We start from the raw sequence: 121,896 nt of genomic DNA, 5'->3' as shown, positions 1-121,896 counted from the left end.
GCTGGGACTCTTAATGGTGTGGAGTGCCCTGGAAATGTGGCTTTAAAACATTACACTTCTGTGCTGAGTGAGATGCTGCTGTGCAGGAGGGCCGTGCCACTCCATCACACTACTGGCTCTTTGCTCCTACCAGTACCGAAGCTCATCTTCAGGGCAAGGCAGGAGGGTTTAGGGAGTTAAACTGGCAGAAAATTAACTTCCCCCCCTAAAAAAAGAGAGTGGGACCAGCCAGACAGCGCGGCTGGTTACAAAGTGCAGGTATGTAACTGGTGATGGAAGTGCCCCTTTTGGAGTCAGCCCCCAGTGAGACCACATCGTCTGTATCATAAAAACTCACCTACCTGGCATAAATCAGGATTATGTAAGGGCTTACTCGAATTCTAACTCAAAAAGTAATTAATTTCAGAAAACCTAGCTTTAAAATCTCACATAAAGAGATCTTCTGGGATGTGTAACACATGTTGAGATATATAACATATATATGAAATATGTAACATATGTATGGAATATGTATATAACATGTATGATGCAAGGCAGGCATAGCAGAATTTGCAGCGAAAATATGGGTTAATTGGCATAAAGTATTAGTGCTAAGTATGTACTTTATGCATGTTCTCACATGCTTTGCTGAGTTGGGATTAGTCATGTGTCAGAACATCAGTTAAATCTACATAAATCAATACCATGTCAGCATCTTTCTAGATTAAATTAAATGACTAGAAGTTTGTAGAATACTTTTTTCAAGGATAGGCCTAAGAAAATAAGCAAACTTTATAATGTTTAATCTCACCTTGGGCTCTGAATACTTGTTAATATAATTATTTACTAAGCAATTTAATTCTAAAATGTATAAAATCTGAATAAATATGCTAGTTTGCAAGTTGTTCAAAACCTGCAAACCAGCATGTTCTATAGAATATCTAAAACCAGGGAAAACCATGACATCTGCTCAGTTGTATGCAAGAGGTTTACTTACACAATCAGTTCATTATTACACAAAATAAGTGGAAAAAACCTTATTCTATAGTTCCTGTAATTTGTGTAAAAGGACAAAAAGAGTCTGGAGAAAGATCCTGTTACTTGACTGCAGAACATGAACATTTGAGAACCAACGGGGCCAAAGAGCTTAATTTGGTGAAGAATTGGTTATGTTGTTGCTGATCCTGAAGAGGTTGATCTATGAGCTACTACATGTCATTGTGTCTGTGGTCAAGATAAACAATTCCCAGATAATGGGAGAATTGACTTTAATTTGTTAGGAGTCATAACTAATACATTGCAAGTCAATACCGTTTGCATTACAAGTGAGAGGTTAATTGCAAGATATGGAAAAAAATGTACAGCGTGAAGCTATACTGCCACAAAAATATGAATTCAAAGCATAATTGCTTTGTAATTCAATTTTCAGATATACTTTTGTTTTCTGGTCACTTTATCATAGCCAGATCTATATGCATGAATGTCCATTTGTGGAAATGATGATACAAATCTTTCTAAACACTATTTGGGAAAAAATAAAAATATGTTCATCCATCATGCAAACTTGTTTATAATTGCCACTTATCAAATGTAGGAGCAAACATCTTTTCGTATGTAATTTGTAGCAACACACAAATTACGTATGACTTTTAAACAATAGGCAAATAGGAAAAGGAAGAATTGGTGAAATCCATTATTGCAAATTATCTGTTTTGGATGTTGATGATGAAAGATGACAAAGTCTGGTGCCTAGCACCAGCAGAGGGTATTGCGATGTGAACGAACAGTAGCAGCATATACTGACTGTTAGCAAGTAATACATGATGTGGATTCTGTTCTGCTCTGATAGGACACACCACAGCAAATTATTTACCCTTTTTGTGGTACAGGCTCCATGCACACACTAGAATTCTCTATGCTGCTGCCACGTTGAAGCCAGAAGATGCCAGTGGCCAATTTCTCCTTGCTTTAAGGAGAAGGCTTTTGCCCACCTTCCCAGGAAAAGCTTCGCATCTCCAGGTTTGTAATTCTGGAATAGAATAAACATGTAATAGTACAAACTTGGAGAGTTAACAATTATTTGATGTTCTAGTTTCCATCTGCTAGAATTGTGTGAAGCTTCCCGCGTGAGCTGATGCAGGTTTAACCTTGGCTGGGGACGGGTGGTATGACAGGGCAGCAGGAGTTCCCAAGGACCACACATGCCTTCTTAAGTAGCTTGGGTGCTGTGGTGCTAGGATAACATGGTTTGGGAATCCCTGCCTGGTGTCTGTAAATCGTTTTGAAATAATATTTTGAAACAACATGTAAAAGTTTGAAGAGCTGTTTTTTTAAGGAAAGCAAGAAAATAAAGTATAATACATCTCCTTCCCTGAAATGAACCATCCTCCCCACAACTTTCGAAAAAAAACCCTGTGGAATTTAATGTAATACCCATAAAGTTCCTCAGTCACGTAGAGTAATTTATGGAAAACTTTATAAATAAGAGCTGCAAATTATTGGGTCCTCATTTTCTGTCAATCTCGATTGTGAGCTCTGTCACTGATTTATAGAGAGCTGGGATCTTACCTTCTGAATCAAAAGGACATTAAAAATTATTTTGTAGGTTTTATAGCAGCTATTAAATTCTTTATTGAATTCTGTGTGATTTCAATAAAGTCCATAGGACTCTTCGATATAATAAATGCCTTGTAATCGATTTGCCTGAACTAAGAAATATGGGTGATGCTAAGACCTGTGAATATTTACTCCTGAAGATTGTTTTCTGGTAAAGCATAATTCTTCATTTATTGATAGCAATTACCACTGAATTTTGTGGCTTGAATTTTCAATTGCAATCAATAGATAAATCACAAAGTTGAAAAGTGCATGAAGTTCTCTAGCAGCAAATAAATGCCAGCTCTCTATATCTTTATGATTATGTTGACCTTATTATGGAAAAATCAGCGAGTTGGAAATAAGCAACTACTAAGGAGCCGTAATTCTAATTTGGCTTTCTGGCTCCAAATCACAGCCCACACTTGTTGTCACAGCTGCCTGTTAGAGTTTGATCACACAGCTGGATCATGCACCAGTGACCGCTCTGCAGCTTTGGCAACTCCTTGCTGCTACACTAACTTTTTGTTTCTCAATCATAAGCAAATTGAAGCAGGCAGCTGCAAAATTATCAATAGGTTAAATACATGAACAGTTCTCAGTATGAAATAAACAGGAAAATGAAGCTCTCCTTGGCCTTAATTAGTTCTTATAAAAGCTGGCAGGGAAACAAAGACATTTGTACACTCCTTTATTTTTATATGAGACTTGCCCAAAAGAAAAACCTCAGACATGTAATTTCCTTTTTTTTTTTTTTCATTCCCCTCCCCTGCTTAATGCTTTCAGTCAGAGGCTAACCCAGCACCCTCCCTCTAAGGGTAGAAAGAAAGGTGGTTTGGCAAGGGGTTACACTATGTCTCTTTAGTGCAGATCAGGGCATGTCTTGGGGAGCCTGCACAAGCTGTTTCCACAGTGATAGGCCACATTTGGTATTTACTGTCTCCTGTACAGGTAATTCATCTGCAGGAGAAGCCTTCACCAAGCGCTGCGGTTCCGCAATCATTACCGCTGGCTCTGGGCCATGCCACATCACCCAGCAGTACAAATTTGATCTGGATCAGGTGTGGGCACATGATTACATTTTTGTCAAATTAGCAGAGCACTTCGTGAGGATTTTATGCCGCCTGTCTGCTTTTATCCTGGTTGCAGAGGAACACGCGGTGCCGGAACCACAGAGGGTTAGGGCTGTGTGGGCAAGCGATGCCTGTGGTAGCAGTCATCCCGCCAGGGCAGAGTTAACCTGTCAGAGTTTTGTTTGAACAAATTGCATGGGCAGAGAGCATTTCGACAGGAACAACACTCTGTATCACGCACCTGTGGTACTGTAAAAGCTGGCAGCAGAAGCCTCCAAAATATTTAATATACTGTCAAACATTGGCTTATCCTATAGCCACAGACTAGTCCAGAGGAGCCTTAATTCTTCTACTTCCTGCTGTTTTCCACAGAATTTACTTATGCTTCACACTGGTATGGTGTTCTGGCCTCTGTATACTTTTTAAGGTGCTGCTTTGTGGTGAGCTGAAGATAATGTAAGACCTTACTGGTGCTGAAAAGGTGTGATGTCACCACTTCCATTTCATCAACTCTAGTAATTATGCCAGTCACACAGTGAGTCAGACTAGCAAGTTGATTTAACTGGAAACTAAGGGAAAAAAAAAAAAAAAAAAAGAAGAAAAAAGATCAGTGAAAATTTGGATCACTCCTATGCTGGCAGCCCTCAGATTTACTTGAGCCAATTGTAAACCCGGAGGTGGTGAATGAAAGATTGGACATGAGCCCTCAATTTGCACTTGCAACCCAGAAGGTCAGTTGTATCTTGGGCTGCATCAAAAGCAGCATGACCAGCAGGTCAAGGAAGGTGATTCTGCCCCTCTGATCTGGTGAGACCCCACCATCCGGCTCTGAAGCCCTCAGTACAGGAAAGAGCACCTGTTGGAGAAGATCCAGAGGAGACCACCAAGATGATCAGAGAGATGGAACAGCTCTCCTCTGAGGAGAGGCTGAGAGAGTTGGGGTGTTTAAGCCTGGAGAAGGCTCCAGGGAGACCTTGTTGTAGTTTTCCAGTACTTAAAAGGGGCCTATGAGAAAGACAGACATTTTTGCAGGGCCTGTTGCGATAGTTCAAGAGGTAATGGTTTTAAACTAAAGAAGGAGAGATTCAGGCTACACATAAGAAAGAATTCTTTTACAATGAGGGTGGTAAAGAATTGGTGCAGGTTGCCCAGAGAGGTGGTGGATGCCCCATCCCTGGACAGGGCTCTGAGCAATCTGATCTAGTTGAAGATGTCCCTGCTTATTGCAGGAGGGCCGGACAAGATGACCTGTGAAGGTGCCTTTCAACCCGAAATATTCTTTGATTCTATAATGCTAAGTAAAGAGGGAGAAAATAAATTTCTATGTTTCACTGACTGTGTCGATGGTGATAGAGCCCAGAAACTCGACCTCCTCTGTAAAGCCTAGGAACATCATGATCTCCCCACAACTCTCAGAGGACACAGAGCTCTTGGCAAAGTGTGCCATGTCCATCAAAGAGGAATGAAAAGCATTGGAGAATGTGGGCATCGATCCCGCTGCCTCTCACATGCTAAGCGAGCGCTCTACCACTTGAGCTAATTCCCCAGCCCATGGCCTCTGCCTCAGGTCCTCTCCCCTCCCAGGCACCCACTCCTGACCCAGGCTGCCCTGCACCCAAACCCTGGGCCTCCCATCCACCTCCTTCTCACACACCCACACACACGCTCCCTTTCTCCATGGAGGTGACCCCTCCCTAACCCCAGGGCTCAGGAGCACCATGTCCTGGCCAGGCTTCACCCAAAATTGCCTTGGCTGGTCATGTTTCCAAGCATAGGCAACAGCTGCAGGCTCCCTTGAGGGGAGCCAGCCGGGCAGGGCCAAAAGGCAGAGGTGCAGGCAGGTGTGTCCCCAGGCAAAAGGGCACTCCTTCGAGCTGGAGTTGAACCAGCGACCTAAGGATGGCCGTGCAAGGGAGCCTACAGTCCTCCGCTCTACCAGCTGAGCTATCGAAGGAATCATGGGGGTCTGCTCAGCACCTCGCCCATCACACACTCATGCAACACTTCTCCATGCACAGCACAATGCCTCTACTCCAATGTCCTGCTTCCAACAACCTTAGCTTCAACGTCACACCACCTTATTCAACCCTTTAGCGTACAGAATTAAGCGACCAACAATCTACATCTGGACCCTCTTCAGACTCAAAAAGATCTTACCCATATCCTACTGAAACATAATCCAGTTTCAATGAGCTGTCTTTTGACCTCTTGTCAAGCTCCAGATTAATATGAAGCATTTCCTCTGCTCCATAACCTATGCCTACAAGCTGGAAGGTCACACATAAGCCTTCTGATCCTCTCTTTCTCCTGGCTGAACATTCCCTGTGTCCTCAGCCCATCCCCACATGGAAATACCTCCGTTCTCTGAACTTCTTAGTGGCGCCCCACTGAAGTGGTTCTGTTTCTCTGATGTATTTCCTCTGTGAGAGTGCTCAAAACTGGACACATTACTCAAGGTGACATTTGATGCCCATACAGCAAAGAGGGGGAAAATAAGGTCCTCCATTAAACTGTCTGTACTCCTCCTGTACATTTCTGGATTTTTTCCCACTCTTTGTTGTCCAGATGCAGAATGAGCTCCCATGGCCCGTAGAAGACATGGCCTGTGGCAAAGGACGTTGTGTCCAGGTAAGGGGAATGAAAAGCATTGGAGAATGCGGGCATCGATCCCGCTGCCTCTCACATGCTAAGCGAGCGCTCTACCACTTGAGCTAATTCCCCAGCCCATGACCTCTGCCTCAGGTCCTCTCCCCTCCCAGGCACCCACTCCTGACCCAGGCTGCCCTGCACCCAAACCCTGGGCCTCCCGTCCACCTCCTTCTCACAGCCCCACACACCCACTCACTTTTCCCATGGAGGTAACCGCTCCTTGACCCCAGGGCGCATGAGCACCATCCCCTGCCCAGGCTTCACCCAAAACTGCCTCGGCTGGTCATGGTCCCCAGCACAGGCAAGAGCTGCAGGCTGGGCAGCCCTTGAGTGGAGCCAGCCGGGCAGGGCCAAAAGGCAGAGGTGCAGGCAGGTGTGTCCCCAGGCAAAAGGGCACTCCTTCGAGCCGGAGTTGAACCAGCGACCTAAGGATGGCCGTGCAAGGGAGCCTACAGTCCTCCGCTCTACCAGCTGAGCTATCGAAGGAATTATGGGGCTCTGCCCAGCACCTCGCCCATCACACACTCATGCAATGCTTCTCCATGCACAGCACAGCATGATGCCTCTACTCCAATGTCCTGCTTCCAACAGCTTCAGCTCCAACATTATACCACTTTGTTCAACCCTTTAGCAAACCAAATCCTTCACACCAACAACCTGAAAAACTCTACTAGTTCCTTGAACATAATCTACAGCTGGACTCTCTTCAGGCCCCGAAAGAGCTTACCCATATCCCACCAAAACTTAATCTTGGTTCAGGATCACTGGGCTCTTTTTTGCCCTCTGGTCAAGCACGAAACTGACAGCCTTTCCTCTACTCCATATCATACTCCTACAAGCTGGAAGGTCATTCATAAGCCTTCTGATCCTCTCTTTTTTCTGGCTGACCATTCCCAGTGCCCTCAAACCTTCTTCACATAGAAATACCTCAATTTCCTTTGCTTCTCAGTGGACCTCAACCCAAGTCACTAGATTTCATTGATTTCTTCCTTGGACTGGCCATCTTAAAGCTGGACACATTACTCAAGATGACATTGGCCATTTGTGAGCAAAGATGGAGAAAATAAATTTCTCTGTTTAACGGACTGTCCTGCTCTTGATAGAGCCCTGCAAGTCATCCTTCTCCGTAAAGCCTGAGCACACTGTGTTATCCTGTGGCAGTTGCACAGCCCCTGATGAGATCTGGAGCCTTCAGTAGGACAGCTGATGGCTCTTTAGCACCTTTGTGCCCCACTGTGCCTGTTGCCACATCTATACCTAGAATGGTGCTGACAGTGATGTCCTCCCCACACCTAAGGGCAGGGTGACTTCAACTTAACCTCTCTAGGAGGGCAGAAGGGGTGGGACCCTCAGTGAATTGACAGGGTCCTCAACAAAGGAGGTGCCCAGAGAAGCTGAGAAGCTTCTGGACCACGTTGTAGTGCCCACAGCCAAACGTGGGTGAGCTATAAACCAGGATCCTCGCCAAAGACCCCCTTTGAATGGTCTTCTCAGAGCAGTGGGGCTGTGAAATGGAGACCTCTCCCTCGGCTGGGATACCGTATAAGGGGCACAGCATAATGCCTGTACTCCAACAGCCTTGGCTCCAACATCACACCACCTTGCTCGACAATTTATTGCACAGAATCCTGCAGACCAACAATCTACATCTGGATTCTCCTTGAGCCCAAAGAGAGCTTACCGATATCCCACTGAAACATAATCCAGTTTCACTGGGCTGTCTTTTGCCTTCTGGTCAAGCCCCAGATAAATTTGCAGCCTTTCCTCTACTCTGTAACCTACTCCTAGTAAGCTGGAAGATAATATGTAAGCCTTCTGATCCTCTCTTTCTCCTGTTTGAACATTCTCAGTGTCCTCAGCCCATCACCACATGGAAATACCTCCATTCTCTGAACTTCTCTATGGCCCTCCACTGAAGTGGTTCTGTTTCTCTGATGTCTTTCCTCTACAAGAGGGCTTAAAACCAGACACATCACTCAAGATGACATTTGATGCCTGTAAAGCAAAGAGGGGGAAAATAAGATCCTCTGTTAAGCTATCCGTACTCCTCTTGGTGCAGCCCTGGATTGTGTCCTTCTCTTTAATGTCTGTGTGCAGCATGAGGTCCCATGGCAAGGACCCTGTGGCCATTGAAGAGGAATGAAAAGCATTGGAGAATGCAGGCATCGATCCCGCTGCCTCTCACATGCTAAGCGAGCGCTCTACCACTTGAGCTAATTCCCCAGCCCATGGCCTCTGCCTCAGGTCCTCTCCCCTCCCAGGCACCCACTCCTGACCCAGGCTGCCCTGCATCCAAACCCTGGGCCTCCCATCTGCTTCCCTCTCACACACTCACTCACCCACTTTCCTGATGGAGGTGACTCCTCCCAAACTCCAGGGCTCATGAGCACCATGCCCAGGCTTCACCCGAAACTGCCTTGGCTGGTCATGGTCCCCAGCACAGGCAAGAGCTGCAGGCTGGGCAGCCCTTGAGTGGAGCCAGCCGGGCAGGGCCAAAAGGCAGAGGTGCAGGCAGGTGTGTCCCCAGGCAAAAGGGCACTCCTTCGAGCCGGAGTTGAACCAGCGACCTAAGGATGGCCGTGCAAGGGAGCCTACAGTCCTCCGCTCTACCAGCTGAGCTATCGAAGGAATCATGGGGCTCTGCTCAGCACCTCGCCCATCACACACTCATGCAGCGCTTCTCCATGCACAGCACAGCATGATGCCTCTACTCCAATGTCCTGCTTCCAACAGCTTCAGCTCCAACATCACACCACCTTGTTCAATCCTTTCGAAAACCAAATCCTGCAGACCAACAATCATAAAAACTCCACTGGCTCCTTGGACCTCCTCTTCTACAGCTGCACTTTCCCCTAGGCCCAAAATGATCTTACCCATATCCTGCTGACACTTTTCTTGAGACAATTTCACTGGGCTGTTTTTCACCCTCTGGTCAAGCACCAGACAGACAGCCTTCTTCTAATGCATAACCTATTTCAATGAACTGAAAGGTCATGTGTAAGCCTTCTGATCCTCTCTTTCTCCTGGCTGAACATTCCCTGTGTTCTCGTCCCATCTTCACATAGAAATCCCTCCATTCCATTTGCTTCTTGGTGGCCCTCCACTGAACTTGCTTCATTTCTTTGATGTCTTCTATGTATTGCAAAGGACAACGCTGGACAAAGTATCTGAGATGCCATTTCTGTCTGTCAAGCATAGAGGAAGAAAATCACTTCCTCTGTTATAGTCCCCACTCCGCTTTGGATAAAGCCATGGAAGTCGTCCTCGTATGTAAAGCCTAGGCACACCATGATCTCCCCACAGCTCCCAGAGGGCAAAGGAGCCCTGGCAAAGGACATTGTGTCCAGGCAAGGGGAATGAAAAGCACTGCAGAATGCGGGCATCGATCCAGCTGCCTCTCACATGCTAAGCGAGCGCTCTACCACTTGAGCTAATTCCCCAGCCCACAGCCTCTGCCTCAGGTCCTCTCCCCTCCCAGGCACTCACCCCTGACCCAGGCTGTCCTACACCCAAACCCTGGGCCTCTCATCCACCTCCGTCTCACAGTCCCACACACCCACTCACTTTTCCCATGGAGGTAACCACTCCTTGACCCCAGGGCGCATGAGCACCATCCCCTGCCCAGGCTTCACCCAAAACTGCCTTGGCTGGTCATGGTCCCCAGCACAGGCAAGAGCTGCAGGCTGGGCAGCCCTTGAGTGGAGCCAGCCGGGCAGGGCCAAAAGGCAGAGGTGCAGGCAGGTGTGTCCCCAGGCAAAAGGGCACTCCTTCGAGCCGGAGTTGAACCAGCGACCTAAGGATGGCCGTGCAAGGGAGCCTACAGTCCTCCGCTCTACCAGCTGAGCTATCGAAGGAATCATGGGGCTCTGCCCAGCACCTCGCCCATCACACACTCATGCAGCGCTTCTCCATGCACAGCACAGCATGATGCCTCTACTCCAATGTCCTGCTTCCAACAGCTTCAGCTCCAACATTACACCACCTTGTTCAGTCCTTTCGGAAACCAAATCCTTCAGACCAACAATCATAAAAACTCCACTGGAGCCTTGGACCTCCTCTTCTACAGCTGCAGTCTCCCCTAGGCCCCAAAAGAGCTTGCCCATGTCCTTCTGGATCTTTTTTTGATCCAATTTCACAGGGCCGTCTCTTTCCCTCTGGTCAGGCACCAGTCGAAAGGATAGCCTTTCTTCTTATCTGTAACCTTCAAGCTGGAAGTTTGTATGTAAGCCTTCTGATCCTCTCTTTCTCCTGGCTGAACATTCCCATTGTCCGCAGCCCATGTCCACATAAAAATCCCTCCATTCTGTGAGCTCTTTGTGGCCCTCCAATGAAGTTGCTCCATTCCATTGATGTCTTTCCTTCAGGGGGAGCTCAAAACTGGACATGTTACCCAAGATGACGTTTGATGTCTTTGCAGAAAAGGAGGGGGGAAACTAGATCCCCTGTTAATCTATCTGTGTTCGTTTTGGTGCAGTCCTGGATTTTATCCTGCTCTTTGCTGTCTGGGTGCAGCATGAGATCCCAAAGGCCCCAGAGGACACAGCTGCCAGCAAAGGACCCTGTGTCCAGGGAAGGGGAATGAAAAGCATTGGAGAATGCGGGCATCGATCCCGCTGCCTCTCACATGCTAAGCGAGCGCTCTACCACTTGAGCTAATTCCCCAACCCATGGCCTCTGCCACAGGTCCTCTCCCCTCCCAGGCACCCAGACCTGACTCAGGCTGCCCTGCACCCAAAGCCTGGGCCACCCATCTACCTCTGTCACAGAGGCACCTCAAAGTCAGTTTTAGCCAGACAACAAGTTCCTAAACAGTCTTTTTTCTAGCTGGAAAAGTGCAGCCAATAAGCTGACTACAAACATGATTTATACGATTAGTTAGCACTCTGACAACATAAAATACAGGTTCAGATATCAGTTGAGGAGACTATTGGGGTACAACAAAATAAGAATAATGAGGATCCACAGTATGCGTGCACACACTCACAAGAAACAAACCAGAGCTCTCTCACTCCAGGGTATCCACAAGAAATAATCACTCACTTGGCTTAGGCAAGGACTCATGCTTGCCTGGTTAGGCAAGGACTCATTCAAGGATATATCCAGTACATAACTACTCACCCAAACGAAGAGGTGAGGTGCTCTCAATCCTAGGAAGTCTCCTTAGATGGCATCCTAGTCTAAGGAGAGGGCTCCTGTTCACAGACTCACTGCTCTGAGAAGGCCACTCCAAAGGGGCCCTCAGTGGGAACCCCATTTTATAGTCTGGTCAGATCTGGTTGTGGGTATTACAACACAGTCCAGAAGTTTTACAGCTACTCTGGGCACCTTCTCTGCTAACGACCCTGTCAATTGACCAAGGGTCCCATCCCTCCTGCCTCACCAGCTGGTGGAGGTGAAGTCACCCTGTTCTGGGGTAGGGGAGGATGTGACTGTCTTGGTACCACCTTAGGTGTGTGTAGGGGGACAGGCACAGTGGGGCACAGAAGGTACTAAAGAGCCATCAACAGCCCCATTGAAGGCTCCAAGTCTCAGGGGGATGTGCAACTGCCACAGCCTCCCTCTCACACCCTCACCCACCCACTTGCTTTCCCCATGGAGATGACCCCTCACAAACCCCAGGGCTCAGAACCACCGTCCTCTGCCCAGGCTTCACCCAGAACTGCCTTGGCTGGTCATGTTCCCCAGCATGGGCAGAATGAGCTCCCACGGCCCCCAGAAGACATGGCCTGTGGTGAAGGACGTTGTGTCCAGGCAAGGGGAATGAAAAGCATTGGAGAATGCGGGCATCGATCCCACTGCCTCTCACATGCTAGGCGAGCGCTCTATCACTTGAGCTAATTCCCCAGCCCATGACCTCTGCCTCAGGTCCTCTCCCCTCCCAGGCACCCACTCCTGACCCAGGCTGCCCTGCACCCAAACCCTGGACCTCCCATCTGCATCCAGCTTCTCACCCATCTCCACTCACTCGCTTTCCCCAAACCCCAGGGCTCATGAGCACCCTCCCCTGCCCTGGTTTCACCCAAAACTGCCTTGGCTGGTCATGGCCCCCAGCACAGGCAAGAGCTGCAGGCTGGGCAGCCCTTGAGTGCAGCCAGCCGGGCAGGGCCAAAAGGCAGAGGTGCAGACAGGTGTGTCCCCAGGCAAAAGGGCACTCCTTCGAGCCGGAGTTGAACCAGCGACCTAAGGATGGCCGTGCAAGGGAGCCTACAGTCCTCCGCTCTACCAGCTGAGCTATCGAAGGAATCATAGGGCAGCATTGTACACCCTTTGATGCTCTATTGCACAGCCATATATTGCCCTATGAGTTTCCTTTCTTCAAAGGAATTTTGTGATTCTGTGGTTCAGAATTTCATTTTCAGCTCTGAGTGTTTTCCAGCTGGAAGGTCTTGCCACCTTAGGGAAAATCCCCTAAGAACCCTTGTGATAAATGGTTAACAATGGAACTAGTCATTTCCTGAAATGTTAGTCTGCTTATCTTTGGGGAAGTATTTCCCGTGGCTTTTTCTACACTTACTATGTGGAGAATAGCATTCATGTTTATGTTTTGGTTACTTTATTGGTGAAATATTTATTTCAGTTAAAGACTTTTTAGAAATTTTTACTTTCTCCCAGTAAGTGACATTCAGGAAAAAAAAAAAAATCAGAGACTTCTTTATTCTTTATCCATTAATCTGCAATTCCTGTACTCCTGGGACTGCATATTGCTTTGATTTTTTTTTATTTTTATCTCAACCACTGGACAGACATTTCTTTCTGGATCTATGGAGCAGGATTTTAAGATAATTACTCATCAGCACTTTAGAAAGAGTTTACCTTTCTCAGCCATCAATTTAGTGAGCATTTCTTAGAAAAGGTAGTAAATCCTATGTGAGGATTAATTAAGCTTTAAGAAGAAATAGGTACTGACTGCCATCTCCTATGCTGTGTACCCTCCCCACTGAGAACTAAGTCGGTCTGGAACCAGTTTGTGGGAATTTTGGAGAGGATAGTTGGGTGTTGGTGCAGGATGGAACTGAGGACTATGTTGGGGATTTTGGGAAACAGCTTGCTTAGACAAAGACTGCAGGAGGTACCTGTGGCAGAATGCAAACCCCCCTCTCTCCACGCCCCCCTCCTTCAGTATGGAGGGAGTAGGCACATCTCCCTCTCTCTGCTACTTGAGGCTAACAGCTTCTTTTGTTTGGCCCAGAGCACCCTGGCCAGGGCCATTAGGAGAAGGGAGTGCGGAGGCGCCAGTGAGCCGCTGGGCAACTATGACCAGTGTGGGGGATGTTTGGAGGCTTCAGGGGCGCCCCACACACGGTGTGGGGGTGCAGAGAAGCTTCTAGAATGCCTACAGTCAGGTCTGATCAGCCAGTATAAAAACGGGACTCTCTCATCGAGACTGGGCCCATTGTCGCCGGTCTCTCGGAGCACGAGGAAGATGCTGCTGCCGAGACCCCCCCTCCCCGGGATGGAGACCCCGCTTGCCTTGCCGCCACGTGTGTGAGTAAAACCCCTCACAGGATTGCGAGTATATAACTTTATTCCGTGCACATATGCACGTGTAACTTCCCGTGCTTAATACAAGCACATATAAAAATTATTTCCTCACACAACCGCGAGTGTATTTATATTCCGTGCACATTTGCACGCGTACTTTAAATTTATCCTCGCACAATCGCGAGTGTAACTTTATTTCCTCGCACAATTGCGAGTGTACTTTAAATTATTTCCTCGCACAATCGCGAGTGTATTTTCCTCCTGTGCTTCCACATAAGCACGTGTAGTATTCCGTGCACATTCGCACGTGTAAGTAAATTAACCCTCGCAGAATTGCGAGTGTATTATAAATTTACCCTCGCGGAATCGTGAGCGTACGCTTTACCTGTATCTCTTTAAGAATGGTCCCGCACCGTGTTCAGGCAAGTGTGTACTCCTCTGGGACTCGGGGGTGGTTCCGGCATTGTTTTGGGTGAAGCCACGTCCATGCGCTCTGTGGACCGCCTGTTGTACTAGTTGCTGCCCCTTAATAATTTTCCTCAACTGATACCCGAACCTATATTTAAGTCACTTTTGGAGTGCTAAAACCCTGTTTCTCACCGGTTTAATAAAAGTTGTTTTGGACCCTGTTGTCCCTTAAATTAGCCTCGGGGTGCCTCCGTGACAGTACCAAAGAGTGGTTTGAGAAAACTATGTGAAGGAGGAACAAGTGGAGAGAACTGTCAGGTGCTGGAGGAAGGTTATACCTGGTAGGGAGGACTGAAAGCTGTTGATTCCTAAGGAGCCAGTACTGAGAAGATGTGGATCTGCATTTTCGTAATCTGTTCCTGGTAAAATGAGCTCAAAAATAGGTCAAAGCACTCATTTATTATGTTCAAGCTAATCTTCCTGATTCTTAGCTGTAGCTGATTAGGCTGTGCTAAAGTGAATAACCCTGCTATCAAAACCATGGGTTTGTTAACTCACGATAAGAAGTGGTAGAATAATGTCTTAAAGTCCTACGGCTTTTTGCAAACAATTTACCAAGACACTGCCTAAATAAGGAATTAGGGGACTCTCTTACTTTGCTTTTCCTTGAAGTCCTAGATAACTCACCTATGAGTTGTAAAAGCTACATAAACCAGGGACTTCCTTTTCTTTGCTTTTCAGAAAGAAATTTAACTTAAAGCCAGAGAGATTATGATGATTTACCTCTTAGTTACTTGTGTCTTCCATAGCAATAAACCAAAACAACCTTGTTAGTTATGGCTACCTCCATGACCCACTTTAAATTAGGGAGTGTAGACAGAACTTTCTGCTAAACCACAGATGAAAATAAAATTCCCAGTGCTCCACTGTCTGTGTTGTTGAAAAAAATATACTGTTACTTAAAACTTCATTTTAAGCCTCTAATTTAATTTTTAGGGGGAAAAAGGGGTTTATATGCGTGCCACTTTGGTAATCCACCAAGTCTTTGATCATAATTTACTGGAATGAGGTAGGAAGTCACAGTTATGGATTGCTTCTCTGTGTCAAACTGACCACGTAAAGGCATAAGCAATTTGGATATGCAATTGAAATAAATAACTTACGCTTTTTCTATGGATAAACAATGTTTAATCCAATCTCTTAATTGTATTCTTTAAACATGTGTTCATTAGAGCATAAGCAAAACAGCGCTGGGTGCGCGGGGGATTCACTCCGCCCAACACACACACTCTTAACAGTAAGAAGTATGTTTAAATACAGTAAGGTATTACATATTCATAATGACCCCAGGAACGCCTATACATATTCATGACCTTTCCCGCTTTTTATTAAAATGAGTTTCATATAACCATCTACATATTCCCCTCCTTGACCCTCCCCTGTTGCGCCTGCGCAATGTCACTTGGTGAATTTGAGGAAGGGTCTTTAGGGGTCTTTGGATGAAGGCTCCTTCAGCTTCGTCACAGTGGACTTTTTACCTTTTGTTCATTATGAAGAACTGGCTGGAACCCAAGCTACCAAACCGACTGAAACCGGACTGGCGCCCCCTTTTTGCTCTAAATCTTGGCTATCTTGTCTCCTCAAGGTTGCAGCTGGTCCTGTAAAACTTCTTATCTCAGCATTTAATGAAGTCCTGCTTTTTTTAGCACAATTGGTTACATATAGCTCTAAAATAGATATTAATTATGTGGTTTAAATGTTAGCTTGTTAGTAGGCCCTTATAATATAGTTGCTTAACCCTTAAAATATTAGTTCCCTCTATCAATATAATTTCCTAAACAAGTTTCATAATTAATTTTTTTTTTATACATAGAACTTAACCACCTTTTTCCCTTTTTCAAGTTCAGAGTCCGTGCCTCATTTGGTTATACCTTTAAACAGTAAACATCTTAGCACGAATCACAACTGCATTTTTCACACAGCTGAATGTTCATTTAAAGTTCATGCTTCTTGAGTTTGCTACTTTTTTCAATACCGCAGTTGTTAAAAGATATTAAAAACTCTACATATATTTAAATTGAGATATGATATGTGAATAGTAACAGAAGGTCGCAATATGTTCATGGAATTCAAATATATGAATGTTCTCTTATGAATACTTACTTCTTGTATAGATAGAGTTGCAGATGGGTTACCAGATGGGATACCTTCCTTCTGATATAGTTCTATGTATTCAAAAATTGATGCAAAGCAATCATATTATTTAAATCAATTTTGTTATTACTTTTGGAGCAATAATGACAGTAGCTATTCTGTAACAGAAAAATGTGGCAAGAGGAATGTAATTTCTTGTTATAGAATTGTTGGGTTTCTCTGAGATCTAAAAAGGTTCACTCTGAAGAAAGGACCTTAAACCAATTCTCTCTTTAGGAGATTGTTTGAGTATCTAACATGTAGAACACAATACAGTTCAGGCAGGGAACTAGATGTCCACAAGCATGTGAAGCAGGACTGACTAAAAAGAAATGACAAGAACAGTTTGGGACATCACTGCCTCAGAAGTACTCTTCCCATGGTAACAAAAATCAGTCCTGTGCCTGAGCCAGAGGCCCAGCACATCTTGGCAGCAGCATCCTTTCCACTTGCTCAGTCTTTTGCCCTTTGATTAGCTTGCTCAGCTGGGTGTTATTAATGTTGGCATCACTATAGCACAATATTCAAAAACAGAACAAAAGAGAGAAAACGGTGTGCACTGCCACTGTGTACACCCTTTCTCAGTGTACCTGTTCTCTCGTCTCATCGCTCTACCATACTTTACTCATATCCTCATGCTTTACTCATTCTGAGTCTTCTCACAATCTCTGCAAATCTTTTTTTTTTTTTTTCTCTTCACATTCATTCATGTAAAGTCATCAGCCATCAAGAGCTCTTGTTGCAGTCTCCTCACCTGCCTTCTTTTCTCTTGTCACTTCTGGTCAGTCACCAATATAAATGCCAACATCCTTGTTAATGTACTTACCACCTTTTTGGCAGAACAAGGCACAGAAATCAGTCATAATAGTAATCACACTAGGGATGTTTTGGGGAAAGAAAACAGGGCCACCTATACCCAGTTGCCCAGGGCCGTGTCCAGATGGCTTTTGACTATCTCCAAGAATGTCAACTCCACAGCCTCTCTGGACAGCCTGTGCCAGGACTTGCTCACCCTCACATTGAAAAAGCGTTTCCTGATGTTCAGAGGGAACCTCCTATGTTTCAGTGTGTGCCTATTGCCTCTGGCCCTGGCACTGGGCAATGACCAAGAAGAGCCTGGCTCTGTCCTCTTTGCACTCTCCCTTCAGGTATTTATATATACTGACGAAAACCTCCTGAGCCTGCTCATCTCCAGGCTGAACAGTCCCAGCTCTCTAAGCCTTTTGTCATAGGGCAGATGTTCCAGTTCCTTCATTGTATTCATGGCCCTTCACTGGAGTGTCTCCAGTATGTCCCTGTCTCTCTTGTACAGAGGTGCTCTGATCTGGACACAGCACTTCAAGTGTGGCCTCACCACTGCTGAGTAGAGGGGAAGGATCACCTCCCTTAACCTGCTGGTTTACAAAAGTATGTCAGCAAGGTAATTTATTTCATTCCCTGAATTTCTCTGAGTAAAATTAGGGATCTTCTTCCTCTGTCACTACTGGAAGAAAGAGTCAGAAGCTGTAGGTTCTCCATGAAGGTCAGGAGTATTCTGTCTGACCTCTTGTACCTCCTTCATGCTTTGATGATGTCAATGTTAACACCGCCAGAAACAACAAACTAAGAATACCATTCCGCTTTTAGAAGTAGTCTTTCCTTGCCTTGGAAGCTAAAAGTTCACATCACTGTTGAGCAGTGATGCCAGTCCTTTCATGCATGTATGTGTACTTACCAGTCTTTCAGCTCCAGGCTCTTAGTTCCTGAACTTGTTGTGAGCCAGGAAAAGGAGGGAGCGGTGGGAGGAAGGACTGGAGTGACTCAGAGTTCTTCAACCCTTAGCTGTGGTTGTGTGTAACTGAACGTGTCTGTGGCAACCCTGGACCTTCTGCTCTGTCTGGGCCATGTTTCAAATTTGTATAGGCTGATATGCAACTTTACATTTCCAGACATGTTCTGATTTGTCTGTTTTGAAATGCAAGCAACATATAAAGTGTAAGTAAGACTTTTTAGATATAAGGTCCTTTGGGACTAGGACTGTCTTTTAGTTTTACATTGCCTGCCACAATGAGGTTGTGGTACACTATTAGGAATTATGATACATAAATAAAAATCAATGAAAAGAACCAATAGGTATTAAATTATAGGTTTAATTCTGCTAAATTATATAGCTTATCTAACAAAAGACTTATGACAATTCATTAGAGTCTTTTAAAGATTCATTACAATGTACTTAGGATATAGAATCCTCGAAGAAAAAAAAGGGAAAAAAAAGCACAAAAGATTTGCAGTGATTGTGTTCATTTCCTTCAAACAAAACAAGAGCACTTGTGAGAAAAGCAATATAGGTTACAGAGCAGTGTTAGCTCAACACACCAGAGGGAGCTGTATTCACACAGAACGGTTGCTCTAGGTATGTGACAAACCTGCAGAACTGTGATATTTTTATTGATAATAGGATGTATATAAGTATTAAAAAGTGTAAAGCATTAAAAAGTGTATGTTTTGTTCTGTTTTACAAGAGTGATAAAGTCATTTCAAGGACTGAGCTCATGAAAGATGCTTGAATAATCTGATTTATTGTGTTCATACAATGTAATAAATAGAATTAGCTGTACCTACTCTGTTGGCAATGTCCAGGAAAAGACATTTTGACTATGCTATTTTGACTTCTCATAACTATGAAAACCACTCACATTTTAGGTCTAAATGTGCCTTGCCTTGTCCCCATGCAAAGCTGAAATTTGAGGGCATGTTTGAAACTAAAGAACATACCTAAGAACAAGAGAAATGTTACAATCACATGCTTCACATTAAAAAGTATTCACTTAACAATTTTTTAATCGGCTGTCTCTATTGCTTCCCTTTTCATAGTGTTTTTATCTAATTGTGATTTATGCTTGTTGGGCTTTTTTTTGTTGTTTGTTTGGCTTTTTGTGTGTGTTTTGTTGTTGTTTGTTTGTGGGGTTTTTATGTATGTGGTTTGTTTGTTTTGTGTGGTCTTTTAAAATTAATTTGTAGATTCATAGAATAATTTTGGGTGGAAGAGACCCTCAAGATCATTGAGTCCGACCGTAACCTAACTCTAGAACTAAACCATGTCCCTAACAACCTCTTCTATGCATCTTTTAAACACATCCAGGGATGGTGACTCCACCACTTCCCTGGGCAGCCTGTTCTGATGCCTGACAACCCCTCCCATGAAGAATTTTTTCCTAATATCCAATCTGAACCCCCCCCAGCTCAATCTGAGGGCATTTCTTCTGGTCCTATCACTTGTTACTTCAGAGAAGAGACCAACACCCTCCATGCTACAACCTCCTTTCAGGTAGTTGTAGAGAGTGAGAAGGTCACCCCTCAGCCTCCTTTTCTCCAGGCTAAACAGCCTCAGTTCCCTCAGTTACTCTTCATCAGACTTGTGCCCCTCACCAGCTTTGTTGCCCTTTGAACGCTCTCCAGCACCTCGATGTCTTTCCTGTAGTGAGGTGCCCAAAACTGGACACAAGATTTGAGGCAGGGCCTCACCAGTGCTGGGTTCAGGGGGACAATCACTGCCCTGGTCCTGCTGGCCACACTTTCTGATACAAGCCAAGATGCTGTTGGCCTTCTTGGCCACCTAGACACACTGCTGGCTCATGTTCTGTTGATCATCACCCCCAGATCCCTCTCTGCCAGGCAACTTTCCAACCAATGATAAGACAAGTAGCAGTGGGTGCAAACTGGAGCACAGGAGGTTCCATTTAAATATGAGAAGAAAATTCTTCACGGTGAGGGTGACAGAGCACTGGAACAGGCTTCCCAGGGAGGTTGTGGGGTCTCCTTCTCTGGAGACATTCAAAACCCACCTGGACGCCTTCCTGTGTAGCCTCATCTACGTGTTCCAGCTCCAGCACAGGGACTGGACTACATGATCTTTTGAGGTCCCTTCCAATCCCTAACATTCTGTGATTATGTGTTTCTTGAAGCCTGTAGCGCTGCCTGGGATTGTTGTGACCCAAGTGCAGGACCTGGCATTTGGCCTTGTTGAAACTCATACAATTGGCCTCAGCCCATCGATCCCACCTGCTCCAGTCTTGCAGTCGAATCCAAGCACAAACTCACTGACTCTTGCCAAAGCAGACTTTACTGGGTTATGGGGCTCCATGAATCCATTTGCAGGACTTTAATCTGCATAAAACTGTACTGGTTGTTTGTGGCAAGATTTAGGTAGTGGGGTGCTGTAGAGAGGCCCCCGTGCAAGGAGGTCAGGGGCTGGATACAGCTGGCTCTACAGCAGACCCACTGCAGGACTCAGAGAAGGTCATCAGCCAAGCTGATGGCACCTCTGGGAAAACATATTTAAGAAAGAGCAAAACAGTGAGGGTGAGGGAAAAGTGTGAGAAACGGTCCTGCAGTCACCAAAGTCAGTGAAGAAGGATGAGGAGATGCTCCAGGTGCCCAAACAGATTCCCCAGCAGCCTGTGGAGACAACCACTGTGGAGCGGGTATTTTTCTGCAAACCAGATATCCACACTACAGCCCATCCACCCCATGCCAGAGAACATGGATATAGTTCCTGAAGCAACTGTGATTCATGGAAAGGAGCCCATGCAGGAACAGGTTCTCCTGATGAGGAAACATGGCCAATGGAGAACTCACACTGGAGCAGTTCATGAAGTACAGCAGCCTCTGGGAAGGACCCAGGCTGGAGCAGGAGAAAAGTGTAAGGAGGAAGGAGCAGCAGAGAGGAACTGTTATGAATTCACCACAACCCACGTTCCCTGTCTGCTGGTTGAGGAGTTGGGAATGAAGGAGTGAAGTTGAGCCTGGAAACAGGCTGGTGAGGGGAAGGCATTGTTTTAATTTTTGTTTTTGTTTCTTACCATAAAAATCTATTTTTATTGGTAACAAATTAAATACATTTTCACCAAGCTGAGTTTGTTTTGCCCATGATGGTAACTGGTAAGTGATCTCCCTATCTTTGTCTTGATCCGTTGGCTTTTCATCTTATTTTCTCCTCCTGTTCTGTTGTGGAAAGGGAGTGAGAGAGCAGGTGGGTGGGGGTCTGGCAGCTGACCAAGGTCAACCCTCTGCAAAACCAGATAGTTTGGAATTGGGTGATCTGGGAAACAAGCTTATTGAGTTCAAAGGATGACATACTAAGAGCAATTGGTTTTTTTGGTTTTTTTAAGTCTCTAGTATTTACAGTCTTCTCTATTCCAAATGGAAAGGAATGGTTCTCGAGACTGTGTCATGATATAGGTTAGAGGAGAAGCTCCATCGGAGTAGGAGAAAACACAGAAAACACTTTGCATCTTCTGTTTTGATATAAAAATTTACAAGAACTCAGGATGGCTTCTTCAGTTAATCATGTTCTAGAAGAGACTATGTAGTGAACCTGAGCCATGGCTGGTCTCAAAGAAGTGAAGTTTTGAGCAAGACTGTTGCACCTTTAAACAAATTAAATACATTTGCATGGGAAAAAAAAAAAAGACAAACTCAAGATCCTATCAAAAGTAGAGCACAGAAGAGCAACTAACTACGTGGATGTCCTATATTTTTTGGTGTCATTAACTCTCGGATATATCAGCCTTTAGGTTCATAAATGTTTTATTCGTTCTTTCATAGGTCTTCCTGAGAGATAACCAATTGGATACTGGACAAACAAACAAAAAGAGTAATCAGACTCCACTGACCTGTTTAACCTTGATTGTGAAGGATGAAAAACAGCAGCCGCTCTCCATGGAACAGGGCTTCTTGTGGCACCTGCTTGTTTTCTTTTGGATTATATTGGCATAAAAACATCAAGATAGCAAATTTACAATGTTGTGAGTTTACACATGCCAGACTGTGTTCCATCACTTTTTGAAGCAGGTAGGTTATTTGAATCACCTTACCTTATTTTTCAGCACAAATCCAAATGAATTATGGGTATGGTAGAAAAAGGCATATTATTACAGCTTAATTACAGTTAATGCTGGGTAGCATAACGTTCGTGCAGAAAAGGTTGAAGTTAACCAGGGTCCTGTTATCTTAGGAGATGTGCAATTGTTACCAGGATTTGGATTGTCTTTTAGTATATTCTATTGTCATTCAAGGAAGAAAACAGTATTTTCTTTGTTCTGCTGGAACAAAATACATAGCTTGAAAAGAGGATTCTAATGTAATTTCAGCCATCAGGAACAGATTTAGTATGAAAATTGTCCTTAATAAAGAGAGTGTAACTTTTTCTACAAAGGTGTCAACTCATATTTTTAGTATTTTATAGGAGTGTTTTAAATAAGCAAGAAATAACTTAGAGTAGCTAGACCTTCAAGGTGATTAAGCGCCTAAAGCCTGAGCAGGCTAGTGAGTTTAAATTTCCATAGCTGACTGGGTGATTAAAATTATTTTATGAGAAAGTACAAATTAAACAACTTTTTAGTTCTTCATAATAAAATCCATCATAACTTTTCAGGGTTGCCATGTAGCTAATCAGCTTTATGTGGCAGAATTTTAAAATAATAGTGTATATCTTTGACTTCACATGGTTGCCCACCATTATCTTGTATATTAACAGGCTTGATGTTCCTTGCATGATTCCAGTGTGGTCAGGATAGATCACAGGATTATCTTAAATATTGTCTGCACATGCCATTATTAACAAATAGGGTTGTAACTACTGCAGGTGGCAAAGCAATACCTATAGGCATGTATATAATTTCATTCTTAATTGTTAATTTAAAAATGAAAGTTCTGTCCATTTAGTTGATGGCTTGTGTGTAATGCTTAAAAGTAGAAAGGGATTTTTTTTTTTTAGCAGATCAGAAGACCCTAAATTGTGTGTTAGCTTATTAGAAAAATATGAATAAATTTAGGTCTTTTTTATGTGGTAGAATCACTCAGTTATTATATTTCTGTGTGTACTTACATGGTATTTGACTTTCTGTTTGGTACTGAACAAAGCTAAAGAGCTCAAAAGTGTTACATGGCTAGTTCTGAACCAAAATGTGGCCTAGTGAATAATATATGAATAATGGCCAGATAGTGTTTCTAGCTCAGCAACGAGAAGGGTGAATTAGCAGAGTGGGTCATCTTACTTAAAAAAACGTTCTCAGAAATTTTTCTTATGGCTGAGATTCCAACTCACTTTTAGGCTTTTCCTGTGATCACCTCTCAACATTTGGAGGAGGGTGCAACATACAAAGAAATAAAGAAGTTGTGGTGAGAGTTTTGTTGTGGCAAGTCCGCCATCAAAGATCTGCAGCTTTCTCTTATGAATGATCGGTATCTATACCTGGTCATTTAAATGATGATTTATATGAGTTTCTTCATGCCATGTTTGGTTCTTCAAATCCAAAAGAATGAACTATGAACTGTAAGGAAGTAGCAAAGCCACTCGGTGGAGAGTCACTTATTTGTCTGCTTTGCCTCTATGATGAAAGAAGGAATAAAAGATAAATCTGAAGTGGATTAAATCTGTCAGCCCGTTCTTAGCCTTTATTTGCACTATACTGTAAGGGCACCTTGTTAAATTTATCACAAGCTCATGAATTCAACCCAAAGTCTTGTATCTCATAGAAGATAGGACCCTGAATGACGTCAGTATTTCCCATGCATAAGTTTGCAATAAAAGCTTGCTCCTATAATACTGAGGTCAATTCTTAATATCTAGTCCCGTTGCCTAGGTCCAGATTCATCCTATCTGCACGTGTGTTGGAAATGCGGACATCCTGAGCACACTGTAGAGATAATAAGGAGAAAGTGCTTGGTCAGTTTCCTCTGAGTAGGTATCTCTGTCTGTTGACAATATAAGGAGCCTAAGCTTCAAAATTAATCACTCAACTTAGGCACCTAAAATTGGTTAGGCTGAATCTGTGCCCTTGTATTGAGAAAGCAAAAATTCACTGCTATATTGCATTAGAATATTCCCCACTTCAAGAAGATGATAGCCTTAACAAATAGTGGAATTATTCTTCTAAGACTTAAGAAAGATAGGTGTAAACACACAGAAATAAAACCAAGTGGAAGTACTATGTGCAGGCACTAATGCTGTGGGAAATTTAGCCATTAATTTCAGTGAGAGCAACATCAAGCCTTTAATATAAACAGTGATATCTAAGACAAGAACTTCTGTTCTTTGTTTTTTGTATTTCCATTTTCTCAAGTAATTTTAAAATGTCTTAAGGGGTGGAGGATCGTTTAGAGAAGATTTTACTCTAGTTTTGATTTAATGTACTTTTAACCTTTTACTGCCTGATAAAAATCTATTAAAATGAACAATAAGAGATATTTATCATATATACTTTCAGTCCTGCTATTTTAAATTCTGTTCTACATTAACAGCTTTGGAAATGCAGTGCTAACATGGCTGAACAAAGGCAACGTGCTTTGTCAACCTCGGGGGAAGCATTATATGAAATCCTGGCCCTGGAGAAGGGAGCAACACATGATGAGATTAAGAAGTCCTACAGGTATGTAAAATGTGCTTTGCAACATGCCCACAAAATGCCTGTGTGTCTAACAGTATTTTGGTGGTAAAACCTTTTGAGTTACCTGCACTGTAGACACTCGTTGTTACTTTTTTTCACTGTGAGCCTGAAAAGAAACAGAGATGATACAAAGTAAATCTATTCATTTGATCCCGCAGGCAATCTGCATGCTTCCTCTAGAATGTTTTAATGTAGCTAAATGAGAGGTCAGACTGTTAGGATAAAATAACCCAGACCATGCTTGCAAAGTGCGGCCTTTGGGTACTGCACACAGTTCTTGTGTTACCATGTTTTCCTGAGGTGTGTTGAAGAGTAAAACCAATGCAGAGAAGTTCTATAATAACAATTCAAGAACTAGAGTAAGAGACATAAGGCATTTGATCAGTTTATCTTGAGATAAACAAGAAACCAAATAGATTATTTTCTTATAATGTGCAATATCTTTGAAGGAGAAAAAATGCTAGGTGTGATAAGGTTCTTCACTTTATGAGGGCAGGCATAACCAAAAGCAGTGCTTGGAATCTAAAAGCAGTCTGAGCTGAAAAAGAGGTACCTGGTTCTCACAGGGAGCACAACCAACCATCAAAACACACCGGCACAGGAAACAGTAGGTTCTCTATTGAAAATGAAGAGAGGATTTTAAGATAAGTTTTGCTCAAACAAAAGTTATCAAACTGGTGAAAAGTATTTTATTATTGAAATGTAACAAGACCCAGAAATAAGACTAGAAGATTTTATGGGTCATTTTACTCTTAAATCTGTTCTGCTGCTATTAAAAAAGAGAGAAATTTAAATGTCATGAGTGAAGTAGATGTTCTTGACATTCAAATAAGTCAGGCATGCACTTGCAGCTTTAATAAATATAGTAAAGCTTTTATTACAGCATCTTTTTGGGTGTTGTTGGTTGCAATGTATTACCAGTCAAACTTTAACCCAGCTTGCTATTCCTCTCAAATGCAAGAATATATTTGAACTAAAAAAGAAGTTATGAAAGAAATCTACTTGCATCATTGTTTAGTCTGAACTTTGTTGACACTCTGTCCTCTGTGTTTTTGAACAAGTTGTATCTCTCCTGCTTTCTGTTCCTAAAGGCGTATATTCAGGGGAGGTGGGAGAAGTAGTGAAGGTTCAAACTCTTCACACAATAGAAGGAAAACTATTGACATCTCCTGATTCTGTTGACTTGCATAATAATACCACTGGGGGATAAACTTACTACAGTATCAAATTCACTCATGACTTGCACCTTCTGTGTCCCTGTAGTATAGCTTGGCTGCAGAAACCATCTTCTATATCAAACCTCATGTTTTCCTGTTGCTTTTACATTTAAAATTATGAAAAGGAGGCTTTCTTTAATCCCCAAAAGAGTGAGCTGTCATGGAAGAATGTAGAATAGAATTAAGTATATTTAATGCTGAACATGAAGAAGGATGATTTACACAGTGATCTATGGTAAAACTGACAGTGGTGCTTTATCCATCTTTATTAGTAATTATAGCAAAAAAAAGGCTGCTTCTGACTAAAGTGGAACTGTCAGAGGGATTCACTTTTAATGGAGTAGCTGTAAATATTTGCAAGGTAAAATGATGAGTCAGTCTCATAGATTTCTTTTAATTATCTTTTAATTTATGCTAATCCAAAAATCTGCTGCTGAACTGGTATTCTTTAGTACAAGGTATAAAACCAGCAATACCTGATTCTGAGTTCTCTGCCATTATTAATTAAGTCAGTATTAATCATACTACCACAGCCGAGGGCAAAATTTACTTTTTAATAAACATGACAGAGGTACCTCTCTGTGCTTTTATTTCAAGCTTGGCACAGCCTAATTTATCAAGGACTAAAGCTAACAGGCTTCTAATCAGCCGAATTCAAAGAAGATCTGTTTATGTTCAATACCCTACAAAAACAATCTTTAGAAAAATTTTGGCATCATAGCATAAACTGAACTTTGTGTTCTTCTTTCCACTCTGACAGTGAAGAAAATGCAGAAATATACCACACTTCTTATATTTTCTTTAGAGTTTGAGAAGCTCCAGTTTGATAAGCTTACTTAGAAAAAAAAGAATTACATCAACACCTCTGTGAGAGTACACATTAATGACTTCAAATTCTTTTAGAAAATGTGTGCAGTTCACTGAATGCCTTTTAATGACTGCCAAATAAAGAGGGATGAAGTCTTATCTATGGTTATGCCAATACCTGATATAGCCCTGAATATTCTCCCTTGCTGGACCAGTGATGAACTTGGAACCCTGGCAAAGGACATTGTGTCCAGGCAAGGTGAATGAAAAGCATTGGAGAATGCGGGCATCGATCCCACTGCCTCTCACATGCTAAGCAAGCGCTCTACCACTTGAGCTAATTCCCCAGCCCATGGCAACTGCCTCAGGTCCTCTCCCCTCCCAGGCACCCACTCCTGACCCAGGCTGCCCTGCACCCAAACCCTGGACCTCCCATCTGCATCCAACTTCTCACCCATCTCCACTCACTCGCTTTTCCCAAACCCCAGGGCTCATGAGCACCATCCCCTGCCCAGGTTTCACCCAAAACTGCCTTGGCTGGTCATGGTCCCAAGCATGGGCAAGAGCTGCAGGCTGGGCAGCCCTTGAGTGGAGCCAGCTGGGCAGGGCCAAAAGGCAGAGGTGCAGGCAGGTGTGTCCCCAGGCAAAAGGGCACTCCTTCGAGCCGGAGTTGAACCAGCGACCTAAGGATGGCCGTGCAAGGGAGCCTACAGTCCTCCGCTCTACCAGCTGAGCTATCAAAGGAATCATGGAGCTCTTGCCCAGCACCTCGCCCATCACACCCTCATCCAATGCTTTTCTCTGTGCAGTACAGCATGATGCCTCTACTCCAACATCTTGCTTCCCACAGCCTTCACTCCAACATCTCAGCACCTTGCTCAAAACCTTAGCCCACTGAATCTTGCTCTCATGGAGGCACCCCAAAAATCAATTTTAGAAGGACAACGAGTTCCAAAACAGACTTTCTTCTAGCCAGAAAAGTGTAGGCAATAAAGCAACTAGAAACAGGGTTTATACAATTAGTCAGCACTCTGACAACATAAAATACAGGTTCAGATATCAGTTGAGGAGATTATTGGGGTACAACAACGTAAGAATAATGAGGATCCACAGCGTGCATGCATACACTCACAAGAAACAAAACCAGAGGCCTTTCGCTCCATGGTACTCACAAGAAATAATCACTCACCTGGGTTAGACAAGGACTCATTCAAGAATACATCCAGTAAATTACCACTCACCCAAACGAGGAAGTGAAGCGCTCTCAATTCTGGGAAGTCTCCTTAGACAGCGTCCCAGTCTAAGGAGAGGACTCCAGTTCACACACCCGCTGCTCCAAGAAGACCACTCCAAAGGGAGTCTTTGGTGAGAGCCCTGTTTTATACCTTGGTCAGATCTGACTGTGGGTATTACAACACAGTCTGCAACTTTTGCACCTACTCTGGACACCTCCTTTGTTAACGACCCTGTCAATTGACCAAGGTTCCCATCCCTCCTGCCTCACCAGCTGGTGGAGGTGAAGTCACCCTGTCCTGGAGTAGGGGAGGATGTGACTGTCAACACCTTGGTACCACCCTAGGTGTGTAGAGGAGACAGACAGAGTGGGGCACAGAAGGTACTAAAGAGCCATCAACAGCCCCATTGAAGGCTCCAAGTCTCAGGGGGAAGTGCATCTGCCACATATGCAGACTAACAACCAGAAAAACTCCACTAGCTCCTTGGACCTCCTTTTCTGCAGCTGCAGTCTCCCCTAGGCCCAAAAAGAGCTCACCCATATCCTGCTGACACTTTTCCTGAGCCAATTTCACTGGACTGTCTTTTGGCTTCTAGTCAAGCACCAGACGAATGTACAGACTTTCCTGTACTCTGTATCCTACTCCAATGAGCTGGAAGGTCATGCATAGGAATTCTGGTCCTCTCTTTCTCCCAGCTGAACAACCTGAGAGTCCTCAGCCCATCCTCACAAAGAAATCACTAAATTCCCTTTGTTTCTTGCTGGCCCTCCATTGAAGTTGCTCCATTTCATTAATGTCTTCCCTGTACAGCCCAGCTCAAAACTGAACACAGAATTTGAGATGACATTTACTGTCTGTTGAGCAAAGATGGAGAAAATTAATACCTATGTTATAGTCCCCATGCCGCCTTTGATAGAGCTTTGAAAGTCACTCTCCTCTGTAAAGCCCAGGAACACCATGGTCTCCCCACAGCTCCCAGAGGACAGAGTGCCCCCCTGGCAAAGTGCCCTGTGTCCAGGCAAGGTGAATGAAAAGCGTTGGAGAATGCAGGCATCGATCCCGCTGCCTCTCACATGCTAAGCGAGCGCTCTACCACTTGAGCTAATTCCCCAGCCCACAGCATCTGCCTCAGGTCCTCTCCCCTCCTAGGCACCCACTCCTGACTCAGGCTGCCCTGCACACAAACCCTGGGCCTCCCATCCACCTCCTTCTCACACACCCACACACACACTCCCTTTCTCCATGGAGGTGACCCCTCCCTAACCGCAGGGCTCAGGAGCACCATGCCCAGCCCAGGCTTCACCCAAAACTGCCTCGGCTGGTCATGGTCCCCAGCACGGGCAAGAGCTGCAGGCTGGGCAGCCCTTGAGTGGAGCCAGCCGGGCAGGGCCAAAAGGCAGAGGTGCAGGCAGGTGTGTCCCCAGGCAAAAGGGCACTCCTTCGAGCCGGAGTTGAACCAGCGACCTAAGGATGGCCGTGCAAGGGAGCCTACAGTCCTCCGCTCTACCAGCTGAGCTATCGAAGGAATCATGGGGCTCTGCCCAACACCTCGCCCATCACACCCTCATCCAATGCTTCTCCATGCACAGCACAGCATGACGCCTCTAATGCAACATCCTGCTTCCAACAACCTTCGCTTTAACATCACGTGACCTTGATCAACCCTTCAGCACACAGAATCATACAGACCAACAATCTACATCTGGACCCTTCTCAGACCCCAAAATATCAAACCCATACCCCACCAAAAATTAACCTTGATCCAGGATTGTGGGACTGTCTTTTACCCTCTGGTCAAGCGCCAAATTGACAGCCTTTCCTCTACTCCATAGCCTACTCCTACAAGCTGGAAGGTCATGCATAAGCCTTCTGATCCCCTCTTTCTCCTGGCTGAACATTCCCAGAGCCCTCATCCCATCCTCAAATAGTAATCCCTTCATCCTCTTTGCTTCTCTGTTGCTCTCCACTGAAGTTGCTTCATTTCATTGACATCTTCCCCGGACTGGCCAGCTCAAACCTGGACACAGTATTGGGATAACGTTTACCATTTGTGAGCAAAGACGTAGAAAATCAATTTCTCTGTTTAACTGACCTTCCTGCTCTTGATGGAGCCCTGCAACTCATCCTTCTCTGTAAAGTCTGGGCACACCGTGATCTCCCCACAACTCCCAGAAGACACAGAGCCTTTGGCAAAGTGTGCCATGTCCTGGGAAGGTGAATGAAAAGCGTTGGAGAATGCGGGCATCGATCCCGCTGCCTCTCACATGCTAAGCGAGCGCTCTACCACTTGAGCTAATTCCCCAGCCCATGGCCTCTGCCACAGGTCCTCTCCCCTCCCAGGCACCCACTCCTGACCCAGGCTGCCCTGCACCCAAACTCTGGGCCTCCCATCTGCTTCTGTCTCACACACCCACTCACCCACTTGGTTTCCCCATGGGAGCTGACTCCTCCCAAACCCCAGGGCTCAGGAGCACCATCCCCTGCCCAGGCTTCACCCAAAACTGCCTCGGCTGGTCATGTTTCCCAGCACAGGCAAGAGCTGCAGGCTGGGCAGCCCTTGAGTGGAGCCAGCTGGGCAGGGCCAAAAGGCAGAGGTGCAGGCAGGTGTGTCCCCAGGCAAAAGGGCACTCCTTCGAGCCGGAGTTGAACCAGCGACCTAAGGATGGCCGTGCAAGGGAGCCTACAGTCCTCCGCTCTACCAGCTGAGCTATCGAAGGAATCATGGGAATCTGCCCAGCACCTCACCCATCACACACTCATGCAATGCTTCTCCATGCACAGCACAGCATGACTCCTCTACTCCACCATCCTGCTTCCAACAGCCTCAACTCCTACATGACCCCACCTTGTTCAACTCTTTACCCCACTGAATCATGCAGACCAACAACCATAAAAACTCCACTGGCTCATTGGATCTCCTCTTCTACAGCTAGAGCTTTCTCAGGCCCAGAAAGAGCTTGTGCTCTTTCATAGTGCTCATCATAGAATGTCCTGAGTTGGAAAGGACCCACAAGGATCATCAAATCCAACTCCTGTCCCTGTTTGAACCCCACAGTTCAAACCATGTGTCTGAGGACTTTGTCCAGTCTCTTCTTGAACACTGTCAGGCTTGAGGCTGTGACACCTCCCTGGGGAGCCTGTTCCAGTGCTCCACTACCGTCTGGGGGAAGAACCTTTTCCTAATGCCCAACCTAAACCTCCTCTGGCACACCTTCCTGACATTCCCTCAGGTTCTGTCATTTGTTGCCAAAGAGAAGAGATCAGCGCCTGCCCCTACTCCCCTTGTGAGGAAGCTGTAGACCACGATGAGGTCTCCCCTCAGTCTCCTCTTCTTCAGGCTGAACAATCCAAATGACTTTAACTGCTCCTCATATGGCTTCCCCTCCAAACCCTTCACCAACTTCATAAACCTCTTCCGGACACTCTCCAGTAGCTTTATATCTTTTTTTTTTTTTTTTTTTATCCTGCAGCTCCCAGAACTGCACTCAGTGCTCCAGGTGAGGCCGCACCAGTGCAGAGCAGAGCAGGACAATCACCTCCTTTGCCCGGCTGGCGATGCTGTGCTGGATGCACCCAGGACATGGTTGCCTTCTGGGCTGCCAGGACATAGTGTTGGCTCATGCTCAACTTGCTGTTGACCAGAACCCCCAGATCCCTCTCCACAGAGCTGCTCTCTAGTGTCTCATTCTCCAGGCTGTATGTACAGCCAGGGTTGCCGTGTCCCTTGTTCAAAATCTGGCACTTACCCCTGTTGAACTTCATGCGATTGGTGATTGCCCAGTTCTCCAATTTGTTCAGGTCTTTCTGCAGGTCCTCTCTGCCCTTGAGAGGGACAACAGTTCCCCCCAATATTGTGTCATCAGCAAACTTACTAAGTATTCCCTCAAGTCCTGAGTCTAAGTCATTTATTAAGACATTGAAGAGCACTGGCCCTAAGGTGGATCCCTGTGGAACCCCGCTAGTGACTGGTCACTAGTCTGACATAACCCAGTTTACTAGAACCCTTTGAACTCCACCTGTCAGCCAGTTGCCCACCCACTGCATTGTGTGTTTATCCAGCTGTGTGCTGGACATCTTGTCCAGGAGGACACTGTGAGAGGCAGTATCAAAGGCTTTACTGAAATCCAAAAAGATCACATTAACAGGCTTCCCTTGGTCAACTAGGTGAGTAACCTTGTCGTAGAATGAAATCAAGATTGTTAAGCAAGGCTTTCCTCTCACGAACCCGTGCTGCCTGGGACCAATGACTGTGATGTCATTCAGATGTTTTTTGATAACTCTGTGAACAAACTTCTCCATGATTTTGCCAGGAACAGAAGTGAGGCTGACAGGCCTGTAGTTGCTGGGGCCATCCATGTTGCCATTTTTGTAGGTTGGGACAATGTTTGCCAGCTTTCAGTCGTCTGATACCTCTCCATATTCCCAAGAGCATTGAAAAATCACAGAAAGAAGTCTCACTATGACATCAGCCAGCTCTTTAAGTACCCTTGGTTGAATCCCATCTGGCCCCATCGACTTGTAGGGATGTAGCTGGAGTAGCAAATCCTGTACAAGTTCCAGATAGATTGGGAGTTTATTGTTCTCGCAGCCATGGTTCTCTAACCCAGGGCTATGGGAGCACCCAAGTACATCTTCAATGTTGAAGACCAAAGCAAAAAAACCAAACATCTTGGCTTTGTCTATGTCCCTATTTATAAGGTGACCATGCTCACCAAATTATGGGCTAATGTTATTTCTAGTTTGTCTTTTGCCATTAACATATTTTAAAAACCCCTTTTTATTGTCCTTCAAAGTACTGTCCAGCTGCAATTCTGATAGAGCTTAGGCCACACAAATTTCCTCCCTACACTGACAAGCAGCATCCTGCTGACATTTTTGTTGAACCAATTTCGCTGGGTGGTCTTTCACCCTTTGCTCAAGTACCAAATTGACAGCCTTTCCTTTACTCCATAACCTACACCTACAAGCTGGAAGGTCATGTGTGAGCCTTCTGATCCTCTCTTTCTCCTGGCTGAACATTCCCAGTGTCCTCACCCTATCCTCACATGGAAATCCCTCCATTCTCTAAGCTTCTTGGTGGTCCCAAGCCGAAGTGGTTCTGTTTCACTTATATCTTTCCTCTATGACAGTGCTCAAAATTGGACACATTACTCAAGATGACATTTGATGTCTGTACAGCAAAGACAGTGAAAATAAGGTCCTCTGTTAAACTGTCTGTACTCCTCCTGTACATTTCTGGATTTTTTCCCACTCTTTGCTGTTTGGGTGCAGAACGAGCTCCTGAGATACATGGCCTGTGGCAAAGGACATTGTGGCCAGGGAAGGTGAATGAAAAGCATTGGAGAATGCGGGCATCGATCCCACTGCCTCTCACATGCTAAGCGAGCGCTCTACCACTTGAGCTAATTCCCCAGCCCATGGCCTCTGCCTCAGGTCCTCTCCCCTCCCAGGCACCCACTCCTGACCCAGGCTGCCCTGCACCAAAACCCTGGGCCTCCCGTCCGCCTCCTTCTCACACACCCACACACACACTCCCTTTCTCCATGGAGGTGACCCCTCCCTAACCGCAGGGCTCAGGATCACCATGTCCTGCCCAGGCTTCACCCAAAACTGCTTTGGCTGGTCATGTTCCCAAGCACGGGCAAGAGCTGCAGGCTGGGCAGCCCTTGAGTGGAGCCAGCCGGGCAGGGCCAAAAGGCAGAGGTGCAGGCAGGTGTGTCCCCAGGCAAAAGGGCACTCCTTCGAGCCGGAGTTGAACCAGCGACCTAAGGATGGCCGTGCAAGGGAGCCTACAGTCCTCCGCTCTACCAGCTGAGCTATCGAAGGAATCATGGGGCTCTGCTCAGCACCTCGCCCATCACACACTCATGCAACACTTCTCCATGCACAGCACAATGCCTCTACTCCAATGTCCTGCTTCCAACAACCTTAGCTTCAACATCACACCACCTTATTCAACCCTTTAGCGCACAGAATTAAGCAGACCAACAATCTGCATCTGGACCCTCTTCAGACTCAAAAAGATCTTACCCATATCCTACTGAAACATAATCCAGTTTCACTGGGCTGTCTTTTGACCTCTTGTCAAGCTCCAGATTAATATGAAGCATTTCCTCTGCTCCATAACCTATGCCTACAAGCTGGAAGGTCACACATAAGCCTTCTGATCCTCTCTTTCTCCTGGCTGAACATTCCCTGTGTCCTCAGCCCATCCCCACATGGAAATACCTCCGTTCTCTGAACTTCTTAGTGGCGCCCCACTGAAGTGGTTCTGTTTCTCTGATGTATTTCCTCTGTGAGAGTGCTCAAAACTGGACACATTACTCAAGGTGACATTTGATGCCCATACAGCAAAGAGGGGGGAAATAAGGTCCTCCGTTAAACTGTCTGTACTCCTCCTGTACATTTCTGGATTTTTTCCCACTCTTTGTTGTCCAGATGCAGAATGAGCTCCCATGGCCCGTAGAAGACATGGCCTGTGGCAAAGGACGTTGTGTCCAGGCAAGGGGAATGAAAAGCATTGGAGAATGCGGGCATCGATCCCGCTGCCTCTCACATGCTAAGCGAGCGCTCTACCACTTGAGCTAATTCCCCAGCCCATGACCTCTGCCTCAGGTCCTCTCCCCTCCCAGGCACCCACTCCTGACCCAGGCTGCCCTGCACCCAAACCCTGGGCCTCCCGTCCACCTCCTTCTCACAGCCCCACACACCCACTCACTTTTCCCATGAAGGTAACCGCTCCTTGACTCCAGGGCGCATGAGCACCATCCCCTGCCCAGGCTTCACCCAAAACTGCCTCGGCTGGTCATGGTCCCCAGCACGGGCAAGAGCTGTAGGCTGGGCAGCCCTTGAATGGAGCCAGCCAGACAGGGCCAAAAGGCAGAGGTGCAGGCAGGTGTGTCCCCAGGCAAAAGGGCACTCCTTCGAGCCGGAGTTGAACCAGCGACCTAAGGATGGCCGTGCAAGGGAGCCTACAGTCCTCCGCTCTACCAGCTGAGCTATCGAAGGAATCATGGGGCTCTTGCCCAGCACCTCGCCCATCACACACTCATGCAATGCTTCTCTATGTACATCACAGGACGATGCTTCTACTCCAATATCTTGCTTCCAACAACCTCAGCTCCAACATCATGCCACCTTGTTCAGTCCATTAGAAAACCAAATTCTGCAGACCAACAATCATAAAGACTCCACTGGCTCCTTGGACCTCTTCTTCTACAGCTTTATGTCCTCAGGCCCAAAAAGAGCTCACCCTTTTATATTCTGCTCACTCTTTTTCTGAGCCAATTTCACTGGGTTGTTTATTGCCCTCTGGTCAAGCACCCGAAATGGACAGCCTTTCCTCTACTCTGTAGCCTACTTCTACGAGCTGAAAGGTTGCCTAAACCCTCTGATCCTCTCTTTCTTCCAGCTGAACATTCTCAGCGTCCTCAGCCCATCCTCACACAGAAATCCTTCCATTCCCTGAGCTTCTTTCTTGGTGGTCCACCCCTGAGCTTGCTCCATTTCATAGATATCTTTCCTTTATGGGGGGGGCGGGGCTCAGAACTGGACACATTACCGAAGATGACATTTGATATCAATCCAGGAAAGAGAGGGAAGATATGGTCCCTGTTAATCTATCTGTGTTCCTCTTGGTACAGCCCTGGATATTCTCCTACTCTTTGCTGTCTGGGTACAGCACAAGCTCCCACGGCCCCTGAGATACATGGCCTGTGGCAAAGGACGTTATGTTCAGGGAAGGGGAATGAAAAGCATTGGAGAATGCGGGCATCGATCCCACTGCCTCTCACATGCTAAGCGAGCGCTCTACCACTTGAGCTAATTCCCCAGCCCATGGCATCTGCCTCAGGTCCTCTCCCCTCCCAGGCACCCACTCCTGATCCAGGCTGCCCTGCATCCAGAGCCTGGGCCACCCATTGGCTCCTTCTTATGGGCCCCCGCACCATGCTTTTCCCGTGGGTGGTGACCCCTCCCAAACCCCAGGGCTCAGGAGCACCATGCCCAGCCCAGGCTTCACCCAAAACTGCCTTGGCTGGTCATGTTTCCCAGCACAGGCAAGAGCTGCAGGCTGGGCAGCCCTTGAGTGGAGCCAGCTGGGCAGGGCCAAAAGGCAGAGGTGCAGGCAGGTGTGTCCCCAGGCAAAAGGGCACTCCTTCGAGCTGGAGTTGAACCAGCGACCTAAGGATGGCCGTGCAAGGGAGCCTACAGTCCTCCGCTCTACCAGCTGAGCTATCGAAGGAATCATGGGACAGCACTGTACACCCTTTGATACTCACTCACCCCTGCAGCAGTCCAGGTTGATTTCACCTCTCATCCTAAGCCTCCTGCTGCCAGAGGTGCTGAGCATATTTTTCTGACTTAATTTCCATGAGTGCCCCATCCATCTTGTGGCATGTCTCTTTGTCTGCCTGTTGACACTTTTCTCTCCCAAATGTTTCCCATATTGCTTACTGCTGTGAGGGGCTGCAGTGATTCTTGCTCTCAAGGTGGTGAAGGTGAAAGCCACTCATAATGAGAAAAATCTGCATGAACATAAATCCATGTATTTTGTTTGGGAAGTAACCAACAAACTCCTCTTCACTCACTGGTTTTTGGTTTATTTTTCTGTAATCATAATGATCCACAGTTATCATATTACTAGGAATAAAACTTTTACAGGGACACACAGTGAAGCTTCTATATAGCTGATACTTCGTCTTATGCCACACAGTTGTTGTCCTCACTTTTATAGTTTCTGGGCTTGGACCACATGATGTCCTTTGTCTCACTCATATTAATTGACCTACCGGCATATAAATCTCTTCCCCATTACTAGATCATCTCCAGGTAGTATATGTCATCTTTGTGTGCACTGAGTTGTTTTGTCAATGTGCTATTTTCAGCGAAGACATTTTTCCCAAAATGAAAATAAGAACATATCTTTTGTTAACTGTACTGTGTTGTAAGTATTACTATTAGTATTCTAAGAAAACACTAAGTGAGTGTGAAACTGATGTTTTTCACCTTTCCAAGCCTACATATTCTTCAAATTCTTATTTTTTAATGAGATTTTGGGGGATATGGAGAGGGCAGAAGATGTCTTTGGGTTTGTGGGAGAAGAAAGAAAGGCAGATAATTGATTGTCCAATGGCTGCAACCACACATGGGTTTTGAAAATAACACCTCTCCCTTTTTTTTTTTTTTTTTTTCCTAGTTGCTGGGGTTTGTTTTTAACTAAGAAAAGAGATAGATTGCATAAGCTACTAAAATACTTGGATGGCACATAATGTCATTAGTCATGCAAGACGTAGCTTGTTTTTCCAGTTCTCCTATTTCATCTTTTATTATGTTTAAGGTACCACAGGCACAGTATATTAAATATGAGTAAAAGTGAACCCCTTCATGCTATTTGAGACGTGTTTAAGAAGTTATTTATTATCTATGAGAAGATGAATTGGGTTCAGTGTACAGAACTGAAGAGATCATTGGAAGAGGCTGTTCCCAGACTCATATCAGTCTTGGTATTGTCAGAACGTCTCCAAGGCATAAACTGTCACCAGGAGCAAAGCAGTTACATTTCACTGGGAGAATAACCTTCACTGGGACTTAAGTGGCAAGTCAAGCAAGACCCTGCTCTGAGATAAAGTTGTTAGAAAGGTGGGCACACTGCCTTCACACCACAAATAATTTTTTTTTTTGGTGTAGCAGTCATGGTTAGCTCCTGAAACACTTGGAGAGAATATTTACAAAATGCAACATAGATCGACCGAAGTGAAGATCCCAGAATGTAAAACGTTACCAAATCACTTTTGATGCCACTAGAGGTCAGCACTAGTCATTAGATAAACGTCCTGGAAAAATCTTACTGCCAGTTGTTCAACAGGAGTGGAGATTTTCTAAAAGATGCACTTCTGTCTATGCTTGTTTTGCAAGTACATGTGAACTCACACTGCTCGTGCTTCAAAATGGTTGGAAGCAAACCTTCTCTTTTCCAGGCTGTGGTTCCCCAGTGCTGTCCATGAGTCACACGCTGTTCCTCTCAAGTTGTACGTGTCCGCAGGTGCCGTGGTGCTGGGGTCAGGGGAAAAGGGCAGTACTGAGCCCTGTCCTAGCAAAGGCTTTCCACCAGCATAAACAACCCCAAAACAGCAGGCAATCGGCTTCCACTACTTTAAGGACTGTCTCAGAAGTGCATCAGTGAGGAATTAGGCCCAAAGACAGGCACTTGAAATGGGCTAACTCACAATACTTTTCCACCTTGAGCTGCAGAGTGACACTTGCTTTCTATTGCAACTCCTCACTGAGTTTTCCATCATCACTGTCTGGGTTTCTGCAAATGCAGACACTGTTTACAAAATTTTAATATGGCTACTATTGATAGATAATCAAATAAGGAATTTCCTTGGCTATAAAGAATATAATCTTGATGGGATAAGCAATGTGATCATGTTTTCAAACAATCTGTAAAAAATCTTTATCTTTGTTGAAGCCTGCTAAATGATGCAAATCAGTTGGCAATCAGTATGCAGCAAATGCATGTGATTTATTATTATGCTGCAATCTGTGCTGTCAGCATGTATCACTGTCTGCTTTAACATGGTATCTGACCTGGTGTCTATACACAAAGTTCATGCTCAGTGGAATAGGAATACCTTTTTCAGCAAAACTTTTGTGTTCAGTCACTTTGTCTTGTTTTCCTTCCACCAAGTCCTCTGTGAACACCAGAGCTTGAAAAAAAGAAGGCTGAACATGATGTTCAAAATGATTATATCTCTACTAAAATATTTTGTGACGTTTTGTAAATGTCTGTATACATGCACACATGTGCAGATAATTTTTTTCTTTCTTCCTTTTTTTTTTTTCTTTTTTCTCTTTTTTTCGTTTGCATGTGTGTCTTTAAGAAAACTGGCTCTGAAATATCATCCTGATAAGAATCCGGACAACCCAGAGGCTGCAGAAAAGTTTAAAGAGATCAACAATGCTCATGCAACACTGACTGATCTGTCCAAGCGAAATATATATGACAAGTATGGATCATTAGGGCTCTATGTGGCAGAACAGTTTGGTGAGGAAAATGTTAACACCTACTTCATGCTCTCAAGCTGGTGGGCAAAGGTAAGCTGTTATTTTCTGTTGGAAATCAAGTGTTAAAATGCACACTGCATACACAGGGAACCCCCCTGAAATACATGATCTCGATACAGGTTTAATGAATAGTAGGATCTGAATCTACGTTGCTACTAAAAGCTTAATGAAACAACAACATTATCTGGAAAATCAACAGTGGCAGAATGTATTAATAGCATCAGCTCAGAACAGTGCTAGTATGGAGTGTTTTCTTTTTCTTCTTAACTTGGTAAACAGTTAAATAGGGTGCATGTTTTGTAACAGTTTCAGACATTAATTAGGTTTGAATCTAGTGCTCCAGGTTAATTTTGACTTTCTTTTCAGTAATGACTGAATAAAAATGACTCATTGTTCAAAAACGAGTAGTCCCACTTATGTGACAACCAGTTAATAAGTTATTACAGTCCGAATTTAGCTGTGTTCTTTGCTATATATAGCACATAGCATAAGTAAGCAATAATAATACGTAACTCTCTGTGATTATGGCATCATATATGTGCCCTGGTGAGGGGGTGAGAGAAAGGAAGTGGAAGAAAAGGTGAGAAGGTTGGAGTGGAGGAAGAGAACATGGAACAAAAAGAATGATGCATCAAAATCTGGCATATTGATCAAGGAAAAACACATCATGGGCTGTTCTAGTTATGAAGGAGTTGTGTTCATGTGCTCTCTTACATCACTGGTGTCCTCCGATGTCTGCACATGCCAAATTTGAGCGTTTCTGCTAATATTGAAATGTTACAGAAATTTAACAAACCGACAGATACGCAAATGTGCAAAATCCATGCTGTTCCCAACTATTTCCAGCAACAGAAGCACAGCAAAGTGAAGAGTTTGCTGGAATACATAGGAAAATGATCTGTACTGTGTGAAGCAAGCACACTGTGACAGCTTTGATCCAAGAACTGTGGAATGGGGACTCCTGTGTTCAGCATAGATCAGGCCAGTCCTTCACTGCCCCACAGTCCTCTTCCAGACTGGGAAGTCACTTGGGCACTTCCGTAGGTCTGAGAAGCTGTAATTTGTCTGCTGAATCAGGATGAGATGGAAGATGCTCAAATGCAGAACACTGAACAGAACTAATGAATAAAATACTGGTGTTCAAATGGCACTTGTAAAGGTGCAGCTGCACCCTCAGAAGCAGGTGGGAGGCTGCCAGCCAGCACCTGCCTGGAGCTGACGGTGATGCAGGTCGGACACCTCGCCACAGATATTGTCTTCTCCTGCTGGATCATTCCCTCATTTCTTTGCTGTCCACCCTCTTCTTCAGCCTCTTTGTCAGTGTTCAGATGGTGGGAAGCATTGCCTCAGAGCTGAGAGAGCAGCAGTACTGACTTGGTAAACAAGGCTTTCTTCACAATTTGCTGCTTCTTTAGCTTTTATTTCCTCTTATGCTTACCGATCTTGAATGGAGATTTTCTGAAGTATAAAATCTTCTGTGGTTTGAAAATCAGGAACAGAAATAACCACTGTGGCTTTGACTCATAAGGAGAGCAGTGGAGAGTACAGAGAGAAGCTAGTAAGTCCCTGACAGGTAGAGGATGCCTGTGTGGATTGTTTCAAGGGAGCTCTGTCCTGGAGGTGAAACGAGATATACTGAATATCTCAGTAAAAGTAATCACTGCTTCCTGTTATTTAAGAATTCTGTGAAAAAAAAATCCAAAATATGAGTGTAGACTCATTTGAGGTGGTCTCTATCCCGCCCACAGCGCAAAATCTTGCCACCTCCAAAGCATAAACAAGCCACCAAGTGTTTTTTGCAAGCTGAGCTCACTATTCCTCACATCTTTTAAACTCAAGCACAAATGCTGGGTCAGTTTCAGACTTCTATATTGGCCATTGTAACACTGTCTGAGCCTGAGATGTCATCTGCAGATGATGTCTGAACCCCTAATGTCCTCCATTCTGATAGAAGACAGTAGGGACCGCAGCTTTTGCTTGTTATCTTCCTCTTCAACTACGAACATTCCTGGTAAATCCTCTTTCCTATCACACTCATACTGAGAAAATCTGACAATTGTGAGGAGGTGTATCATTAGAAGTAAGGAAATTCAAATGAAAGGAGAAATGCAAAGTGAAAATTGCTTTCCTTTTTCTGGAGTGCCAGACTTCTTAGCAGGCATATTAAACTGGGAACATACTGACATAGGTAATGGGAACTTTAACTGCTTCTCCACTGGCAGGCGCAGTGGTTGGTTGTTTAACTGATTTAGCAAAAACCCAAAAAATCTCCCTCTATTCTGAAGACAGTTTATTGATACAATCAACTGTCTTCATGATAGAGGGAATCAGTTTATTGATAATATTGATAATATCAATAAACTGTTTGTTGATTTACCAACTATGATAATATAACACAAGAAATCTTGAAACAGTTAAGGTATCATGAATGAATTAAAGTATTGTTTCCCCTCTATGCTTTCATTCTGTTTTAACTTATTTTAGGAGTTACGGAATTTATAACAGTTTTGGGTGTCCATTGCAAGTAAAACATGTTAAAACAAAAAGTCAGAGTCATTTTCATTTAAAAGCACCTCACTAACTCTTGATATAGGCCTATATTAATATCAGGCATGTAAATAGTCTTACTACCTTCAAAGATACTCCATTCTGCCCCCACTAACATTGCCTGAGATATGCATACATAGCTGAGGGTTATTTGCATAGCTTCATTGTCAAAGTTTGACAATATCCTGACAATTGTGCTTACTTTCTTCTTCAGCAACATGTTTTCTTATGAATATAACAAATAATGAGTAAAATACAAACTGTGCAACCCTAATACTGAAGTCTGGCTATATCTCTAATGCATATATATCTAGTGGCCATAAAGTTGTGCTGGCTTTACATACACATTCCATGTATCAGCACTGACTTCAGGAATATCACTGTCTCTCCTTCGCTCTTACACCACTATGTGATGCAACATGCAGCCCCCAAAGCTGTGGAGCTGTGCTGTGAACCCAGGCAGTGGCCTGGTCAGGAGGAAGAAAGGCTCTAAAAATGAAAGTTTTCTGGCTGAGGTCTCTGGTCTTGGCTCCAGGTGCTGCTGAAGACTCCCTGCTTTGTTCCATGGGGACAGGAGTGAGTAGAGGGTGATGCAGGTGGGAACTTCTTGCTGCCTGAGTCCCCAGATGAAGAAACCACAGCCCGAGGAGTCTAAATTAGGAGTTGTCACCTGTGTGCTCCTGCACAGGCTGCGCAGAGGAGAGAGAGACAACCCCAATGGGCAACCCAAATCCTCCTGGGGCTGAATCACCTTCTGGAAGGGCTTTTAACTTCCCATTGAGTATGTGGGGACTCCATGGGGGCTGCAGTCCTAATTTGGATACCTTATTTCAGTGCCGGAAGTTATGTGGGATGCATCTATGTCTTTGCTTCTTTTTCTCTTGGCTTTGTTATTGACAAGAACCTGCCAGTAAATAAGTGTTTGTGAAAACGATCTTGGGCAAATGAGTCATTTTTTAGATGGAAATGAGTCATTTTAAGGTGGGTGGGATTTTGCATACTGCCTGTAAGTTTCCTCTGAGGACCGTCAGCTGAAGACAGACTTTCAAAAGTTAAGCGTGTTGGTCAGTGTCCTCTTTGTGGACATGGTACTGAGTGGCAAGTAGGAGCTGGTGGGTAAGGAGGACTTTGGAAGATCTGGCCCTTTTTGGGCACCTGGCCAGTGAATGGACCCCCTTGGGTACCCGTTGCGAACGCTTGGGGAACAAGGTGCTTTTGACAATCTGCCTTCAGCTGTAAGACACTGCCACAAGGCTCAGGAAGGTGGTTGTTCATGGGGTTTTCTGCCCGCTGTGTTTCACCCAGGGCCTGTTTGCAGTCTGTGGCCTGCTGACAGGCTGCTACCTCTGCTGCTGCCTCTGCTGCTGCTGCAACTGCTGCTGCGGGAAGTGCAAACCCAAGGCACCCGAAGGGGAAGAGCAGGAGTTCTGTGTGTCTCCAGAAGATTTGGAAGAGCAAATTAAGAACGACATGGAAAGAGGTGTGTATTATAGGGGCTTACTGTGTGGTCAAGCTGTTCAGAGCTAACTTTAGAGCCTTCAGGCCAGATGTTCTGCTCACAACGCTGAGGCTGCTTCCAGATGTGAATGGGAGATGTGCAAATTCACTCCAGCTAACACCATGACCCAATGAACTTGCCAAGTTACGTGTTAATGAAAAACTAAACTTATAGCTCTAACAATTAAATATCTCCTGTATCCCTTATGAGACACCTAAATATTAAAAGTCTCAGAGCTTGTCTTAAGAGACAATTTTCACCCTCTAGCACCCATGCTCACGTTACTTCATATTCTAGATCCTGAATTTATAGATTAGGCTCTGCCTGGACTGGTGCTTGCCACATCTAATCTGCCTGAAAAAGCTGCCATTTGGGTTTTATTCATGTAAAATTTATCACTGACTGTGATGGGCCAACTGTACCAATTCAAGAAAAGGCTTCAAGAAATGATGCAGAGTTCCCAACAGTGGGGTTACATATTTCAAACAAAGAGCCCTGTTGTAATGCTGCAGAGTTGTCCTAGGGTAGGACCGAGGCCACTTTTCAGTTGGAAATGTATATAAACGTCAATCCAGATTATGTGTATGTTTGTTTGTTTGTTTGTTTGTTTGTTTTTAATGAGGAAGGACCTAAGCAGTCAGATCACTCTTTTTCTTTTCCATTGTTATGGAAAGTCTTACACTGTTATATTCTTATATTTATTATGCTTAAATTAGCACTGCCAGATTGCAAATGTCATGTTCCCTTAGCAGGAAGAATTTTTTTCCCCCTAACTTTCACACAAATTTACCCTTCCATAAATATGTAACAAAACACTTGTAGTAGTTGAAACAAGTGCTATTTATATAACTGATATGCCAACATGTGGTGGTGTTTTAAAATTGATTTTGCCTAAAGGCATATCAAGGTAAATACGGTCAGTTTAAAAATGGATCATACTTGATCAGTCTCTGCAAAAGCAACAAAAATTATTAGTGAAAACTTTATAACCACAATGCATTAATTGAAATAAATGTAATATACTCTACAACGTTAGGCACCCAGAAAGTGCAAATCTAAAATGGGTCTTGATATTTCTGGGTACATGACACCAAAGCCAAGTTTGAAATACGAAGATGGAACTTTTGTAATTTGCAAGTATTTTGCTCTCTCTCAAAATCCAGCACAAAATTCCCCAGTGGCAGAAAAAAATAAATTCTCCCTCCTTCCAGCAAAGGTGGTATTTATTGGTTTTCGGTAGTTTTAGGCCACCTTCGCATCCCTTTACTCCCACCAACTCTTACTGAGATATCGATTTAAAAAAATAATTTTTAAAGTTCAACAAAGTACCAGTCTGAAAAATTAACTGAACATGGGATTATGTGGTTTAAGTATATTCAAGACAGTATTAAGTATGTAGGTAGGGTCCAGAGAAAACTAGGTGTTTCTATCTTTCTTACCCTTCTCTTTAGTCTTGCTAAATTTCCCTATCAATCAAAACCAGCCTGCTTCAGTAGAGCAGAACTCTCTGTATTTTAAAATTAGATTAAAAGACAGCAACATATCAAGAATAAAAATAAAATCTTCATGACAGAGGATACTGTGAGCATCTCTTCTGCAGCTGAAAGTATTAAGCACTGTGTTCAGAAAAATGAATGATAACCAGCTCAAATGACACTTCTTCCCTCCCTACCCCCCACGCCTTAGGGATGCTGGCCAAAAAGATGCAGCTAACTAAGAATGACATAGATTGGGCTTCTCCACCAGATATTTTCAAATGTTGGGCCACAGAAATGAATACCCATGGCTTACTTTATGGAAATAATATAAATGCTCCTGTTGGTAATTCAGAAACAAACTGTAGCTCCTGAAGCAGATTTTGTTTTGGAAGAGGAAATCCTATTAGAATCCAAATCCTTTGCATGCCTTCTGCCCACAGACTGAGCATTCTACCTGGTAATTATTTTTTCTTGCTTCCTGCTGTCCCTGGTATCTATATTATTGCTAGCCAGAAAATTTTACTGAGGTCAAAAAGTAGATTCTCAAGCTAAGGCCATACTTTAATTCATCCAAAGGTTTTGTAGTCATTTGTTGTTTTTCTGAGGAATGCAACATCAATAAACCATCACCATTCCTGATGCTGAAAATCTCTGAGAGCGAAGTCTCCACCACTTGTTGCTGTGTTCAGTGGGAGCTGCTCAGATCTGGCCATCCTGCGCAGAACAGGCAATGTGCATATTGTAGGAGTAGAGATTTAGACTTCAACATTTGAGTTGGCACAACAGGAATAATTTTGGGGTCCCCCACATTTCTCCTCAACAAAATCAAAGTATTTCATGGTTTATTTCATTCCTGAAATTAACATACAATAAAACATACTTGTTAGTGGGAAAAAAAAAAAAGATATGTGAGGCAAAAAATTCGGTGATCCATTCCTTAAAATGAAAAAGAAAAGTGAGTTGTCATTGAAATCAACACAATCATGTCAAAGCCTTCAGTTCTGGTGAAACGGCCTATTCCTCTAGAAGAAAGTCTTATTCAAATACATTTGACTGATTGCAGTACTCAGGTAGTTGTGTATTTGCTATGAGAGGTTCTTTTCACAGCTTGTACATCCGTGAGTAGCATTACCACCAGAACTAAAGGAACTCAGGAGTTTGCAAGACCTGGCCTGTACTTAGGTTACAGTGTTTTCTCCTCATGACTATTGGTTTGTACCACAGAAGAACTGTGGCTTAATGTACAATGGAAGACCAAAAAAGAAATCTTATATTTGGATTGTTACATTTTAAACATAAGATTTTTTTAGTGTTTCAGATCAAACATGGCATTAAAAAATTTCAAAGTAGGGTGATCTGTGGTATCATGCCATGATGTTCCGGGTCACCTGTGAAATAGACTGCCAGAGGGACATACACTCACTTGTCTGCAGCATGGACATGTGAATGGTTCATTGCTTTCACTTACACACGCAGTACAGGTTGCCAGATTTTGCTTCTACTGAAGGCAACAGCGAACCCTTTGTTGACTTTTGTGGTCCCTGAGGAGGTGCCGCTGGAATTTGGCTTGTCTTGGTACTTTATGGTGTAATGATGCACTCAAGCGGTTTGGCAGGTTTGTTCTCCTCTCCTGTTTGGTTATCATCATAGGAACACAGCAAGGTATTTCTAGACCAATGTTCATTTTACAGAAAATGAGATCTGGGAGGAAAAAAAAAAAAAAAAAGAAAAAAAAAGAAAAAGGAAAATAATAAGAAAAAGAAAGAATGAAAAAAAAAGTGAAAAAGAACCTGTGTAACAAAATACTTTTCCAACTCAGAAGCACAAAGTTTTTTAGCACTTCATTGTCTCCTCCGCACTCCATATGATATCCATGTAGGCGAACAGCGAGCAAGAGCTATCTATGGAAAACAGTTTAAACTGTGAATTCTGCCGCACCTCCATTCTGCAGCTCTCCATTAGCAGGCTATATTTGGACAGTGTATTATACCATGGGTCCCTACTCTGATTAATATATATATATATATATATATATATATGTATATATATAAAATAAATCTTAGAAGGGTGAGGGCAGCAAAATACTTTGGGAAGCTGTCAGCTCAGAACTGTCCGTAGATCAGCTGGAAACAATGCAACCTATTTGCAGTGGGTCCCATTCTCTTGTTGCACATCAGGGTACCACAGCAAAATGAACTGCTAGTCCCTGCAGATCTTCCATAAAATGAACAACTCGGAGGCAGCAGAGGGTGGGAGGGAGTGCTGCTCAGAAATCTAGAACATACACAGCAACTTAAAAATGGTTTGGAACTGCCAAACAAATATGCGCCTGAGCTGAGCTCTAAGTATTAATTACTCACGGACTTTTAGAAGTTATGAAACATGTCTGGTTTTGACCTTGTGTCTAAATATGGAATTGCCCATACAGAGAAGCTGTTTGGCATTTAATCATTCTTGCCTTTCACCTTGACAGAGTCAAAGTTGTTCTACCCCCACTGAGGGGAAGCCGTATGGCACGCAGTTAGATTCCTGCCCTGGGTTAAGTTACTCCTGTACATTACATCTTCTGCCAATGATTCATCCCATCAACTGTCATGTAAACAGGAGGAAATGTCAGATGAGGTTTTTTTCTGAACATTCGGTCATTTGGCAAAAACAGTCATCATTTGCATTCAGTTACTCTGAAGGCTGTGCTAATATCAAGATATAGATAGTCCAAAATTTTTCTTATGAAAACACATCACTGAGAGGGCTGAAACTTTAAAAGCCAGTCTCTGAGTCTTGAGTCCTCTCCTCTCCCCCAAAAAATGATGGGTTGGAAAAAGGCCCAGGAGAAGGGCAGCCCAACCTTGTTGATTATCAGAGGGAACACAACAGCCATCAGGGAACTCTGTAAGGACTTCACTTGCCTCCATTCTACAACAAGCACATTAAAACAGTAATTCTCAAAATCCTATTGTAAATATATTACATAAAACTTCAAAATACAATTTAGCACTTTTATTTCACCACTGGCTTTCAGGATACGTATGATTTCTTGCCTCTCAAGTAAATTACTGCTCATGAATCTTTTTCCTTTCAACTCTCTTCTCTCTCTGCTCTTAACTTTGCCTTCTTCCAGACTCATTTCTGGCCCATTCTCTCAAACACCGTCAAGGTTAGTGCTTGCTGACTCACAACAGCACTCATTATATTCAGACATTTGCAGAAACAAGCACTTGCAATTGGAACAGACAGGGACCTTTATCTTGCAATCTCTGCAAAGCACCAGGTACAGCTAACGTCCAATTTAATAGCAACTGCAATAGTCATCTCAAAATCTGCCATTACATATGGACAATGAACAAGAGCATTTGTAGAGCCAGTGTGGGCATTGCTGCCTCTTCAGTACACACATAGCTGCCTGTGAAACCAGGGCTAACCACAACCACAACAGCGGATGAGACGCTGTGATGCTAACAAGAAGTCTGACATTGGCAGCAAGTAAAGGATTCGTAAAGTATAACATTTTTTGTCTTCTTTCCCAACTTAGATGGAGAAACTCCTATCGCGCTCCAGCCGACTAACGCGACGGAGAAGACGCAGCTAATAGGAGACAGCCACCGGAGCTACCGCACAGACTCCTAGAGCTGGCAAACATGACCTGTTGGTGCTTCCCACTGAGTGCCACAGCGAGAAAAAGCATGTGAGAAGTTCTGCGGCCTGTGTTGTAGTGGTCTTTAAGCTTATCAAGAGTAACCTGAGAGTAATTTCCTATCAAGGCAGAATCTCTCTCTAGGCTACTTCCAGTAGTTGATACCTACACTCTGCAAGGAGGCATTTATGGCCAGTAGAGAGCTCTACAGGTGGTGTCTCATGGCTTCGAACTGCCAAGCTCAGCGTGGTCTTTCACTCTAATAATACTCCTTTGGTATAATTGCTCTTCTCCCTGCCCTCATCTGCAGCTTCACCTCCCAGACACTGTCCTGAGTCCCTTTCCAGACACACCAGCTCCGTTTCGCCCTGTCCTGGGAACACTCCTCCATGCAGCAGTTTTGCTGGATGTGAAACATTCCTGGGAGGGAGCCCTGGAAATGCTCTTTCGCAGGGAAAGTCAGTGACAAGCAGGATAGGGCTGTCCTTCCCAGAGTGGAAAGGCTCTTTGTAAAGCAGCTATAGCAGTTTGCTGGGGCCCAGCCCCAGCCGTTAGGAACCTGAGCCAAAGTGCTTGGGGCATCATTCTGCTGGTGGTTACAACACAGGTCACTCCAAATCCAGCACCAGAAGCACACATAGGCTCTGTGTCTCCTCCTGCATGAGTTGCAAACCCAGGAGACTGCAGGCAAATGCCCCGTGGGAAGCGAGGCCGTCCCTGGGCTGCCCCAGAGCCTCTCTCTTCTCCCCATAGGCAGTGACAGCCTCATGGCAAAACTCCCCAGTTCCTGCCTGGACAGACCTGCCACCCATGCCAGGTGGCCCCAACTTCTCTGGCTGCAGCTACGATGTGCTGGAAATTGGTTCCCAGCCAAAAGCTTTCTGCCAGCTTGCTTTCTGCTCCATGTTCCTGGCCGCTGCTCCGCTGGCACTGGGATGGGGGCTATCGGGAGCAGCAAGGCCTCGGCAGGGCGGGCAAGCAGCAGAGGAGCGACCCTCCTCCTCCTCCTCCTCATGACCTGGCTCTTCAGGGCGAGCCTGAGTCCTCCCCTCGGCCCTGGACACAGCGGCTGTAAGAGCGCATGGTGCGATTTTAAGTGAAGAGGTAGGGATGAAGCGTACATTCAGATATGCTGCCATACAGATCAGTGGAAGATGCATGTGGGTATGGCTAAAGAAAGCGTGAAGTAATTAGGCCCCTAATTTGGAAAGGCTGAAGAAATGCCTCTGAGAGCTTAAACTTATCACTTCACTGGTTTGACATATTAGTTTAAGCCTTAGACAGCCGAATTTCTCTTTATTGATCGTGTTACATTAATCATTGTCAGTTCTCTGCATTTGCTATTTTTGCTCCTCTAATCACAGTGGTGCAGTCGAAAGGGGGATGTAATGTATCACTGAATTATATAGACCAATGAATATATAGCTAGTCAAAAGTGTTATTTCCTTCCTTAAAATTGGATCTTGTGGTTGTGAAACATCATTGTCTTCCTTCTATTCTCACCTTTCACATCAAATGTCATTCAGTGGCAGCTAAATATATGGGAAAAGAGTGCATTCCACTGCACCAACTGTAACTCCGAAGTAAAGAATAGTACTTTCAACATTTGTTTAAAGTTCCCATAACACATGGGCATTTTAAAAGCCATTAATTGCAATTCAGGTTACACACCTTTTCTCCAGATGCAGGCACTGGGGCCAGTTAATGCTCACATTGCCCTCAGAAATAGCCCTATTTTTTGGCTTCAGAGCAGAGGGGACATTGGCACAGGCTGCGGCCTTGCACAGGCACTCGCTCCCCTCCTAGCCATGGGCTCCTTTTTGTCCTCAATTGCATGTTGCAAATAATTTCAGAGGCCACTCATGTGCATGTCAATCCACACCATGGTCCTGCCTGCCCAGCAGTACCAGGGGGATGTGCCCATCCATCCCAGGGCAGGGGGATTAGTGACACCATCCTGCCACTGAGGGTGCAGCAAAGGCCGAGTGCCACAAATCTTCCCACCAGGTGGCCAGACCAGACGGCGTGTGTGTTGGTGCTAGTGCTGTGAGATGGGCAGCATGCAGCCCACTGGGGACCTGCCGGGGAACACCAGCGCCTGCTCACACGTGCACACACATGTCTTTTTACTTTCTTTGCTATTGCCCTTTGCATGGTGTTTGCTCTGGTGTAAGATGCTATCGTCAAACAAAGGAGTAGGGACAGCACATAACATGTGGCAGATCTGCAGGCTAAAAGTGATTTCTAGAGTTTTACTGTCTGGTAGAGAAATTCACCGTGAAAGTGTGCCCACGCTACCTAGTGACTGTTTCCAGCAGAAATGGAAAAGGCATTTGGAGAGAAGTCTAGTGTAAAGCTACACATCATACATAAAATCCTTTCCTGTGTGAAATCCCTCCTCTTGCTCCCATGGAAGTGACCGAGAATCGCACCCTTGATTTCAACAACAGCTACAGATCAGGCCTAAAGCCAGGGAGGGAAAGGTAAATCCCAGATTAGCAAGAGTGATTGAGGATTTTTTTCCCATGCAACGCCTTTGATGTCCTCCTCACACCCCAGTCTATGGGCAAGAGCCAACGTTTATTGAAATCAAGGAAATTATCTCTATGGGCTCAAGATTTACTGTAAGTCATGTGGTTCTTATTCACCCTTTTTAAATGGGAGATTTTTCTTGGAAAAGATTTATGACTCCATCTTGCAGTGTCATGCAAAAATGGACAAGCTGCCACATGTTTGCAAAGCCCTTTTCCTGACATGGAAATCCATACAGAAGAGCCACAACATATTATCTCCACCAAAAACCTCAGAACAAAGTGGGTTCTCAAGGAATTGCTGCTTAAAAATCTGAGTGTCTGAACCCATGGTTTAATTCCAAAGAGGAAACTTAGTTTTCAGAGTACCAGAGCATTTGCCCCACTGCTGCCAGGACCAGCTATTCTGAGGACACATGGAGAAAGGATGAACAAGGATTTCAGGACTTAGGTCTTCAATAGGATTTTACAGATTTATTTGCTTTTCAGAAAGTTCCTAATGTGGACATAGCTATGCTTACATGATCTGTTTCTGTGTCAAGTTCATTTGTACACCCATAATCTTCTCACAGTGTAGAGATCTTCACATTTTTGTCCTGTTTTTCTGCATTTATTTATATGTAAAGTACTATTAATATATATTCAAATCTACCTTTGCTGTCAACCACTCTGACTAATAAAGGTTGTATGTATGAGTTGTAGCCCTCCCTTTACTTTTGCACGCTATCAACTATATAATTCTGGTAACAGCTAGATAAGCCGTTGAGACAGTTATCCAAAATCAGGGCTTTGCACACTGACAAAGGTTAAATGGCAACTCAGGGTATCTCCAAAGAGGAACCTGGATTGCAGCAGATGTGCCTACCTGTGCAAACCACACAGAGCTATAGCTGCACATTGTAAATCCTTTATAAAATGCAGAATGCTTGTCTGCATAAAAAGATCAGCAGTGTGATGAAGAGATATAATGCAGTGATTTTACTGGCATCCGTTCCCAGGTGGAATGATTTCCCCCAGAAAAAGGGCGTGTGCAGAGAGTGAAACCGTGATGCTGCTGAGGACAACAGCAGATGTCCCATCAGCTTCCCTGGGGCCAGCATCTCACTCAGGGATTTTGTATCTGTCTGAGGGCCAGTACAGAGCAATGGACAATCTGGGCCTGTTATGAGACAAAAATTTCTCACTAGGACAGTATCCAGTATCTGTGGCCACAGAAGCCCAAACATTTAAATAATGGACAAGGTACAAGTGTTTTGTTTGGATGCAAACTCAAAGAGCTGTCCTTATGCCTGTGTAGATATTAACTCACACCCAGATTCACCCAAAATACCAAATGGAAGAGGCATTGTAGAAGATGTAGGCCTACCATCAACACAAATAGTTATTTAGGTAATTTGTGCACAAGTTTGTACAATAAACCACTCTGCTTAATCCAAAAAACATCAAACATAATCATATGTAATTTAATTTTATTATCTGTCTTCCCTCAGAATGAATACCCAAGGTATGGGCATGGTTTCAGTCAAAAACATTTTTTTAGAATAAAATCATTAAATAAAAATGATGAAGCATACAAAACTGAGTGCAGTTAAAATCAGTGATTTTTTTTCTATGCTATCGTTTCCTATAGAAAAGAAAATGTTTGTTGTCCTGTTACAGAGCAGGGAGAAAGACCGAAGGTGACAGTAATCCCCTTGCTTCCCTCCACAAGCTAAAGTCAGCTAAACCATCACATCCAGCATCTCCTTTCTCTTTCAGAGGGATGAACAGGGACAGAGTTCCATGCAAGAGGCCTCAGTCCTATGTGCCAGTGTTTCCCGTCCCAGGGTTTGGAAGACAATAGCATGGGATGACTGCACAGTAGCCAACACCCACAAGATAATCCCAGAAAGATGCTGGTAAAAACATGCAATTTCTCTCTAGTGGAGAGAGTTAACACATGAGTTAAGTATCACCGGGCTGGATTGGAAAGTGCGTTCCTGTTGTGGCAGTATGCAAATGTACAGCTGCTTCCTTATTCTGGAAAAATAGTGTCTAGACATTTTGGGGACAGGAGAGGAGGTTTGGAAAAAAGCCCCTCAGAATTTCAACATCCTAATTAACTGTGGTGAGATGAAGGGATCTCAACAGGTATCCTCCTGCACTAACTTGCTTTGTGAGGGCTTGTGGTAAGTTGGAGTGAGAACACCACCACATCTTGTTTTCATTTAAAAATTAACGAGGTGTTGGCAATCGCGCAGCAGGCGCAGCAGCCTCTGCTCCTGCAGCAATTAGCTCCTGCTGAAAGTCAGGGACTCACAGCAGAAGAAGCTCCGTTTGAGATGCAGCTGGATCTCTTCGGGGAAAACTTCCATATCTGCAACTGGTTAAACGGATAGCCGTTTATTATAACACTTCGTGTTGGTTAAAGAAGAAGGAAAAAAACTGACGTCTCCTTCGAGCCGGAATCGAACCAGCGACCTAAGGATTCCCGCGGGCTACGCCTCTACAGTCCTCCGCTCTACCAGCTGAGCTATCGAAGGGACCTACGCAACCAGCCTGCGCAGCGCTACAAGAACCCAGCGCGGCTCGCGTAGACAATGTGCATGCGCAGTGCGCACAGTGGCAGGGCGGACGTTAGCCCTGGGCCAGGGCTCGCCGCGAGGCCTCTGCTGGCAGCTCTGGTGGAAGCGCCCCCTGCCGGCGCGCTGGGGCGGGGCCTCGGGGCGGGGGGCTCTGGGGTGCGGAGGGGCGGGGTGGTGGGGAGGGGTGCGGAGGGGCGGGGTGGGGGGGAGGGCTGCGCGCTAGCGCTGCGCTGTAGGGAAGTACGACATAGAGGGAGTACGACGTAGAAGCAGGCGGGCCAGTGGCGCAATGGATAACGCGTCTGACTACGGATCAGAAGATTGTAGGTTCGACTCCTGCCTGGCTCGACACCTTTTTTTGATTCCCATCACCGTTAAGCACTCGAGTTCGTCACTCCGTGCGGGACTGCTATTAATCCGAGCTCTTCATGGAGTGTTGTTTACGCGTCCAAAGCAAAGATGTCGATGTAAGAAACTCTAGAACGCCATCTGGGCTTAAGCTCCTCAGACGATCTAAATTCGCAGCTTCTTAAATGCATTAACCATTCCAGCAAATTAACCCAATTAATGGACCAGTAAATGACAGGAGAAGAAATCTTTCAGCCCCAAGGACAGGAGCAATGTGCTCATCGTTGGCCTAATAGAGTATGGGTAGTCTTACAAACGACGTTGCACTGAACAACCATGAGGCCACTGAGGGCAGCAAGCAGCGCTGCTGTGGTGAGAACTCTTATTTTCACAGTGATTATTCGTTAGTCCGGAAAAGGGTGAGAGCAACCTCGTTGTGCAGTTGGATGAAAATCACATGATTTTGCAAAAACCCACTTTTGATGTATGTAAATGGCCATGCAGCATTTAAAGAACAGCTTACAACCAGGAGAGGCAAGGAAGTCATCCCACAGCTTCAGAATAGCCACAATCTGTGGATTCGGTGCAAATTTACTATAAAAAGTGGTTCTTGTTGTTATGAATAAATAACTGAGTCAGTTTGTTAGTGCTACTAACAGCTAGAATCGCCATCCTTCTCATTTTGCTCTGTCTGAACTGTGCTGGTACAGGAGGAGAGAGAGGCCAGGCCGATTCCGTTTGCTGCTCCATGGGGGGAAAGAAAACGCGGCCAAGCGAGGCGAACCGAGGCACCAAAACGTTTTCGAGCCAGGCAGGAGTCGAACCTACAATCTTCTGATCCGTAGTCAGACGCGTTATCCATTGCGCCACTGGCCCGGCACGCGGCGACGACCCCAACTTCCGCCCGCCTCAGCGAGCCCGTTCTGCGGCTGGCCCCAGTGCGCATGCGCTGTTCTCCTCGCCGACAGCTGCCTAGGTAAAGCGCATGCTCAGAGCTCGGTGTGGGGCGGGGCGGTGCCTTGAGCGGCTGGTGGGGGAGGGCCCGCCGGTCCCTTCGATAGCTCAGCTGGTAGAGCGGAGGACTGTAGAGGCGCAGCCTGCGGGAATCCTTAGGTCGCTGGTTCGATTCCGGCTCGAAGGAGACGCCGTATATTTTCGTGCTCGGGGAATTATTAATTTTTCGGCCCCTCGGTGGTGCGGGGGGGGCGCGGCCGCCGCTCCCGCCGGTCCCCCGGTCCGACTAACAGTCAAATCAATCCACTGCCCAGTGTGGGACAGGGCACAGTCTCCATCCAGGGCCACAAGATGAATTTTTTTCTTTTCTTGGTTAAGATTCACCCTCTCTGATGTAAATGTCTCTTCTAGTTTGTGTAGAACTTCGTGCCAACTCCTTTATTCCTTTTCACCCATTCAGTAGCACCCCTTTTTCCTTTTCCTAAAGGATAGCTCATAAAATAAAACCACACATAGAGCTCCTTCTGGAGAAGGGACCATCTCCTTTCCTCCTGTCTCCAAGGTATTTTTTGTCTCCCACCCATCCAGAAAGTATCGACACGCGTGTGTTTCTGTGTAACTGATTAATAAGTGAAAAAAAGGCAGAGGTTAAAAAAAGAAAAAGAAAAAAAGTATAAAACCACAACAGAGTGAAAGCCAAGAAAGGAAAAGGAAAAAAATATTAAAACAAATCACTCAGAAAATGTAGGCACTGGTCTTGGGGCTTGCTAAATGTTAAGCAACTATTCTGCCTCTCGAGCTGTGGGCCTGTTACATTGAGGTAACTGCTTGGCTCAGCTTCCCACTCTTCTAGGACACATTCATGTATTTAAATGTGCTAAGTGCTTTTTTACTAAAAGAACAGCCTAGTCAGTGCAGAAACAACAGTGTAGATAGCTAAATATCTCGTTTAGGAGCTAAGTATTGGCAACCTATCACCTGCAAGTGCTTAATTATTTCTGTATCTGGTCTCCAGCAAGGACCAATAATTATTTGTGTTCATGTATACTGTTCAATGATTTGTATCACTTAATAATGAAAGATGCCAGAGATTATAAAAGCACCATTCATAAAAGATTTCACTCTGATACAATGGGTCACCGGTGGGCAGGCAAAGAGATGGAGCAGGTGTTGCTAAATGGCCTGACAGGTATTGGGGGGGAGGACATCTGCTCCAACAAAAGGAAATTTTCATCTCCCTCGTTGTAAGAAAAGATTCGTTTCATTTTCAAGCAAGAGCTGCCTCTTCTTCTTGGTAAAGGGGGAATAGAATAAATCGCAGGGGAGTTAGGAGCATGAGGATATAAATTTTCAGTTTGTCTGGAGTATTTCAATGGAGAGATTGTGAAAATTAGGTGCTGCTGGCTGACTGATGTATTTTGAGATCTGTGGCATGTGCACAGACAAGACGTTTCACTGATCACAAAGGTGAGACACCATTGGAAATGAGAGAGCAGTTTCCCAATTTTGTTAGTATCTGAAACATCATTATTTCTTGACTTAGGTACATGTTTAAGGGTATCCATTTCAAATACCATAAACAGACGCTTCTATTTGTATCTACTCTTCACCTGGTTTGAATTGAGTGGGATTTCAGGGTCACCACATCCCTCCAGTTATCGCTCAGTGAGCAGCATCGGTCTCGATGACATCCTTGGCCAAAAAGAAACCACACCCGAGCCAGGCAGGAGTCGAACCTACAATCTTCTGATCCGTAGTCAGACGCGTTATCCATTGCGCCACTGGCCCCTAGTGGTGAGAAAATAGTAACGCGGGCCGTATTGTTGGTGGGGCGCGATCGGGGGGGTGCTGCTAATCTGGGGGCTGCTGGTCAGGAGTAGTCCTGGCTGGCGGGAGGTGGAGGTGGGATCTGCCTGGGCTTCCACCATGCTGTTGCAGAAGAGCTTTATAGACTCCACCTCGCGCTTGGTCCTGCCTCCAGAGATGGACCCCAGAGAAGACAGGCAGGTCCTGCAGGGTCGGGACAAGCTGCCTGGTGTAGCACAGAGTCAATCCAGAGGGACAGGGTGGCTCTAAAGGTACCATGGTACCATCAGCACTTCGTCTTCCAGTTCACTTCACTCTGCTATCTCACCAACACCTCTTCTTTTACAGTGTACCTGCCTCATGTCTTCACGTTGGTTCCTGCCCCGTGCTCTGAGCTATTCTTGGTCTGTACTCTGTATTTTCTTCTTGCAGCTCAGACAATTGTCTTTGAATTCCCAGAACAGGCTTTACCTTTGAATCCAAACAAAGCACCATGTTGGTGCTTCAGGAAGGAGACCATTGTGGCTGTGGTTTTGGTCACCTGGTATGCCCCACAAAGGCCATAACATCCCAGAACTCATTTGTCATTTTTTCCTTGTCAATCAGATGCAAAGTAAATTTTGCTTTTCCAGGGAGAGCCAGGAAGATCAGTAGCATTTGGGATTCAACCTTGGGACTTCTTGATGATGCTTCCTGCATGCTTTTCTGAGCCCTTCACTGACCTCACAGCAGCCAAACTGCTAGTCCATTGCTGAGGCAAAAGGATGCTGGGGCAGGAATTAGCTGGGCTCGTTTGGAGAGCTTTAAACTAGGCTCGAAGGGGGATGGGGTTGTAGTTGGGCTTGTCCCAGTGGGGCAGCATTCTAAAACAGATGAGGACCGGGTGGCCTCCTGTGCCCCTAGGGAGAAATTGGTGTGCTCTGCTCGCTCCCTGAAATGCCTGTACACCAATGTGCGCAGCATGGGGAATAAGCAGGAGGAGTTAGAATCCTATGTTCGGTCGGGAGATTATGATCTGGTGGCAATTACAGAAACGTGGTGGGACAGTTCACATGACTGGAATGTGGTCATGGATGGCCACGCCCTTTTCAGGAAAGACAGGCCAGCCAGGCGTGGTGGTGGAGTTGCTCTCTATGTGAGAGAGCAACTGCAATGTACTAAATTCTGCCCAGGAGCGGATGAGGAACGAGTTGAGAGTGTATGGGTCAGGATCAAGGGACAGGCTGGCAGGGGTGATACTGTTGTAGGTGTCTATTACAGGCCACCAGATCAGGCTGAGGAAGTTGATGAGGCCTTCTATGCGCAGCTGAGAGTGGCCTCACAGTCACAGGCCCTGGCTGTTGTGGGTGATTTTAACTTCCCTGATGTTTGCTGGAAGGACCATTCAGCCAGCCAGCCACAGTCCAGGAGGTTCCTCCAGTGCATTGATGATAACTTCCTCATGCAGATGGTGGAGGAGCCGACCAGGAGAGGTGCACTGCTGGATCTCATCCTCACTAACAAAGAGGGTCTGGTCGAAGCAGTAAAGGTCGAGGGCTGCCTGGGTTGCAGTGACCACGAGATGGTGGAGTTCAGCATCTTGTGTGGCAGGAACAGAATAGCAAGTAGAATTGCAACCCTGGACTTTGGCAGGGCTAATTTCAGCCTTTCCAAGCAATTGCTGGGGGAAATCCCATGGGCAAGACTGCTTGAAGGAAAAGGGGCCCAAGACAGCTGGATTGCATTCAGAGATTGCTTCTTCCATGCTCAGGATCAGAGCATCCCCACACATAGGAAGTCGAGGAAGGGAGCCAGAAGGCCTGCGTGGTTGAATAGGGATCTGTTGGGTATGCTCAAGCAGAAGAGGAGAGTTTACAGGTCATGGAAGCAGGGGCTGGCCACGTGGGAGGAATATAAGGCTGCTGTTAGAGGATGCAGGAAGGCAGCTAGGGTAGCCAAGGCCTCCTTAGAATTACAGCTGGCGAGAGGGGTCAAGGACAGCAAGAAGAACTTTTTCAAACACATAGCAGATAAAACTAATACCAGAGGCAATGTAGGCCCACTGATGAATGAGGTGGGTGCCCTGGTGGCAGAAGACACAGAGAAGGCAGAATTGCTGAATGCCTTCTTTGTCTCTGTCTACTCCGCTGGAGGCTGTCCTGGGGAACCCTGTACCCCTGAGACCCCGGATGAAGCCAGGTTAATGGAGGAGTTTGCTTTAGTCGATGAGGACTGGGTTAGGGAACAATTAAATAGTCTGGACGTCCATAAATCCATGGGTCCAGATGGGATGCATCCACGGGTGCTGAGGGAGCTGGCTGAAGTCATTGCTAGACCGCTATCCATCATTTTTGCCAAGTCTTGGGAAACGGGAGAGGTGCCCGAGGATTGGAGGAAAGCAAATGTCACTCCAGTCTTCAAAAAGGGCAAGAAGGAGGACCCGGGTAATTATAGACCGGTCAGCCTCACCTCTGTCCCTGGGAAAGTAATGGAACAGCTTGTCCTTGGTGTCATCTCAAGGCACATCAGGGATAAGAGGGTCATTAGGGGCAGTCAGCATGGCTTTACCAAGGGTAAGTCATGCTTGACCAACCTCATAGCCTTTTATGAGAATGTAACAAGGTGGATGGATGATGGCAGAGCGGTGGATGTGGTCTACCTTGACTTCAGTAAAGCCTTTGACACAGTCCCTCACAGCATCCTCACAGCTAAATTGAGGAGGTGTGGTCTCGACAATAGAGTAGTGAGGTGGGTTGCAAACTGGCTTAAAGAGAGAAGCCAGAGAGTGGTGGTCAATGGTGCGGAGTCCAGTTGGAGGCCAGTATCTAGTGGAGTGCCTCAGGGGTCAGTACTGGGGCCAATATTATTCAATATATTCATTAATGATTTAGACGAGGGAATTGAGTGTACCATCAGCAAGTTTGCTGATGACACTAAGCTGGGAGGAGTGGCTGACACGCCAGAAGGCTGTGCTGCCATCCAGCGGGACCTGGACAGGCTGGAGAGTTGGGCGGGGGATAACCTGATGGAATTTAACAAGGGAAAGTGTAGAGTCCTGCATCTGGGCAGGAACAATCCCAAGTTCCAGTATAGGTTGGGGAATGACCTATTAGAGAGCAGTGTAGGGGAAAGGGACCTGGGGGTCCTGGTGGACAACAGGATGACCATGAGCCAGCACTGTGCCCTTGTGGCCAGGAAAGCTAATGGCATCCTTGGGTGTATTACAAGGCGGGTGGTCAGTAGATCGAGAGAGGTCCTCCTTCCCCTCTACTCCGCCCTGGTGAGACCCCATCTGGAATATTGTGTCCAGTTCTGGGCCCCTCAGTTCAAGAAGGACAGGGAACTGCTGGAGAGGGTCCAGCGTAGGGCAACAAAGATGATTAAGGGAGTGGAGCATCTCCCTTATGAAGAAAGGCTGAGGGAGCTGGGGCTCTTTAGTTTGGAGAAGAGGAGACTGAGGGGTGACCTTATTAATGTTTATAAATATATAAAGGGTGAGTGCCATGAGGATGGAGTCAGGCTCTTCTCAGTGGCAAACAATGATAGGACAAGGGGCAATGGGATCAAGCTGGAACACAAGAGGTTCCACCTAAATTTGAGAAAGAACTTCTTCTCACTGAGGGTAACAGAGCACTGGAACAGGCTACTCAGGGAGGTTGTGGAGTCTCCTTCCCTGGAGACATTCAAAGCCCGCCTGGACACATTCCTGTGCGACCTCACCTAGGCGTTCCTGCTCCAGCAGGGGGATTGGACTAGATGATCTTTTGAGGTCCCTTCCAATCCCAAACATACTGTGATACTGTGTGATACTGTGATAATAACCTGGGTGGCAGTGAGCTGTTGGGTTCTTTACAATAGTAGCCTTTGATTGCTGTTTGATTTCTGGCACTTGTCCTTAGGGTTTTCATAAACAGGTCTGTACCAGAGAGAGCCTGGCTGCCAAAAACAAACTACATATGTAGCCCTCGCTTCATTAGACAAACAGACAGAAAAAGAAAAGAAAAAAAAAAAGGCTCTTTTTTCCATTCCTTAGAAGCAAGATGGGATTCACATAACCTGCTTCCAGGGAAAATGCTGGGAGCTGTTGGAGACAGATATTAATCACTGCAATGCTACCTGAATATGCATTGCTACTGTACCTCCCTCAGCAGTGGTGATTTTTACAGATTGCTGAGATAAGTGGCAGCTTTTGGCTTGGCTTGCTTGTGAACACTCCTGGTGATGGGTGCACTCCGCCTCCTTGAACTAACTGAACTTCTGCCCAAGCAGATGCTCAGCAAGTAGGCCTAACCAAAGTTAATCCTATTGGGAGGCAATCAGCAAGAACACAGCACCAACCCCTTGCAAAATAATTAAAAAAATAAAAAAGGTTTGGGAGGAGACTGGGCTGATAAGCAGCTGAAACTATACTAACACAGTAGAAAATCTGACTACAGAGCAACCACTTTACACTAAAATCTTTGCAACGATCAGGATCTGTTGAGCAATCCCTCCAGAGCAGATGGCTGCATGCAGGGATCTCCCCTCAAGCAGGGACACCTCTAAATGTCACCCCTTAAGGCTAAGAGATCCTTTACCTGACACCAGGCATTGCTGGGTTAGTAAGTCACGGTTTTTGTATGCATGTAACATTTAAGATATGTATAGCAAGCTTAAGAGATAATCTTCGTACCCCATACTAACTTTAGGAGAATATTGACCACCAATCCATCTGTACTTATTAAATATTTTACACATCTAAATTTACTGATTAAAACTCAATAAACTAACTACTAGATTGAAAGGAGGATGAGCCAATTTAGGAGCTCCTTGCTCCAAAACAAAGAGGTCTCACTTCTCCTCCCCTCTTCTCCACTATGCTTAGCTACACAATTTGCCTTGTCCCTGCTCTGGTGACCAATGATTGCTCTAGGCACCCAAGTCAGCTTGATAATCCAGCAAAGAAGTGGGTAATTTTCTAATGGTCAGTGAGGTGGATCAGCTCAGCTGGTACAAATGCTGGGGCCTTGCGGCCAGGGCCAGCACGAGGAAGGTGAGAGGCACAGGCTGCCCCATCCTGCTGTCCAGAGCAACTTGTCCACTTGCACCTGCTTGTGCAACTGCAGCCCAAAGAGGTCGGTCATGCTGAGACAACGTAGCAGAAGACACAGGGTGGAAGCGAGGTGTAAAACGTAGAGATGGTATCCAGTAGGTGAGAGGTAGAGCTGTTGTCTGCCTCCACAGACGACTCACTTTTGTTCTGTTATTTTCATCCTCTCTTCATTTTTCTTCTTGCTCTCTTTATTATTTGCAGGTGCTAGCAAGGTGGGCCGTGAAGACAAGGCCAAATTCCTCCTGATTGCCTCAGGCCAGTGCAAAGGACTACGTATCCAGAGGAGAAGATCCTTCATAAGCAGAGACTTGCAAATACCTCCTCTTTTTCAGACAGGTTTTGGTTTTCTTCCCCTTGAATAATTGTGAAAAACCATAAAGTAAATGAAAGGGGGTGAGCGAGTCTAAATTGCTCTTGGGTATATAACAACAGGAAGTATGCAGTTGCAAACAGGAGTTTGCACGGATGAAGGTAGTTAATTTTTCTAGTTGGGCAGCTTGGATTTGCACCCATTCCTCCAGCTGGCAGCCAGAGAGATCATCTGCCCCATGCCCAAGCCAGGCAGGATAGAGAGCTCTCATGTATTTTCTCAGAATACCTAGGAATGTTACCCCTGCTGTGATGATGGGACAAAGGATTATGTTAGAAAAGGGTAATTTCTCAGGTTTCCATGCACTTCCAACGGAAGTGCTCTGCAAGGCCGCTTGATTTTGACTAGGGGAGCATGTTCTGCATTCGAGAGGAACCATGTTGTGGTGCTCTGCAATTTGGAAAGCAGCTCCTGGTGTGATGGGCCCTGCTCAAACTCAGGACAGGGCTGCAGCCAAGAATAATGATTTAAGGTGAAAGCTTGGTCAAGCAGGGAACCATCCTCGTGCCTGGATGAAGCTGGATCCAGAGCTGGGAAATCAGGCTACTGGCCTGGGGAGGGGACAAACGCAGGTAAGAGCTGAAATGAGAAGAGGTGATATACGTCTAGAAGACACTTCTCCCCTCCTGCCCATTGCTTGTCCAGGGTGTGAGGGGTCTGCAACTGAGGGAAGGCACATTCAGTAACGCTTGGGATATGAGGGAGAACAAGCTGGCAACCTGGAGTGCTTGTGATGTGCCCCAAGCTCAACACGGGGATTTACCACATCCTTTGGCAAGGAACAAGTCATTAGTATCCAATTACACTGAAATCATACTTAATTCAAGACAGGTTAAGGCAAAAAGCAAATAAAAACATTTACTCATAGCTGCCAAGATAGATAAATTTATAAAAGAGATAGGTGGAGAAATGAGAGAAAACCAGGCTTCGGTTACTGCCTTTGAAGATTAAATCAGCAAGGTCATTCCTTCATATCCAGGCATTTTGCCGGAGGCTCTCCTGACAGAGTGAGGAGCCCAAAGCCTATCTTCCTCCACACCTTACACCTCAGGCTGTGTTGACCAAGAAGTATTTCGTCCTGGGGTAACAAAGCACCTCTCATGTTAAATTTCCTCTTAATAAACCAAATTCTTCCCTTCCAAGGAGATCCACCGCTTTAGCAAGGAGCTTCTTCTATTTCTTCCCTATCCAGGAGACAAGCTGGCCCTTCCTCTTGGCAAAAATAAGGATGATTTCATTCCTTTAGCATTACCTGGCCAGCTAACAATACCTTGGCTCAAATGCTAAGTGAGAGTGCTGCCAGGGGAAAGGTACTGGCTTGATGCCTGAATGCCACCAGTTTTTTTCCCCTTTTTTTAAAAAAGAACACAAAAAACTTTTTGTTCTGCAATAATGTAAACATCTCTTCTTTGCCTTGCCATTCTTATTTCAGTGCGCACACGGCATAGTGTGTGTGCCTTGTCAGCCTTGGTTTGGAGGGAACGTCTTGCATTGAGCTGGTGCTGGGATCAGGAGCGAGGGAAGCAGCTTCTGCCTGCTTGAGCAGAGGCTGCTCTGTGGTTCGCAGGACTTGTCTTTTCCAGGAGAGACTGAAACAGCCCATTCCCTTCATGGAAGAGGATGAAGGCACTGAAGGTGGATGTGGGAAGGATGAAAAGCAAGTTGTCATGGTGCTGTGAAGTAGAAGAGGAGGTGGGAAAGTTGTGCTGGGCTTGGGGAATCGCTTCAAAGGACATCCTGGGACTTACTGCTGTGTGCACACATGGTGTCCTTTCTTACCCTATTAGTGTGTCTTATTCCCTTTGCATCTTCTTTCCCTCTGCAAACTTTCTTCTTCCAGTCTTACAGAGTGGGCCCACATAGGGACCATGTGGAGATACCCGTTAGCCCACCAGGAGCACAGTTTCCTCCCTAAACTGGAAGAAAATGATCCAGGCACCTTTCTGCCTCTCTGCATGGCTCCTTCAGTACGTGGTGCCAGGGGAGGAGGGGGGACAACTCCAGCCCAGGGCCAGAGAGCAGAGGTACTGATCCTGCTACCCCCACATGCTGGATGGGCACACTTCCTTCAGAAATGCCCCCCAGCTGTAAAGTAAGGAAAAGGAAAGTGAGGGAAAATGGGTTCACCAAGGTGGAAAAGGTGGAGCTTCCTGCTCTACATGTTGGTCCTTCAGGTGCTTTATTTCTCAATTTCCAGCCTGGCACAACCTGTGAGGGTCAGCATAAAGATCATTTCAAATGGGGACATGTTAAGAAGTCACCAGAGGAAGGATGGGAGTGTTGTCACCTTCTTCAGGGCAAGAAGTTGATGCCTGAGTGGGTGACACCTGGCTTGATAAAGAGACATTCATACTTCCATGGGAGCGAATGATGGCTGACTTCACTTCCTGGGAATGAGCAACCAGTCTGGATGCATTTCAGACTAAAATCTGCCAGGGGCCCAAAGAATTGGCTATGAGACCTGGCATATCAGGAGCACCCTAATTAATGCAAGCTGAGCAATGACTTACAGAGAAAGCTTTTAAGGAACTACTATACCTTCTCAGGGCAATCACCTGCACACCAGCCAGTGACAGGTGAGAAGTCTTGCCAGTTCAGACAGGTAAGGGTAGGAGTCTGTTGAGCTTTTTTTAAATGTTCTATAAATATAATCTATTTTGGATGGATATTAATGGATGTTTCATGGATAAATGATTTTATTTGTGGCTTTGCCCCATCTCTTCTGGATTAAGTGAGATTTCAATGTGACTGGTTGCCCACTGGCATGTCTTCACAGGTTGCAGTCACCTGTGGTCACCTGACTCATATTGGGCTTCTCGGTATGTTCTCCAGAGTGTTAAAGGACAGCAGTAGCCATGCCTGCTCTGCTTTGGCTGCAGGAGCGAGGTCTCTGATGAGACATTCAAAACCTGGCTGGACACATTCCTGTGTAGCCTCATCTAGGTGTTCCTGCTCTGACAGGGGGATTGGACTAGATTATCCTTCAAGGTCCCTTCCAATCCCTAATGCTCTGTGATTCTGTGTGAGGTCAGGGATGGCAGAGGTATCCTCTGCTGTTTAGTGTGGACTAGGAGATTGCCCTGGGCTCGAGTCCTGAGGTTCTTCTTGGTGTCCAGCAGGGGCCAGATAAGAAGCCCAGTGATACCTTCCTGCCCACCCCGAAACCCCCTCTTCTTTGACTTGGAATTGAACCAGTGACTAAGGACTAACCTGAAAGTACCACAGGTCTCCATCCTGGGAGCTGAGCTATTGAAGGATGAGAGACGTGGTCCTGAGAGTGACTCTCATCAGGATCCCACAGCAGCACCAGACCTGGTTGTGTGATGGTGAGTGGCAGGCACGTCACTCTGGGATGTGGGGAACAAAGGCCTAAAAGGCACCTTCAATAAAAATTTCTGCACAGTGTGATGCTGCTGCAAAGCTGTCACCTCTCTGTGAAGTGCTTCGTAGCCATGATTAGGGACGGAAATAGCACCAAGGCCATGCTACGTAGGTAACTGGAAGAGGTATGATTTGTAGTCTACTCACACATAAATCTATTACCACTCCTCTCATGTTTGCGTTATAGTCTTTGGGATTATCAGAAGCAGCAGAAACACACTGTGTACTGCTCTAGCTTGTTTCCCCGAGTAAAACTCTTTGCACACCTGCAACAGAGCAGAGATGAGGGAGATCCAACCCCACAGCATTAGAAAAACAGTGGCACAAGTGATACGAGGAGGCAAAACTCCCAACAAGCAGGTTCACCACAGGACTGACTTTGTTGCACCACCTCTTCGGTCTTGCAGACTACATGCAGTTGGCCTTGTGCTCCACTAGCAGCAGCACCCTAAGTGCTTGATAACAGAAATGCACAGCAGCTCTGGTGCTAACCCTACACTCTGCTTTGCCACCACATCCCAGACCTCCCTGTGCCCCACGTGTGCCCATCCTCTCCCCCAGTCGCCTTCTCCTGATCCAGAGGGTGACTGTGGCAGGGGGAAATGGGATCAGCAGTGCCGCATTTTGCCAGCTCTTTGACTGCAGAGGTGGGACTAGGGAGTCAGGCATTGCCAGCTCCCAGCAGCACTCCTTCCCTTGCACACAGTGCTGGAGCAGTCTTCCTACCTGCTGATGGCTGGGGTCACTGGCTAGGTGAGGCAGAGACAGGGGGAGAAGGGGTGGGGAGAGGGGAGAGAAAGCCACAAACTCTTTGTCTTCTCCCAAGATTGTGGTAACAGATTACTGTGATGCAGTTCACTGCCATGAACAACTCATTCATATCGCCCAACCCTGACTGCAGGGGTGTAGGACTTCATGGTGAGAGATGTGCATCCTCAGGCAGTCTTACCCAAGCTTTCCATGCAAAACACAAATTTTACTTCAAAGCTGACCCTTTCATGGCAAGGTCAAAGCCTTTGAAGAGTCACTGAAATCTGATTTATTCTGTGGCCAAGGGACTTGCTCTCTGGCCTTTCTTCCCTTACATTCCCTAAACTCAGCCAGAATCAGAAAAGCTGACTTCTGGGGAACAGCTTGATGGGAAAGGGGAATGCAACACCATGCATGTGGGCACGGGCTGGTGTGCTTGAGATGCTTCCTGCAGTGATAATTCAAAAGTATGTTAATCTAATAGACTGTTCCTTGATACAGTGCAAACAATGTCACAGCAGATGGCATCCCTGATCATAGCTTGAAGGGTGTTCTTTCAACTCCTGCCCCTCTTGAAGGTGCTTCCAGCTGTTGTTCTTGCCAACACCTGCATCTCTCCCTCATGCATTGTGCTCCCTGACACTTGCATGAATCTCACATGGGGGGAAAGAACTTGTCTGGAAAATGTCCAAAAGGTAAACTTGCTCTCCTAATTTGACTTCAAAAGACAAAAAGGCGTTAGCACTCAGAAAGGAATGGTCATGCCGGTTTTGCTGTACACCTGAAGAGTATTTACAGGGCAAAGGAGGACACGCAAGGAAAACAGAGAGAAGTTTGAAATACAGCAGAGCAGAAAAAGCTAAAGGACAGAGGTATCACTGGTGCTAAGCCGGTGCCCAGCTGCGTCAGGTAATGCCTTCCTGTCTGAAAACCTTTCTGCCCCCACACTCAATATTTTATTTCAACTGTAACAGCAGGACGTTCAATTCTTTCTCTTCCAATACTGAATTTCTATTGTGTCCTGAAGGAATGGCCCTCAGGATGGATATGGATGAAAACATAACCCAGGCCAACCTGGGGAGCTGGGACGGAGCCTCAGCAGGTCTCTGAGACAGTGTAAAGTCATGTGCTGACTGTAACCCTAAAACCAGTCTCTCCTGTGAACTACGGACCCCAGTATTGTCCTGAAAAAAAAAAAACAAACAAACAACAAAACCCGCATTCCTCTGCTCTGCAGCTGAGCTATGGAAGAGACAGACTGAAATAGCATCGAGAGTGACCCATGTTGAGTGGACCAGGGCTGGGGAGAAACATGACACTGGGACAGGGCTGTATCCCTGCGAAGTGATGAGCTGACACCAGCTGGGAAGCCTGAGCTGGATCTGTGCTATGAAACGCAAGTCACTTCTCTGTTGAACATCACTATCCTTTCCTAACAACAGAGCTGGGGTTGCGGCCCCGGGGGCTGAAGGGGAGTGCTATGGGCTGTCAAGGCCAGAGCAGAAATGAAGTATTTTCACCAGCCAAAATTCTTACTGTTAGAACTCCGCAACTGCCTTTTCCTTACATTCTGGTATGCTCGGGAGACCCCCCTACCATTGCCACCACTTGATTTTTTTTTTTTAATATCCTTTCTTCCTTCACAATTCTTTCTCGCTACATGGCACTTCTGGGGGTGTGGAAAAGCAAGGCTGTGCCTGTTATCTGTTAAACTTGTCCCTAGCCCTGGAGAGGAGCTATTTTTAAGTAGGCAGTAGTGCAGGGCTATTTCTTCCCCACATGCAGTACTTCCTCTATGCAGTGCTTTGGACATATTTTTATACCTTGCCTGTGAAATGTCGATCTCTTTCTAGCAGTAATGTGTTGAGGGGATGAGGGCTGGGGAACCTCTGGGCTTGTAAAGTTGTGTATGGTTTGAGGAGATGCTGAACCACTAATCTGATGTTTGTTATTCCACAACACAAGCAGCCTGTCTTTCCAGGTTCACAATTTTGAGACTTCATAGAATACAGATAATTGCAGAGGAGGTGATAAATGCCTCATCTTAATCGCCGTTTGGGGTCACCCTGCCTCCCTGAAGGTTATGGCCTGACCACCATTTCTCATCCTGGCCTCAAGGACTGTGAGGACACCAGGACTTTCTGTTGGGAGAGCTTTCTGTTCCCCTGTGGTCCCTAAAGGTGGGTGACACTTGGTTCCACACTGGTCTGCTGGCATTGCTGGAGAGCAGCGGGAAGCCCCAGGACCCTCCTTCTCCCAGGCAGGCAGCCAGGAGCAGTGACCCCATGGGTTGGTGTTCACTGGCAGCAGAGCCACGGTGTGAGCCACAGTGACTCCCCAATGGACTTGATACATGGACCCTCCCTGTTTCAGGTTTTTTTAATCCAAATCTCTGAGGTTTGTCAGCTATACTTTATGTTGGTACTGCTGATGAACCTGGAACAGAAATGATAATCCAGTTCATCTGCCCTTTCATCCCATGTTTCTGTACATTTGCTGTAGACTGTGGAAGCTCCTTGAGCATAGATAAGCCCAGAGAAAGCAAACATCATCCCTTTGACTGGTCTTTGTAGCTTGTCCCTGAAATCCTGTGCTCCTGCACATTTGATGAGCTCCCAGTGACTCACCCTTAGAATTGCTTTGAGCTTGTCCCTGCTGCTGTGATTTTGTATGTGCAAAAGGAAATTTTGAAAGATGTCATTATCTCACATGCTGGTCCTTGTTTTCCTGGAGATCTGAAACTGCTTTTCAGATTGTTTTTAGAAGGTCTCCAAATACTGACTGCATATGGCCTGTCATCACATATGAAGTATACTAAGACAAATATGTATGTTGAGTGGAAAAATGTCAGTCTCAAAAGGCAGCCGTTTTTGAAAACACTTACCCCTGTTGCAAAGGTTCTCTTTGGCTGTATAAATTGAGTCATGTACAAGGGCAGTTTCAGGATTTATTGTGGGATGTTTAGTGATCACAATAAAATCATGAAATGCAAGATACTGTTTAAAGTTTGCACTTGCATAGGTAGGAGGGCTTAATCTTGTAGCTGGCTCATTGGCTTAGTGAGTTATTGCAAATATAAATGAAATTTGAGTTTCTGCAACATGCCTGGTGTAGGTGGGAATGATGGTGCTCACCATCCACTGCTGAGGAACTACTTGCTGCAGGGTAAATGGGCACAGATGAAAGGTAAGATGGATGGATGGAGAACCTGTCCCCTACCTCCTCAAGGGATACTTGGCTAAAAAGATTAATATTTTCAGTTAAAACAACAAGCAGAGTTAGAAGGATGGGAGAGGGGAAGGCCACATTGTCATTTTACCCTAAATCTCACATTCAGGTGGGCAGAAATGGAGGCAGCAGCCTCATTTTTGTCAGGATGTTGTGCTGCTTGGGCAGCCAAGATTTCTCACCAGAGGTGAGCAAGGCAGGGCAAAGCTGAGGGAAGACGGGCAGGTGGGTCCGTCAAACACGAAGCCCTCAGGTGAGCCCCCATGCCTCAGGAGTGCTGGGCGCTGCTGGAGGCCATGGGATGAGGACGGGTGTCATTCCTGCCCTGGGACGATGGGCAGCTGCCCACCTGCCTTAGCTGCTGGTGGAGGGGTCCGTCTGCCCCGGGGCTGGGTGGCAGGGGTGGCAGGTGCTCATTCGTCCCCAGGGACAGGCAGGAGGTGGGGTGGTTGCAGGCCAGGACACCATTGCTCTATGGAGCAGGATGCTCCATGCCACCCACCATGCCCAGATGAGGATATTTAGGCAAGGATCCTGGTGCTTGCTGAGCAGGTTTTGTCTCTGCTGAGCTTGGTGGCAAGGAAAGTCACACGGGAGTTATCCTCTGGGAAAAATAGGCTTTTTTTCCTTTGTTTTTCAGTCACGCAAAAGAGCCACAGGACAGATTTTCTGTGACTGACACACGAGAGCTTCACAGCACTGGTACAAGAGGTTGCAGAGGGGAATTTTGTGAATGCAAAACCCAGGGATGTCATTATGGCATTGAAATTTGAACCTGGACATCATTCAACCTCTCCTTCCTCCTCCAAATCCCTCTCCTAAACCCAGTGCTTTGCAGCCAGCCTTCCAGGCTCTCCTGGCCATCAGTCCACAGCCTGCAAGCTGTTATTCAGCTGCAAAAATAGAGGAGTTAGAAGTGATGTCCATAAAAGTGAGCATATCTAGGAAGTAGTGTTCTGATTGTGTCAGCAAAGACGGGTAGCATTCCCAGGCAAGCAATACTGGAAAAAAAACCCAAACATTTAGAAATGGTATTTTCTTCTTGGTGACGGCTGGCAGACATCCAGAGTTTCTTTCCAGGAGTGGGGTTCTCTTGCCATTTGTTCATCCCTTCAGAGATGGCTTGGGTTGCTGGCTCTTTGGAGGTGGAGAGCTGTGAGTGCTGGTGATCTTCCCTTGTGGGTGTGGAAGGGGAGGAACAGGAGAGTGACAGGTTGCTGGGCTCTTTCTCAGTGCAAGTGCTTCGAAGTCCAGCCTAAGTAATCTCTGCCAAAGACCAGCTGCAGGACCGTCCCATGCCTTTGCAGCCTCTTGGACTTTGCTCTTCTCTTCCTCCTTGTTGTAGTGTGGTCGTATGACAAGTGGCTTTACTGGTACTTCTCACCCAGCTTTTGAAAGTGTAGCCAAGCCTCCACATTTCTCTACTGGGCAATCACTGCTGTGCTTTGTAATACTTTGACAGACAAACCTGTACTAATTTTTCATGTCTCTGAACTACATATTCCTTCCAGAAAAGTATTCAGCTTGGGCGTGGCTCCAGAAGGTGAGTTTGTCTGTGTTTTATCATCTCCTTTCTGTGATTGTGCTGTTTATTATCTGTTCTGTGTTAGTGTGCTTGAGCACCCAGAAAGGGGAAAACCAGCAGCAGACTGTCCCTCACCTTGTTGTCATCAGATGCTCTCTGTAGATGCATCAGGTGTCACGCTCAGCCTGTTTACAGAAGGCTTTTGAGGGCTACCACAGGTAAGTATGAATTCATCAGCATTACATCCAGCGGCGCATTACATGCTGAGAGGTGCTTCATTCATTGTCCAAAGGTCTGGCACAGCAGCACGATCCTCCAGCTTTTTTCCATGCCGAGAACACACCCTCCTTGACATCGCCATATGCAGGTGTTTCTGTGCACTGACATCTCCAACCTTCAGCTTTTCCTCCCAGAATTACTCTGTTCCTGCCTGTGCAGAGGGGTGCGAGCACCTGCCTCACCAGACGAAGACAGCTTTCCTTATCTAATTCCAAGCCCCTTATTAAAGCAGGTTTAGATGCACGAGGGGCAGCTGACTCAGAGTTTGGAATGAGCCATTTGAATTCCTCCAGACGCGAAAGCCACCTCTGACCCAGCCGGGGAAGGGAGGGGAAGAAGAGAAACATCTTCTGGCTGCTGCCAGGAAAGGCTCCTCTGCCAAAGCCCCAGCTGTCCGCGGCTCAGCTGCTGGCGCAGTTTCTTGCACTTGGCTCTGAGCTCTCATCTGCACCAGGCAGCCGAGGCAAAGGTGTGGTTTCAAATGGGTTTAACTAAGCTATTATAAACTTCTCATTAATGTAAAACTTCAGAAAAGTCTATTTGGTTTTATGTGGCTGCTGACAAATGTATGTGTCTATGTAGGGGAAATACCTGATCGTTGGGATGCGAATGGGTACGGGATTTCACCCAAAGGCTAAAAAGGTATTCAAGGCATTGAAAATAAAATAGTCAATAATAAACTGAATTTAATGTAATTCATTGCCATTGCATGCAGAGAATAGGATTTATTTTCATGTGGAAACCAACAAAAACCTTCAGTTTTTATATTTCCCTGAAGGGCACAGTGTCCAGACTGGGGTTGCACACAGATATAGGGCTCTGCATTGGAGCTGGGGGTCTACCCCTGGACACACAGGGGACTTGCTCCGCCATTCTATAGCATATTTCAGATGCAAGCCCTATACAGTCATGAAGTAATACAAACTTGTAAGATTTCTACACAGAGACTTTATAGAGAAAGTATTGTAGTTACTGATTAAAAAGTAAGACAACAGTCTCACTATAGGTACAGTACAGTGGCAAAGTGATTTTGTACAGTACATGCAGGAATTTTGCCGTAAATTTGAGGATGAGTTATTTATTGGTTGTACAGTTGTGTGATAAATTATTGGCAAGTAGAAGCACAGATGGCTTTCCCTTAAGATCAGGCATCACATGCCACAAATTATCTGGGAAATTGTCATTTTAAAAATAACTCTGAAGCAAGTGCCAAGCTGAGAGGGATATCAGTGTCTAATAAACAGATATAAACACAGCAGTGCCCAAAACTAAAATATATTTGAATTAAACTATATGGAGAGAAAGCATATACAATTACCACCTATTCTCTAGCAGTACAAATTCAGGCTTTTTAGACTGTACTTCTTCTGTCTCTTTCTCATCAGGAAATCCAAATAATGTTTTGGTGCATATTTAAGCTGCTGTGGAGTTAGTGGGTTGAAGAGTTGTGTTAGATTCTTACAGCTCCTAAAAAAAAATCATACCAGAAGAAAGTTAAGCACAGTTATAGGCAGGCAATATTTTTTAACTGTTTTTTGATGTGATGACATGTTTACACCCTGAAGTGTCGGAGCTCCAGCACAGCCATCACTCCTATTGTCATCTCCAGCAATCGTATGTGCTTCACACCTTGGAAAGGCAAGATCCTGGAGCCTGCTGAAACACAGGGGCAAAACTACATCCTGCATCTCATGGCCACAGCTGCTTGCTCAAAACAGAGTATTTATTGTGTGGCTGGGCTGACTGAGGCAGCCCTGCACTCTCTGCTTGCCATGCAGAGATAAGGGGGGGAGCGGATTGCGCCTGCTTATCTCTTAGCCCCCTCCTCCTCGAGGGGTGAAGGCTGCCATGTGTGAGTGAGGAGAGCCAGGGCTCTGCCGGCTGCCTTCCCGTCCCCCCACCAGCCGTCACCTGTCCCCGCCTGTCCCCCTCTCACGCGCTTATATGGGCACAGCAGGGTGGCATCTTGTGACGCTGTGATGCTAAAAACAGCCCCCGGCTCTCTTCAGCCCCTCGTTTAAACAATGTCCTCCGGCCAGAGCAACCCAGAGAGCCTCTGATCACAACGCAGCCTTGGACTTATTTCAAGGGAAATTAACCCGGAAACTCCTCCGCGAGGCAGTGATCCCGAGCATATGCCCCTGGAAAAGCTAGGGATGAGCTCCTCCCTGAGCTACAAGTCCTTCTCCAAAGAGCAGCAAACCATGGATAACCTGGAGAAACAGCTTATTTGCCCCATCTGCTTGGAGATGTTCACCAAGCCAGTGGTCATCCTGCCCTGCCAGCACAACCTCTGTCGGAAATGCGCCAGTGACATTTTCCAGGTAGGTTTCTTCCCACAGAAAGCTTTGTTTTCTGGGCAGCGCTGGCTGAAATGAATGGAAAAGCAGATTTTTTAACACGTTTTGGTTGCTTGCTTTTAACAGTCAGTAAGATGGGGGAGAGGGGAGTGATTTAAAGCAGAAGTTGAGTGTCCCCAGGGCCCAGGGCTGAGCTCAGAGCAAATTAAAGTGTCACCTGTTAGTGGCAGGGACGTGACCGCCTGTGTGACTTGCTCTCCTGGAGGTGACTTGTTGGAGCTACCCTCTCCCTGGACATACTCACAAATGGTGCTTTTGAAAGAGGTTTTCATGGTTCTACATGGCCTGATTCACCTCTCCTTGTGCTGCTTGGCAAGAGCAGGCCTCCAACCCCTACCTGCCGACCAGGGGAGGCACAACCGTGGCATCAGGAGGACGCTTTCGCTGCCCTTCCTGCAGACACGAAGTGGTTCTGGACCGGCACGGCGTCTACGGGCTGCAGAGGAACCTGCTGGTGGAGAACATCATCGATATCTACAAGCAGGAGTCCACGAGGTAACGAGTGAATGTGTGCCCTTCAGAGGGGATTTACCGCAAAAGCAGACATGGCCCAGGAGGTTGGTGGCCTTTGGTCCTTCTGTTTGGAGCACATGAGGTTGATCGAGATGTTTTCTCTCTTGGAAATGCAGAGAGAGGTCGTGCTGTGGTGCATGCCTGTCTGTTTGCTGTGCAATGAAGTCAGCTCTCACTGAGCACAGAAAACTGTATCCAAATAGATACTGACTTTCCCTGCTTCCACTTACAGCAGATGATAGTGCCATGCTTATTCACATGAACAACAATTACCCCTGCAAGCAAAGCCCCTGAAGTCAGCATGGCTATGCACATGAGTAAGGGAAAAGCAGCTAGGTTCACAAGGTTTCTTTTAAAAACAGTTCATGCGATTCTTATTTGTCTTTAACCTGCCTGTTCTCATGCTAAAGAAGGGAAATAAATTTCAAATCTTGTTAGATAATCCTGAGGGAAAGACAGTGCAAACAAGAAGAAAACTGAAATTCACACAGAAGATACCCTGCATCATAATGTCAAATCAAAATTCGATAAAAAAATCTCCATTCCTGACAGCTTAGGCTGTGAACTCATGAAATCAAGTCTTACTTAGGACTCCATAAAAGAGAAGGAATATCCAGAAATAATACGTATCAGTGCTGTGTGTGCTGGTTTTGTAAGGCAGGGTGTTTTGTACACCTGAAGGAAGGGTTCATCCTGGCTGTGCTCCCTGACAGTCTTGCCCACTCACCACAACACAGAGCTGGGTTTCGCAGCAGCAATGAGGTGGTATCACCAGAGCAGGTGGACGCAACCACCGTAGCTCAGTGCCTGGGACATCTTAAGGCACTTCTACCCTTCTCCGGCAGAGGAGGACAGTCACCAGCAGACAGGACGTTTAAGAACCCAACGGTGGCTTTGGCTGTTCTCGACTGTTTGAATCCCTATGGGCACTATTGTAGCTGGGCATAGGTTGGAGCTCCAAAGCGTTGGAGAGCATGAAGTTGGCTTAAAATTGTCCTGACTGATGCCCTTTGCACTCAGTGCCAAGGAAAGTTCAGCTACCCTTCTGTGTGTCATTCATAACCAAATATTATTTTAGTCAGGAAAATCTTGGAGGAAATGAATCAGGAAAGCTACGTTGGTGGACTTTGCTTTTGACCAAATAAGCTGGATGTGTGTGACATCATGTCTTTCTTGGTTTCATTGTAGTTTTGTTTGTTTGTTTTTAGCTCACAGTTGTATTTAACTTAAAAAATAAATAAGTGCAGTTTTATTTATTTAGTCTGTTAAGGTGCTTATTTAACCTTCATGGATGTCCTTAGAATGGAAGTTATCATCAGGGTTATGTAGTACCGGCAATGCATAGCAGCATTATCTAAACTATTTGGCACTTTGTAGGCCTCAGCTGCTTATCTCCCTCTGCCTAATGTTCCTCAGGCTCCCATGAGAATGTGAGCAAGATCTACCATAGCTTTACTCTGTGCTGTCCCACTGAAACCAAAAAAGTCAAGGGAAATCAAGTCTTCTCCGCTTCTTCCATTTGTACCAGTCTCTTCCACACTATGGGCTGGGGTCTGGCAGAGGAAGGCTGAGGTGTGACCTTTGCCTCCTCCTTTCTCCCAAGACAACCCTTCAAACTGGCAGCACCTGTGATTTCCAGACAGGAACCTCTTCCCCTCGAGTCCTCCTGTGGATGCAACTCGCCATAACTACATGTGCCAGAATGATGCCAGCTCCCAGGTGCATTTCACGCGAATTTCAGAGAGTGTGGGGTATTCAGGTAGAGAGCAAGCTTTATGTCCTACTTAGGTAAAAATATTTTTTTTAAAATTTGAGTTTCTATTTTAATTTTTTTAAAATAAACGCTGAGGCAAGAGGGAGCTATGAGGCTGGGAGGGTCTGCCCAAGCTCTCACATGCAGCTCATCCTATCACTAAAAATCACATCATATGGTCTTTTATCCCATTGCTCATCGAATTCCAGCTGACAGTAGTGTAGCCTGTTGCCCAATTTAGAATCTATTAGCAACACAAGGAAAGAAATCTTCAAGCAGGACATGGATCCTACTAATCTTTAAAGACCAACAAAGGACTGAACCTGGTGAAAATAAAATGGGCTAAAATACTAAACCAATCTTTCAAAGTCTGTAGGCCACTGATTACCTGAACTATCTGAAGAACACCAGGGTGCCTGCTGCCACCAGGAAATGGTAGCAACAGGAGGCTGTGACTTCTTGCAAGCTTTGGCAGCCTCTAACAAGCTCGGCTTGCTATTCCTGATCAGAAGGTGCTTTGGGCTTTGTTACTAGTGGAATCCTGATCGGAAAGGGCCGAGAGCTCTTTTTGCCTTGCACCTACTGGGGAGAGACCTGGGCACAGGCTGTCCCCATGCCGCAAGCACAGATGGAGCAGGAGGATCCCTGGAGACCGCAGTGAAAAAGATAGGGAGAGAGATCACCTGGATCTTCTCCAACTCCTCACAGAGACAAAGCCCCAAGCTCACCCATGCCTATGGTTTCCTTGAGCCAAGCATTTACAATAGTACTGGTGTTATGGAACTGCAGGAATCCCTATGTCCGTATTAATTTTTATAGTCTTCTCATTTTTTAAGCTTCATTTCTACCCTGGGTATCACTGGGCTTTTCACTGCTTTTGGGAGAATCCATCATTGTGGCTGATTTTCAAGGACCACCTCCTCCCAGCTCAAGAATGGTCTGTCCCCAATTACAGGAACTCGAGCAATGGTAGCAGGATACCCTCACTAATTAACAAGAAGCTCCTGATAAAAATAAAACATTAACAAAGAAACAAAAAGAAGGTGAACAGGTGACTCGGGAGTATTTTGAGACACCATCCAAGCATGTTCAAATGGACTCAGGAAAGCCAAAGCCTTCCTGGAACCGAAGCTGGTGAGGGACATGAAGGCCAACAAGAACTTCTACGGGTACATCAGCAGGCAAAGGAAGATTAGGACAAGTGTGAGCCCATTACTAAATGGAGCAGAGGCTCCTGTGACAAAGACCAAGGTTCTCAATGCCTTCTTTACCTCAGTCTTTACTAGTAAAATCAGTCTTCAGGAATCCCAGGCCCCTAAGACCAGTGGGAAAGTCTAGAGCAAGGAAAACTTACCCTCAGTGGAGGGGAACCAGGTTAGGGAATACTAAAAAAAATGGTAATCCTGATGAGAGACATCCATGCGTGGTGAAGGAGCTGGCTGATGTAATTGCAAGGCCACTCCCCGTAATCTTTGAAAGGCTGTGGTAATCAGGATAGGTTCCTGATGGCTGGACTGTAAGAAGGCAAATGTTACTCCAGTCTTCAAGAAGTGCAAGGAGGAGAACGCAGTGAACTATGGGCTGGTCATCCTCCACTGGTCCTTGGAAAACTGTTCAGGCAAACCCTCCTGGAAACCATTTTCAAATATATAGAAGACAAGAAGGTTATTAGAAATGGTGAGCATGGATTTTTGAAAGTGAAATCAGCCTGACCAATCTGATGGCCTTTTGTAGTGAGATGTCTGAGTGAATGAGAGGAGAGCAGTGGCTGTTGTTTATCTAGACTTTCAACACCAGACCCTGTAACATCTTTATTGACAAACTGATGAAATAAGGTCTAGAGAGGACAGTGAGGTTGACTAAACTGCCAGACTCAAAGGGTCACAGTAAGCAGCATGAAGTCATGTGCAGGCCAGTCATTGGTGGTGTCTGCCTGAGACTGACACTGGGGCCAATAAAGCTGAGTATATTCACTAATAGCCTGACTATGCCTCATACAGTCATGCAAATTCTCTTCATCTCTTGACCAGGTGCAGGCCCTAGGTGAGGTGATGGTACAGGAAGGCCTACGGCTACCTTAGAGTCTTCGGTAAAAACACTATCAAAGTTGGATTCAGGATTTCGGTAGAGACTTTCTTGGATTTGTAAAAATCCTAAGGAAAACACGTCTTCCAACTACCAGCAGTTCTCCTAAGGTCTTACTATGTCCTTAATTAAAGTGTACTCCTTTATACGCCCAGCAACTTTGCATTTCATCACCAAATCACGGAACTACAGAATGGCTGAAACTGAACAGGACCTCTGGAAGTCACCTGGTCCAGCCCTCCTGCTCAAGCAAGACCTCGTTGCCCAGGACCATGTCCAGATGCCTTTTGAATATCTCCAGGGATTAAGGCTCCACAACATCTCTGGGCAATCTGTGCCAGTGCTTGGTCACCCTCAGACTGGAAAGGTGTTTCCTGATGTCCAGAGGGAACCTCCTGCGTTTCAGTTTGTGCCCATTGCCTTTGGTCTTGTCACAGGGCACCACTGAAAAGAGCCTGGCTCTGTCCTTGTTACACGCTCTGTTCAGTTGTTTAGACACCTAAAGGTACTGATAAGATCAAGGTCATTGTTCAGATCCCCCTGAATTTTCTCTTATCCAGGCTGAAACTCCCAGGTCTCTCAGGCTTTCCTCACAGGAGAGATGCTCTAGAGCCTTAAACACCTTCAGGGCCCTTTTCTGGGCCCTCTGCAGTATGTTCATGTCTCTCATGTACTGGGGAGCCCAGAACTGAACCCAGTACTCCAGGTGTGGCCTCATCAGTGCTGAGAATCCTCCTCTCCGTAAAAAATGCACAACACTGCACATTAAGGTCCAAACCCAATTTTAATGGAAAAGAATAAGCTTGTAGCAGTCAAACACAGGCTTAGCATCTCAAAGAGCAGAGTCAGAGAACTAGAGCATAAAGCTATTAGGCCATTTCAGCAACCTGCCACTTCTTTGGTCACTAGCATGTTTGTGATGAAACTTTTCTTCTGCTAAAGCAGTGATGTAATTTTCCTATCAGCCACTCTTTAATCTCCTGTTTCAGGATCAGCCACCATTTTAAATTTAGAGATTGTGTTTCGGCCTTTGCTACACCAACACAGACCTAGAGGATCCCCTCTAAAGTTAAGAATTGTGCTAAAAACTTCTCCTTTTGCACCAGCTGGGAAGGAGACGGTAAATCTGTTTACTTCTAGTCTTCTGTCACTGTCTCTGTTTTCAGGGCCCTGCTAGTTCAGGGAGTTCTGCCAGGTTTCTTCCAGCTCTTTGCGGTACCTTTGAAGGTTGGCTACTTCTGGCTGAACTTGCTTGACACTGTCACCTTTTTGCTCTCTGCCATGTGTCTTCCATGCTAGTGGCACCATTCCAGTGTCAAATAACGTTCTGGTAGTTTCTGTTTCTGGTCTTGTAAATATCTGCAGGAAGAGGCTTAATTAATCACTTTGAAATGCATTGTCTGTTACTGCCCTCACCTGCAGGCCCTCCCACTGGGGCATTGGAACATGAATATATTAGGGCTGTTTGCTGCATTTTTTATGTAAAGCATTTTTTATAGTGGAGACACACCTCTTTTGACTAGCATTAATATGGTGCTCGATTTGACACATCGAGTGCCTTATGTAAATGTATGCTGGAAATCCTGCTCAAATAATACAGGCTTCCTTCAGAAGTGTCCATCTTGTTTTACTCTGGTGTATCGTGTTATATTGCAGATTACAGATTTTCCTTCTGAACCCTTTAAATTCCAGTGCCCTCCTGAAATTAAAAAAAAAATATTAATGCATAAGATACATTCTTTGTTGCTTGATCTTTTTTTAATCATATCCCATTCTCTTCAGAAGAGAAAACCTGTACTTTGTCATTAAAAAATAAGTGCCATGTCTACCAAACTGTATGGAAAATCTCTGCTGTATTCTAAAATAATGATTCTTCCATACTTTTTCAAACTTGAATAGAATGACTGGTTGACTCCTTGCTACAGAGGTTTGTAGAATGGCTTTGAAAATGTTTCCATATAATTCCGTTAAATTCTATAGTTTTGGAAAATATTTTCTATCTAATGGTAAAAAGATGTATTTCTGTGATGTCACTGTTCCACTTACTACAGCTAAGCCATAGTTCTCCTTCCAAATCGTAGCAGAATGGGATAATGGCTTATGTTGGAAACATTTGACATGGCCACAGTAAGAGTGAGAGCTTCTGGAATCTTGAAACCACAGGTGCATTTCCTCCATCCATCTACTGACCCTGTCCTCTGGTACTGCACCCTTACACACTCACATGCTTGCCGCAGATGTTCTCAGGGTGCTAAGCCTGAAGTGTGGGCTCAGAAAACCATCAGCCTGCCCACACAGGCTGGAGCAGAGCTTTCACTTACACTGGGAACACCAATTCAGTGTCTCATTTAAAGGAAGCTACAACTAGATTAGTTTCTGAAGTAGCAGGGATCAACTCATGTGCTTATGGCTAAATTATTTTGCTGAAGAGAAGATCAGGACTGAGCTGCAGCCTGGTGATAGGTCATGTCTTAGCACAGGAGAGGAATGCTGATTTTGCAACCCATGCCTTTGGTGGTGATTACAATTGAATTACCTACTGTTGAAAAGTTTGACACTGTACAAGCTAGACACGTGCCATGCAGCTAAAATTTCTGTGAGACCTTATTTTGGTTGCTGACCTAGTGTAAAGACTGTAAGGACTCATTCCTGTTTGATATTGACAGTTCTGACCTGGGCCTCACAAAGCTTCATCAGCAGAGATAAAGGTCCATCAATACCCACAACTCATGCTTCAAATTAATCACCTGCATAAGAGCTTTGCTGCATTAAGGCCAAGTGCCCAACATCTTGCATGATGAATGTGAAAGAAATTACATATGTTTCATATTTCAGACAGATGTTAGATAGCATGCTAATTAAAGTACACGAGTAGTTTGAGATCTGTCTTAGTGAGGTTATTTACATTTTTAAATATGAGCAAGGGTTCAGTCACACTTCCAGCTGGAATCCCCATATGAAGTACTGCTGCTATATCATCATCTCATCCTGTTGTGTCAGGACATTAAGCTTTACCGCTCACTATTTAGTCATCCCATGTGGCAGGTTTAAGCCTGTGCTGTACATTCAGGTCATCCTTGGACACTGCTATACGAAGGTACCGTATTTCATGCTGGTACCTTAAGTGTTGTCATCAGAAACTCAAAAGCACTAAGTATGCTTTAAACTTGTTTTCTTTAGCAGACCCGAAAGGAAGTGTGACCAGCCAATGTGCGAAGAGCACGAAGATGAGAGAATTAATATCTATTGCTTGAACTGTGAAATGCCCACCTGCTCCCTGTGCAAAGTCTTCGGTGCCCACAAAGACTGTCAAGTTGCTCTTCTCACAAATGTTTACCAGCGACAGAAGGTAAATATCTTTTTGTTTCTCATAGTCCTCCCAGCAACTGACAGTACCACTGACAAGAAAGTATTCCCATGGGCTTCCTGCGAGTTTCCAAAGGGGCCTGGGAGTGCTTTTCCCATCCCTATGTGTGAGTGAAAGGTTCACACAAATCTGTAAGAACTCTTTAGAAACACGGAAAAATAAATTTATGAGAGATCACACAGAAAGGTATTGCAATGTCCCAATTTTTGTTAGTATAATGAGTAAACATTTTAAACAGTAATTTGATGTGAAGCTGAGGATCTCTCTTTTGAGGTTCTTAATCTCTTTTCCCAATGCTTTTAGATCAGAAAAACAAGTGGTATTTCCAGCAGATGAACTGGAAAGAGAACAGACCATTACAAATCAAACAGTTATCTATCAGGCACTTTTGCCTTTCAGCATCCTATTTTTAAGAAAATTTGAGTGAAAAACCTCCTCCTGCAAGTGAACGCAGGAATATTCAATAGTTGGCAGCACAGGATGTACCTAACATCCTCTGCCCTTGCTGTCACCAGTAAAAGACTTGTTTATTTTTAATACAGTATTAATTTAAAACCTGACTCACTGGGTTATCCTCCTGAGATAAACAGCTCATTTTTCTGGACGGCCCCAGTGGGGCAAGCAATCAGACAGTCCAAGTTTGCAATCCCAGCCTCCAACTTTGTCACACAGATGCCTGTGTGTGGAAACTACAAATGAGAAGTCACTTTAGGAAAGTAGTTACAAGTATCATTTTCAATCAGAAAAGGAGGGAGAAGGGGGGAGAAGTTCTTGGGTGGAATCCATGCCCCCTATCACTCCTTTTGCATGGAGATTTGCAGGCAGTGGCTTCCGTCCCAGAATGCCTGTTGAAAGGGAATGTCATGCCCCAGCCTGGAGGAGTATCTCAGAGGCTGCAGAATGTGTGCTTCAAAGGCCATGGACATGGTTAGCTGTCACTACAGCGGTGTGTCAAAGGCCCCTCGCTCTCCCCAGCACCTTCACCAAGTTCCCTAGGGACTACCTTCTCCATCTCTCCTAAGGATACCTCACCATCATTCCCATCCTCAGGCCACTTCCTTCTTCCACTCATTTCCCTTGTGACAGTGGCTCAGGCTTCACCTTCCCCTTCTCCTTTTCTCCCTTCCCCTTCTCCTCTTCTCCCTTCCTGTCTCAACAGAGCTCCAGCCCCACCGCTCTCATGCCAGGGGCTCTATAGCACCCTGGTCCCTCCAGTCCATGGGCCACCTCTTCTGCTCTCCAGGGCCAAGAGCTACAGTCCTCAGGGAAATACCACAGTGGAGTGCCTAGACTCAGATACTAAAAACACCCCCATCCCCTCAAGAGACAAAATATTTTCTCTCAAACCCAAAGGGAATATTTTGGGGCTATCAAAACACAGTGCTTCACACTAAAGCCTCTAGAAGAGCCTCTTAGAACAAAGTGCTTCCTCCTTTTCAAACCACAGTTTCTTCTCCATTAAAAGTTTCAAAATGTCAATGTTTTCATAGTGTTTTGGGAGAGGAAACAAATGTCAAAGTACTAGCTGGTAACTTGTGGGCGTGTAAAGCTCTAATTTTCCTTGGTTCTGGTGGAAAGAGCTAATACCTTGGTGTGGCTCATTTGTCTCCTGCTCCCCAGTGTTACATGTGCCACCCTGACATGGGATGGTGTCTAACACCCTCCTGCTTGCTCTCCCCTTACTGCCTAGTCTGAGCTGAGTGATGGCATCGCAGTCCTGGTGGGAAGCAATGACAGAGCACAAGGGATAGTCACGCAGCTGGAGGAGACCTGCAGGATGGTTGAGGTAGGTACCACCTCTTTAAACGCATCTATTTCAGCGCGAAGTCGCATCTTTTAAACTACTGGTAATGATCATTCTTTAACAGACCTCACTTTACCCAAATGCATTCCCACATTGTTTCACTAAACCATTACCTGTGGCTTTGTGCAGTATCAGCTGTGCTGCTTCAGCCAAAGGATACATCCTGCTTGGCACCTTGCCTCTGACATTGGCCATGTGGTTGAGGACAAAGAGTAAGGATAATCCGTATCAGCACATCTTACTCAGCATTCTTAGTGGCATAGGATGTCACTGAAGTTAAAAGCATATCCAACAAAATGCCATCAACTCCCAGGTCATTTGACATCTAAGATAGATTCTAGACCTGTAAAAGACCGGTATTTAGTCTAAAGCCTGATCGGTCCTGTGAACAAAGCCTTAGCCTCAGCCTCAAGGTAGCCATAGCATGGCTCCTAAGTATGTCAGTGAACTCTGTATCCAGGTTCTTATTGGATTTTCTGGTAAAGGTCTTACTCTAGCAGAGCTGGAATTAGTTTTGTGTCATTCAATAGTAGAAGTAGCTTTCATTTCCTCCAAGAGGTTTGCATGAGCAAAGCAAATATAAATATCAGCTCTGACCAATTTGAGCAATAGACTGAAAAGAGCTCATACAAATTGATTTTATGATCAGAGTTTGATGAAGCATCTAGTGAAGGAGTCGCATCCCTCTCTGCCCAATTAGAATTATATTGACCCTTCAGAGCTGGAGCAGAAACAAGAAATGGCACAGAAAAGGAAGTTAATCCAAGATGTATAGATTCTAATTGGTAAGAGAAATTGATTCCAGGTTCTACATACACAATTGCCCAAGGCTACTGTTTCCTCAGAGCAAGGAAGAACAGAAAATGTCCAAGTTTGGTTTAAAGAACATAAACCCATTAGCCCAAGTAAATGAGAGAGTGTGTTAGCAGCAGTCAGAACTTTGTAGTCAGGAAGCCTTCACGTCGCAGGGATGAAATTGGCTGCTATCAGGACTTTGCAGACAGAAACAAGTTTCAAGCAGGTTAACTGCAGAAATTTGAATGATGCAAAAGCAAAAGCTTCTGCTCATTTAAGTTGAACTATCTGAACCAGAAACAAAACTTCAAACACCTTGTCTGAAGTATGGAGAAAACGCTGTGCTAAAAATACCTTAATAAATAAAACAGTTTCTGAAACTAGCTTCCTCAGAATCATCCACTCAGTTTAAAGCCTAACCTTTAAACCTGAAGCCCAAAGAAAGTGCAGCCATTTTACCTTCAGATACTTTAACAGGATTTTTACCTTTTAAGTCAAAGATTGCAGAAAATAGATCTTAGAGCTTACCTTGGCACTTCTATGTTACACTTCAAGCAAATCACATTTCCTGCCATATAAAAGCTTTGTCTGAATTGACATGAGTTTGTCCTTGACTATTGAAAGCTACAGCTGGAGCTGAGAAATGTGCGCACGTGGAAATAACACTTATGATCCAGGATTGTCTCTTCCCTCTGCTTAACACTTTGCAGACCACAAAAAATACCTGCTTTAGCAGAAAATACATGATCATTTTCCTTTTAGCTGGAGTAAGCAATAGCCTACAGTTATATCTTTAGCTATTGCTCCTATCTTACTCTAAAAACCAGAGGGAAAACGAAACAAAACAAACTTGTATAGTTCTTAACTAGTTGAAAGGTAGACCAAATGCACATATTATACTGAAAATAAAAAAGGGAAAATAAAATGCTAAATACTGGAAAACAATAATAACTAATTAAGTACTGCTTAGCCCTGTAAACAATATGAGTAAAATAATGAAGGAAGAATTACAGTTTCTTTCAAATGCTAAAAGCATAGGGCAGTCAATACAGATGCTTCAGAACAAACAGTACAACTCATGCTCAGTCTCCAGGACTCCTTTCTTTTTGCTGTAGCCATGCTTTAAAAAACAAAAAGGCTGAGAACTTTTTAGAATGGAAAGTTGTGTATTTAACTGTTTTCATTACTCAGAATCTGATTAGAGTAATTCCATCAGACAGAGTCTTCATATGGAAACATTTTATAGAGAAAGAAAATATTTGAAATATTTCAGCATTTGCCATTAGGAACCTCTTGAGATCCACAATTCTATAATATCTGCTGGCAGGAAATAATATGTATTAGAGCTTAGAGAAAGGGAAGGATTTCTCAGGATGCCCTGCTATCATTCTTTCACTCTTCTTCCCTTAATGCTTGTCCTGTGTCAAACAGCAAAGATATCAAGCACCTGTCTTGAAATCAAGGCTGTTTTACAAGTGATCTGAATGACATCTCAGAGAAAGTTACCATAGAGCATATCAAAGAGCAATCTGGAGCAGCTGGAACTGCAGGAAACACTGGTGGAAAGCTAGGAGACAGGTGAAAGAGGAGAAGACTATTTGAGGTCCTAACAATAGAACGACACCCAGGAACCATGACTCACTTGGTTTGAAAGCTTCCTTATCCGCACCCTGTAATTCACTAATCGGGAATTCCTGGGAAGTGGCCAGGACCTCCAGAAGGGCAGAAAAAGCCTGACACCCTGCAAGGACTTTTGAATTAGGAGTGTCTGTTGAGTCTTCCTCATTGGAAGGAGAGGTGGATACTTGCATCAATGCAACAAGACCTGTATTCACTTCTCACCCCTCAACGTAGACAGTGATTTTTGGTCACACATCCATCTTCAAAAGGCTTTGAACAATACAGAACTGACTGTCACCAATCGTAGGAAAGAGCTCTAGCTGAAAGACAAGAAAAAAGTGGTATTCTCTCTGACCAAGTGCTGTGAATAATCAGTCTTATCACTTCCAAAAGTGCTGTGGGACTCTTAATAATCCTGTGCTGCCAGGATCTCAGCATTATTGCCTCAAGGGATGAAGATGAGGAATTGATTGAACCTCAGTTCCTAGGAAAGAGATTTAAATAAGCACAACCGTTCACAATCAGAGAGAACCACAATAAGGTTATGCCCTGGGGCACACAGATGACTCAAGTACTTCTGTTTGGAAGACCTCAGATATTATAGATAACCTGTCTCTGATTTCCTCTACATAAATCCTCCCTAGCAAGTGCAGTGTGCTCTTGCTGGAGAGGACTCAATGAAGAAGTCATCAAAGCCATCCTTCTTACTCAGTGAAATATGCTGTGTTGTCTGGTTGGAAGGACAAAAAACTGTTTCAAAAAATGATGTGAAAATCACTTCCTGAAGGTAGCATTGAAACCTGGCTCCTCCTTGTCTTCATGTTTTTGTCACACACTGTTTTCTTTGTGGTACCTTTACCTCATTCAGTGCACAGTAAATGTAGCAGAATGGACACCTATTGTGAAAATAGTGTCTAAGAGGGTGTAATCAGGCCCAGCTAGGATCGTTCCAGGTTCTGTGGTAGAAAAAGAAAATTCCCCAGAGCTGATCTGAGATCACAGCTGCTTTGAAAAAACATTCTATTTGTGCAAGTGAACACAATTGCTAATATGGTGGGGGTTTTTACTTTTTCCGCAGACTTTGATATATCACTACAGACATCATAAATACCTTTCACAATTTTTAGCAGACTAACAAGTCATACAATAGCCTGTTTGGGGGCTTCCGGTGGCTTGAAACTCACAGTTTGAGAACAGTTTTAAAACTTCTGTTCCGATAGCTTGGACTTAGAGAATTATAGAAGTCTCTGGGGTCATTCAGAACCCTTTGCAGTATTCAGAAAGAGGAATTTCTTTGATGAAAATGCTTCCTGTAAAAACTGTAAAAACAGAAACTCTTTTAAGAACATAACATGTTTAACATAAACCAAATGATTCACAGGAATGCTGCAGACGGCAGAAAGAGCAGCTGTGTGAAAAATTTGATTATCTCTATTCTGTACTGGAAGAAAGAAAAAATGAGATGACACAAATAATCACTAGAACCCAAGAGGAGAAACTGGAACATGTCCGCTCCCTCATGAAGAAGTATGCGGATCATTTGGAATCTGTGTCAAAGCTGGTTGAATCAGGAATCCAGTTCATGGAAGAACCAGAAATGGCCGTGTTTTTGCAGGTATAATGCCAATAAATAGAGATAGTAAAATAATGATAGGTTTACTGGGTACTATTCAAGCACTTCTCAATTTTAGGCACATTCAGAGTCTGGTCACCATTGAGTGAACATTTATACAAACTAGTTTTTTTAACACTTGCATCAGCACAGACAAACAACTAGTCTTTTTGTGACTAGTAGCCAAATCAAGAACATGACTATTTGATATTTGCACCAAAATATACTATCCTGTGTACGAATTTCTGGTCCCCAATGAAGAAACAGGAATTTATCACTTTCCAACATATCTTTATCGCCACACCACATCGTCCATATGTGTGTGTATGAACTGCTGTGAGTTATAGGTTTCACTTGCATATTGACAGAGTGATTAGCCTTCCAACAATTAAATCTTTATGTTCCAAGTTGGATTTTTATGCCATTTTTTTCCCTGTTTTCTTACTATAAGCTTAGGAGAGCTGATTAGGAAACCATTAGCAGCCTGTCCACTGAATTCGTTGGTGTAGAATTTCTGTCCTGCAAGTTTACAGTTCCTCTGTGTTAAAGGCTGGAAGGATGTTTTCAAAAAGAAAAAAAAACCAAACATCAAAGAATTGCCTTTAAAAAGCACAATAATCTTTCCAGACAAATAAAATTTTGCGGGTCCAGAAGTATGCCTTTATGGGTAGCCAAAGATCTAGTTATTGTGACTAAAGATGGTAATGGGACAACCACTTTTCACCACAAACACACAAAAAAGAACAAAAATACTTCTATTTCGTTTTTGTAGAAATTGTATGTGTTTTCTATCATATTCAGATTTTAATTGAACATTCTTCAATTAACTAAAAAGTTTCCTCAGTCATATACTAATTACTGTCCAAATTTGATCTCATTCATAGATCTCATGGCTGTTATTTATGAAATCCGTATTAGTGTGTTTAGAAGCAGCCAGTGTAAGAATTAGACCTCGATGCATAAAATCTCTGAAAATTTTGAACCACTTAAGAAGCCACTTATTTCTTTTTGTTTTCGCAGAATGCCAAAACATTGCTACAAAAGTAAGTATTAAAACTTGATACTCTTGATCTTCGTAATGAACTGCAAATTACAAATTTATCTGCAAATACAAAGGTCAATAACCAGTCTTTCTGTTTTAGAATTACTGAAGCATCTAAAGGATTTCAAATGGAAAAAATAGAGGCTGGGTATGAAAATATGAACCAATTCACAGTGAACCTCAGCAGAGAAGAAAAGATAATACGAGAAATTGATTTTGACCGAGGTATGTCATTTATTTCACCTAAATTGCTTTCTTAAATTGCAGCTGTGTGTGATTTACATGACGATACTGAGCAGGAAAACTGAATAAGATATTTCTCTCCATCCCAAAGTGTAACTGCATCATTTTGTATCAATTATAATCAAAAGCAAAAATCCATCCCATCTAAAAAAATCATATAACCTGTTGACACCATTAATCTTACCTTTCATGTGACCTCAATACTCTCTAACCTCATGATCTTTACTGACTCCTCATGCGAAGGGACCATAAAATTAAGATTTTATCTTATTCTGTAAAGTCCTTTTTTTCCCTAAAAGTTGTCATTATTGTATGGCCTATGAACTCTTGAAGGTCATTAAAGAAATAGAATGTCTACTACTAAAAGAAGTACTTATGAAATATACTTCTTCTTTTTTTTTTTTATAATAACCAAGAAATGTGGCAGAAGCATAATCAAGATTTAATGACTAAACATGCTTGATATGTCTATACAATAATGCAAAGTTGTGATTCTATGTTTGCAAAAGTAGCCTGCAATCCAGGCTCACCTGTGCTTTACATTACAGAGTAAGCCACAAGAAATTAACCATAGAACCACAGAATGACCCACAAGGATCATCAAGTCAAAATAAATGTTTCAAATAAGCAGATCTCTCCTATTAAAAGGCAGCAGTAACAGTCATTTTATATATCTCTAATCTTCTTGCTAGCAATGGATTCTGTGAGGACATTTACCTTTATCAGCCCAGTTAAGGGTCCACCCATCGCTTACTCCCCTGCTACAACTTGTGCTGACTTCAGAGTGGGGGCTGCTCCCCGCGAGGGACCCTGCATGGCTGTGATGCAGAACTTGATCTGTAGGATGGGACCTGTGGTCTGGCCACTCCTGTCACAGGGGCCTGTGTAGTGGGATAGCAGCTGTGGCACCTGTCAGCAGCAGAGGAGCAGGTGCCATCTCGCAGGGCATGAACCTCCAGGGATTTGTCTTGGCAGGGACAGCCTTATGCCCAGTTTGTCCCTGTGATCAGCTACAGCTGCCACGTCCGAGCCACACAGGTGCATCTGCCAAGATCGTGACCTCGTGCTCTGGACACACACCCCCAGCATGTGATGGGGAATGTGACACTCACCTCCTGGGGACAAGGCATTAGAAAGGGCTTTCGCAATGTGGACTTCAGTCCTGCACTTGAAACTCCTACTACAGTCAGTGAGGTCCTCTGCAGCCAGGGGACGTGGGAGCAGATATTCAGCACTCTGCTTGCAGCCATGTCTTTGCCTGCGGAAACATTTCTCCATTATGAACGCATTCCTTAATTTGCCAATCTGCACTCCTACATACTCAGGCAGAACCTCAACCTGTGAAGAATATGCAGCCAATTTGGAGCTTGGGTTAATGCATCCATCTAGGTTTATTTCTCTGAAGTGCTAGGATGGCTCTGAACAACATCTGACGTGTGAGGATGAATGGTGTGATTATGCAAAGTAAATGCATTGTTAGGGGGCTCCCTCTGGAAATAAGCTGAGCCACAAATGCTGACACCAGCATGTGTCAGATGACACAACAGTGACAGTTTGACCAAGTTTGACAGTCTGGTTTTAGGGAGATTAGTGTCTCAAACCTCCCGTCATGTATTGCAAAGCACTAACCTGGTAAATACACATTATGATTGTCTCAATGGTGTTTAAAACAAGCATATACAGAAAATCACAAGGGGGACATTTTTCCTAGCAGGTTGTGCCAGGTCAGGTATTCTCTCCCCAAAAAGTGCAGGGCTGTACTGCACATTCCTCACAAGGATAACTGCATTGTCAGGACTTTCTGTTCTCCAGTCCATGGAAAGGGACAGCTTAAGATTTCAACAAGTGTGTGTGTGTTTGGTGTCCTCTCCACTGTGAAGCACCTGCTGGCAGCTCCATGGCAGCTCCCAGTGCAGGCTGGTGGGCACAGGCTCCTAACCAGTGCCCTCTCCCCAGCCTACATCCTCTGCCAGTATCAGTAGCATTGCATGCAACTGTAAATGTCTTTCTAATTACATAAAGATCATAGCCATCTTCACATGGTGCCGAGCCCTGTCCTTTTCTGTGTCCTGTTAGAGGAGGAGGGAGAAGAGGAAGAGGAGGAGATTGTGGATGGTGAAGATTTGGATGAAGTCCACACAGAGTCATCAGGAGAGGAGGAGGAGGAAGAAGTGAAGGAGGAAGGACCTGAGAGAGCATCACAGCCACCTCAGCAGGACCCTGAACCACAGAATGCAGCAGGAGAACCCCCAGTTGAACCCACCCCAGTGCTGCTGCCTGCTGCCCCAGCTGCTCAGGTAAGTGCCCCTGGTGTCCTGCTGTCCTGCCAGTGGTGCTGAGGGTGCCTCAAAAGAGCAAGAAAATGCTCCTCTGTGGCCTGTGGGCACCATATATCAGGAGTACAGCTAAGGGAATTAATGCACTGGAGAGTAAAATTGTTCATTGCCCTTGTACACATATATGCAACTGTAGCCTGTCCTCTCAAACTGCATATGTATCATTTGATAGGGAAAAAAATAGTTTGGGAGTTAAGCACATTACCATGGATGTTCTGCTTGCTGTGATTTAACTCAGACTTACTATTATAAATGAAATGGTTGTTAAAGTATTTATACTAAGAGAATTTGGCATTCCCTCCAGATTTAGTGAGCTTTCCACCACCAGTTTTTAGATCCTACTTCTAATCTGTTTTCTGTGAGTGGTGTTTTCTCCCTTCTGTTCTGGTCATCCTAGGGATATTGTCTAGGTGGATGCAGGGATGTCATACACTCAACAGAAGAAGAAACTGCCTCTTACAACCAGTACCAAAAAGGTTCAGGGTGTGAATGATTTAGGTCAGCACTTTTTCTTAAGGAAATCTGTTAGAATGAGACCACAACTGCTTCATACTCTAAAAGACCTACATTAAAAAAAATATATATACATATATATATATACTTCATGTGCTACTTTAGCTGGATTTAGATACAATTAACTTAGCGAATTTTCCTGTTATGCAATTTACCCAGAGAAGCTGCTGAGCAGGTGAAGGCTGCAGTGAAGGTATTTGATGAGACCAGTGTGAAAACAAGGGAGCACATAAAGAATCTTTTACTGTAGCAAGCTCCCCACACTAAACAAGGGAAAATAAATACTATAGATTAATTCTTGCTTTGATTCAAAAACATACATGAGTTTCCAGCACCTGTGTGAAGATGGTCTTAAGTCAGGCTGTATTGATTTAGCCATTTTGTCTTTTTAGAACTTGCACTGACTTTAGCTGAAGTTATGTTGCCTAACTGATGCAGGTTTTCCTGCAAACAAGAGCTAGACGTAAGCAATTCTGCCCACTACACTAAGTCCCTCACTTTTCAGTACTGATTGTAAAATGGCATTAGGAAATGATTAGATGTGGATGGAGACACAGCATGTGGGCACTGCAGTGTATGGGATACTGGTATTTCAGGTTTTGCCTTCTGGTGTAAGAGAGGCAAAGCAGAAATGCTGAGGTGACGGCAGGTACACTGTGGGTGAGCCCCTAGAGCTCGATTCAGGTACAGAAGTGCAGTTCAGCCGACTGCTCCAGTGCCTTTGTATTCCCCTTATTCTGACTGCTTGTATCAACAGAGTCATTGAAAAATGTGTTGTTCTTAACACAAAATCCAGGATGCTTTTCAAAGCACCTCTTGTTCATGGCTGGTACCAGTTCATGAGTTTTTTTGCAGGATTTCTTATATTTTTAGGACTGAATTGGGTGTTTATCTGAATTAGGGACTGCTTGCTCACTCCTTTCTCAGCAAGTATCCCTCTCCTAGCTAATTCTACCCTCCTATTAGGTTTTTTAGGTAACTTGTTCTCTGACCCATATCTGTTTTATTCAAATGACAGTTGCTTTTGCTTCACATTTGATTGTAATTGCTTTGGACCACATATTAGGACAAATCTATTCCTCACAGTGAGACAAAACAAACACAGCATGTAGAGCAACATGGCTACGGCAGGAAGGTAACATGGTGCACTCTGCTTGTTCTTCTCTTTATCTGTCCTGATTAAGGATGAGGTTGTGACACCAAGTGATTCTCAACAGACCCCAGAGCCTGACACTCAAGTGCCGGCCACAGCAGAAACCATGGATCCCTTGTTTTATCCTAGCTGGTATAAGGCTCAGTCACGGCAATCAAGCAGTCCAAGCTCAACCCCAGTGAGTGGGTTGGGGAAAGTAGGGCCTCCTGTTTCTCTGGAAACAAGTGCAAAGAAGGCAGAAGCCCCAGCAGCAGCAGCGATCGAGGAGAGTGCGCCAGGGAGTGGTAAGGAAAGTAATGCCACTGCAGCAACGTCCAAGGTCAGTGCTACCAAAGTCACCTCAGAGTGCTGTGACGTGCAGCAAGGCGGGAACAGCGATTATTAAGGAAAATGTGACTTAATTTTCCTTTGCATGCTAAGGAATAGGAATAGTTTGGGAAATATGGAAACAGCATAAATTGTTGTTTCAGCAAATCCACTGGATTTACAGATTATTTCTGTATGTGCCAGGCTGACTTTTTAGCTTCAGAATAGTATGCCCATGGTTGCTTGTGCTTAACTGCTCGTGCACCTCGCATGTGCAAGCTGTTACCCGAGTTGCTCATGCACATGCTCAGGAGTTGGCAGAGAGGCTGGCAATGCCCCTGGGCATCAGATATTTGCATGTGTTAGTGGCAAACAAATCCTGCGCATGAGATTATTCTCATCACCTGTTGAAAACCTGTGTGCATCACATGCCGTCCTACTGCCACTGGTAGAGCAGCTACAGCTTGGCTTTGACTTCTGCAGCTCCATGGCTGCATTGGGAGCATATGCCTTCCCTATGTGAACATGAAGCTTTGCAAATACCTGGAGCTTTCTTCTGTGTTTGATTGCCTCTCAGTAAGCAGTGTGATTTCCTGCGCTCAGGTCTGTTGCAGAGGGTTTCCTCCAAGGCTTCTTGGGACCTGGTTAAAGGAGAGCATGAAGATAATATATTCCAGTTCTGTGTTAGACTACCAGCAGCATGATGGGATAACAGAGACTGATGTGTTGGGTACAGGAGGGTGTTTTCTTTAAAATTACAATTTTAGAGCTGGTATAACCTGAATTTGAACATTCCTTCTTCTGCATAATGCCATAGGGGTCAAAGATCCGAGGAACAGAGCTGAGAGAACTGTGTGTGAAGGATTTGCACACTACAGCTGTTCCTGCTCTAGTGCCTGGCTACCAACCCATGAGCAGCTCTCTCCAAATCAAACCATCCTTATTTACAGGCTTAAGTCATATATTTTAACAGAGCAATTACCTGTATGTGTGTGACAAGAGACTGCGTGTGTGTGCATGTGTGTGAAAAAGAACAAGTGAGCAGTATGTATTTCATGCTGTTTCCTTTAAAGTCGGAGTCGACCATTCAGCATACATAAGCAGCCCTTAAATGATAAACTATCACGTAGTGGGCAAAAAGTTAGAATGATAAGTTCATACAGATATGATAAAAGGGACACATATTTTAGCTGGAGGCTTTAGTCAGTGACACTTGAATTTGGTGGTGGAAGCATTCTCGCTGACATCAGTCTTAACAAAAGCAATGTTTGAACCTCAAATTTCGGTAACTATTTTTTAAGTCAGGGTTTGATTGGAAAATATTTGAGTGGAACAAAACAAATTTTAAAAAAATAAAATTAAAAAAAATTACTAAATCTGCTATGATAAATCTTCTTAATGATATTCCAAATCAGCTGGCAAAAGCAGATAAATTCACAGTGAAATTAATTGCTGCTGTTTCTTTTATCAGTTCCACTAATGACTGGGCAGCCAAACCTCATCATAGGCAGATAAAATCCTTACTGGGAAGATTCCCTGGTAGCCTGCCTGATCGTGGTTAGTTTCCCTGGATCCTAATTTACCAGCAGCAAGCAGAAGAGCAAAATTAAGGTTTGATGTGGCCAACTGAAAAACAGTGGCAGTGGTTTTCAGTCCCACCGAAGTAGCAATCTGGTACCTGGCTCTCTTCTTCAGCAGGTACCAGGAGTGAAAACAGGCACAGGGGGAAGATGTCAGTTCCCATTGACATGTGTATTTAGAGGTGCTGGCTTCTGGTATTTTCCCAGATCACGACTGACACTGACATTTTGGGAGGAGGAGGTTGTTGGGAAGTGTAGTCTGTGATTCTGGGAATGAGGGCAGGAAGGATCAGGGGGCACAGGTGAGGATGGGGTTGCCCCTGGGCTGGAGACAGGAAGGGATAGGAAAGCACAAGAAGCAGAAAAGTGCAGAGTGTGCTGAAGAACAGAAAAAATAGAGTCACCAAGCTAGAAAAGGTGATGCGCAAGACGATGCTGCAGTCAGATTTACAGATCTGAATTGAAGTGTGTCTATGTCACGAGTAAAATGGCCTCTGTCGTGTGGCGGTGATCATTTTTAAATATGTGAACTTCAACTTTGGTTTTTTCCTGCATGTGATTTTTATCCGACCAACTCTGAAATGCTGTATTTGTTTACTTTTTTTAAACCCTAGCTGATGCTCCTCACACCACTGTTTTTTCTCCCTTTCTCCAATTAAACGATGTCATGGAGAAGTGCTGTGAAAACAGAGCTTTGTCACTGAACATAGTGATAATTATTAGATCATGTCATGACAACACTGGTGAAGCACTCTTCTTATTTCCTCACAGGAGTTAGCATTCTGCATATCACTTTTGGCAATTCTTATCATACTACATCGTCTTTGGAATCTGATACAATACATGATTTGTACTTTCATGGGTAGGACATATTTTGTTTTACCATTAACTAACAGTTCAAGTAATGTCTCTGGTGATGTTCCTACATGGTTTTAAAGGAATTTTTTCCCTTTCTTCCCATCCAAAACCCTCATACTAGTTCACAATACAAACTGCCTAAAACATTTCTTCCTCGCACCTTCCAAACGCCACCCTTCAGCTTACTCCTGCATGGTTAAACATTGCATCTCCCTGGTTCAAAATGAAAAGAGACTTTACTCCCTCAGGTATATGGGCTTATATTTCAGTTGCTGTTCAGATGACCAGCAGGTTGGAAAACCTGTGGGTTGACAGGAGATACAAAGAGCCCTGAGCATGTTCAGTCCAACAAATGAGGGAGGAAGGTCTGGAGAGTAATGGTTGACATGAGAGGGGTAAACATCAGGAAGAAAAATCCACTGAATAATCCTGATGCCGGGATTCCGACTGCAAACAAACCACCAGTTCTTCCTCAGGGGCATGGACCTCCAGGGAGCAGGGATCCAGCCATCCCCCTGTGGAGAAAGTCCCCCCAAATCCCAGCCCACATAGCACACCCCACACATGGGGAACTCCTCTTCAGGTCTTTTTTCCACCAAAAGGCATCCAAAGCCACCTCTCCCACATTCCCAGTGAGTGTAAGACCCCAAAATGCATCTCCATGCCTCTGGGGGGACCTCAACCCTTTAGACACCCAAGGTTATGTCTGTACTTTTAAATATCCACTTTTCTGTAGGTAAAGGCTTTTTTCCCTTAGGTCACACTAATTAAGAGCTGAAATATCTACAAGATCAGGGACTAAGACCTTCACTATCCAGTGAAGTTGTCCTGAATGCAAATACTATAAATTAAACCTTAACTGTTCCACAACATCTCTTCCGGAATAGCTCCTTTTTGGTAGACACTGTCCACGATATAGTTCTTCAAGCTCCAAATTCACACCCCTCTTAGTTAAGATATACATATGTACTCAATTTCTAAAGTGACATGGTCGATCTGCAGAGAGTTCTGTGTTACCACTGGGCTGTTTAATCTTGTTCACTGAAGACCAAAGACCTCTGACACCAAAAAATTGTAGTTACCTTTGAGTATTTGCTCTAATGACAGAATAATTCAATTTTAGTCTGTTCTTCAACACAAGAATGCTTGGTTTTCCCTGCTCACTTTGTGTACTGCATTCTAAGCACTGTACAACAGGATAGGGTGGATCTATGAAGAATGAGGAATTATTATTCACCTTTTATTTGCAAAAATACCAGCACTATGACTGAAATATGTCTCTCCATTAAAAAAAAATAATTAAAAAAAAGAAAAAAAAGGAGAGGGGAGAAGCTATCACCTATGTGTTAACTGCATAAGTTATGCAAAAAGATGAACTGTCTGGTGGTAATTTGAATTTGAAAAGCATTGGACACTGTGAATCTCAATTGAATTTCTGTATCATAGTTTAGTTTTCATTTATTTGTGTTTGGTTTTGAAAATTTGTTGTATTATTGCAAGAGGACATAGAGATTTTTGTACTCCTGGGAAATCAGGCATGCGAATAGCATTATGCTCTTTTTTTCCCCTCTCTGTTTTTTAATTCAAAATACCTTTGAAATTAAAAATAGACAAATGCAGAAAGCTCTGATTCCTACCATTTGAGACCTCTTTCTATGTGGTCTCTAGTGACAGCTTTATGATTTATTTAATCATGAAATAGAAAGGAGGCAAGGGCAAAAGGCATTTTGGTCTCAGACTCTATTTGCATAAAAATGATTTCTTCTCCAGTGTAGAGAGGTGGCTGTTTAGACAGTTTATGTGTCTTTATCTTTCATGTGAGATATCAGGTCACTGCCCTTTTTCCATTTTGTGTGGTAAGATCCTGAAAGCCAAAAAACAAAATTACTTGAAATAACTGTAATAATAATTTATAATAATAATATACATCTGCATGACTGTCATCATAAAAGCAGGATATAATTTCTTTTCAGGTTGTTTGAATAGAATGCACTGATAGGGATTTCCTTGCTTTCCAGCAGCAAAAAGAGATCAGTCTCCCCTATTAATCCCCAAAATTTACTTTATCTGAGGGCTGCTTTACTCTAAGAAATTGTGTTGATAACATCAAGAAATTTCCTCCAGAGTGCAGGAAGGTGCATCAGCAGGGATGTGGCAATGGGAGGTGCAGCTCACAGGTGTACAGGTTGCTTGGTCTAAGAAGAGACAGCAGGAGATGATTCAAAATAGGAAACTCCGCACTAGAGAGCCGCATCCTGCTTCAGGGAGTGTCTAAGTCAGGCGTACCATCACCGCAGGCTACTTCTGCATCTGACGGAGGATGAGAGACATCTCCAGGGAGACAGCTCACCAGCTGCTGCTGGTCCACACTGGGCACCTCTTTGCATCTGCCTGCTGAGCATGAGGTGATATCGCTCTTAACCCCGGTGCTTCTGCACTGGGGTCTTTTGGAGTGAATTTGAGGCTCTGTGGGTGGCAACAGGGAGCAAATGATTGAAACACAGGGAGTGGGAATCACATCAATCAGCTGCCTTGCCACCACAGGGAGTGATGTGCTAGTGGAGGGTAACACAGACATTAACAAGCTGCACTTCCCAGGGTTTTAGACTCCCTTCCTGGAGCCTAAAACAAAAACTTGGAGAGCTTAGAGACAGTCTGTGTGCCAGGTTACAGAAGGAGGTGAAGCAAGGCTTCACCGAGTCTTATCTTCTCATGTTGGGTCTTAGAAGACAGGCTAAGTGAGCTAGGAAGAAGAATATGGATTTTGTGCATTAGACTTCAGAAACTCATTCACTGGTCTGGCATTTCGGGACTCAGGTGTGTGCTTTTGTGTTCTTTATACCTGAAGGATGCTACCAATGGCATATAGGTGTGGAGCTTAAGCCATATGAAGAACAATGTGTGTGTTTTGTAAATGCTCGTGTCACCTCACTGTCAGACTGGTACACCTAAAGCCCTTCAGACTACTGGAAATCTGATTTCTAAATATACATTGAGTCATTCAGTAGAAAGATGAGTTTGCAGGAGTGCTGAACATCTGTCACTTCTAACAGTGTGAACATTCAATACTCCCAGCTAACCAGCCAGGTGTAAAGCTGCCGCCCAGCTTTAAGCCACCAACTGTGAAAAGCTGTCCCAGGTTCTGCCCTTCAGTTCCCTTGTGCAGACCTCTGACAACTAGAGAAAGCTATGCACATCAAGAACAGTAAAACCACTTCCCAAGAATGTGTAGTTCTTAAAAATGTCTTCCCATGTAGAATCACTCTGTCCCTTGGTTTGTAACAGAGGAATCCCTAAAATCAGGTATTTTACCACAAAACTTACTTGTGTTGTCACAGGAAGAAGGGAGATCCCAAAACACCTTATATCTGCTAAAATTATTTCAGTCTACTTAAAATGCAGAAGTCAATGGATGCATGAAGAAAAATTCGCTCAGATTTTTCCCTAGCCAGATTTTTGTAGGCAACATCTCTCATGCCGTGGCACCATATAAATTTGTGAGAGTTTATGAAAGTCTTGTATTCAGCTGAGTCTCTGGTTATCCAGTTTATTTCACCTAAGATGAAGTAGTAGACTCTATATTCTGTTGCTCAAATAATTCTTGGTCAGAGAAGTGTCTGTCTGTGGCTCCAGAGGACTCGGGTGCATACATTTAGTTTGAAAGGAAGTGCAAGTTAATCATCCACAAACAGTATTTTGATCTAATTTCCCTTTGTTGCAAGTAAGTACAGTGCTTTAATTCCATAAGGATATAAAATATAATCAGGACTGAGCTGTTTGGGAGAAGAAATACTAATGGAGTGGCCTATGTTAATCTTGTTTCATTAGTTTTAAAATTTTCTATTACTTGCTTGCAACCTTATGCCATCTGCCAGAATTACCATAGGGACAGTCCTCTCTGTATTCATGTACTGTAGTTCTCTTTGCCCTGCTGCTAAATACTTCAGTTTTAGCTGGCAATCCTTCAAATATTATTCCATGAGACAGCTTTAAATCACGTCAGAGAGGTCAGTACTTAGCAAAGTTTTAGCCGATTGGTTGTCATGTTAATATTCAGGCAACACGGACAAAATAATATCATTTAAAACAAAAATAAGCCAGAGAGAGATCACGCCATACTCATTGCCCATGTACGTCTGATTTTCCATTACTCTATAGAAGGTACAGTCCAACATTTTAGTGCAGCACTACCCTGGAATGATTGTACGAGCGTGGCAGTGGTAAACAAATAATACAGGATGTTTCAAAAAGCTGGGCCCAATTTGAAATCACTGTATCTCTGCAACCACGAACCACCACGTCAAAGACGATGTTTTTGTGCCACCATTAGTGACTAATCTGGATGACCTCAAAAACAGAATCACGGCAGTGTTGACCTCAGTGGAAAAGGACACTTTGAGAGGCATTTGGGATTAATTTGGTCCATCTTTTTGAAACACACTGTAATTTCTTTTCTCTTCTCTGAACTGGAAACTCAGTCTTGCCACTCTGCTTTGGTAAGAAGCTCAGTTCCCCTCTTCAAGCCAGATGCTCCAAGAGGGAGGATTGCTTTCTTGAGAAAAGGCAGCCCTGCAAGGCTGGATCTTGCAGGTATGATGCTCAGCGAGGGCCTACCTCCCCTCTAGCCCACCCGACACAGCCTTCCTGCGGCTTGTCCCTGGCATGGGACAAGAAGTTTGTCAGGATCAGCAGCAGGCACCCCAGGAAGGCAGCAGCTGCTCCGGAGGCTCTCTGCTCCCTGCAATGAGCATATTTAGCATTAACAAAGGATCTGGGAATGCAGAGAGCAAAAGTCAACTTGATATTTAACATCTAGGTTTGGATATGCTTGTACTGTATCTTTTCTTAGGTGGAAAACTGGATGGGTTTATTTCTGTACAGTTAAAAAATCTGCAGGTTTTGGCTGAATGAAAAATGGGTCATCTATTCTTTCTGAAGTTGAGCCTTTTGTAGGAGACTCATGAATCTGTCAGAATACAAACCCAGATTAAATTTTGTTTGAAGCTTCTTCCTAACTTCTCTTAAAGTTAACTTTGGGGAAAAAAAAATAATAATAATGTTCATCCTCTAGCTGAAACACAAGAAAAACACTAGATGCAAGAATCTCGGTTAATGGTCCAGAAATTCTACCTTTGCTTCTCTGTAATTTGACTTAATGAGTTGGGATTCGATTATAGCAGCTGGGTGGGAGGCCACTCAGGCTGATGTTTAGTTGATGGCAAATTCTGCCCATAAATTTCCATTTTGCATCTTGATTTAGTGCCTCGGATGATATATTTTTTTCCCTCAGTTTAGTAAATACATACAGAGAAAATCAGGAAAGTCTTGATAGTTCCTCTTTTAACAACTCTCTTCCTTGCTTCTGAAAATTATCTGAGTGATTCAGAGGCAGCAGTGATGAGTCGTGAGGGCAATGTCTTAAAACCAACTTTCAGACAACAGTTTCTCATAATTAATATGAGTGGCAAATACTTCACCTGAAGTTTTACCTCGAATAGTCTGCTCTGTGATTTGTCTGGTGAGTCACTGATACCGTCTGATTTATGTATATTTAATTTTTTCAGTCCATTACTAACAAAAGGACCTCTACAATGACAGTGTGGACAAAATTATTTCTCCTGTTCAAATTAATACAAAACCAGGCTCACTTAGATGTTTTCTTTCTGCAACTAGCTCATTTAGATACTGATTCCTACCTCGACTCGACCTTCTCCTCCAAGCATCGCTTGTTTTGCTCATTGTTATGGCATTCAGAAAGGAAAATAGAGTGTAAACAAAGAATATTTCTTAATGATGGATTAACCATTGCTGTTTTATATCACATCATGGTAGATTTATGTCACAACAACACAAGCCATCTGTTTGTAAAATATCTGGTTAGTTGCCATCCTGCTGCCTTGAGACAGTTCAGGCTTTCAGTGTAGCTGTGTGCTCACCCATGGAAAGCAGTACTGGCAGTCCTGTAGCCATAAGAGATAGATCAATAATTAAATACCAGCCTATCTAATCTAATTACTGGCAGTAATTAGTAAACCAGGGCTGACTCCTTGCGTTAGGTATTGTATCATGCCACTTCCAGGCTTTCCTGACTGGACCGCAGCACCCTGCAGCATTCGGTGCCAACCTACCTGGCATTTGAAGTGGAGATAGAGGTCAGGGGCTGCATATGCAGCCAAAATGGAACTGAAAAAAAGGGTGAGAGACATGTCAAACAGCTTTGATTCAGTCTTAATGGTATGTATTCCTGATATCTTTACAATAATCTTCAGGTCATTGAGTAAGAGATCAGTGACTAATTCAGAAAACCTGTTATCCCAGGGTACTGGCCAATGGAAATAGATGAGTGCCACAATGTCCAAGCCATGCTACAGATGTCCAACACAGATGTCACACCTGTGACTGAGCAGAAAATTAGGATCTTACAATCCCAGAGAAGAAGTGATTTGAATTTCTCATTGCTCTTTTTAATTTAGAAAGCACCCCATAAAATCTGCCTCAGTCTATCTCAGCCACCAAAGGTGGCAATCAAAATACAGACCCAGTCCCTTAGAGCACTCCTGCCTCAGCACTTCTGCACACAGAAGAAGTGGCTATTTTTCATTATGAAACACTTGCTGTATGACTTGCTCAATTACAAAATGCCTTACTGAGGAAAGAAAGGTAAGCTGTTGTTGCCCCATCAGTGCTGGTGAGCCTTTCCAATGTCTGACACCAGCTTTATATTTTAATACATTCATTTTTATATTTATGCACAATTTCATAATTTAATTTTATAAAATAAATGGACCCCTTTAAAAAGAAAATTGAATTGGTGCCCACCCAGATGCTGCTCAGTTCCAAGCTTGCCTCTGAGAACAGTTGCCTCTGATATGTGCTCTATATTCTGTAAAATCCGGTCAATAACTGTGATTGAATCAGAGGCTTTAAGAGCAGTATTTATCACAGCTTCCTTGGACTTCACCTGGGAACAGTGAGAGATGGGCAGGAGGAAGCTTGATTTAATATCTTGCGCATCAGCTGGCCGAGTGCTGTGCAAGCAAGCCAGCATTGCTAATGGGTGAGGAGAGATTACAGTGTGAGACGTGACACAACAGACGTCTGTCCAGAAAGTCATGGTGCTACTCACTGAGCAATGTATTATTCTTGGAGTAGAGTCATTTCTTGGCTACCAGTTTCAGTTGCTGCAGTCATATTAAGGAGAAGATTCAGGCAACTGAAGACATGGAAAAATGAGCACACAAAGAAAAAGGGGAAGCAGCCACAGGTCATGAGGGAAAAAAGTGTTTTAACTGTGGCCAAGACTTTATTTTTTTGTGTTACATGGTGGCTTTACAGAATGGCAACCGGTTGCTTTCGCTGACATTGCAGCTTTTCTTCTGGTATCTCCATCAGTGTGGTTTTGCCTCTCAGAGAACGTGTGCTGTGTCCACAACTCATATACCACCTCCTGCATACGTACAACGGCCCAGCTCAGTCAGTCACTCGCAATGTGAGCAGTGCTCCGATCCCATGGCACAGTATGTGTCCACACACCTCCCGGCTACACCAGCTCCGCTATCTGATCCTGTGAGTGGAGCTCAGGGGTGAATCATAGTCTGAACTGGCACTCTGTCTCATTCATTGGATTTGCAAAAATACCACTTGCAGAGGAAGAAAAAGCTTTCATTTACAACACTACGTATTACTCAAAGGCAAGACTACATGACAGAGGCAAACATGCCGTTAAACCATTACTAGGTTTGCTACTTCCCTCTGAGAGTTAATAGCAAAGTTTCTCTGACATGTACTAGACGGGTTAGTGCCACAGAGAAGTTCTTGGGAGGTCTTTACTTCACATTTAACTCATTGATCTGAAGTCATACAAATCTGTCTGATGAAGCAGAAGCTGGGGGAAGAGCGGAGAACTGGTGGCTGTGAGTAGCTTTCTGTCACGGGTGGCTAGCACATGCTGCTCACTCCTGCACCTTCTCAAGAGGGTCGTTTACTTGCTGGAAAATTCTCCAGCAGGGCTGGAAGGGAGCAGAAGTGACAGATGGGTCATTGATCAGGAGGTCCTAAAAAACTTCTCTGCATGAGGAACAAAGAATGATGTGCGAATAGATCCAGGAAAGACTGTTCTGATCATGCAGCCTTAACATTCCTGTGTTTGTAAGACTTCTCTGCTGGGTTTCCTTCATTTCCCTAGACAGTGGTGGGACCAGGTTTTATGCAGATTTGTCGTTAATCACTCCCAAAAACAAGTAATGCCAGTGAGGAGCATCAGTGGGTGAAATATTAAACAAATATCTTATTTCTGGCTTTTTTGTTAGTGTCATGAAAAAGATATGTGACATAAATAAGGGAATTGTATTTCTTTTGTCCCCAGTAACAGAAGAAATACACTCCCTCACACTGTTCTCTAAAACTGTTTCCACCACTAGTTCAAGTGTCCCACAGGAGATGTGCAGATCCTATGCCAAAATAAGCTAGACAGGCTGTTTTCCTCTGAAATACATTTGGTCTCTTCAAGGTCATTATGTAAGAGACATTGCATTAGACATTAGCCACATAATGTTAATTGTAATATAATGAAAATCTGCTGAAGAAAGGCATTTCCTCCCAATGGACTTTTAAAATTCATTACTGACCACTATTAAGAGTATTAAGAGAGTGACATATCTAGTACTGTGAGTGATGGAGTTTGTCTGTGCATATTATTGTGTCTGCCACCATGTGTATTTCCATGGCAGGTAATTATAGCAATTATTTCAGAAAATATTCTGTTGGTTCCCACTAATAAAGAGAAAAGATCCATACAAAATAAGCAGCCTCTTAGCTTGGAACAATATTGTTATGATATATGTGACAGCTGCCAGGTGTTACGCTGAAGGAGCTAGACTGCATAAAAATATGAAAACAAAATGCTCGAACTAAAGTTTAAACTATTTAAAAAAAACCTGTTGTGCTCCCTTTGTTTCCGCTGCCTGGAAGTGCTGAATGCCAAAAGTGCAACATTTGACATCCGAGGCAGACAAACATAGCCTACAGATTCCGTGATGGCTTTGTGACCAGCTAGCATTTTTTTAATCATGCCTGTTCTTGTCAACACTGGGGGTTGTTTCTAAACACACCAGCTAAAACATGGGAATTAACTCCAATTTCTCACTCGTTTTATGAAGCTTCCAAAACCGTAGAAGTAAGAAGCTTGTATTTTCACTGCTTTTCTTTCCAAGGTCCACATTTTCTAACAAAGTCACATTCTTGCTCTCCGGCTGGATCAAGAGGAGGCAGCAAAGGCATTGGGTAGTTCACATGCCTCTAAGGGTGTAGATCCATTTTTTTTCTGTGGCAGCAAAGGTGATTTAGGAATTTCTTGCCAAATGGCCCTGCTGCTTCTTCCTGCCCAGATGCTACCACTCACATGGCATTTGTGCTGAGGCAGCTGTTTTTTGGAACCAAATCATTCAAATGGTCCAGGCTTAAAAATACCTTCATTCACCTCAAAAAAACAACAAGAAATTGATGTCATTTCAATGACATTCCTATTCTTCGCACAGCCCTGCAAACAGCTGCGGCAATGCAAATGGACAGTGAACCACAGAGGCAAAGCGGGAGGAGGTGGATGGGGAGCCAAGGGGCAGGACCTGCTTTGTTTAGTGCTGCTGTTCCAGAAAACATTGGTATAGCTGCACAAGTGGACTGTTTGTAAGCAACTGGTGCATCCATGTGCACAACTGTAAGAAATAACCCCTTTTCCTAGGGCACACTGACTTCTAACAAATCACATTGATTCTTTTCTCCCTTATTTCACTGTAAATGTAGACATTTCTCATTAATTCAGTTAAAACTGAGACCATGATTCCACAAGTTGGTAAATACAGCTTTGGAGAATTCAGCAGTAGTTCAAGAATAACATACTCAGGTGACACAAAATGTTCAACTACAACAAATTCACTAGATAGGACCATATTTGTTAAAAAATTGTGAGGAGATCATTTTTGCTTTGCCAACAAAGGCATATTATATTCTTCTGTGGCCAGCAAAAAAACAGCAACCATTTTTGTTTTCTGATTTATTAAAAAAATAGTCATCATTAGTCATGCTCATTCTGGATAAAATATACTGGTGGATGATCTACAGCCCTGAAGGAAACAACCATTTCAGCCCTCATTTCTCTTATTTCTCACATCTCTTTGCAAGCTGGTGTGACATAACCTCTGAGAGGCCCACTATAACAATTGTTTCTTCAGATCCAATCTCATCAGAAGTCATCAAAAATAAGCAAAAAACCACCAAAACAAAAACCAAACTGAAGAAGACTATGAAGACACTTCATCTTTTGTCCTGATTTCCCAAATTAAAGAATTACTGATCTTGTAAAAAGTAATAGTGCAGTGAATGTTCTCCATTCCTATCAAGCAGTTTTCTGATATCATGAAGTATTTGCCTGGAATATTTTTGTGTAGTTACTTAAAAGCCAAATCTAGTCTAACCCTGTCACCAGGTGTGTCTCTAGAGTCAGCAGAGAGAAACAGGTTCCTCCAGAGGGCAAGGCACCCTATAGATGCTTCTTTTAGGATGGGACAAATCACCATCTGGTGGTGCCTTTCTATTCTCACTCCCATTAGAGGGGATGAATACAGTTTGCTTGAGTGGATATATCTCATTTCTGGATGACCGAAGTTTGGTAACAGGGACCCCACTCTTTGTACCTAAAGACTATGGAGACTAGCGATCGTAAATCAGAAAACAGAGTGTAGACTTCATTGTGTTTCAAATATGTAGAAGACTTGACTGCCTATTTTTCCCCAGCATAAATAGGGTAACTGCTGGGCCCTAATAAAAAAGTGTTATGACAAAACCATCCCACCCACCCCTTTCCTCCCCTCCACACCCTTTACAAGAACCTTATATAGATTTAAGTAGCACTCTGCTTAAGGAAGCAAATCCTGAAATATGCTGAATACCTGCAACTTGGATACGACTCATCAGGTTAAGCACTGAGATCCTTACACTGTTAATTCATGCAAATTCTAGTGTGCCAGATGCTGAGGAGTGCTGAATGGCTGCCCGATGGGAGTTGTGGTTGCTCAGCACCTCCAAAGAATTGGCACCGTAAAGTCCAGCCTGGGCTTTGCTTATGGGAAAAACAAATCCATCAGTCATGCAGGGTGTGCTTCCCTCCCCACTTCATGAGCTGGCCTGGTGAAAATTCCTGGTGCTTATTGAAAGCATCATCTGATGTCACTCCACACTACAGGGAAAATGTAAGTCAAAGTGTAAGTATTCAGCACTCTCTCAGCATTGGCCTAATGCGATTAGTGTAATCTGAGGTAAACACTCTAGTTATTCCTTATTGCTGTTAGGGACCCAAATCAAGGGTTGGGAGTTGTTTTTCTAGGTAATATGAAAAACAAGCCCTACCCATGAGATCTCCAAGACTAAGATAAAGCTTGGGTAGAAGCTTAGCAACAGTTACCTAATAACAATTGACAGACACAATGAAGTGTTGAATCGGAACCACCTGAAAGGCGTGTGGCAAGGGCTGTGCTGTGCTCAGCAGAAAGCTCTGCTCTGGCAGGGCTGTGGTAACAGGGAGAGCGAGGTGATCCAGGCTGGGACTGCAAGGACCTCCAGAGGGGTCAAATGCCCCCTGTATTAACACTGAGGAGAGCCACTTCTGCTTTCCACCTTTCTGAATCATCTCCTGGTTCAAAAAAGTTGTTTTCTGTAGAAGTCTAGAGCTGAAAACTTTGTCTCAGACAATCCTGGTAGTGTGGGTTGCCATTGGAAGGGAGGAACAGGTTTAATAGTGTGGACAAGGTCACTCCTGGCACCTTTTGATGGTCTTTTGCCTCGCATGGGAATAGCGTACCTCAGTCACTGTGTGACTCAGAGCACAAATACCAAAGTGTCACAGATGTGAAAATAGAAGCCTAAAAGCCAAGGAATGGCTGTATTGTCAGTTGTACTCTTGCTTCGCTCCCGGCTGGGTGTGATGGCAAATGATTGCTCTCAGAAAGGCACATCAAGGTATTGCAGAGTGGCAGCCTGCTGAGTCCCACAAGGTGCAGGGAGTGAATGCTTCCTCCAGCCAAACCCAGTGGGAATGTGTTGGAGCTCCAACATCATTTTGCTGACACAGGAAGATGTCATCACAGCAGAATATGAAGGAGTTAACACGTTATGAAATACAGTTTTGGCAGTGATGCAGACAAAGATTGTTTTGTTCGAAATGCAGCACCAGCAGAGTTGGTTAACAAGGCAATGCAGTCACCTGGCCAGTCTCAGTCATTACGTTGTGCTTTTTTCCTTTTAACATGTTAGGCCCACATTCTATGAAACAAGCTACTTAACTTTAAGCCCATAGATAGTTCTTAGCTCAAAACTAAAGCTTAGTTTAGTGTATATGTCTGGATAATGGCTGGTTGAAACGTCAAGTGGAAGTACTAAAGAAAGCCTGTCTTGCACAGGAAGAGAAATGACAAGGCACCAGTGTGTTTTTAAGTAAAAAAGAATGAAAATACAGGAAATTTTTTTAAAACCTCTTGGCAGTCCTATTTCTTTGCAGGGTGAGAGTGGGGAGGGCTGTCCCACGCCTGCTTACACACACTGCTCAGGGTTCAGTGCACCAAATTGCACAACCAATTTCAAAATTACTTTTAGCTAGTCCAGACACTCTGGCTGCATTTCCAAAAATAAAAGGCAAAATTTTCAACACCATAGAGGGCTAATAAAACACCTACATGCCTGCATCCAATGAGATCAAGAAAGTGCAGAATCCCTTACAACTCAGAAAGTCTGGTCGTGTATTTACTGCTGATACCTGACTTTTGTAATCAGTGTTGGAAGATTTCAGCTGAAAGGTTTGCATTCAGGACTTCCCTGGGCTGAGAGGCAGATCTTCTACAATCATGACTCAATTAGCTACATGCCTTTTCAGCTGAAGATCTGGCCCTGTGGGCCAGACTCTTTACAATACTTTTTCATTAACCTGGGAGACGATACATCTCACCAGCATTGCTGAAAACAGACTTCTGTGTTCAAGTGGGCAGCTGTTTCTCCCAGATTTTTCACCATGCCTGTGTTCTCTTTACAGTACGTGGTAAAGCTAGCAAGCAAAGCTATATTCTTCTGCAAGACCCTTGTCCATAAAAATCCTTTCTGAGCTCTGTATTTTGCAATGAGTAGCAATGAGTGCTTTGCATTGAAAATATGAATCTAAGTCAAAGATTAGCCCACATTTCAAGTATTAAAGCAAATTCTTAGATAGTATTTCATTGGAACAAGTAGGGCTATTCCAGTTAAGAGCAAATGAGAATCTAGGTCTGAAAAGGGAGCTATGAACCCTAACTAGATATAAAGAAATAGGGAGCTACTTTTTTCATACATCCATGCTTTCTTGGCTGTTGGTGTAACACACTCAAATAGGTAGTAACTGGAATGAAGCCCAGTAGCCAATTTATACTAAACATACCGTTAGTTCTTACTAATTCCTGTGGTACACTTTAACATTAAGCACTTATAAAAATGCTTGGAAAAATCATCCATCCCATGCTTCAGCTCCTCACAAGCACCCCTGCTTCATTGTTCCTGGACATGTCTGTTAGCATCGCTGCTTTGGTAACTTTCCGTTTTAGGACAGTGTTACAAATTATTGAGTCGTGTTAAAATTCATAGGACACTGCTCTGTCATTTTCCCTCCATCAGTTAGTATCTTGACAGCAAACAGTTCTCCTGAGATCACACTGAAGTTCCCAAAGTAAGGTGAAACCCTGCACAGAGAAGGCTGTGGGTATTGGCTATTTTAATTTCAAGAATGTACAATAATGTCTGTGCATATCTAGGAATACAGAGGGGAAAAAAATATCCTGTATATTGCATGTTAAATTGTGACTTTAATGATGAAGACAAAAGGCATCCCTTAGCTACCAAATCACCCATTTTTTAATATTTTATCTTTAATAGATTTTCTGATACTGTCACAAAGTTGGTCTTTAATCTCCAACAAAGGAATCTGAAAACACTGGAAGTAGCAAAAATTTTTCTGTATATCATACCGGCCTGTTAAATATTCAGCTAATTTAAAAAATAACAATAATTTCTGTGATTAGTAGCTACAGCGTGTCATGTCCTGATTCCTTTTTTTTTACTGTAAGCACAGGATACCTGTGCGAACAAACACAGAATTTGGCCTGGGATATAAGCAGAAACTTATATCTCTGTAGTATTTATTTCCTGTTCTTGGACTGAGTGAAATCAAAGTGAAATAAATATCAAAAGACTTTAAAGCAAAAAAAAAAAAAAAAAGAAAAAAGAAAACCACATTCAAGGCAGATTTCACGACAGCAGAACAAGTATCATTTCGACTGGCAATGCACAGACAATAAATTTTGGCTTTGGTCCGCATCAATCTGGAGGTCCAGCTACACGAGCCAAGCTGGCTCAGGATAACTTCTGAACAGGCAGTTATCACCTTCAGTGATAATATTCCAGAGGTCCAAATCCGGACTAAGCCCTTTGCACAGGTGTGACACGCTCACCCAGCCTAATCCTCCCTTTGCCATTGTCCATGGCAAAAGTCCCTCTGACTTCTCTGCATTAGAAGTCTGGCTGGCCTCTCCAAATTTCCATGCTCCCTGCCTTTTCTCCTCTTTCTCACTTCATTCTGTTTTTCTGTGTGTTGTGAAATCTTAAGGATTTTAATGCAATTCATCTTTTCCTCTTCCATTTGTCAACCTTTCCTTTCTTTACAGACTGGTTCTGAACCGTCCCCTCAAGGACAAGTGGAGGAAACTCCCGTGAGCAATGAGAGGGGTGATGAGCCGGCTCGTCATATCTTCTCCTTCTCCTGGTTGAACTCACTGAATGAATGATGACTCACTTTGGCTGGCTTCTGCTGTGCTTCTCAGAGGGATCGTGAGCACAGACAGCCTGGCTGCAGTCAGCAAAGAAACTGGCCTGGAAAAGGACATCCAAGCAGGTTTCGTTCCCAGGAACTCAACTGACCTCCACATCACACCTGGCCCTTGAGATGACAGTCCTGAGAGGGATGGGAGCATGGGGGAAAATTGCTATACTGTATTGTAGTCAGAGTGTTTTCCAATCATTTCTTGTTTCCAGGGGTGAAATAGCATGACTACAGATGTAGGCTGAGCACTGCTAGTGTTTTGTTATTCACTTTTTGGCACATCCCTGTGTAGGTGTAAATGCTTCACCAATATTGTTAGTTAAAATATTCACTAGTACCGTCCTTTGCCAACACAGCGTTTCTTCTCAGTATCCTCCTGCATCCCAGCTCATCGGTGCTGGTGACTTCAGTGCCACTATCATGTCCCTGGCCGCCCTAAGAGAGGCTTGCACATAAACACCTCCCTGAAGTCTCTCGTAGTCTCCACGGTACCACTGCCTCCCTGGCCATGGAGGCTGCACACAGGAGAGGGAAGCTGCTGTTTCTTCCTTCACACCTGCTCTTCCTGCTAAGGCACAAGAGATGATGCTCACATAAAGGGGTTATCTGTAGAGAAGGTGCCCAGGGACAGGGATGAGGAAAATGCACTTGCCAAGAGCACCGTCCACCCCCTGTGCAGGAATGCAGGACACCGCTCTGAGCCTGTGGGGCAGACATTAGGGTGCTGCCCACGTCTGTCCAACCGTTATCTGTATCTACGTCTTCTCAGTCATTCATGCATGTAGGAAAAGGGGCACTTTCTTGCATGAAACCAGCATGTGGTGAGGAGGTCACAGGCATTCATTCAAGGTTTAACTTGAAGGCCCCATGCCGCCCTGCAGAAAAGGTGAATGCCAAATGCACTGTTCCATGTGCATGGCAGGTGTTGAGCCATTCAATGAAATAGGATTTGTGTCTTAGAAGAAGCTCTACAATATGTACTGAAGGTGACACTCTGCAAGTTTTGTCACTGGGGACAGGGTGTCAGCACTCAGTAGTGTTTAAGACAGATTGGCAGGCTGCAGGGAGTGCTCGGTGCCATGGGGGACCAGGTGTCAAGCTCTGCGCCAGGGTTCAGTGTAAATCTTTCCAGCAGCCCCAAGCCAGGCACTAAACACACTTTTGGCAGGGGGCTGTGCCATGGTGTAGGGCTGCGCTGTGCCACAACAGGATGGGTGAGCTGGCAGTGCAGACACAAGGCAGCGCCTGGTCTGCAGGCTATGAAGGGTCAGCCCCAGTTTTGGCCATCCCTGGCTATGGGGCTGAGTCACATCCACCCTCACTTGTATCTGTTTCCCCTGGAAAACGCTCCTGAGAAAAGTTTTCTGGGGAGCTGCATAGGTGAGGTCCGCGCAAAGCTTTGAGACTCGCACAGCCCAGGGTGATCACCGCTCCGCACCGCCACTGCTGTCACATCGCCTTCCGCTGTTGGAGCAGTTTTTCCCTGTGATGTGGTTTGGGTTGAGGGATTTCCTATTTTCTCCCTGTTGTCCTGGCAGGTTTTCCTCCGTTCATCCCGGGAAGTTTCCTCATACGCACCGCCACCTCCACAGCGCCCCTGGAGGGATCCGGCTTGGGCAAAACGACCGGGTCGGAGGGAGCCGAAGCGGGGAGAAACCTTCTCTTTAGGGATGCGGGGAGAATGAGCAGGGCTAGGAAGAAAACAATAGAAAGATGCCGGAGCGCCTCACCGGTTTCCCATCGCTGCGCTCTGGCGGGAGGAGACTGCTCCGTCCCGACCGCAGCTGGAGGAGCCGGGGAGCCACTTCGGGGGGCTGCTGAGGTGGGACTCGGCAGGGCTGGGGGACACCGACCGGTTCCCGATCCCCCTCATCTCCGGGAGCAGCTTGTGCCGAGGGCGGCGGCGTGGGGCAGCCCCTGCCCGGTGGCCGGGGTCGGCAGCACGTCGGGGCGCGCCTCTGGGGGAGCCCACAGGGACGGGGAGGGGGAAAAATATCCCCGGGAGTGACTTGGGGCTCCCTGCGGCTCTACGTGTCCCCGGCCCGTTAAGCGGTGGGGCGGGGGAGCAGCCCTCAGGCATCTGGGGAAGAAAGTCTATCAAGCCATCATTAGTTTGCAGCTTTTATTAAAAATATAAATATTAAACATTCTCTTACACAACAAAATCGACCGAGCGCTGAAAAGATGTTTTATTGTGAAAATGTTTACAGGAAAAAAAGTGTATTTAGAGTAGCTCACAGAGATTCCCCCTCCCACCTCCCTGCCCCCAGCAGAAAAGTTATCTGTCTTCTTGACACCATTTTTTCCAATGCCCACACATCCCTACATAGCGATGGCACTAGAATAACTGGGAAATGGATAAATAAATAAAGGTAGAGGGAGGTTACAAACGAGACTCGTGTTTCTGCACTTGATACACGGTTGTGCATGCTAGTCAAGGGACAGAGGCTGTTCGGAGTACACCCTTCTAGGTTTAAAGCTATATAAAAATAAAGAGATGACATCAGAGCAGCACTATGGTACATCGGACGGTGTAATTATTCTTGTGCTAACTGCGGAATCTCTTTGGCAAGGCGGGGAGGGGCCGTTTCATTTCCCGATTATCTCCATCAGTTTCCTGTTGCTGTGAGCTTGCTGCGCTAGCTGCTCGGCTCGGGCCATCTCCAAGACTTCTCGCAGGAGGTGGAAAGTCAGATCCAGAGAAATAGGGGGCTCCTCGGAACGCTTCTCCCTCTCCACGGCCTCCCCCTCGCCTTCGCCCTCCTCGGGGCTCCCCAGCGAGCGCTCGGGCAGCTGCTGCAGCTCTTGCACCGCCTCCCGGAAAAAGTTGCTGGCGGAGGCTTCGGGCTGTAGGTGGCTGGTGCTGCTGGAAGAGGCGGAAAAAGAGCCAACGGGTCTCTTGTTGAGGTTGCCCAGGCGCAGGAAATACTCTTCTCCCATGCGGAGCAGGACGGGCAGAGTTTGCTGCTGCTGCTGCTGGAAGAAATCTGGCTGGTGCAAAGCCCCGTGCGGGGCTATCGGGCTCTTGCTGAGAGCTCTGCACTCCTGGCAGGGCAGGAGGGCGACCAGCAGGATTCCCGTGGAGACGAGCAGCGGGATCTTCATGGTCGGGGCTCAAACCTGCAGGAGGCAGAGGGGGAGCGGGGGGGCCGGGTGTTACACAGCCGAGCCGCGGCGGCAGAGAGGGCAACCAGTGCGGGACCGGGGAGGGCAGTGCGGGACCGGGGAGGGGGCTCTCGCCGCCACCGCTGTCCCGGTGCTGAAACGCTCATCTCCGCACCCCTCCGTGCCCCGGGCACCGCGACCCTGCCGCGCTCGGTCCCGGCCGGCCTCTGTCGTCGAGGCAGTCGCCTCCACCCGCGAAACAGCCCCGAGGGGAGGCTGTGGGCTGCGCCGGTAACGGTTCCCGGGGACGAGGCTGGGCAGAGCCCCTGTGGAGAGACTCCACGCGTGTGCGTGGACCTGAGCCTCTTCACCCATCCGGGAGGTGGGAGGGTGCGTGGGGTGCTTGCGGCAGGCATCTATCCCCAAAAACTGCGTGATGCGAGGTCCTGGCTCCCCTGCTCCTCCCCGCCCGGCCGGGGGAGCTCCCTGCCACCAGCGGGTCCCGCGCTGAGCCCCACGCAGCGCAGCGCAGCGCAGCCCGCTCCGCGCCCGGGCGCGGCCCGCACCTACCTGGGGCGGCGGCGGCAGGGCAGGGCAGGGCAGGCGGCGGCGGGGCTCGGCGGTGCCCGGCGTCTCTTCCTCTCGCTCTCCCTCAGAGCCGGCTCCTGGCGAACTTGGGATCAGATTTGGTCCTAATCAGAGCCGGAGCGCGGGATTTTTATAGCTTAGACCCTCTCCTGGAATCACGCAGAACTTGCCTAATAAGCTGACGCTCTCCTGACAGCCCGATTGCGTGCCCCGATCCACTGCTGAATAAATCATGGGGGCCCGTCGGAGCGGCGATGGGCCGAGTTTCGCTATCGCAACTCCAAATCTCACGTCCAATTATATCAACAGATATTTATCGCCTCTGCGGTGACGTCAGCCGGGCCGGGGGCCGGGGAGAAGGGTGCCCCCCCACACCCCATTGACAAAAATACTTGAATGAAATTTCCTAGCGGGCGCGTACTATGAGAGGTCACTCCGGGAAAACATTCCACTCGCGGGCCGGCCCGCGGGGTAGGACCCGACCCTCCCGGGACCCGGGCTGTCATCCCGGGGTGTCCTTCCCCCATCCCCGCTCCTCCCCGGCTACCCACCGCCTCCGGGGCGACTGCGGTCGGCCGGCGCGGGAGGCTGCGGGGGACGCGGTTTTTGCGTGGATCCCGCCTTTGCCCTGTGCCCAGGGACATCGCTTGCCCCCGGCAAGCGGGCAGGACCCCAGCCGAGCCCCGCGGGGGAGGCAGGTGCCGGTGCCGGGAGAGACCCTCGGCACCGCTGGCACCATCACATCGCACGGGCTGCCCGGGGCCCCGCCGCTGGGACAGGGGGCAGAAAGCTCCTGGCGAGACCCCCGCGGGTAGGGCGGGAAGGGCTGGGGGTGCCTCGGCTGCCGCGGCCGCCCCGGGAGCATGAGCCGGGCGGAGACCGCAGCCCGGGCGCCGCTCCGCCCGCTCCTCCCGCCCTGCTGCCTCCGGCACCGCCGCCCGCTCGTCCCGGTCCTGCCCCGCGCTGCCAGCTCCCGCGTTCTGGCCCTTGCTTCTCTCCGCTGTCTCCTCGCTTCTTGCGTGGAGGCAGCAACCGTTCCTTTTTCTTTTCCTTTCTTCTCCTCGACTCTACTTCCCCACCTCTCCCCCCATGGCCATGCGTTAAGGCTCTACCCCCCGGGGTGTCCTAATCCCATTTTTAGCTCCCTTTGAATTGCTCTCCCATCTCCATTATGTTTGCAGGTTCCAGATCGTATTCCACCAATGTCTCCAGCCGGGCTATTTACCGTCAGATCTCCTCTTCCAGGAGGAAGCAGTGCCTATAGAAATAACTTCTGCCCAACGCCCATTTCATGTGTAATGTGCGTTCTTTGGGTTTTGCATCACATCAGCTTTGCCACTGCATCTCAGTCCTGCTTCTCCACTGCCTCGGTTGCAACATTAATCATGTCCCTCCCTCTAAATCAGAAAATTGTACTGAAAACCTACTGTTTTTTCCTGCCTAGAATGTAAATGCTTGGGGTCATGCACTTGCCTGTCTCCCACCACACTGAGGAATTGCAATAGACCACAGAAGGTGGTTATTTGCTATTGATGCTAAATGAGTGATGAATCTGAAATCTGTTTCCTTAATAAAATAACGAAGTTCAAACTACTTAATATCTGAGGTTGGACAGAACCTGATTCTGAGCATCTCCTTAGGGATGCTATACACTTTAATTTTTGCTATACCTACCCCCAGCCTCGGATGCTGTTGGTGAAGCGCCAAAAAATCAGACCTTGTGCATCATAACTAAACACATGGAAAAACAAGTAGTAATACCAGAGATTTATCTCTACATTACCTCTGTCAGCTTGGGCACTCATAAACTGAAATGTGTATTACAACAAAAGCAGAACAGAATATATTGTGTAGACATTCATAGCAGAGGCTATTTGTATGCTTTTAAAGCAAGCCAGCACAGCTTTCAGTGAGAACAAGAGGTTCAAAGAAACGTAAGCTAAGTTCAAGCAGTTGATGGAAAATGCAAGAGGTACTTATTAAACTCAAACACTCTTGATGTGCTCTGGGGTGGGTTTTACCACGGTGTCCCCATTTTTAGGTTTAATATATCTTTTAAAGACCACAACACCTCTTAAAATAATGTGATCAGAAACATAAAGAAGGAAGCATTCTGATCCAAATACTTTTTGTGTGTATATGTTACGGGTGAGATCTGAATAAGACATAGAGCTACATGTCTCCAAAAGATTGATGCCAGTGAGAATTGGCTTAGATTATTTGGTGGTTTTCATCATTCACAATATTATTTATGTCCTTTAGGCAGACATTTTTGTCCCTTCAAGAATTACAGGGATAGCAAATAGTGCATATGAGTGAGCTAGGAGAGCTTCTGCAATTTTCACAAGAGCTGTACCACCTGCCAGGTTTTTCTCCCCTTTTTGCTGACCTCTGGCTCTGAGCAGGGTCTGCAGTGTCTCACACACACTTGTTTCTAATCCAAAATGGTCACATTACCCCATTTTCCCCATAGATCCTGATTTATGTGTGAGAAAGCTTGCAACAATTTAAATACAGGGAAGACTGAGAGACATTTGGATGCCTTGATAACAAGGAATATAAAATATCACAGATACACAATAAAAAAATTACTTCCCTCAACACTTCAAATGCAGAACTGACTGCCTAGAAACACAGAAGTCCTTTCTCCAAAGAGTCACCAGTTTCTGGGTGAAATCTCAGCTGTTACTTCTGAACAAGGTTACAACAGAAGCAGTCCTGGATTCTCACCAGAGAGATTAAAGAGAGAGACAAGGCAGATTAGAGTTTTATGTTCAGTGATATAGTTTGAGATTAGCATACCCTTCATAAGAGAAGTATTCGTATTTGACTCATTCTGTAAACATGAGGGGCAAACAGAATTTTTGCAGTGAATCACAAAATAACATTGTCTGGAAATAAAAAGTGCTACTGAGGCTCATCTCCTCCCTGCTGACTTGAGTTGGGTGCACCTGCCCTTTAGCCTTAGTGATCTCAAACTCAGCCACCTACTGAAAAGCAATTATAGCTACTCTGAGACAGTTAATGGAAAGAAAAGCATGCCCAGAGGATGATACATCCCATTGCAAAATAGCACCTTCAGGCTTCTGGAGAGGCTTACCTTGTTCTCTTGTCTATAAAGGGAGTGCAGACAACTACCTTAGCCTGGGCACTGAATTTTTTGATAGCCAATGTGAGGCGAGAAGAATCCCCTCCTCACTGATTGACCATGGCAGAGAGAACACACAGTTCTAAAAAGAGCAATACAGAAGGGATGATGTTAAACCGAAGGCATGGCTCTTACCCCAGGTATTTTTGAAGAGGTCCAACTACAAACATGGAAGAACATACATGAGATGTAGATCAGCTTTCTGCCATGGTGCAGTATTTCATTACCTCTCCAGCTTTTGTCAGAAGGCAGTAAGGATTTCTGGTCTTGCTCCATTCAGTAAACATTTCCACGTCATCTCGCATAACCACTTAATGTGATCACCATCATTACTTGGTCCCTCTGATCAGCTCTTTAACATGCAATCTTACGTTCTGTGACTATTTTGGGTGGACTCAGTTCAGCTCACCCACTCTGAGGTGCCAGCAACCACACTCTGGCACATCCGTACATTATAATTCCATTTCAGCCTTTGGTACTCCTGATACTAAGAAATCTAAATCTGATGGTCATAAATGTTATGGATTATAGGGTAATCTACAAAAAAAAAAAGAAAAACATTGACGATATCTTACTATGCCTGAAGTTGATAAATCATTCTGAGAACAAAATACATTTGTCTATTATACCTCAGCAGACTGAATTTGCTAGACCAGTCATAGAGAACCTCAATTTAAGTGAGTGATAAAAAATCAATAAAAATAAATCAATTAAATACAAAAGAGTATGTTCTAGGTCAGGATTGATAAGGAGCTCAGCTATCTACCCTTTCTGCTGACCCTAGAAGTCTTCAAAATCCTCTCATTCAGTTATAACTTCTCCTTCAGATTTCAGTTATCTCACTTCAGGAAGGGAATCACATGCTCATGTCACAGGGATTTTCTGTGGTGTGTCTCACCAACATATTAAATCGCCACCTATAACTTACAACAGGTTTTCCTACAGTCCAGTGAGAGAAAGAAAAGCACCTTAATTTCCCAGACTTTCCAGTGAGGAAAAACAACATGAGAAGATGAAGAGATTTACCCACTGTCTCTCAAGGATTTCTGTATGAGGCAGGAGTGAATCTTGCATTTTCTGAGACCAAGTCCATAAGCATAACCAGAGGGTTATTTTCATTCATGACTTAATGTTCATAATCTTGATCCCAGACGGCTGCCTGCAACATACACTTCTTTGGACTGGCGGTTGCAACAGAATGAAAAATTCCTGGGGAATACCAACAGTTCCATTGTGTCTGTGGAGAACACAATTCACAGTGGTTCACACAAGGGTGGATTTGCAGGGATGTTTTTCCTCCCAAAGCGTGATCCACAGCTCAGCAGAGGCCAGCACACGCCATTCAGATATCTCAAGCATGGACCTTCTGCCCCAGCAAAAGCCTCCACTGTGCCCAAAGCCTCACTTCCCCAGGGGGTAATCCCACCAGTGCATGCAACACAGAGTGGAGCTGCATATGTAACTTCTCGCACATCACCAAAGAGCACTTTCGGAGGCCTCATGGCCTCACTCTCTCCTTCTGAGCAGCGAAGGGAAGTTGCAGACGCAGGCTGGGAGAAGCGTGGAGGCGGCGAGGGCTGCGCCTCTCTCCTCCTGACAGCCCTCATCCAAGCAGGCAACAGCTGACCTTTATATTTACCTCACAAGACTTCTCAGTTGCTATTCTTGCTCTTGAATAAGGGCTGGACAAGGCTGTGTGGGTACGTGTGCGAGCCCTGTATGCCGTTAATGATAATGCTGCAGGAACTCATCTCACAATTATTGGTAGCAACAAGGAAATCCATCAAACAAGCACTCCCTGAGAGTGCTGAGCAATTGGTATTCCTGGTTGTTTTGGTGTCTGGGTACATTCAGCCATGAGAGAAATTTTGCTGCTTAGCTGAGCATCTGATCTGTCTGCCTGTGTTTGGCACAGAGCAGGGCAAGGATGAGGGATGGGGTTTGCATCTCGCACACATTTGGAACAACCCACTGAAATCGCCAGGTTCACCCTAGTTTGTAGTGACAGAGAAAAGACCTCTCACAGCTGGGATGGGCAGCAAGGTCCAGGCTCAGCCTAGCAGGAGCAGGGATGCTGAACCAGAGAAGGACAGGCATCAGGCAGGTGGGTCAACCCACGGACCAAGGGGAGGTGCGGGAGAGCAGGTGGAAATACCCACATTGCCTCTCCCCAGGCACCTCCCTGCTCCTGGGAGGTCAGAGCCCAGAGCTGTCCCTTTACCCAGCTCTGGGAGAGGGGTACAGAGGAGAGCCCGCAACACTCTGACCATACTGCCCATGATTGCTGGAGGGTTTGCTCCAGGAAGCCTGTGAGAAACCATCCACCACAAGCCAGGAGCAGATGAGAGATGTCCTGCTGGGATGTCCTGACAGAAGGGGCCACTGAGCCAGTGAAGGCTTCAGCCATCAAACACACAGCTGATGCCAGGGACCTTGCTTTCATCACGTGCAGCACCAGGCTGCACATTAGCAATCGGTGTCAGCAGCAATCTTCGTTCAGTTCTCAAGTTGTAGCCATGTCACAACCATGGGGAAGCCATGCTGCTGGGGTGAGGGATCTGGGCATCAGTGTGAAAATAAAGAGAAATATAGGAGCACGGCTGGGCTGGTGTGGCATTTTCCAGCATCCTGGCAGAAGCAATCTGAGCAAATTGCTGGGGCTGTTTTTTCAGTGGTCAACCTACTGCTGACCCATTGGAGAAGATAATGGGAGAAAAGCTGGAGCTGGAATTTGCAGAAAGTGAAACCATCACTCAATGGCAAAACATCCATTGTGTGTTTGTTGTGAACAAGGATTTCCTTTGTAATGTAAGACACGGGATACACTTACATGTAAGAGCTTATACAACAAGAGAATGAGACTGAGAAGTGGAAACTGAGTAGAGAGGGAAAATGATCAGTGAAATTTAAAGGAGGTTTGTGATACCAAGGGCAACTTCTGCTCCTGGAATCCTGTTACAACCTCAACTGTTGCTAAAAAAAAATAAAATAAAAAAAAGTTGAACCTTCAAGCTTAAAGACAACACTTAGCTTACCATCAGGGCTGAGAACCCCCAAATAACCACCAGAAGAGTCAGTAATGTCATCTTCTTTAAAAATCTCATGATTCTGAAAACTATCTCAATATCTGGGGGAGAAGGAGATGGGGGCAGCAGAATTTTGAAATACTTGAGGATAGAGATGTTGCAATTGCCTTCTCACTCTTTTCAAGTGAGGAGATATGGTAAGAAATACAAATACACTGTCTGTCTTGAATGGCTGGGCAACAGGCTATATATAGAAGCTGCTTTGTCCTACTTAAGTTATGACTAATGCTAAACAATTAGAAATTCAGATGTCTGCATATTTGAAGGAGCAAACATCTCTAATGCACCATTTGTTGTTCATTAAGAAATAGAAGAAGCAAAGTCTCTCTAACCTCTAGCTAGGCTGTACTTATCAACAGGTGTGTGTTGCTGGAAGTGGAGCCCCATGAGACTAATTGCAAGTGATAATGAACAAAATGAGACATTTCTTGGAAAAAAAGATTGTTACCTTTATAATAACCATATCTATGGCAAAGATAGCAAATTTTTTAGGGAAGTGACTTTCTTTTCTGTTCCATGCCTCCCTGGTGTCTAGCACAGTGGCGCCCTAGTCTGTGACTAAGAATCCTAAGTGCTACTGCGATTCAAGCAGTACATTGTAGTAAACAGTAGTATTAAATTATTATAGCTGGGAACACAAAGGTGGTTTTCATCAGCATCTCAGATGTACAGGATCAACAAACATTTCTCTAGGCCAGAGTCCAATGGAGTTTTATTTGAAAAAACATCATTCCTATGAAGACAAGACAACATTAATATAAAACTATGCCTTACTCTGGGGAATTTGGCAGAACTTTTTGTCTGCTTCCTCTAATTCAGGGCTGTAGTGACTGGAACCACTGGAGTGAGTTTTGATGTAGCCAGGGTGAAAGAACAGGTAAAGGAATCAAAGTACAGAATAAAAATACAAATCATGCCAGCCAAAAAGTGGAAGAAATGATCAGTCTCCACTGGACAAAACTTCCAGATTTCTCAGCCATTCTCGTTCTCACTGTAGGTTACTGTTAATGCAAAGCATATAGTTAATGAATTTATGTACTGGATGGTTTTCTTCATTTGTCTTTTACTTCACCAGCATTGGGAATGTAATGACAGGGGCTATGTATGGCACTGCCACACACACATTGCATTTTTTTTTTTTTTTTTTAGCAAAAGACTAATATTTTAATCTGGAAAAAAATATTTGCCTTGTTACTAACTCTTGATGCAGGGAGAGCAAAAATGAGTGGCAACTGAGGCATTGTAGCTGATTCTCTACAACTAGGAGCTTCCAGTAAACTTAGAAGCAGGGATATCTGCAACCTGAGGATGTCATTAAAAAAACCTCTGTTCCAGGCTAGTGGATATGAAAATCAAGTAAGAATGACTATGATTATTCCTAGACATTAAGTTTTTTGATTTCTCATTCACCAGGAAACAGCGGTGCCAGTGGCCTGACATCAGGCCGCTTGATAAGAAGCAGATCTCAATCTGCTTTACAAATATTACCTCTGAATTTAATGAAGTTAATGGATAGCCATATGTAACTGATTTGGTTTATCACCGAAATACATTCTGTACTGAGATAGTCCAATGCCACCCAGAATCAAGGCTCACGGACTGGGCTAAAACTAGCATCAGGACATGTGTATGGATACTGGATCCAAGCAAGGCTGCAGAATGGGTGTGTTACAGACAAGTCTACCTCATGTCAAGGGTGCAGAAATGCTTGGACTATCCAAGCATGCACCATACTGCTCCAGCAATGCAATGCCACGTCTTGTGTAAGAGCCTTGTTGGGGTGTGGTGGCTCCTCACTTTTCTTTTGAAGAGTAGGCACATGGGTTTGGAGCAGCAGTAGCTCAGTGCTCTCTCTCTCTGTGTTGCTGTACATGCCCTTGGATCAACAGTTAAATTGAAACTTGGCTAAAATCATTTGGGAAAAGCCAAGAGCTCTTTAGCACCCATCTCTGATGCAACCTGGCTCATCCAGATAAAGTTTTTACTAAATGACAGAGGAAGGATGAGATTTTAGGCATGAATAACAAAAGCAGAGAGCCAC

At 44.9% G+C, this 121,896-nt stretch overlaps 3 protein-coding genes and 20 non-coding genes across 30 annotated transcripts; 4 read left to right on the top strand and 19 right to left on the bottom strand.

Annotated features, from left to right (window-relative positions):
* Positions 1–5,512: 5,512 nt before the first annotated feature.
* Positions 5,513–5,601, bottom strand: TRNAY-GUA (transfer RNA tyrosine (anticodon GUA)). The gene is given in 2 exon segments: positions 5,513–5,548; positions 5,565–5,601. It is a non-coding gene; the product is annotated as a tRNA-Tyr (tRNA).
* A 694-nt stretch (positions 5,602–6,295) lies between these two features.
* On the bottom strand, positions 6,296–6,368 carry TRNAA-AGC (transfer RNA alanine (anticodon AGC)). Its single transcript has one exon. It is a non-coding gene; the product is annotated as a tRNA-Ala (tRNA).
* Positions 6,369–6,693: 325 nt separating this feature from the next.
* TRNAY-GUA (transfer RNA tyrosine (anticodon GUA)) lies at positions 6,694–6,782 on the bottom strand. The gene is given in 2 exon segments: positions 6,694–6,729; positions 6,746–6,782. It is a non-coding gene; the product is annotated as a tRNA-Tyr (tRNA).
* Positions 6,783–8,835: 2,053 nt separating this feature from the next.
* Positions 8,836–8,924, bottom strand: TRNAY-GUA (transfer RNA tyrosine (anticodon GUA)). The gene is given in 2 exon segments: positions 8,836–8,871; positions 8,888–8,924. It is a non-coding gene; the product is annotated as a tRNA-Tyr (tRNA).
* Positions 8,925–10,061: 1,137 nt separating this feature from the next.
* On the bottom strand, positions 10,062–10,150 carry TRNAY-GUA (transfer RNA tyrosine (anticodon GUA)). Its single transcript is given in 2 exon segments — positions 10,062–10,097; positions 10,114–10,150. It is a non-coding gene; the product is annotated as a tRNA-Tyr (tRNA).
* Positions 10,151–10,885: 735 nt separating this feature from the next.
* On the bottom strand, positions 10,886–10,958 carry TRNAA-AGC (transfer RNA alanine (anticodon AGC)). The gene has a single exon. It is a non-coding gene; the product is annotated as a tRNA-Ala (tRNA).
* Positions 10,959–12,448: 1,490 nt separating this feature from the next.
* On the bottom strand, positions 12,449–12,537 carry TRNAY-GUA (transfer RNA tyrosine (anticodon GUA)). Its single transcript is given in 2 exon segments — positions 12,449–12,484; positions 12,501–12,537. It is a non-coding gene; the product is annotated as a tRNA-Tyr (tRNA).
* A 9,295-nt stretch (positions 12,538–21,832) lies between these two features.
* On the top strand, positions 21,833–51,479 carry DNAJC5B (DnaJ heat shock protein family (Hsp40) member C5 beta). The gene is made up of 5 exons (XM_065832291.2): positions 21,833–22,211; positions 24,663–24,790; positions 38,951–39,164; positions 42,987–43,161; positions 48,190–51,479. The coding sequence occupies exons 2-5, from the start codon at positions 24,684–24,686 to the stop codon at positions 48,282–48,284; spliced, it is 591 nt and encodes a 196-aa protein (XP_065688363.1). The 5' UTR covers positions 21,833–22,211; positions 24,663–24,683; the 3' UTR covers positions 48,285–51,479.
* TRNAY-GUA (transfer RNA tyrosine (anticodon GUA)) lies at positions 27,488–27,576 on the bottom strand. The gene is given in 2 exon segments: positions 27,488–27,523; positions 27,540–27,576. It is a non-coding gene; the product is annotated as a tRNA-Tyr (tRNA).
* TRNAY-GUA (transfer RNA tyrosine (anticodon GUA)) lies at positions 29,504–29,592 on the bottom strand. Its single transcript is given in 2 exon segments — positions 29,504–29,539; positions 29,556–29,592. It is a non-coding gene; the product is annotated as a tRNA-Tyr (tRNA).
* Positions 30,297–30,369, bottom strand: TRNAA-AGC (transfer RNA alanine (anticodon AGC)). Its single transcript has one exon. It is a non-coding gene; the product is annotated as a tRNA-Ala (tRNA).
* TRNAY-GUA (transfer RNA tyrosine (anticodon GUA)) lies at positions 30,696–30,784 on the bottom strand. The gene is given in 2 exon segments: positions 30,696–30,731; positions 30,748–30,784. It is a non-coding gene; the product is annotated as a tRNA-Tyr (tRNA).
* TRNAY-GUA (transfer RNA tyrosine (anticodon GUA)) lies at positions 33,805–33,893 on the bottom strand. Its single transcript is given in 2 exon segments — positions 33,805–33,840; positions 33,857–33,893. It is a non-coding gene; the product is annotated as a tRNA-Tyr (tRNA).
* TRNAA-AGC (transfer RNA alanine (anticodon AGC)) lies at positions 34,589–34,661 on the bottom strand. Its single transcript has one exon. It is a non-coding gene; the product is annotated as a tRNA-Ala (tRNA).
* Positions 34,987–35,075, bottom strand: TRNAY-GUA (transfer RNA tyrosine (anticodon GUA)). Its single transcript is given in 2 exon segments — positions 34,987–35,022; positions 35,039–35,075. It is a non-coding gene; the product is annotated as a tRNA-Tyr (tRNA).
* On the bottom strand, positions 36,221–36,309 carry TRNAY-GUA (transfer RNA tyrosine (anticodon GUA)). Its single transcript is given in 2 exon segments — positions 36,221–36,256; positions 36,273–36,309. It is a non-coding gene; the product is annotated as a tRNA-Tyr (tRNA).
* A 1,775-nt stretch (positions 51,480–53,254) lies between the features above and the next one.
* TRNAY-GUA (transfer RNA tyrosine (anticodon GUA)) lies at positions 53,255–53,344 on the bottom strand. Its single transcript is given in 2 exon segments — positions 53,255–53,290; positions 53,308–53,344. It is a non-coding gene; the product is annotated as a tRNA-Tyr (tRNA).
* Positions 53,345–53,661: 317 nt separating this feature from the next.
* Positions 53,662–53,734, top strand: TRNAR-ACG (transfer RNA arginine (anticodon ACG)). Its single transcript has one exon. It is a non-coding gene; the product is annotated as a tRNA-Arg (tRNA).
* Positions 53,735–54,537: 803 nt separating this feature from the next.
* TRNAR-ACG (transfer RNA arginine (anticodon ACG)) lies at positions 54,538–54,610 on the bottom strand. The gene has a single exon. It is a non-coding gene; the product is annotated as a tRNA-Arg (tRNA).
* Positions 54,611–54,785: 175 nt separating this feature from the next.
* Positions 54,786–54,875, top strand: TRNAY-GUA (transfer RNA tyrosine (anticodon GUA)). Its single transcript is given in 2 exon segments — positions 54,786–54,822; positions 54,840–54,875. It is a non-coding gene; the product is annotated as a tRNA-Tyr (tRNA).
* Positions 54,876–56,403: 1,528 nt separating this feature from the next.
* TRNAR-ACG (transfer RNA arginine (anticodon ACG)) lies at positions 56,404–56,476 on the bottom strand. The gene has a single exon. It is a non-coding gene; the product is annotated as a tRNA-Arg (tRNA).
* A 16,577-nt stretch (positions 56,477–73,053) lies between these two features.
* TRIM55 (tripartite motif containing 55) lies at positions 73,054–110,173 on the top strand. Of its 8 annotated transcripts, none has more exons than XM_065831774.2 (11): positions 73,056–73,422; positions 73,781–73,953; positions 80,993–81,158; positions 82,867–82,962; positions 86,777–87,010; positions 88,028–88,050; positions 88,150–88,274; positions 90,369–90,589; positions 92,326–92,613; positions 94,952–95,042; positions 109,774–110,173. In XM_065831774.2, the coding sequence occupies exons 1-11, from the start codon at positions 73,234–73,236 to the stop codon at positions 109,782–109,784; spliced, it is 1,617 nt and encodes a 538-aa protein (XP_065687846.1). In that variant the 5' UTR covers positions 73,056–73,233; the 3' UTR covers positions 109,785–110,173. The 8 variants fall into 8 exon arrangements, with proteins under 8 accessions (XP_071660172.1, XP_065687846.1, XP_065687844.1 ...); XM_065831773.2 differs by having other exon boundaries at positions 73,061–73,422; positions 80,990–81,158; XM_071804071.1 differs by lacking the exons at positions 94,952–95,042; positions 109,774–110,173 and adding an exon at positions 93,418–94,747 and having other exon boundaries at positions 73,054–73,422.
* A 1,863-nt stretch (positions 110,174–112,036) lies between these two features.
* CRH (corticotropin releasing hormone) lies at positions 112,037–113,915 on the bottom strand. The gene is made up of 2 exons (XM_065831778.2): positions 113,604–113,915; positions 112,037–113,048 (listed from the first exon to the last, which is right to left on the bottom strand). The coding sequence occupies exon 2, from the start codon at positions 113,031–113,033 to the stop codon at positions 112,518–112,520; it is 516 nt and encodes a 171-aa protein (XP_065687850.1). The 5' UTR covers positions 113,034–113,048; positions 113,604–113,915; the 3' UTR covers positions 112,037–112,517.
* Positions 113,916–121,896: the final 7,981 nt, after the last annotated feature.

Source organism: Patagioenas fasciata, chromosome 2, assembly GCF_037038585.1.
Source record: "Patagioenas fasciata isolate bPatFas1 chromosome 2, bPatFas1.hap1, whole genome shotgun sequence".
NCBI classification, from domain to species: Eukaryota; Metazoa; Chordata; class Aves; order Columbiformes; family Columbidae; genus Patagioenas; species Patagioenas fasciata.
Note: the sequence above shows the minus strand (reverse complement) of the source record. Positions and strands in the feature narration are given on the sequence as shown.

Coding starts and splice junctions, on each gene's coding strand:
- DNAJC5B (XM_065832291.2), top strand. CDS start 24,684: ATGGCTGAACAAAGGCAACGTGCTTTGTCAACCTCGGGGGAAGCATTA. Junction 24,791..38,950: donor GAGATTAAGAAGTCCTACAG/GTATGTAAAATG, acceptor TGTGTCTTTAAG/AAAACTGGCTCTGAAATATC. Junction 39,165..42,986: donor TCTCAAGCTGGTGGGCAAAG/GTAAGCTGTTAT, acceptor TGTTTCACCCAG/GGCCTGTTTGCAGTCTGTGG.
- TRIM55 (XM_071804070.1), top strand. CDS start 73,234: ATGCCCCTGGAAAAGCTAGGGATGAGCTCCTCCCTGAGCTACAAGTCC. Junction 90,590..92,325: donor CTGCTGCCCCAGCTGCTCAG/GTAAGTGCCCCT, acceptor GTCCTGATTAAG/GATGAGGTTGTGACACCAAG. Junction 92,614..93,417: donor CCACTGCAGCAACGTCCAAG/GTCAGTGCTACC, acceptor ATAATGCCATAG/GGGTCAAAGATCCGAGGAAC.
- CRH (XM_065831778.2), bottom strand. CDS start 113,033: ATGAAGATCCCGCTGCTCGTCTCCACGGGAATCCTGCTGGTCGCCCTC.